General features: G+C 32.1%; 2 protein-coding genes and 1 long non-coding RNA gene across 4 annotated transcripts in view; 1 reads left to right on the top strand and 2 right to left on the bottom strand.

Annotated features, from left to right (window-relative positions):
• Nucleotides 1–2,478: 2,478 nt before the first annotated feature.
• LOC118188504 (uncharacterized) lies at nt 2,479–16,138 on the bottom strand. The gene is made up of 4 exons (XM_035358939.2): nt 15,211–16,138; nt 14,305–14,428; nt 6,988–7,043; nt 2,479–3,559 (listed from the first exon to the last, which is right to left on the bottom strand). Exons 1-4 carry the CDS (start codon nt 15,964–15,966, stop codon nt 3,422–3,424), a joined length of 1,074 nt encoding a protein of 357 aa, XP_035214830.1. The 5' UTR covers nt 15,967–16,138; the 3' UTR covers nt 2,479–3,421.
• A 360-nt stretch (nt 16,139–16,498) lies between these two features.
• On the top strand, nt 16,499–108,204 carry LOC118184262 (integral membrane protein GPR180). Of its 2 annotated transcripts, XM_085823353.1 has the most exons (6): nt 16,499–17,174; nt 46,725–46,899; nt 70,251–70,484; nt 76,390–76,527; nt 85,771–86,026; nt 95,211–108,204. In XM_085823353.1, exons 1-6 carry the CDS (start codon nt 16,681–16,683, stop codon nt 95,375–95,377), a joined length of 1,464 nt encoding a protein of 487 aa, XP_085679479.1. In that variant the 5' UTR covers nt 16,499–16,680; the 3' UTR covers nt 95,378–108,204. The 2 variants fall into 2 exon arrangements, with proteins under 2 accessions (XP_085679479.1, XP_085679480.1); XM_085823354.1 differs by lacking the exon at nt 70,251–70,484.
• A 9,846-nt stretch (nt 108,205–118,050) lies between these two features.
• LOC146995329 (uncharacterized) overlaps nt 118,051–121,896 on the bottom strand; it is a 4,734-nt gene continuing 888 nt past the window's right edge. Inside the window, exons 2-3 of the long non-coding RNA XR_015043198.1 lie at nt 119,274–119,364; nt 118,051–118,390 (exon numbers count right to left, since the gene is read on the bottom strand). This is a non-coding gene — a long non-coding RNA (uncharacterized LOC146995329). The remainder of the gene's footprint in view (nt 118,391–119,273; nt 119,365–121,896) is intronic.

The raw sequence follows: 121,896 nt of genomic DNA, 5'->3' as shown, positions 1-121,896 counted from the left end.
AATGCAGCAGAAGAATAATGGCATAATTAATTGCCAGTGGTACTTATACCAAGTTTGATGTACAAGTACAAACGCTACTTGAAAAGGGACAACTAAAACTAAACTAACCAATTATACATTAGATATACTTGTACATCAAACTCGGTATATAAATGCCCACTGGCAGTCAATTACGCCATTTTCTTCTGTTGCATTCCTTTCCCTAGCTTCTGTGTTTGCTAACATTTTTTCTATGCTCTGCAAAATTGATGTCGCCCTAATAACCTGTATAAACTGTATATACGAAATTATCATAATTGCTATGATTAAAGAGTATATTGCCAACTAAAAATTAGTCCAATGTGCCTGGAAATCTGCAAATAAGATGACAACTGGCTAAATCTAGGTTTGGTATCAACTCCTTCTCGCTGTGCCATTCGGCCATCGTGACTCTGCTTCAAAATTATTACATAAGTAAAATGGTGGATATACAAAATTTTAAATTGTCTATCTTTATTAATACAAAAGTTCCTTTCCATGTGACTAGAACCATTTTTTACAACTTTTCACTGTTAAGAAAGGCATGAGAATAAAAAAAGAGAAAGGAAAGCTAAATATGTTGAGGGAGAGCGAAAATCATCATAAATTTTCTGCAAAACATGTCTATTCTGTATGACACACACTTTTCATTGTTTGACAAAATTTTTAGCCATTAATCACAGGTTTATAAATCTTGCTCTCAAAACACTTTTAGAATCTTTCAATGTACAAGATCAGAAAAATTACAGAGAAAAATTTTCTCAACAGGCAGCTTGTTGTCAGACTTGCCAACTTTTCAAGAGTAAAAACATCAGAAAGTTTTTTTTTGGGGGGGGAATCAGAAATAAAGCATTAAGTGAATTTTACAGAGAAAACTAAATATTTTAAAACAACTGCATGAGAAAAAAATACTTACAAAAAGCAAAAGTAGCAAAATAATGAAATTAATTTAAAAATAATTATAGTAGTTTTTGCTAAAACACATTCTTCAACTATGCTTTTTAACATTCTTTATCTTGTTTATTTTTCAGAATCAAAATATAACTCGCCAATATGAAAAGTAAATACACTTTTTAATATGAGAAGGGAAAATAAAGTTTTATTTTAATATAATAATGTTGATAAGTCACCCACACATAACAAACGTATTCACATTCCATAAACGGTAAAAATGTTTTTAATGTAATAAAAGGAACGAATTGAAAAAACAACCCAAATATCTCCCAAGAGTACATAAATCAATACATATTTATTTGGCAATGAACTAGTAAACTGACAATTTTTGATAAATTTACATAAATTTAAAATTCAAAAAATTAATTTTAAAGACTCGATAGTTTTCATAAAAATACGAAAATTTCAGAAAAGTTGGTAGATATGAATCATCCCTAGTTGCTTTAGAGATGGGAGAGTCAAAACTCTCCACGTAAATATGTAGCCTACCTCAGATGTAAATTATTCTAATAACAGTAAATGTTTTATCCATATCTTTCGCCCACACTCTTGAAAAGTTTCCAGATTTACTGATAACAGTGAGTGGAAGTCTGATCTTTATGAAGTTTGGTAGCTGGAATATGGCAAAACATATGAAGGCTTTTTGCCAAAGCAAAACTGGCTCATATTCATGTTACATATGGGGAAAATCATGAAAACAAACCTTGCAGCCAGCCTGCTTGCCTGGGACTGAAGTCACAGTATTCAGTGGTCTTAACCACATGGCCAATGATGAGTTGTTACAAACCAATCTATAGGATCTTTATGAAGTTTGTGCTTTTTTAGCATAATGTAACTTTAAAAGGCAATGAATTAGCAAATTGAGTTTTTGATAATTTGACATATGTTTTAAATTAATAAAAATTAATTTTATATGCAAGGTAAGGTTTTATCATAAATCATGCTTAGAAGCGTGGCCATAAGGTCAAGGTCGAAGTTTAAAAACATTTTTTTTTCAGTGCAAACAGATGTAACCTGTAACACCTGTTTTAAAAGCTGGATGATCACCAATTAGGTAGTCTGAAACTTCATTCTGGGATGTCTGACTGTTTCTTATTGTTCACAATACTAATTTCTGATGGTTCAGTGAAAAGCAGCCTGGTCTTACTTTCATAAGTCAGAAGAACAAAGTTCAGGACCTTTTGAAATACTCTCCACAATTCAAAACGTTTAAGAACCAAAAATCATTTCTAATAAATCTAAGTACTTTAAAAGACCACATGAACTTTGATATATTATCAACATAAATTTAGAAGACTCTAAATAACACTATAAAGTTTAATATTGTCATATGCAGATAATTTCCAGCCTGATAATTTAACTATGTTTAACATAAATGATGATAAAACATAAAATAAAGACTTCTTTTATCCTTTTCATACATTTTTTATGAGTGAATTTGTCAATGTATGAAATGTTTTATAGATTTTCAAGTGATGCTTGTAAAAATAATAATATACTAATTAATAGCCATAATCATAAGATATTTTTATTTAACAGCTCATTTTCAATTCAAAAAATTCTACATTATAAAACATATACATTAAACATCATAAACTCATCTAGTCATAAAATAAGTATTATGAATACCAATTCAGAAATGGGGTTTCACTCAAAATTCAAGCAGTCGCTCATACAAGACAATGTCATACACTATTAAAATTTTCATACATAGGGATACACGTAATATCACGTAATCTTTTCACATAAAGATTTACTCCAGCAATTTACAAAAAAATTGATAAAACTAGAGATAATGCAAGATTTCAATAATTCAACAAATATTCCATGATTTCTTGGAAAAAAAAAAAAAAAAATTAATACATTTATATGTAAAAGAGAGTTAAGCAAATTTAATTTATATGACCCTGGAAGTGTAAAAAATTTACCAATTTTGTCATAAACTGATAAGTAAAATTTTATTAAGATACTTGACTAGCAATTCTTATATTCAGACTAAAATTTTTGGAAAAGTGACACAGAACTATTCCTTGCAAAATAAGTAACAAATTTTCTGGATTATATCAATTTGGCCTTTAAATAATTAAATTTATATTTAAAACAAATGTTATATAGTATCTTGAGAGAAATCAACATTTACATTAGGCTACAAGGAAATATTTTTGATTTGAAGATAATGTACAAGAAAGTCACCACAGATAGTTCAAACTAAATGTAACACACTTAGCTTTGCTTACCTTCTTGCAGTATATAACTTTGAATAATCTTATTTTACATTCTTATTAGATGTTCTCCATGAAAAACAAAGTGATAAGAAAATGAATTGTGTTTGCAGCTGGCAGAACACTGATTTCTAAAATATAAACATTCCTTTTTAAACAGTATAGAGAAAGATTTGACAATTTAAAGAAACATGAACTGCACGCATAAAGCACGTGAGCATCCTTTTTCATCTCAGCCACAGCTTTAATCGCAAGGCATCTACACCATTCAGATAATATCTAAAAAGTCTCTTGTCACGAACAAACCCCAGATTTTCATAAAGTCTTAGAGCAGGTTTATTGGTTATTTCAGTTTCTAAAACAACCTAGAAATTTAAGAAATATACATTAACTTTAAAAAATAGTAATATTCTATAAAAATGATAAGAGAAATTGATAAGGGGGGATTAGAAAAGAATACATCTAGCACGACTAATTTTAAAGCTTGCAAATGCAATCCATTAAAAAGATAAAATAATAGCAAGCAATAACTATCAGTAAGATAAGCCCTGCTTAATAAAGAAAGTAGTTAAGTATAGTTAACCAAGAGCTTGAAAATTACAAGCTAAAACAACATGCAAATACTATCAGTATTATTTAATGTTATAGATATTGTATCAAACTGCCGAAATATGAATATTACACTCATGAAAGCAGTGATGAGCAATTAAAATTTTAACAAAACTTGCAACTTATTGAAAAAAGGTTAATTTGAAGTATAAACAGCATGCCAAATTAAGCAATTCCCTTGTCAGATAACGATTTTAATATGGTAACCTTACTTTTTTCATTATTTCAGAATTTTTTTTAAATATTTTTTTTTGGGGGTGGGGGTAACTGGAGTCTATGATATTGATAGATATTTCTCTCTTGATCACACACTGTCTGTTTTTATTGCTATTTGTTAATTTTAAATAATTTGAAATGCGTTAATTTAGCATTTTTCAATGATTTTCAATGGAAAAGGAAAAGCCTGTGTTTCAGTGGCACGGAAAAGGGTTTCATTATGAAGAGGGCTTAATATTATGTGCTCAATGATAATATGGTTTGGTGGAAAGAAGAGAATAATGGTTTTATTTGAGTGTTGTAAAGGTGGAAGAAGCTTTTAACTTCTTGCGCATAACTAAATTTCTTGAAAATGGCCTTTATTTTTTTTATGCATATAATTTTTACCAAATACTTCTTTGTTATAGCAGCCCCCGAGATTGAATTGCCTATCAACTTAGAAATCTTGCAAAAATCTGGCTGCATGTACTCATACTTTGCCACATAATCATAGCACTGTGTCATATTTTTACTCTCACTGAGTAATCTTACATTTTTCATTTTTGATGAGGTTTTCAAACTAGCATTGTTTATTAAAAATATATTAACTTTTTTTATGAATATAATGCTAACAGTCTTTTATTTACCAAGTAACAAGGTGAATGTCATATAATTTTTTTCAAGAAAGGCCTTTTACCTGACAAACAAGTATGAGAAAAATGACCACAACATGAAACTTTATGTTAACGATAAAACCATTTGGAAGACCAATGTTAAAAATTACAAAAAGGGCCTCCATTTTGGAAACTGGTTCAGCTTTTCCAGATTATCGTTTTTCACTGCTATTACATTTTTGTATTCTTGGGCAGAAGAGTTGACATGCATGAAATGGTGTAATAAACAACTTAATACATATGAAAGTGCTGCAGCTGGGCAGAACAATTACATGTGATAAAATAATAAAACTGAAGATAAGGATTCTTAAAAATATTCTTAGGAAATGACATATGAGCATTATTGTTATTGTTACATATTGTAATACTAATTCAGAAGTCAAACAACAAAAATCAGCATTATATTTAGACAGGACTAGTTTCGATGGTTTTACCGAACCACTATCCTCAGCTGCAAAACCGCAAATGAACAAGATAGGAAATAATGATTAGATAAGATAAGTAAGTCTGGACAAGAATAAGCAGTGGCGCCATCTGTTGGTGAAACCAGAACTAAAACATAATTTCTTTAAGAGCCGAAGGCAAATTTGGATTAGAATTAGGATCGTTAACTAGAACAGAAAAATTTTTATGAATGTGAAATGCCTCTAGAAAATCCAGTCCTCCAATGGAAGATGTTTTTTGAATAATTCTGGCAGCAGAAAAATTGAAAGTGTGATTTTCGGACCAACAATGTTGAGCAACAGAAGACTTCTGTGCTTCCTTTTTTCTAACATATGCCTCATGTTCCTTGACGTGAAATTTTAAGGCTCTCTTCGTTTGGCCAATGTAAATTAAACCACACTGGCAAGGAATCCTGTAAATACGCCAGGAATTCATATCCGGAATGGGGTCCTTGAGTATGGAACTCGGAATTTTATTGATGGGAGAATAAACAACCTGAAAGTTAAATTTCTGCAAAATACGTGCAACTTTATAGTTAACTTTATTTCCTTGCCAGTGCGGTTTAATTTACATTGGCCAAACTAAGAGAGCCTTAAAATTTCGCATCAAGGAACATGAGGCATATGTTACAAAAAAGGAAACACACACTTTCAATTTTTCTGCTGCCAAAATTATTCAAAAAACATCTTCCATTGGAGAACTGGATTTTCTAGAGGCATTTCACATTCATAAAAATTTTTCTGTTCTAGTTAACGATCCTAATTCCAATCCAAATTTGACTTCGGCTCTTAAAAAGAAATTATATTTTAGTTCTGGTTTCACCAACAGATGGCACTACTTGTTTATTCTTGTCCAGACCTACTTATCTAATCATTATTTCCTATCTTGTTCATTTGCGGTTTTCCAGTTGAGGATGGTGGTTCGTTAAAACCATGGAAACTAGTCCTGTCAAAATTTTGAAATATAACGCTGATTTTTGTTGTTTGACTTCTGAATTAGTATTTATTCGGCGTGTTATTGTGTTGTTTATTTTTACATTTGTGCTTCATCAGCCTGGCAAAATTATAGCTGAAATCTTGGCACAACTCTAAAATTCCCAAATATGTTTGGGGGACCATTATAATAAAGAAGTACTGTGTAATGTACACAATACTGAATTAGTGAAATTTTTAAAAATTTTTTTAACCAAATGAAAACAGACTACTATATAACAATCACGTACTGTTATGTTATTTATAATTTTTAATATAATTTTTTTTTCATTTTAAATAGGTTTCTTCTGAGAATGTTTGACTAAGTTACAATAAATATCGATAATTTTGCGATCTTTTTGAAAAAATCTCTACCTCATCCTTTACAAGTAACTTTGACTAAAACAAAATTTCACTAAACAAATTTTAATTAAATGCTTTACTTTTTACCAAAATCCTAACACAGAAATAATTTTACTTAATAAACATTTCAAAATAATTATAACAAAAACTTTAAAGAAGAAAAAATGACAAAACTATATAAAATAAAGAGTAAACTTAATTATGTGGTAGAACGTACGCTAGTAGATGATGCGTATTCTTCTTTCCCCTTAATTTCAGAAAGTTAAAAAAAAAAAAAAAAAAAAAAAAGATTTTTCAAAAAGGTCCTTATATAAGTTTAATATTAAAACCAAAATATGTTTGTCAATATACGATTTTGGCACACAATATGTGTGCTTTCTAGGAGTCAATATCAAGATAAGAAAACTAAATTGTGACTCTAAAATTAGAGACAGATTTAACTAAGAATGACTCTGGTGAGCCCCCTATAGCCTACAACTGCGTGAAGGAAATATATTATCTTTTCAAAAAGTATTACAAATGAAAAAATATACAAACCTCATCCGCATTATCTTGCACCATAGCATGTATGGCTTTCAAAACTAAATTTGAACCTAGAAAGATTAAACAGAACAAAGTTAAATACAACAGACATACAAGTATTTTACTTATCTTTGTAAAACCATAAAAACTTTCAATATATCTAATTCCACCCTTCTACAGATTATACAGTCAAAAGTCGTTAATTCGGACACCCATAATCCAGACGTCAAAGCTACAAACTTTCGGCGCATGTGTCGCGTTGACACATGTGCATAGGCGTTAACGTGCGCGCGTAAGACCTTTACGGCTGCGAATATGCTTGTGCGCATGCTTATAAAACGTTTACACATGCACGTTTAATGTATAACGGACGGTGTAAGCTAAGCTAAAATTATCTAATTGAGTTAATGTTGCAGATTGTGTTGTTCCTAAATCTTCGAATTGGATCCGGCTTGTTATTTTTTGCAGACTGTTAGAGTAAATTTATAAAAGTAAGCTTGAACTTTCGATTATATCAAATAGAATTTCCGATATATATTATACTAATATGTAAAGGATAAAGCGAAAGTATGTTTTGAAATACGAAATCTGTTTATCAATTTCACGCTCCTGTGCGGCAGGTGGTGGTAGGGGAGAAACGGCGCGGCGCACAATGAATTGGAAGTTGATCTGTCAGCACTATCCTTATCTTCAGGGCAGATGTTTTTATTTTATTTGGCTTATAATTCCTTACTAAATGTAGTATTTCATCTTGATGTACTCCGTCTTTGATATGATTTAAAACAAGTTCCTCGTCATTATAATTCACTTCTGACAAATTAGTCGGTATTCTCGACACAGCAATTATAGGACTTGAAGAGCGGAACTTTGTAACTAAACAAGAAATTATGTCTGTTTAATAGAATTAAAGAGAAAGTATTATCGCCTGAAACGAAGCAACTTAAACAACTTACATTGAAAGAAATGTCAATAAAGTAAACAAATAAATATTAAGCTTTTTCTTTTTGTAACTTTTGATACCCTTTAGATCATAATTGTTCTTTATGTCATAAATTATGGTTTCATATTTTTAATTTTGTAATTTCTGCATGCCATCTTACCAGATTTAAACTGATGATCTATAATCTGGAATCGCCGAAGTCCCGACGAGTCCGGATTAACGACTTTTGACTGTAACAGAAAGGAATAAAGATTTCAAAAGGATAACAACAGTTAACAACAGAGTGCTGTTTAGCCAAACTAATTCGTGTACAGCCATTTTTGAAAATTCATGCAAAAAAATTTCAGTAATTAAAATTAAATGCTATTAAGCAAAGGCAGTACTCATCATAATACACTCATGTATCTACATTATAAAATACATATGACAAATAAAAGCAGAAGAGGTTTTTTTTTTTTTTTTTTTTTTTTTTTTAATGTGGTACTATTTGCTTGTCCTTATTCCCACCAAAAAGTCAGAAATTGATTGCTTAATTTGGACAGAAATGTTTGTTTTGGCACCTTCACATATACTATTTTAAAAACGCATACTATGCTCCCTACCTTTTTATATTAATTTAAAAAATTTAACAATTACCTTTTCCAAGAAATCTTTTGTGCTGTTGTTTTCTTCATGCATACGAAGGTAACTCAGAAATTTGTGAGATATGTGCAGACAATAAGTGGCAGGAAAAAGTTAATGATAAGACTTGAAAATACGAACTATTTTAGCCTAGCAGACGATTTTTTATTGACCAACTGCAAGTAGTTTAGCATAGAATAAATTTTAGGCAGAAGGACAAATGGAGTTAATGCAAGAATATTATCATGCTTTTATTTTCCATTATTTTAAAGTTAGATTAAATCAAAAAGAATGCGTTCCAACGTCTACAACTAGCATTTGGAAATGAAGGTCCATCTCGTGCTACTGCATTCAGATGGTTTACAGAATTTCAGAGAGGTCACACAACTCTCTTCAGGATAAAGAACGCACAGGAAGGCATTTTACCCTTTGACGCATGCGATATTATTTTTATAATTTTTTTAACTAAAAACTCTAGAAATTGAATATTATGATCCTAGAGACAAATAACATATGAATTTAAAAAAAATCTACTCTTGCTCATTGTTCTGTGAGTGGTGGTCGCACTGTGAAACCACCGTGCGTCTAGGACTTGAAACTTACTGAGGTAAGTGTTTGGTGTCTGAAAGAGTATTGCTTGGCAGCATTGTTTTACACCAAGCAGAGTTTGGCTTTAGTGTAACCCTAAAGTTATTTCGTTTTTGCCTTATTAGTATGTAGAATTTCTGACTTGATGTAAGAGCATATGGTTGCTCGCTTTTAGATAAGTTACGTAGGTAACTATAAGCACATGCGTGTGCTAGTATTCAATAATGTTGTTTTTGTTAAAATAAATTTGTTATTGTTAATATTACAGTCCACTTACTGAAGTTAAGTTACATTAAATAAGTTTGAGCTATCTTCGGCAAGAACAGTTTGATCTCACGTTAGCCGAAGAAGAAAATGGCTACTAATATTGTTTCATTGAATCGCCAACACGGCGTAGTGAAAACGAAACTCGGAGCTTTGATAAAATTCCTTGATGAGTATAAAATGGAGGAGAAGAAACTCAACTATGATGTTATTATGAAGACTAAATTGGATTCTTTGTTTGAATTAAAATCTCGGGTTAAACAACTCATACTGGAATACACCAATTTGCCAGAGGAAATTGACTTGAAGGATAATCTAAGCATTACACAAGAATTGGAAGAAAGCATCGAAGAGTTCGACGTAAGATTTAGAATTTTTCTTTCTAATTGTGAAACAAATAATAAAGATAAATTTGAAACCAAAACTGTTTCTAAATCAAATTTTAAACTGCCTCATTTACCTCTTCCTCAATTTTATGGTAAATATGAAGATTTTAAAATTTTTAAAGTGCAATTTCTGTCTATGATTAGTAATAATAATAATTTAAATAATACTGAGAAACTGTTTTATTTGAAAGCATCACTTAAAGGGGAAGCAAAAATGTTAGAATCACGTCAATATACATTTGAGTCGGTACTTTCTGCATTTGAAAGCAGATATGAAAACAAAAGAGCAGTAGTTGATGCCTTTATTAATAATTTATTGAACTTTGAAAAAATAAATGACTCACCTTCTCAGTTGAGATCACTAGTAGATAACGTTAAAAGATGTTTGAGATCTTTAAGTGTATTAGAATTTGGTAGAAATAATTTAGCTGATGTTTTGATATTAAATATTTTATTGCATAAATCAGATAGAGAATCTAGAAAAGCATTTGAACTAAACGTAAAATTAAATGAAATTCCCAAACTTTATGAATTTTTAGAATTTCTCGAAGAAAGAATTCGCATTCTTGAAGAAATAAACAAAGTTAGTTTTCCTAAGCAGAGCTATGCTACTAAAGTATCAAATCAATTAAGTCGCTCTAGAAATTCAAAATCCTTGGTAACTAAAACAAACCCTTTTCGAAAGTGTCTTATGTGTAAAGAACGGCTGATCTGTAAAATATGGTAACTAGTAGTTTGGCGACATTTTGGAGGCGATAAAGGTTACTACCTGGGACTTTGGTAATAATGTGAGCAGTACTCAGTTCCGATTACGCATTATTTTGTGCGAGGGAAATGAGAGATCATGGGATATGTCATGTGATATTAATGGACGAATTACGGTTCTTTAATCGGAAAAGGGGGGAATTTGGAAAAATATCTGTGTCTGTATATTATTTTGTATTAAGCTTCATTGTGTGTTGTGTGAAGTAGGGTTGAATAATTTTAGGATTGTATGGTGCTGTCTAAAGTGAAAAATCATACGAATGTTTGGAAGATGAAGGTTTTAAACATCTTGCTGTGAACCACAAATATTATTTTAAAGATCCGGAAACAGGTGCACATACCAATACAATAGAGGGCACGTGGAGTGCTATAAAAAGCGCCATTCCGAGGCATTGTGCTTAAGAGAATTTTGCTTTTTATTTAGCGGAGGAAGTGTGGAGGAAAAATTCGCAGAAAAAATCGTTCAATAATTTTATTGAATCCATAATAAAAGTGTATCCACCATGTAAGCAAGATTCTGAAGAAGATTAGGTAAGTTAGTATTTTTAATTATTTGAGGATATTATTTTTATGCATTGTTCTAAATGTAAGGTGGAAGTAAAGTAATTTGGTATTATTGGGAAAATTGTTATTAGCAATGATTTAGTTTAAAGTAATTAGGATTGTAAGCTAATTTTTATTAATTTAATGTATGTGCTTATTTATATTTTAAGTAGTGTTTTTGAATTTAATTATATTTTAATTAAATGATAGTGATTTTGTGAATTTTATGTTTGTAGGAATTTGGTATACATTAAAGTGGAAGTAAATGTGCATGGAAATAATTTAAATATTTGACACTAAGTATTTGTAATGCTTGCGGTATGAATTCGTTGGTAACGTTTATAATATAATAGATGATTTAGAGGTAAAAGTTTTTGGATATTTTATTTATTTTATATGTGGAAATGTTCACATTTCGAAAGGGTATGTACTTTCTCGCGATCAGGTAATTTCATATATGTTCTTTTTACTGGGTTTAAAGATTCCAGTGTACATGGATATAGTGAAGAGTGTGCGCAATGCCATTTTTGTGTAATTCTGGGATGTTTTTTTAAGTAAAAATAAGTCGACATGTACATGGTTTATGTGTATGTGTTATTTTGAAAAATGCGTAAGGAGTATGGTATTGTGCACTTTTTCCCAATTTTGCAGTGAATATTTGTCATGATTAAGCAGTTTTGTTAGATAAAATTTCTAGCATAAGTGTAATTCGGCTAGTAGATTGTTGGAAGAAGTGTTCAGTAGATAAAAAGAAAAGAAACATGTTTCTACTTCGTGAAGACAAAATGGCGGTGGGGAAAAAAAAAAATAGAGGGTTGCTGTAGGAGAGTTGGTTGCCAAATTTTCGCCAAAAAATCGCCAAGTTACCATAATCTAAAGATCAACCGCACATACATTAAATTAATAAAAATTACCTTACAATTACTTTAAATTATTGCTAATAACAATTTTCCCAATAATACCAAATTCCTTTACTTCCACCTTACATTTAGAACAATGCATAAAAATACTAACTTACCTAATCTTCTTCAGAATCTTGATTACGTGTCCGATAAACTTTTCTTCTTTCTGTTTCAGGATCTTATATTTCATACTTATATTTCAAAATCATACTTATATTTCACAGCAAGGTACCAGGTAAAATAAATAACTTAATAAAACATCTTTAGGTACTATTCCGTTTTGAGGACCGTAAAAAATCGCCAAATTATTGTTGATGCCAGTGCTGCCACAAATAATTGCGGCAAGCCTAACGTAAGAAAGGAAATATAATAGTAAATAACAAAGATTATTGTTTTAATTTAGATGAAAGGTTAATTTCATATAATATTTTTTTATTATTATAATTTATATAAAAAAGGCTAAACATAATTGAATGGAAGCATAAGAGTAGATAACTATTTCAGATTATTATAATTTATATAAAAAAAGACTAAACACAACTGAATGGATTCCTGCATTGCTATTTCGCTACCGAGTTATCGCTAAAGCATAATTTCATCTCGTTGGTTGTTTTAAACATAATTTTCTAGAATGAATGATGCCTTTTCTTTGAAAAAATTCTATTTCAGACTTTTCGTCTTGGGCAATTGCCAAATTGTTAAATCCGTAGGATATATAAAAAAAGGATTTAATAATTAAACTAGTATTTCAATGACGTCTTAAGATATATAGAACTATGTAAACATACGCAATTTGAAATCAGCGCGTACGCTAGATTTGGCTTGCTGTTAAATGTGCACGTTTGCTAGATTTGGCACTTTAGCGCATGCATTTTTGCTGCAATTTTTTTACGGTCCTCAAAACGGAATAGTACCCATCTTTATTTCTATCTCGCACAACCTTAAAGAAACATTTATTACTACCCTTTTCAATACCACTAAATACCCATTTCGAATTCACTTTAGTTACGGCCATGGGATCCAAAAATTCACGAACACTGTTTCACACAACACAGAATAAAGCCAAATACAAAATTTCCAGATTTTTACCTGATTTCCCCCCTTTTCCGATTAAAGAACCGTAATTCGTCCATTAATATCACATGACATATCCCATGATCTCTCATTTCCCTCACACAAAATAATGCGTAATCGGAACTGAGTACTGCTCACATTATTACCAAAGTCCCAGGTAGTAACCTTTATCGCCTCCAAAATGTCGCCAAACTACCAGTTACCATATTGTAAAGATCAACCGTATGTGCTCATTTATATTTTAAGTAGTGTTTTTGAATTTAATTATATTTTAATTAAATGATAGTTATTTTGGGAATTTTATGTTTGTAGGAATTTGGTATACGTTTTAGTTGAAGTAAACGTGCATGGAAATAATTTAAATATCTGACACGTTGGTGACGTTTATAATATAATAGATGATTTAGAGGTAAAAGTTTTTGGATATTTTATTTATTTTATATGTGGAAATGTTCATATTTGGAAAGGGTAAATACTTTTTTGCGATCAGCTAATTTAATATATGTTTTTTTTACCGGGTTTAAAGATTGAGAAAATTGTCATGTATTTTCGTGAAATTTTTCTAATTTATGAGAAAAAAGCAGTGTACATGGATATAGTGAAGAGTATGCGCAATGCCATTTTTGTGCAATTCTGTGCTGTTTTTTTTAAGTAAAAATAAGTCGTCGTGTACATGGTTTATGTGTATGTGTTATTTTGGAAAACGCGTAAGGAGTATGGTATTGTGCACTTTTTCCCAATTTTGCAGTGAATATTTGTCATGATTAAGCAGTTTTGTTAGATAAAATTTCTAGCATAAGTGTAATTCGGCTAGTAGATTGTTGGAAGAAGTGTTCAGTAGATAAAAAGAAAAGAAACATGTCTTTACTTCGTGAAGACAAAAATAGAGGGTTGCTGTAGGAGAGTTGGTCGCCAAATTTTCGCCAAAAAAACGCCAAGTTACCATAATGTAAAGATCAACTCGACTATTGAACAAAAGTTTGATAAATGAAGTTGGAAAACAAAAATATTTAAGAAAAATAAAAGGCAATTAATAACAATATGAAATTAAAGATGTTTCCTTATACTCAATTAATAATTAAAAGCTTTAACTTTCAGAAATTATCTTCTAGAATAATATAAATAGTTGGTCTTAAAAGAATTTTTGACAAGATTTTACTTTGGATACATCACAAAATGATTTTTATGCACTACTACAACTATTTCAATTATCAGAGTTTCACTGTATTAAAAGTGTGTAAGAACTTACCAATTTTTCTTTTCCTATAATTTTCATCAACTGCTAGCATTGCTATATAACCTCGGCGACTATGCTTCTTATGCACATCCAGCTTACACACAATGGCACCAACACAACGTTCTCCATGTTGAGCCTAAATGAAAGGCTTTTACTTCACCATAAAATTTAGAAAACAGAATGGTATATTACTAAATATTTTAATGGTGTAATAGGCACAATAAGTGCATTTGAGTGTAATCTGAAGTGCTTTCACAAAAACAATGACTTATTTAATTTTTTAAAAAATCATTTATCTCTGTGCATTGGGTAATATATATATATATAAAGCAAATTTTCATACATACATTTTTAACATTTGTGAGTGTTACATTGAAAAGGTTATAATAATTAAGTATCAAATGTAATTTCAGCTTTCCAGGTAAATATCACACAACAAAGGAAGTTGAATGAAGACCCCAAATTTTAATTTTGATAGGTACATATTGTCATAACAGAAAATAACTAAGATTTAATTACATGGAGATATCTTTCAAACGAGTTTTAGGGAAAATAAATAGCTTGTAGTTTTAGGACACTTCTAGAAATGATCAATGAGGAATTAATTACACTTTGCTAACATCTAATTTAAAAAAATTCCAAAAGCAAATTGATAATTTATAATTTGGCAAATTTAGCACACGAAACATTAAAAATTTATTAAAATGTGTTCCCTCATATACAATACAGATTTATATATTGCTTGGCATTATAAAATAACACTGCAATTAAAATGAAATACTCATGTCATTTTATAAATTTCGCCAAAAAATATTAAACTTTATTTTACCTCAGCCTTTATAATTCTTGGAATAGTCTTACTTCTTTTTTTATAGTTTAATTTCTACACATGATAAATATTTTACGGAAAATACTTACCAAGAAACATAGTTTGGGCCAGTTGTGAATAAAATATCTATATGTGTAAATTGAATATGGTTCAGATAAATCTTTTTGTATTAACCTCATTATATCTGGCATTTGACTTTCAGATTCATAACCTAAATATGTTATGCTCACATCATTTTCTACATCTGATCCTGATGATACACTTGATATTTCCTGTACATTTTTATCACTTAAAACTTCACTATTATCATTGAGTGTATCATTACAGTATTTTTTTTCTGTAGATGACACGTTACTAGATAAGGTATTTTGGGAGGAATCACCGGATTTCTTTAAATTGTCTTGGATTGATTCGCTTTCGGTCCTTTGAATGTCTGTTCTATTATCTGTAGTGCTTTCTATACACGTCCTATTATTCATTTGATCTATATGGGCATTTATTCTTTCGAAATTGCTGCACATCCTCATACCATTCACAGAAAAATCAACACATTTCATCTCATCATGTAATAATTTGCTACACCCATTTAGTAATCCACAACTGCCACTGCGATCTCGAGAAACGCGAAGTTTTTCACGTACTTCATCTGAAATATCGGAGGATGTAATAGCACAGTTTTCTTCACAATTTTCATTAAAATGGGTAACAGAAGTTTCATTTTCTCCAGATGTGGGGATGTAAATATTCACACATTCACCATTCATTTCTGAACCTCCAACGTTTGAATCATTAAGCCTAACAGCTACGTTCCTTATGCTGATATCCACAGACGAATGTTCTTCCATATTTTAAAAAGCTAAGTATTAAAAATTAAACAAACACCACCTAAGAGACATTACATTTAAATATTCGATTAAAACTTTATTAGCACAGAAACTTGTACAAGACACAATACTTCGCATTTAGTTTACTTTCTCTTTTCGTACAACAAGGACGACTAGCGATTATTAAACGATATAGTACTTCAATCCATTTAATTTATATAAACTTTTGCTTTTGCAACAATCAGATGAATCAAATAATATTATATATTATCCAAATGATATGTGTTTATAAATAAGACTAAAAAATGATACAAATTTAAAAGTTTCTAGCAAAATTTATAAACGATTTTACTTCATTTTATTATATCCCCATCAAAAATTATATTCTTTTTATCTTATTTGAAATAAAATTTAAACTTCACTTATAATTCAGTTAATTTCTATTCATAATTAACAGTAGTCAACCTTTTTTTAGATTTGTTATTAACTGCAAACTGTACATTTTGACGTAATAAAATCTTGAGTGGTAGGCAGAAAGACTTTGCGGGTGCAAAGACATCTGTCTGCATTGTCTGTCTGTCGGTAACTTAACTCAAGGTTTTTCCTAGTTCTAGTTTCTGGTGTAAATAAGTTGTCAGCACCGAAATATGTTTCTTTCTTTTTTAAACTTCAAAATAATATAATATGCTAATTAATAGAATCATTCATGAATAAAATGTATCATTTGATTTCTACATGATGACCATGTTGAAATATTTTTTAAGTTGTCTTTTTCTTAGTTTCTTCTGTAATTGTGATTGTCTTCACCTTTCTGGCAATTGGAATACCGGCCAGTTTTTTAAATTTCTAGCAAAATTTGGATTTCAGAAGACTGATAATCATGATCACATAAATACATTAGGATTTATATATGGAAACATAACATCCCAAGGTTATGACGCTAGTGTTAAACATAAAGCTACATTTGTTGTAGTTGATCGACAAAATTTTTTGAATTTTTATCGTCAGAGGGTTAAGTACGATTTTAATAGAAATGAAGTCTGTAAAGCAATGTTTGAGAAAATTGATACTGTTTCGTATGATCGAAATTGCAAACAAAATGGAACTGAAGATTTTTTAAGAAGAGTACCATGTCCCATCAATGAACTGTGTGAAGATGAAGATTCACCTGAACGGGTTGTGAATGGTTACCAGTTTACGTATGCTGTGCAAGATAATAATCAAGCCCGGTAATTTTTTTTTTGAATTTCTTTGTTATTTAATTAATTTATGCAAATGTTTGGTATTTCATTCATTGTTATACTATGAAAAAATGAAGTTTTGATGAGTTATTAAGAAACTGAAAAAGTAGAAGAAAGAAATTATATTTATTGTAACAGCATATAAATTTATGAAAAGCAGCATGCTTAAAAAGGAATATTCACCAAAATTTTAGAATTTTAATAAAAAGTGGGGCTTAATCCTAGTATACGGTGCACATGAGAGTTGGCGACAATTTTTTAAAAAATTTTTGGTGATGAAACCTCACTTCTGGTTACCATGATGATGTTTTAACTGTGTTTTAGCTTGCTGATCTTATTTAAATGAAAATAGATTGATGTGTACATGGACAAATTTAAGGCAGTGCGCTATGCTTAAATTGTGAAGTTCTAGGATGTTTTTTTAAGTGAAAACAGATTGATGTGTACATCATGGACACAGAGTTTGTGCAATTCTTTAACTTCTTATTTTGGTTTTGTGTAGCGGCCATCTTGAAATTGTGACTTCCTGGCGCCGATCTTGGCGTCAAAAAAGAATCGCCAAAAAACAAGGGGCATTCAACTGTAAGCACACAGTCTAATGCATTTCATTCTTAATTTAAAATTTAGCAACTAAAAAAAATAGTTACACCTAAAATTTTATTATGATGATTATTCTTTTTCTCCTCATTCCTCCCTTCCTTCCAGTTTTATTCATTTCAAAACAGTTTGTTAGTGGTAACAAAACTACTAGTGAAATAAACATCTTCATATTATATATGAAATTAATATGCAAACTCTTAAATGTGTGCAGGACCATAATATGTTAAACTATTACAAATATATTTGATACTTGTTAAAGCAAGCAATCACTGCTGAAGTCTTGAATTTGAAATTTGTTGGATATAAATTGGGCTCTTAAGTTTGCCATTCGTGACAACTAATTGTATATAAATTGCGCTTTTAGTTTGTCATTTTTGACAACTAATTGTGGTTGCTGTTTTACAAGGAAGTATCATATATTTTAATAATGCATTCAATTATTTAAATTTAGTTTTTAATAATTGAGTGGTACCATATGCAAAGTTTACAAGAATAATAGCCTCATTCCTCCCTTCCTTCCAGTTTTATTCATTTCAAAACAGTTTGTTAGTGGTAACAAAACTACTAGTGAAATAAACATCTTCATATTATATATGAAATTAATATGCAAACTCTTAAATGTGTGCAGGACCATAATATGTTAAACTATTACAAATATATTTGATACTTGTTAAAGCAAGCAATCACTGCTGAAGTCTTGAATTTGAAATTTGTTGGATATAAATTGGGCTCTTAAGTTTGCCATTCGTGACAACTAATTGTATATAAATTGCGCTTTTAGTTTGTCATTTTTGACAACTAATTGTGGTTGCTGTTTTACAAGGAAGTATCATATATTTTAATAATGCATTCAATTATTTAAATTTAGTTTTTAATAATTGAGTGGTACCATATGCAAAGTTTACAAGAATAATAGTTAACTAATTATTATCAATTGTACATACAATCTTACAATAGTTTTTAACACATGAGGATTATCAAATTCTGAATTGAAGTTTAAATTGAATTTATTTATTTCTTCCAGTTATAAAAAGTTTATGTTTGTGCACTTCTGCAGCTTTTGCACCTAACAAAATTGTTAGTAGCACTACGTGTACATGGATAAAGTTAAAAGAGTGCGCAATGCCATTTTTGTGCAATTTGGGGATTTTTTTAAGTGAAAATAGGTCGACGTGTACATAGATAAAGTCAAAGGAGTGCGCAATGCCATTTTTGTGCAGTTCGGGGAATTTTTTTTAAGTGAAAATAAGTTGATATGTACATGGATACCGAGTTTGTGCAATTGTTTGTCTTGTTATTTTGGCTTTGTGTAGTGGCAATGTTTGGCGCAAAAATCGCCGCTTCACAAGCCAAAATAACGAGTCAAAGAATTGTACAAAATCTGTATCCATGTACTGCCAAAAATCGTCAAGGGGTACCCTAAATTATACTTTTACCGCAAACCCTATCTGTGATGCTCTCTCACTCATTCAATCATACTTTGTCATGATCATCACTTCTTGCATAATGAATGATTTTTATGCTACATAATGTAAGTGAAGTGTCATAAATTCACAAAAAATTAAAACTTTTTTTTTTTTCTTTTTTTTTTTAAAGTTGTATACTATTGATTTTCCAATACCATACTCTTCACATAATTTTGAGACAAATGTGCCTTTAACCACTTTTTGTTTGATTGACAGTGAAACATGTTTTTGCTTTGCAAATCGTACTGCAGCTGCAGAATTAGAAGCTGTTTTTGACATAATCAACAATTTAAACTTTAATTTTGATAAAATAGGTGTAAAAAAATAATAGCGAGGAAAATACAATAAGGTAGGTCAAATTAAAAGGTTAAGAGTACAGTTTGCTTTGTTAACTGAACTAAAGTTTTTCAGAATCTTTTGTCTTGTCTCATTGCTATACTAACAAAAGGAGAGGAGAGGGGGCAACTATCTCCTTATCAATCTTATTGGGCTTGTTCTTTTTTTTATTGGAAAATTGTTATCTAAGCATCAGCAAGCATTTGAGAAAATGTATCCATGCATGTAATACTGATATTTCAAATTGTAAGCTTTAGATATTTATATCTCTGTTGTGACGATACAGCTACTAGCACCCCCCACGGGCACAGGTGCTGAATTATAACTTCCTGTTTGTTCGTGGACGAAATGGACGATACCTGCAAAAAGCAGGACTGCAGATAAAACCCCATGGGAGTTTCTGGACACAAGGAACTAATTATGTTTCTCTTCGCAGATAACAAAACGAGTGAAATCTTTGTGTAAGAGTTCTTCATGTGATTTTGAAGTGACAGGACGCATCTTTACGTTCTAAACCACGCCAGTGGTTTCTGTAGAACAATAGTTTTTTTTTTTTTTTATGCTCTAACTATAGTAAAAAGGACGCTTTTTTGCGTCCAATCTGCGTTAGTGGATATTGTGTGATTTAGAGCTGTAATGATCAGTTTATTTTTATGTTTTAATCAAGAAATCTATTTTAGTTTATCAAATAAATAATTTAAAAGACAACCTGTCTTTCTTTTCACCCAACACGGGTGTACTGACGTTACAGCTATAATAAATGGTGGCAGCGGTGGGATGAGAAAATCCATGCAGAAATTACAGACCGTCAGGCTCTAAAATTTCATCTCAAGATTGTGGGACAGTCATTGTCCGGATATCAATAGTGTTTTGCAGATATTACAGACCGTCAGGTTCTGAAGTGCAGCACGAAAAGTTATGAACATCAGTTCGAAAAACTGATTACAGCTCTTCGAAGCGACAAGATCAGAAAATCCATGCAGAAATTACAGACCGTCAGGCTCTAAAAATCCATCTCAAGATTTTGGGACAGTCATTGTCCGGATATCAACAGTGTTTTGCAGATATTACAGATACAGCTCTCCGAAGTGACGAGATAAGAAAATCCATGCAGAGATTGCAGACCGTCCGAGTCTGAAATTCATCTCGAGTTTGTAGGACAACCATTGTTCGAACATCATCAGTGTTTGCAGATAGTACAGACCGCCAGGCTCTGAAGTGCAGCTCAAATTTACGAACATCTGTTCGAAAAGTGATTTACAGCTCTTCGAAGTGGGGAATAGAATCCACGAAGAAGTTACGGACATCAGTCCAGAAAAAGAGGAACGACAGTCTCCTGAAATAAGCTCATCTTTAAGCACGATGATAAAGGTGCTTACTTGTGCGATCATCTTTTGTGTTCGAGAAAATTTATCGCAGTGAGTGTGTGGGACAATCATTGTCTGAAGATCATCAGATCATTTTGATGTGTAGAGTATTGAAAAAGTGATATGTGGGTGATCACCCTTGTGATCGAGAAAATTTAGATCAACAGATCTTGTGTGTATGCGTTATAGGTGCCTGGATCATCAGTGTCCATAAAATCTTAAATTGTGAGAAGCGAAGTTGCATCACAACCATTTCAACTCTCCCATCCAGACGGGTAAGCACCTTGGATTTTTATATTGAGGCAGTAAAGTAATTTAATTTATTTCTGTAAATCAGTATGTAAGTTCACATAACTGTTTTAAGTCAACTTATTCCTGTAAAGCTTAAAGAAATGTGCTTTTTGGGTTTTATGTTACAATAAGAAAGTATAAAATTTAGAATTTAAACCTGTGTTAATAGATTTTTTTTTTTTAATATCTGAAATGTTAATGTGTTGTGCCTAAATTAAAACTATGTATTGGATTGTGTAAAGGAGTAGAATTACTGCAACTTGAAGGTTTTAATGTTAGGTGGCATTCTGACATATCATTTCTAAGACGTTTTGAATGTTATAAATATTAGAATTTCAGTTATTATTTGTGTAAGAACTGAGAAATTTTTTTTTTTCTATTGAAGGGGTAAAAGGGGAATGATAAAACCCCAGTATCTTTCCTTTTACCTGTTGTCATATTAATGTTAATTACTAGCATATGGATAGGTATTGTGTAATTTATTGTATTTCTGAATGCATATTTTAACATATCCCAAATTTTGAGGAAAGTATATTGAATTATCATAAGCAAGTGTGTTTTATGCAACTGAATTTAAAGCTTTTCAGAGGATAATATTATTTGTAGTTTCATACGTCAAGTAGACAATTTTTGTTTTTATTTTTGAATGCAATGTGCATATTATAGTGTAAACTTTTTTTTTTTTTTTTTTTTTTTTTTTTTGTCTAACATCTGTAAAATAGGTTGTGAAAAAAATTATAAAAGTTTAATTTTTACTCTCTTTTGTGAAAATGATATCTGTTTAAATCAGTTGTATGTATCTGTAGTGTGAGGGAGCTATAATTGTGTAGGATCATAATTTTGGTTATATCATGGCATTCTTAGCAAAAGTTAGGAAAGAGGATCTTAAATCCTTGGCTGAAGAGTTAGGGGAAAAAGTTAGCCCTGAACTTAGGATATTGGATTTAATACAGCTGATTATGGGAAATGAATCCTATGAGGAGAAACTAGTGAAAGGCCTGTTAGAAAATATCACTTCAACGAGGCTTGAGAGGGAAAAAAAGGAGCAGGAGAGAATTAGGAAGGAAGAAGAAGAGAGGCAAGAAAGAATTAGGAGAGAAGAAGAAGAAAGGCAAGAAAGAATTAGGAGAGAAGAAAAAAAGGAGCAGGAAAGAATTAGGAGAGAAGAACAAGAAAGGCAGGATAGAATTAGAAGAGAAGAAATGGAATTTGAATTATCCAAGTTACGTTTACTAGCTGCTAACGGAAATGACTCTGGAAATGGTGGGAATGAAGAAAATGGACTAATAAAAAGCCGATACGATCTAAAAAAAATGATGCCAAAATTTGATCCTGAAGAGAACGATATCAGTTTGTATCTAGTCATGTTTGAGCACCAAGCAAAGCGTCCGAATCTTCACCAATCAGAATGGGTTTCGGTTTTATTGACAATTTTGCCAACTGACATAGTTCAGCTGATTATGCGAGAACCAGAACAGCAGCTTATGATTACACTTATATAAAAGGGATACTGCTTAAAAGGTTCAAACTTAGTTCAGAAAAATTTCGCATCAAATTCGTGCAATCTCAGAACCCCCCCCCCCCAAACCACTTGGAGAGATTTTGCCTTTGAATTAAGGAATTACTTTGAAGAATGGATTGCAGGTTTGGAAGTTACGGATTTTGAACTTTTAAAGGAGCTCATGATAACGGATCAAATGAAGTGTCATGTAAATGCCGAAGTGCGGCAACATTTAATTGACGAATGGTCGAAGATAACGACTCCAGAGAAATTAGCGGAAATGCTGGAAGAATATGTAAATGTGCGTGAACCCCGGAAGAAGATCTCTCCTGTTCATAGTTCAGAGTCACAAAGGGGAAATACAAATACTTACTACTCAAATTAAAAGGTTAAGAGTACAGTTTGCTTTGTTAACTGAACTAAAGTTTTTCAGAATCTTTTGTCCTGTCTCATTGCTATACTAACAAAAGGAGAGGAGAGGGGGCAACTATCTCTTTATCAATCTTATTGGGCAAATTCGAGGGATCCGAAAAAGTATCACCAGTCTGGAGGGGAAGATAGATATGCCTCTGACAGAAAGAAACATCTCCAGAATCAGGATGAGCGTCAATTTGATATGAGAAGACCAATTAAGTGTTATTCTTGTGGTTCAACCCGACACTTAAGGCTTCAATGTCCGGAAATTAAAAAGGATCTCAAAACTCCGTTTATTGTAAATAGAGTCCAGGAGATTGAAGAAGATTGTGTAGCCCCATATCTAACGATGGCTAAAGTGAACGGTTTTGATCTTCCAGTTTTGAGAGGTACCGGGTCATGCATTGACGTAATTTGCAGGAAATATCTCACTCCTTTGATGCTGACGGGCGAGACTGTTTGGGTCAAACACCCGTTTGATGAGGCCCCAATTTGTGTACCCTTAGCAAACGTTACAATAGAAGGAACTTTTGGCCAAGTAACAACAAAAGCAGCGGTCACTCGAAATGAATTGGAACATTATCTGTTAGGAAACAGAACCGCCGAAAAATTAGCCGTAGATCAACACGATAAACTTTGCTTTCAGGTGAAAACAGGTATTTGAGCTCCGAGTCAATCAAAGAATGAAATGGGGAAAGGTTGTCCACTGGAGTCTGAACGTGGCGAACTCGAACCCTCAAGCGAAGTTTCTCCCCTCATTATAGAAAGGGATAAAGTCTTGTTACAAACACAAAGGATGGAGAAAACCAATTTCTTTCTGCCTGAAATGAAAGTGAAGGAACTATCACTGCCTACAATAAAATATTCTTTTATAGCAGACCTACAAAAGAAAAGTGACGTTGTAAAGCCATCTTGTGACTTAGTCGCGTTAAACGATCACAGTAACTCTTTGGGAAAGGTGTACAAGTTAAGAATTACCTTTTCGGTTCGGCACAAACAAGAAACTAGATAAGCTAAACGACGTTTCGTACCAACCAGACTCGGGAGGTTTGCGAATGCCTAGAAATTCCGTAGGAGAATTGCCCAAGACACCTAGTAGTGTAAATTTACGAAGGAAAGTAGAAGAATCCCCAGTTTATCATTTATCTATACTAGTGCCTGTTATTGAACGGTCAAAGGGGATTAAATATAGCTACTTCATGAATGATGTAAATCCAACTTGTAATGAAGTGGTTTTTTCTGATGTTAAAGCCAAATTAAATGTACATGCTTATTTTGACGTCAAATGTAGTAGTTCTCATCCAGGTGTTGGGTTACCATTGAGAGTTTATCACAAACGGAAAATTAAAAATCTGCAAGGTTTCCCTTTTCAGACTGGCTAGATATATAATTAATATTAAACTTAGGAATGTATGTTCCATTTTTCAGAAAATTATACGTTCTTTATTTGTATGTGTAGAATTAAGTTTATTTCTCAGTATTATGTTGATTATATGTTTGTTTTTTTTACTGGCCTCAATATAGTTCTTGTTATATTATCCTTGGTACTTAGCCCAGTGTTGTTGTAAAATGTATTAATGCTAATAACTACTAATTTACTTTGAAAACTTGCTGTGGTAGCTACCGGGAAGTGGAGTTCTGAAAACCCCCCGCCTCCGGGGAGAAAAGGGGTTGTGACGATACAGCTACTAGCACCCCCGTGGGCACAGGTGCTGAAATATAACTTCCTGTTGTGAATGATTTTTATGCTACATAATGTAAGTGAAATGTCATAAATTCACAAAAAATTAAAACTTTTTTTTTTTTTTTTTTTTTTTTTTTTTTTTTTTTTTTTAAGTTGTATACTATTGATTTTCCAATACCATACTCTTCACATAATTTTGAGACAAATGTGCCTTTAACCACTTTTTGTTTGATTGACAGTGAAACATGTTTTTGCTTTGCAAATCGTACTGCAGCTGCAGAATTAGAAACTGTTTTTGACATAATCAACAATTTAAACTTTAATTTTGATAAAATAGGTGTAAAAAAAATAATAGCGAGGAAAATATAATAAGGTAGGTCAAATTAAAAGGTTAAGAGTACAGTTTGCTTTGTTAACTGAACTAAAGTTTTTCAGAATCTTTTGTCCTGTCTCATTGCTATACTAACAAAAGGAGAGGAGAGGGGGCAACTATCTCTTTATCAATCTTATTGGGCTTGTTCCTTTTTTTATTGGAAAATTGTTATCTAAGCATCAGCAAGCATTTGAGAAAATGTATCCATGCATGTAATACTGATATTACAAATTGTAAGCTTTAGATATTTATATCTCTGTTGTGACGATACAGCTACTAGCACCCCCCACGGGCACAGGTGCTGAATTATAACTTCCTGTTTGTTCGTGGACGAAATGGACGATACCTGCAAAAAGCAGGACTGCAGATAAAACCCCCTGGGAGTTTCCGGACACAAGGAACTAATTATGTTTCTCTTCGCAGATAACAAAACGAGCGAAATCTTTGTGTAAGAGTTCTTCATGTGATTTTGAAGTGACAGGACGCATCTTTACGTTCTAAACCATGCCAGTGGTTTCTGTAGAACAATAGTTTTTTTTTTTATGCTGTAACTACAGTAAAAAGGACGCTTTTTTGCATCCAATCTGTGTTAGCGGATATTTTATGATTTAGAGCTGTAATGATCAGTTTATTTTTATGTTTTAATCAAGAAATCTATTTTAGTTTATCAAATAAATAATTTAAAAGACAACCTGTCTTTCTTTCACCCGACACGGGTGTACTGACGTTACACTGTTTATTATTCTTTCAATAGAATTAATTTTTGAAATTTTGAAATAGTCTTTTTATATATACGATATAAGTGGTGCAGTGTCATATGTTATCATCAACCACTGAAAAAGTTAAATTATGTCTGAAAAACCAATCTGCCATTGTAAAGCACCATTATGTAGATATTTGATTTCCTTACCTACTTTATTTTTTCCTTTCATAAAAAAAGTTTCACAGAATTCCTTTATTGAAGCTCTGTAGTCCCTTGTACCACTTTATTTCACAATTTCTGTTGTCAAGGTTGCAAGCTAAATAAAGAAGCACAATAAATGTTATAAAGACACTGAATCACTCGCTTCAGATCCATAAAATACTTATTTGTAAGAACTATATTGTAATGTCTGGACACCCGTGTTGGATGAAAGGAAAAGAGCAGTTGGCTTTTAAATATTTATTTTAAAATTTCTTGAATACTAATAAGTAAAATAATCAAGACATTACAGCCATAATACAAAAACAGTGGCCACTGGATGCGGCGACGACGTGGGTTGCGTCTTCTTTCAAGTCTTTCACTGCATAAAAAGTTCACAAAAAGCCCTCTCTTTCATTTTGTTTAACGTCTTGTCAGAAATACCTTGAAATGGGGTAATTTATGTCCCTTGTGTCCGGAAACCGCACCAGGGGATTTCCGCAGCACCTTTCCTCAAAGTTCTAACTGACAATTAGTCTCTGGACAAAACAGGAAGTTCATTAAGCTCATGTGTGTCAGATGTGTGCATATTGTCACAACCCTTCTCCTCCCTGAGGGTGGGAACTCTAATTCCTCGTACCCTTTACCACAGCAAGTTCTCAAGGAGTAAACACTAATTAATAAATATTAACTCTAATATATTTTTCCACAGTGCTGGGTTAAGTGCAAAGGATAACACAATAAGAACTTATATTAAGGGCAGTAAATAAACATAAAAACAACATAATATTAAGAACTAATCTTAACCATACACATACAATATAGAACTTACAGTTTTCTAAAATATGTAATTCAGTCAAAAGTCTTTAATCCAGACGTCCATAATCCGGAATGATCTATAATCCGGACCTCAAGGCTACAAACTTTCTGTGCATGCTACGCATGTGCATAATATGTTTACGCATGCACATATGCATTGACGCATGCGCATAATACGTTTGCACATGCGCGTTTAATGTATAACGGATGGTATAAGCTAAGCTAAAATTATCTAATTATCTATTTCAGTTAATGTTGCAGATTGCTTTGTTCTTTAATCTTCTAATTGGATCCGGCTTATTATTTTTTGCAGACTGTTAGAGCAATTTAATAAAAGTAAGCTTGAACTTTCGATTATGTCAAAAAGAATTTACGATTCTGGAGTTGCCAAAGGATCTACAAACCGAAAGCATGTTTCGATGTCCATCAAACAAAAAAGTAAAATTGCTGCAAAAAATGGATAAAAGGATATCCTTTGTTTCTCTAACCATTCCGAAATCTGTTTATCAATTTCACACTGCTCTGCCGGGGGGGGGACGTCGCGTCCTGCAATGAACCGGAAGTTCATCTGTCAGCACTATCCTTCTCTTCAGGGCAGATGTTCTTATTTTATTCGGCTTATAATTCCTTACTAAATGTAGTATTTCATCTCGATGTACTCTGTCTTTGATATGATTTAAATCAAATTCCGGCTGATCTTTAGAATATGGTAACTGGTAGTTTGTCGACATTTTGGAGGCGATAAAGGTTACTACCTGGGACTTTGGTAATAATGTGAGCAGTACTCAGTTCCAATTACGCATTATTTTGTGTGAGGGAAATGAGAGATCATGGGATATGTCATGTGATATTAATGGACGAATTACGGTTCTTTAATCGGAAAAGGGGGGAAATCGGGAAAAAATCTGGAAATTTTGTATTTGGCTGTGTGAAACAGTCTTCGTTAATTTTTGGATCCCATGGCCCTAACTAAAGTGAATTCGAAATGGGTATTTAGTGGGATTGAAAGGGGTAGTAATAAGTGTTTCTTTAAGGTTGTGCGAGATAGAAGTAAAAATGTTTTATTAAGTTATTTATTTTACCTGATACCTTGCTGTGAACTATAAGTATGATTTTAAAGATCCTGAAACAGAAATAAGAAAAGTTTATCGGACACGTAATCAAGATTCTGAAGAAGATTAGGTAAGTTAGTATTTTTAATTATTTGAGGAAGTAATGTAATTTGCATAAACGTGCATGGAAATAATTTAAATATTTGACATTAAGTATTTGTAACCATTTGTAATGTTTGCGGTATGAATTAGTTAGTGACGTTTGTAATATAATAGATAATGTAGAGGTAAAAGTTTTTGGATATTTTATTTATTTTATACGGGAAAATGTTAATATTGGGAAAGGGTATATACTTTTTCGCGATCAGGTAATTTCATATATGTTCTTTTTACCGGGTTTAAAGATTCAGAAAATTGTTATGCATTTTCATGAAATTTTTCTAATTTATGAGAAAAAAGCAGTGTACATGCATATAGTGAAGAGTGTGCGCAATGCCATTTTTGTGCAATTCTGGGATGTTTTTTTAAGTAAAAATAAGTCGTCGTGTACATGGTTTAGTGATATTTTAATTAAATGATAATTATTTTGTGAATTTTATGTTTGTAAGAATTTGGTATACGTTTAAGTTGAAGTAAACGTGCATGGAAATAATTTAAATATTTGACACTAAGTATTTGTAATGTTTGCGGTATGAATTCGTTTGTGACGTTTATAATATAATAGATAATTGAGAGGTAAAAGTTTTTGGATATTTTATTTATTTTATACGTGGAAATGTTCATATTTAGAAAGGGTATATACTTTTTCGCGATCAGGTAATTTCATATGTGTTCTTTTTACCGGGTTTAAAGATTTAGAAAATTGTCATGCATTTTTGTGAAATTTTTCTAATTTATGAGAAAAAAGCAGCGTACATGGATATAGTGAAGATTGTGCGCAGTGCTATTTTTGTGCAATTCTGGGATGTTTTTTTAAGTAAAAATAAGTCGACGTGTACATGGTTTAGTGATATTTTAATTAAATGATAGTTTTTTTGTGAATTTTATGTTTGTAGGAATTTGGTATACGTTTAAGTTGAAGTAAACGTGCGTGGAAATAATTTAAATCAGAGTTGCCAACTCTCCTGATTTAGGCGGGAGACTCCCGATTTTCGACTGCCCGATTTACAATATATTTCTCCCGACATTTTCTTATTCTTAATATTTCTCACGATTTTTATGAAACTTGTCTTAATACTTCGTTATATGAACAAAAAAAAAAGTGATTTTGGACGTCTGAAAGCAACTGAATTTTCTCTAGATTATATCTAAAATGAAACCTTGCGAATCAGATGAGAATTTCTGCTTTGCGATTGACAGCATACGTATCCAGAAACTTCGTTCTCCAGTTGTCCAATGGGCATTGAGCTCCACTGCGTGTCATCTGGCATATATTAGCCAATGAGTACAAAGCAAGATCAAGGCCGTTGGCCGTTCTTTGGATGTTCTTTCGCTATTTCGTTCATCTTGTCCTGAGTTGTGTGAGTACACGTGCCTTTAGGAAATAGTTTTAGAAATTATCATCTTTTGATATGTCTGCGAGAAAGGTGAAATACTCGTGCACGTTTCAAAAATCGTACACAGTTGACTTTCCTTCCATTATTTCTTCAAGGAAATGTAATAAATTTGTGAGGTGTACCATCTGTCGTTGCGATTTTTCGATTTCGCTTGGTGGAAGGGCAGATGTTCTCAAACATGTGCGTACACAAAAACACAAGGACGACATGAGTTGTTTTGAAAAAACGGAAAATTAAATTTTTCTTCGGAAACAAAGGACCAAAAAGTTATTAATGCAGAATGTCTGTTCTATGCCTTTTTACTGGAGCACATCCTGCCACTGAATGCATCGGATCACGCTGCAGCTTTATTTAGAAAAATGTTTCCCGATAGTGAAATCGCTAAAAAATACTCAAGGTCCAAGAATCAAAACAGGATCAATTGTTAAAGAAATGGGTTTGAAAAATAAATCTTCAGTTATTGATAGCATTAAAACAGCTCCTTTCTGCCTCTCTACGGATGGAAGTAATAATACCGATTCAAAACTGTATCCAATTGTTATTTTTTTGATCCAGAGTCTTCAGAAATTGAGTGCAGTTTACTTTATGTTCCTACTTTAGAAGGACATTTGACAGGCTTTAATATAGCACAGCTAATTATTAAAACTTTAAAAGAAAATGCAGGCTCTCTGGATAATTGCTTAGCACTTGGTGCCGATAATGCACCAGTAATGGTAGGCTTGAAGACTGGTGTTGCAGGCATCTTAAGAAAGGCAAATTCAGATTTGCAGATTATGAGGTGCACCTGTCAGCTCTTAAATTTAGCAGCTGAAAAAGGGGCAGCTTCTTTACCATTAAATGTGGATGAACACATTGTTGATATTTATTATTATCTTGAAAGGAGTTCTAAAAGAAAGGAAAAATTGAAACAGTTCCAACAGCTGCATAATACTGAAATGAGAAAAATTTTGATTTTTTGTAATTTCTGCATCATTCAGCAATTCAACTGGCAGTTCTCAAAATAATACTGCAAAATATAAGCGTAAAGCTGATACAAATTTCTCTCAAAATAATAAAAAAAAAAATTTGCTCAACACACGAAACATTTTCCGATTACTGTAAGTTTATCTTGTGAAGAACGAATACAGTCAAAAGTCGTTAATTCGGACACCCATAATTCGGAATGATCTATAATCCGGACCTCAAAGCTAAAAACTTTCTGCGCATGCGCCGCGTTGACACATGCGCATAGGCGTTTATGCGTGCGCGTAAGACCTCTTACGACTGCGCATTTGCGTGTGCGCAAGCGGAGAATACGTTTTCGCGTGCGCGTTTTATGTATAACTGACAGTGTAAGCTAAAATTATCTAATTATCTATCTCAGTTAATGTTGATGATTGCGTTGTTCCTTAATTTTCGAATTGGATCCGGCTTATTATTTTTTGCAGACTGTAAGAGGAATACTATAAAAGTAAACTTGAACTTTCGATTATGTCAAATAGAATTTTTGATTCTGGAGCTCCCAAAGGATCGTACAAAACGAAAGTATGTTTCGATGTCCATCAAACAAAAAGTTGAATTGCTGCAAAAAATGGATAAAGACATGAAGAATGTGACAGAGAGGTTAGTGAAAACGAAAAAATTTCGATTGACAAGTTAGTCGGTATTCTCGGCACAGCAATTAACGGGACTTGAACAGCGGAACTTTGTAAGTGAACAAAAAATTATGTCTGTTTATAGAATTAAAAAGAAAGTATTATCACATAAAACGAAGCAACTTAAACAACTTACATTGAGAGAAATGTTTAATAAAGTAAGCAAATAAATATTAAGCTTTTTTTTTTTTTTTTTTTTTGTAAATTTTGATACCCTTTAGATCATAATTGTTCTTTATTTCATAAATTACGGTTTCATATTTTTAATTTTAGAATTTCTGCATGCCATCTTATGCGATTTAAACTGATGATCTATAATCCGGAAAAATCGATAATCCGGAATCGCCGAAGTCCCGACGAGTCCAGATTAACGACTTTTGACTGTATTTATGTTTTTTTCTTCTTACCTTAACAAAGCTTTTTGCTTTTTTTTTTACAATTCATTTTGCCATCATTCGATGTTCTGAACACAATTCTACAAAGCAGAATTCCATTAATTCATGTTTTGCAATCAATGATTTATGATCTGTTTAAAGACAAATTTCTCAAAGTTTGTAAAACCAGTCTGTGTTTTGTCTTGTAATTCTATATATGATGTGATTTATGGTGAAACAGAAAATCAGAAGGAAGATGAAGATTTGGTAATAGGAGCTGCAACTACAAAAGTAGTGGAAGAACTTAAGACAAAAATAAGTTTTATCTTCATGTTAGAAATTACTTCTGTCAAGTATGTGATTACACACTACATAAATTTCCAGTCAACGATGAAGTGATTTTGCATGCTAAAGTTGCTGATGTTTCTGCTCTAGCAAATGCATCTTTTTTTATATAAGGTACTTTTTGAACAGATTTCCTGTGTTACTTCGTTTAGTCATGAAAGATGATGATATTGATGTTGCTACTGGTATACTGCAGTCACAATTTTGCAGTTTACAATTAGAAAACTTGGATGAAGTTATAAAATCAGCTAGGATTGACACCCAGTGGAGGTTAATTGGAAAATTGAAAGGTGCTGATGGAATTTTAAAATATAGTGAACTCTCTAGAATTATGTTGGCCATCTTGACAGTTCCCCATAGTAATGCAGAGTGTGAGAGGATTTTCAGTGTTGTTGCGAAAACGAGGACTAAATTTAGATCTAATATTAGTGATGACACATTAGAAAAACTTTTATTAGCGAAAGCAGGCCTACGTGGCAATTGCTATGAACAAAATTATGAAGTTTCTTTCTTAACGAGAGCAAAATCTGCCACTGTCCATAACATTTGTATGAAAACTGATTAAAGTGCCTTTTTTTTTTTTTTTTTTTTTTTTTAAACGATGAAAGTAATAAAAATGTTTTTTTATGTCTAAGGTATTTTTGTTTTGCTTGCTAAGACTTAGTAACTATTTAAAGTTAATTCATTATTAAAAACTATATTTTTATCATTTAAAAAGTCTTTTTAACATTGTGAAAAATCTCCTGATTTTTGAGTGTCATAGGTTGGCAAGTATGCTAAGTATTTGTAATTTTTGCGGTATGAATTCGTTGGTGACGTTTATAATATAATAGATAATTGAGAGGTAAAAGTTTTTGGATATTTTATTTATTTTATACGTGGAAATGTTCATATTTGGAAAGGGTATATACTTTTTCGCGATCAGGTAATTTCATATGTGTTCTTTTTACCGGGCTTAAAGATTTAGAAAATTGTCATGCATTTTTGTGAAATTTTTCTAATTTATGAGAAAAAAGCAGTGTACATGGATATAGTGAACAGTGTGCGCAATGCCATTTTTGTGCAATTCTGGGATGTTTTTTTAAGTAAAAATAAGTCGACGTTTACATGGTTTATGTGTATGTGTTATTTTGAAAAACGCGTAAGGAGTATGGTATTGTGCACTTTTACCCAATTTTGCAGTGAATATTTGTCATGATTAAGCAATTTCATTAGATAAAATTTCTAGCATAAGTGTAATTCGGCTAGTAGATTGTTGGAAGAAGTGTTCAGTAGATAAAAAGAAAAGAAACATGTCTTTACTTCGTGAAGACAAAATGGCGGCGGGAAAAAAAAAATAGAGGGTTGCTGTAGGAGAGTTGGTCGCCAAATTTTCGCCAAAAAATCGCCAAGTTACCATAATGTTAAGATCAACCCAAATTCCTCGTCATTATAAATATCACGAATGCACATCAAATAGCTTTCTGGTTGCAATTTTCTAATTTCGACTATGTGTAATGTATGCTTTACGCATACGCGCGTTGAAAGAAATGTTTAATAAAGTAAACAAATAAATATTAAGCTTTTTTTTTTTTGTAAATTTTGATTATGATTGCTCTTTATACAGTCAAAAGTCGTTAATTCGGACACTCATAATTCGGAATGATCTATAATTCGGACATCAAAACTAAAAACTTTCTGCGCCTGCGCCGCGTGTACACATGCGCAGAGGAGTTCACGCATGCGCGTAAGACCTTTTACGACTGCGCATATGAGTATGCGCAAGTGCAGAATACGTTTTCGCGTGCGCATTTTATGTATAATGGAGGTATAAGCTAAAATTATCTAATTATCTATTTCAGTTAATGTTGATGATTGCGTTGTTCCTTAATTTTCGAATTGCATCCGGTTTATTATTTTTTGCAGACTGTAAGAGCAATTTTATAAAAGTAAGCTTAAACTTTCGATTATATCAAATAGAATTTCCGATATATATTTGTTAATATGTAAAGGATCTAAAGCGAAAGTATGTTTTGAAATCCGAAATCTGTTTATCAATTTCACGCTGCTCGGCGGCGGGCGCGTAATGAATTGGAAGTTGATTTGTCAGCACTATCCTTATCTTCAGCGCAGATGTTTTTATTTTATTTGGCTCATAATTCCTTACCAAATGTAGTATTTCATCTCGATATGCTCCGTCTTTGATATGATTTAAAACAAGTTCCTCGTCATTATAATTCGCTTCCGATAGCGAAGAAAAGTGACAGAGGTTATTGAAAACAAAAAAATTTCGATTGACAAATTAGTCGGTGTTCTTGACACAGCAATTATAGGACTTGAACAGCGGAACTTTGTAACTGAACAAGAAATTATGTCTGTTTAATAGAATTAAAGAGAAAGTATTATCACATGAAACGAAGCAAAACTTAAACAACTTACATTGAAAGAAATGTTTAATAAAGTAAACAAATAAATATTAAGCTTTTTCTTTTTGCAAATTTTGATACCCTTTAGATCATAATTGTACTTTATTTCATAAATTACGGTTTCATATTTTTAATTTTAGAATTTCTGCATGCCATCTTACGAGATTTAAACTGATGATCTATAATCCTTAAAAATCGATAATCCGGAATCGCCGAAGTCCCGACGAGTTCGGATTAACGACTTTTGACTGTATCATAAATTACGGTTTCATATTTTTAATTTTTTAATTTCTGCATGCCATCTTACCAGATTTAAACTGATGATCTATAACCGGAAAAATCGATAATCCGGAATCTCTGAAGTCCCAACGAGTCCGGATTAAAGACTTTTGACTGTATACAATATACATTCCTAAGTCTAATATTAATTGTATATCTAGCCAGGCTGGAAAGGGAAACCTTGCAGATATTTAATTTTCAGTTTGTGATAATTTCTCAAAGGTAACCCCACACCTGGTCCAGACACTTGACCTCAAAATAAATATGCCTGTTTAATTTGGCATCAACATCAGAAAAAACTACTTCATTACAAGTTGGATTTACATCATTCATGAAGTAACTATATTTACTCCCTAATATTAACACTAATTAGATAAATGATAAAGGCACCAAGACCCTAACATAGATACATTTTGAACTGGGGATTCTTCTACTTTCCCTGGTAAATTTACACTACTCGGTGTCTTGGGCAATTCTCTTTAGGCATTTGCAAACCTACCGAGTCTGGTTGGTACGAAACATCATTTGGCATATCTACAATTTTTTGTTCGTACCAAACTGAAAGGGAAATCCCTAATTTGTAAACATTTCCCAGAGAGTTACTTTGGTCTTCTAATGCGACTAGGTCAAAAGATGGTTTTACAACGTCACTTTTCTTCTGTAGATCAGCTAACCGCGTCTTGTCTATTGTAAGTGACAGTTCATACACCTCTGCTTCTGGCAGAGCAAAATTGGCCTTACGCATCCCTTTCGTTTGAGACAAAATGCTACACTTCTCTTGATAATGCAGGGAGAATTTTCACCTGAGGGTTCTGACTCGGTCTTGTTCAGACCCTTGCTGATAACTTGTCCCGATTTCGTTCTTAGATTAACGGAGTTCCGGAGCTCAAGTTCCACCATGTTTACCTGAAAAGACAGTCTATCGAGTTGATCTGCTTCTAATTTTGCTGCGGTCCGATTTCCTAGGACACATCGCCCCTCATCCAACTCGTTATAAATGACCGCTGCCTTTGTTATTATTCGACCAAACTCCCCTTCTATTTTGACGTGTGCTAAAGGTAAGCAAATTGAAGCGGCATCAAACGGTTGTTTTGCGCAGATAGTTTCGCCTGTCAACATCAAAGGAGGGATGTATTTATTGCATATTATATCAATGCATGATACGGTATCTCTCAAAACTGGGAGATCGAACCCGTTCACTTTAGCCATCATTAGGTACGGGGGTAAACAATCTTCTTGAATCTTCCATATTTACAATAACTGGTGATTTGAAATCCTTTTTAATTTCCAAGCATTGAGGCCTTAAGTGTTCGGTTGATCCACAAGAATAACACTTAAGTGGTCTTATATTAAATTGATGCTCATTCTGATTTCGGAGATTTTCCTTTTTTTCAGAGGCATATCTATCTTCCTCTCCAGATAGGTGATACTTTTGCGACTCTCTTGAATTCGAATGATTTTTATTGCCCCTTTGTGACTCCGAACTATGAACAGGAGAGATCTTCTGGGGTTCACGTACATTTTCATACTCTTGTAGCATTTCTGCTAATTTAATCTGGAGTTGTTATATTCGACCATTCGTCAATAAAATGCTGCCACACTTCGGCATTTATACGACGCTTCATTTGGTCTGTTATCATGAGATCTTTTAAACATTCAAAATCTGTAACTTGCAAACCTGCAATCCATTCTTCAAAATAATTCCTTAATTCAAAAGCAAAATCTCTTTAAGTGGTTTGAGTGTTTTTCTGAGATTCCGTAAATTTGATGCGAAATTTTTCTGGACTAAGCTTAAACCTTTTAAGCGGTATCCCCTTTATGTAAGCATTGTCATAAGCCTGCTGCTCTGGTTCTCGCATAATCAGCTGAACTACGTCAGTTGGCAGAATTGTCAATAAAACAGAAACCCATTCTGAATTGGTGAAGATTCACACGCTTTGCTTGGCGCTGAAACATAACTAGATACAAACTAATATCGTTCTCTTCAGGATAAAATTTTGGAATAATTTTTTTCAGATTGTAACTTTTTAAGTCCATTTTCTTCACTCCCACCATTTACAGAGTCATTTTCGTTAGCGGCTAGTAATCTTACTTTCGATAATTCAAACTCCATTTCTTCTCTCCTAATTCTATCCTGCCTCTCTGTTTCTTCTCTCCTAATTCTTTCCTGCCTCTCTTCTTCTTCCTTCCTAATTCTATCCTGCCTGTCTGCTTCTTTTCTCCTAAATCTTTCTTGCCTTTCATCTTCTTCTTTCCTAATTCTTTCCTGCCTTTCTTCTTCCCTCCTAATTCTTTCCTGCTCCTTTTTTTTCTCTCTCAAGCCTCGTTGAAGTGATATTTTCTAACAGGCCTTTCATTAGTTCCTCCTCATAGGATTCATTCCCTATAATCAGCTATCTTAAATCCAATATCCTAAGTTCAGGGCTGACTTTTTCCCTCTATCTCTTCAACCAAGGTTTTAAGATCCTCTTTCCTAACTTTTGCTAAGAATGCCATGATATAAGCCAAAATTATGATAACAACCTAACAATTTTAGCTCCCTCACTCTACCTATATATAAGATTGCTTTAAACAAATATAATTTTCACAAAGAGAGAGTAAAATTGAACCCATAATTTTTCTCACAACATATTCTATACATCTAAACACAAATGCAAGACAATTTACACCATAATATGCACATTATAATTTGTTACTTGAGAGCTTCAGATTACAAATACTGTTAAGGTTTTACAAACTTAAAATTCAATTGCGTAAACTCTAACACATTCACTTGTGATAATACCGTATACTTTTATCAAAATTTGAGATATGTTAAAATATGCATTCAAAAGTACAATAAATTAAACAACACATATCCACATGCTCATAATTAAACATTGATTTCGCACACACAGTTAAAATAAGATACCGGAGGTTTCTAGCTTCACCTTTTACCAGTTCAACAGAGAACCAAAAGAAATGTTCAGTTCTTAAAATAAAATTTTACACCTTACTGAAAATATTAACATTTAAAACATTCAATTTTATAAGCTCAATAACAGCACAAGGTTTAATGGTTTAAAAAAACACTGTTACATCATGCACCCTGTTAAAGGAGATCTGAAACTGAACTTCGCAAATTTTTCTTCAGAAGACAACTACAATATCTACATCTATTTGACCAGAAGTTCTTTCAAGTGATCACTTATAACTCGTTATGAATGCTTTCTCTGCTGGCCACTTATACGGGGTGGCATGTTAGGTTAAGTGATTAAAATAAAAGAACTTATGAAAAAGATCCAATTAAGAAAGGCTTTGGGGCTTAGTAATCCCCCCCCCTTTTTTTTTTCAAGGGAGGAGGAGACTTTTTTTTTTAATTAGACGAAAGCAAGGTTTCATAAGTAACATCCTATCACCAGAGCTGTAGGCCGCCTAGGCCTTTGGGTCTAAGCAGCAAGCAGGCCCTGCTCACAAATAGTATAAGTACATCACAAGTAAGTATATCACAAAGTACATAATTGATTATTACCAATCAGGAGACAGACACTTTCATAAATTAATATCCAACTATGTAAAAGCAACTATCACTAGAGAAGTTAAATTAAGTTTATTTCATAATTTTAACCATATAAGTGGTAAGGAATTTAAATCTATCTATTTGTGCAGCTCTTTCCACTGGCTACTCATATTTATCCATGAATTTTCTCTCCATCGACAACTTAATATCTACTAGTAGGCATGTTAAGCAAGCGACCAATGCAGGAAGAACTTGTGAGTATATACATTAAGAGAATAATGGATTCTCAAATATAAAATGCTACGTGTTACACAGACAACGATTTTTGTTTATTTTGATTCTAATTTTTGTGCTTATTCTTTAATTTCTTCATTTTTTGTTTACCTTATTTTTGTCAAATGGCCACAGAGCACAAAATGAAATAAATCTTTATTTATTTCATTCTCCTCGAACTCCTGGGGCTCTGTTTTGAGTTGTTTGGGAACTGCTGATATATAACCTAGTTTTAGAAATATGTTTGTAAAAGATGAGTTATATTTTCCTTTTTGTTATGGCTAGAAAGCAGGCTGTAACTGCAAGCAAAAGGGACTCTGCTCTGGGGCTCTGAGTTAAAGGGCCCTCAATAAATTCTTTTATACTGAAAATTGTGTTTTCAGAAATGAAAAAATTAAACTTCACTTACAGTATTTGTATTTTCTATTTTCAAGGGGAGAAATTATTTATCTAATTAGGAAAAAAAGATTATTTCTATTTAAGAATGATACCTGCGAGTATATTAATGACTAAGTGGTTATGCTAACCCTGCTGGCATATAATACTGTAAAATACTTAAATCAAAAATTAAAAATAAGCTTATTTACTTCTTAGTATCTCAAGTTAAAGATAGCATCATCAGGATCATACCTAATTTTTTAAATAATTTTGTATACATCCCCAATATGCTTCTAAAGTTGACCAATTGAGTGAAATTTTTAAATGTGTAAAATTAGTGAATGATGAAACAGGAAAATCAGCTGAATTATAACATGTGAAGCTTTTTATCTCTTCTAGAAAAATTAAAGATCAGTCATCAAATGACACTAAAGAATAAATCATGAAATTGCTAAACAAGAAAGGTTTCCATTTAACTATATATTGTGGGCAAACATGTGATGTCCACCGGTAATGAGTGTTGCATATAATGGTGTACAACAGTATGTAGTAGCAAAAGCCCTACATGATTTTTGTACATTGTGTGGAATATAATCTTAATTTAATTTTAAAAGATACTGTTGATGGAAAGAGAAATTTGCCAGTTTTTTAAAACAGTCCAAAAATGTATATTGCTATTTTGGTCATAGCACTATTCACTGGGAAGATCTGAAAAAATTAATATACCTGAATGTATCATGAAACTGACACTAAAATTTCTAAACCCAACTCGCTGAGCTGGTGGATATGATGCAGTATAAGCATAGATTTGATGATGCGATAAAATTTTTCAGTCGTATCGTTTTCACTAGCCAAAAAACCAAAAGCAAGGAAAGGTGACAAGTGATATAGCTTAAAAAAAAGGGGGAAGAGACATTTGACCTACTCCTAGTTATACAATGCAGAGTTTTAGGATTTATAAACATTGTTTCAATGTTTAAAATCTAAACTATATTATCAGCATATATACATATGTACTGTACAATGCCTTGCTTAAAACTGTTAAAATGCAAAGAAATTTTTGAAATCTGGTGTTAATTGCTTCAAAGATCTTTGAGCTTTAGAGAATAAGTAAACAGTTATGCCGAAGTAGAGTTGAGAAAGTGAAAAAATGATTATCATTAATGATATGAACATGAGTGGGTTAGACTATATTTAAAGGTGCCTCCTGGATTATTGCTACGTTGTTGTTTTATTTATGGTAACCTGAGTAATTAAATGATATGGAAACCCTATTATGATGTAATTGGTTGCATGATTGCGGTGAATTTGAATGATGGGAAGAGATTTGTAAGTGTGTTTGTGTGTTGGATATTGGTTAGGAAGTACGTTGGTTATTTTGTGGTTTACACGGTAAGATGGCTGAATGTGGAAAGATTAATTTGAATTTCTACAAAAGGGAGCATTAACTGACTTTTGTGTAAATGAAAGTTTACTTAGAAGCCATTATAAGTGTCCTGTTTGTATGAAAGAAATGCGTATGGTCGAACGTCGGAGTATACCGGTACTGAGGATATTTTTTACTCTTATTTTTGTGAATTTATGTGGCGATGCCAGTATACAGATTCTAGTTCAGATAATTTAAGAAGTTTTTGGATGCTGTTAAGGAATTTTGTTTGACTGAAGATACGGCAATTTATAAATAAGGTAAGTGCATATTTCCTTTGTGTAGTGCTAAGATGAATTTCCTTTTTTATGTTATTTCATTGTTTGATTTAAAATGTAGTTTATTGAGATTATATATTTTTTGTTTGGCTCTAGTGTGGAATCGGCTATTCCTTTAACTTTTTAAGTCAAAATAGATCAATGTGTACATGGACAAAGTCAAGGGAGTGCACAGTGCCAAGTTTGTGCAGTTCTCTGATTTTTTTTTTCTAGTGAAAATAGGTCGATGTGTACATGGATACCGAGTTTGTGCAGTTCTTGACTTGTTATTTTGGCTTTGTGTAGCGGCAATTTTTTGCACAGAAATTGGCACTACACAAAGCCAAAATAACAAGTCAAAGAACTGCACAAACTCGGTATCCATGTACTGCCAATTTTTGCCAAGGAATGGTAAATCTTAATCACCCGTAAATCTATTTTTACTGATGAGTGATTAAAAGATCCAGAATCTTATTTTATAGTAAATGGGTTTTACCCATTTATAGATACTTTATGCTCTCATTTCGTCATTGTTTTCAAGGCATGCATAATGTTCTTAATACTTAACCCATTAACTGCCAAAACTACAGGGAATGTTTCTTTTCTCCTGAAAATAATAACAAATATTAAAATAAGCATTTATAACATAAATTTACATTGAAAATTAAAAAAAAAATGCTCTTACCTGTGGAAAAAGCGAGTGTTACGTTTGCGCAACGTCAGTGGAATAAGACTACGGATGTTTAGTGAGTAGAATTGTACTCGTGTGATGTTTCTTTTGAGTAGCGCGCAGATTACTTTTTAGCTGTATAACATTTTATAAATCTACAAATCACTTTACTTGTAATTAATTTAATATTAAAATATACATTGTATTTCTTTTACAAATACAGATTATTTCATTTAAAAGATTCAAGCATGAAAAGCTTGATTACAATCATGATGTAAATCTACATTACATACTTTGCATCTATAAACAGTCTGGCTATGGTATCTTTAGAACAAAGTCTTTTGTTATCAATGGACTTTACGATAAAATGTTTACCATCCCCATACAATGATTTTTGAATGTTTACTAGGTCTTCCTGTTGCTGATCTATTTCTGGCTAATTCTACAATCTCAATAAGAGTTTGCAAAAGGAATGATGCATTCTCTCGTCTGGAATCTAAAAGAGACTTTATATTTTCAGTAGTAAAAAGTGGTGATATTTAGTAAGTTTAGATACGGTCTCATCTCATATAATTTATCAGTATTGTCAATTTGACTATTGTCAAATGCAAATTCTGCTTCATATTCCTGTACTGCAAACGTGATATCAATTCTCGTACAATGGGAACAGAAATGTCTTTATCAAAAGACCAATACATTTTTTCTTGAGGTAAAGAATGATATCCTGTAAGCAATAATATCCCAATAAATCTTCTCATATAGGCTTTAGATGCAATAAATTCTGTTTTTTTTTTTTTTTTTTTTTTTTTTGTCTAAACCAAAAAGAAAATCGAAAATCTGTGCACTAGTTTTACCTTGTGTTTTGTCTTTTATTACTTCTCTTCTATCTCTTTCTTCATGTTCTTCCTGAGACATAACTAACAGTTCCTTTTTTATCCACTTCAAGATCTCAGTCTTCTGCCCTTTGAACTTTTTAGTATGACTATAACTGCTTTTAGAAGGCTGAAACTTACTTCTTACGTGAATTTCAACTTCCCATGGTATCATTTGGTAAAATATCATTATCATTATTTAAAACATTGTCATTCCTTTCTTTTTCGACACTAGCCTCTGCAATTTCTGGGGGAACAACAACAATATCAGTTTCATTCTGGTCATTATTAACATTATCATCATCTGTTTCTTCATCAAAAAATCTTTGAAGGGATTCTTCTAATGTAAGATACCTCGTTCTAGGCATTTTTAAACAACCAGATGAACCAGAACATCGAAAGGAATGAGTGAAAAAGGAGATTGACTACCCGTTTCCTGTTTCCTGCTGACCTTGCGTCAACGCAACACCTGTTTCCCATCCCTTCCCAACACAAATATAAACATCTGACTGATGTAATGTTCTGATAAACAGTGACCTTGACTAAAAATAGATCACTCATAAAGACGGCGATTCTTTTGTTAAATATTTTCAGCAAAAATACCCAGTCGAAAATTTTGCTTAAATTTTGCTTAAAGTATGAGATTAAGGTACAACTCTGATATACACCCTAATCTCACCAAATGGGGCGATATGTGTTCTGCACTGGTTTTTGGCGCGATTGCGTGTTGTATGGCAACCCTGATGACGTTGAAAAGTCTTTCGCTGGAGTTCGTTGGTTCCCGTCATGCTTTGTGTCTGAGAAGCTAGGGGGAAAAGATTTAATGGTGAAAGTTGTTGAATTGAAGTTCGGCATAAGGAAATATCGTCGTGGTCATCCTGTTGAGGGGCAATGGGTATTTGGAGGTGTGGAAAGAAGGTATAGGAGATTATTTTTAGTGGTTGTGCGTGATAGAAGTAGGGATTTGTGATTATTTGTTATTTTATTTATTTGTGAACCATAGTATGAATTTTCTGGATAGTGTGTCTGGCTGTCATACAAATACGATACTAGTGATTACGTGGTGGCATGTTAAAGGCGGTATGAAATTGGTATATCTGCAGTTGAAACAGAACGCTGTGTACATGGTATTCTTTGAAATTTATTGTTGTTATGTTAATTTATTAAAGTGAGGTGCGCGTAGTTCGTAAATTCATTTGTTGCCTAAATTGTGCAATTCGTAGATGTTTTTTTAAGTTGAAACAGGATGCTGTGTACGTGGTATTCTTTGAAATTTATTGTTATGTTAATTTATTAAAGCGAGGTGTGCTTAGTTCGTAAATTCATTCGTTGCCTAGATTGTGCCATTCGTAGATGTTTTTTTAAATTAAAACATATCGCTGTGTACATGGACTCTTGTAAAATAATTTTGGTTAGAAACTTCACGGTTTTGCTATCTAAATTTTTTGTTTTTGTTTTGGATTTTTAGCTTAAATTGTGTGTTGAAAACGTGGTTTTTGCATTCGCGAAAACCGTGTTTTTGGAGACATTTTAGGCTTAAAGTTCGAAATGTAGACAAAAAATTTACATAGCAATTTGGCAGCGTGGAGTTTCTCGCCAAAAATATTTGGCGAGAAATTTGGCGCCTTGAGGGCGCATATCAGAGTAGTTCCGAGATTAATTATTATAAACAAAATGATTTGAAGGCAAATATTTTTTTACTTCATAATATTCCCTACACAAAATCATATGCTAGTATAAAATATCTTAGGTAGTTATATTTATATACATATTTATTTTGACTGTTGCGTCAACGCAACACCAGCGGTTAATGGGTTAATTAAGTAATTTAATCTGAATTCTTGTAAAAACAAATTAAATTGAGAACCAAGAAAAAGTAGTATATTTAATGTGAAAGTTTACAGGGGATGTGTCATTAACATTTTCCTTCCAGTTATCTTCATTTAAGGCATCATTAAAGTGAATCTAAAAACAATTAATAGCTTTAAATATATTAGTAGAATTTTTTATAACAAACTCGCATTCGTCGAGTTTTGCTAATGTATGCACAGCATTCATCATGCACATTGCTTTCTGTAACTGTAACTAAAGCTGAACAATCATTCTCAAAATTGGAAATGGTAAAATACTCGGGACAACAAAAGCTCATTAGTTTAGCTTTGTTCTAAATTGAGAATAATTGAGCTCCCAAAATTGATAAAATAATTAATGAGTTTGCTTTATCCCTTAAAAATAAGAAAACACAGATTTTTTTAATCCAAGTGTAAAAATAAAGTATAACCTGAATAATTTGCTAGTAAACATTTTACTTTAAATATATTGTATGTGTGTTGTATTATGCTCTGTTTAACGTTTAATAACTTCGGATATCGTGTTGTTGCAAATTTTGTATATATGTAAATAATTTAAATGAAATTATATATGAAATTCTAGTAATGTTACAAATTTTGTACATAGATAGATGATTTTAGTTAAGTTATACATGAAATTATTTATTTTTTCTATAATTTAACGTGAAAATCTGAGAGAAACGATGCTCTGCCAGAAAAATAAGAATGCCGGGTCAAGTCTACTTAACATTGAGTACATGGCTATCTTATTAAATTGGTGAGATATCGCCAAGCTGGCAGTGGTTTTTGTGATTAAGTTTGTCGCTAAATTTGGTGAGAAGTAGGCAAACTGGCAACATTTTTTTCTGGTCCCTGTATCATCCTAATAGGTATTGTAAATGAATAATTGTAATTGATTTCATATGCAACTGTGACCGTATCTGACCCTCATATGCCTTCCAGTAATTTTGAGATGCAAAAAGTACTAGAAATATCTTGGCAGCTGGGTGAAAATTTATATAAGACTGGAGAGAGCATCAGTTTCTCAGTTGTGAGTTGTTAGTTTAAAACAAGTTCAGAGTATTGAGATATCTGTGAAAGCTTCACCTTTTAGATGCACTTAACATTCCATTGTGTCATGTTTGTAATAATTTGAAGTGTAACTACTGATTATATTCTATGTTACTGTGAACACCTGTATGATATATCTGTGGAAATTTTTGCAACTCTGAAGTGTTTCTTTTGATAAAGTAAATTTTATAAACCTATCATCAGGACTGTGTGCATTCAGTCTATTATGAACCCGTATGCATGCAACGATGTTTTTTGTTTAACGTAACATGGAATGCTTGAACGAGTTGAAACTCTGCCGGGAAAATAAGATTACAAGTGCAAGTTAGTGAGGTAAATGGCTATCTCACTAAATTGGAGAGCTATCGCCAAGTTGGCGATGATTTTGGTGACTAATTTTTGTGGCCGAATTTGGTATAAGTCGCCAGACTTAGTGATCATTTGGCAATATTATGGCCCTATTTCTATACAACTGTAATTGGTATGTTAATTAAATAACTGTAAAGGATTCCTGCATGTAACTGTATCCAACCCTTCTATATAACTTTATCATAAATGCATTCCAGTAATTTCAAGAAGTGGAAGATAATAGAGATTTCTTGGTGGCCAGTAGAAAACTGTGGAAGCCTGAAGAGAGCATCCATTCTCAGTTGTTTAGTTAAGTTGAGTATTGAGAGATCTCTGTAGGAGCTTCACCTTTTTAAATGTGCTTTGCATTGCAGTGTGTTTAACATTTTTAGTTATTTGAAGTGGAACTACTGATTGCACTGTGATACTGAGAAGAGCCGTATGAGTATTTTTGTGGTACGTTCCAGAATTGTAAAGTGTTTCTTTTGGTAAAAATAAATTAGCTAAGAGGTTTCCAGGGGCTTTGCACCTACTATGGGATTTGAGTAGGTTTTCTCTTCCGTCACAAGACATCTTCACAACCTGACAGAGAGAAAACAAACATTTTTGTGGACCAGTATGAAGACGCATTGAACAAACTAAGGAGGCTTTAATATCTGTGACAATTCTGATATATTCTCAGCCCAGCAAACTGTTTATTTCTGACACAGATGCGAGCAATGAGAATTTTAGTGCAGTTTTGTCCCAAAAAATAAATGGTCAAGAACATGTTATGACATATGGAGCAAATGTCTTTCTAATCCAGAGAAGAATTACTGTATCACCAGGAAAGAGTTGCTTACCATAGTTAAATTCATAAAACATTTCCACCATTTACTCTACGGCAGAAAATTCTTGCTTTGCACATGCATCATTAACCTGGCACTTAAGTTTAGAAAATCTTGAATGCTATAATGAATGTTTTAAATTTTATATACATGTAAATTAGTTTAGTGAAATCATATATGAAATTGTAATATTTTTGTATGTAATGTAACATGAAGTGCTTGAAAGAGATGAAGCTCTGCTGGAAAAATAAGATTACAGAGATAAGTCTATATAACATTGAGGTAAATGGCTCTCTTGCTAAATTGGTAAGATATCACCAAGATGGAGATAGTTTTGGCAACAAATTTACATGGCCAAAAATTGCTACATGCTATGAAACTGTAATTATTATGAATATGATCATTGATAACAAGAAAAAAAAAGTGGATAAGTTTGGGAGAAGCAATAAAGTGAAGACTCCACTATTATCTGTTGCCTGTTGTCTCAAGTTTCTAGTTACAGCCTTATTAAGTACCTAATAATTCTTATTAATTTCTAGTTGAGTTTAGTTAATTATTATTAATGCTATCTAACTTTTTTTAATAAAACAGTAAAACTTTTTCTGATGAGTAGTGTCATTTTAGATGTCATTACTATAATTAATTTATAATTTTTTAATGATATAACAATTAAATATCTATCCTTTTTCAGGTTTTGGTATATAAGTCTTGTCGCTTGTTATCGTGAAGGTGCTGACAATAACTGTACTTGGAAAGAATCATCTGCTGAAAATTTGAATATTGACTATGACATCTGGTTAGCTAATGGCAATCCATATGGCCCACACAGAAATCCTTTTGAATTTCAGTTGTCTTTTGATCAACAAGTGAGTTATTTGTCAATATTCGTAAATAAATAGATTTATTATTAACTAGCATTGATGCTAATAGATAATCATAAAATTTTTATGGATTGATTTTTCTGTTTTGTACTTAATGCTTGTTTTGCTTTGATTGTAATATATCTTAGCAAAACAAGCATACAAGCTTATAAGAAACTTTTTTTTTTTCTTTTTTGCAATATTTATGAAATTAACACAGGAAGATTTACATGCAGAGAGGAAAAACCATTCAATTGCAGTAGAAATAGTTTTAATTATATCTTTCTGGTGACTGATTTTTTTGGGAAAAAAAAGCCATATTTAAAATGATGATGTACTAAGAAACATATTTTGAAAATGACATTGTGCTTTTATAAGAATTCTATAAAAGACCAATCAGTCAACAAAATTTAAAATGCAAGAAAATCTGTATTTTGTAAAATTCTTCTGGAATTTTTTGGGTTGTTGTTCTCTCATTGTGCACAGCGATCTGTAAAAACAGCTTAAAAATCAACAGAGAAGTGCAGAAACTCGACATCTGTACAGCATCGCTAAACAGACCTTGGCTGTTCACACTGGCCAAAACAGGCATGTGCTACTCCAATACCTGGGTTGTTACATAAATACTTTTTGGCAACATCATGGATTGCCACATAACTATTTTTACAATATACTGTAACACTTTATGAATATTTTTTCATAACTTTTCAGTGAGGATGTGGATAGTCAAAAAGTACATCTACTTTTTCTCATTAACATAACTAACAGGTATCTTATTTAGGAGGGCAAGTTATATCTATTTTCCTTCACTTGGCAGCAAATAATTAAATTATTAGTTGGATATTTTAAACTTTCACAATAAGCATTTTCATTTGCTTAATAGTTACTTTTAAGCAATTCTCATTTTGGCTAATAATTTCTGAAATATAGCAATTCTATAAAGAGTCATAAAAATGCAGCCTCTTATTAGAGAAACTTGTGATCACGTTTATATAATACTTAGAAAACTCATTAAATAATTCTTATCATGATGTTTATAGCTTTAATTAATTTGTGCTTTTCATTCAGAATTTTTTTTTAATGTAACAAGCAGTGTAATAACTGTATGGAAAAAATATCATTCCTTTTTGTTTACCAGCACACCTTTCCTGAAAAGTATTCATGAGGCAACCCACTATGTGACCAAAATAATTATGTGACAATCCATGACATTGCCAGAATGTATTTATGTGGCTACCAAGGTATCCGGACATACAGCAGATATGCATTTCAATACGTGCAGATGTCCACCTTCAGATTTGGCAATTATTTTTCTGATTGGTATTCATTTTTTTGCATTTGAGTATATTTTTTTGATTTATTGTAAGGAATGGTGATAGGACTGATAAGCAATAGTGATGTGGACTTTTAAGGAATAGTGATATGCATTGCAGTACATGCAGATGTACACCTTCAGATTTGGCGGTTATTTTTTTGATTAGTATTTGTTTTTGTTTCATTTGAGTATTTTTTTTTCCCCTTGTAAGGAATAGTGATGGGACTGTGAAGTTGTCAGCTGATGAAAAAAGAAACCTTGCATTTCTTCCAAAGTATGGCATTTTTTCCCTACAATGCAGAATGAAAAAATTCATATTCTGTTAAGTTATTTTTTTTCTTAAAATATGCTTGAAAAGTGCTTATAGGTGCTTATTTTTTTAACTAAAATGTGGCTTTGAACCCTGTCATAGCAACTCTCTTTTGTGACAGGAAATGGATTTTGTAATTGAATTTTATGCTGAGAGCACAATAATCAATTCTTATGCATATTGTGTGACCGTAAGAAAACTCCAGCATGCCATAAAAAACAGGCAGTATGACCCACTGTCTTCCAGTGTAATGTTACTGTATGACAATACAAAGCCACATGTTTCTACACAAACAAAATGTCTAATTCAGTCTTTTGGATGGAAACAAGTGGATTATCCACCTTGCAGTCCAGATCTTGCACCCAGTGATTTTCTCTTGTTCTAATTTTTAAAGGAGTTCCTTGGTCAATTTTTCAACAACGATGAAGAAGTGAAAACTGGCAGTCATGGATTGGGCTTTTTCACAGGCCTCAGATTTCTTTAATGTTACATGCTGAACGGTACAACAGATGTTTGAACAAAAATGGAAATTATATAGAAAAATAGATGAAAGTATTTAGATTTTGGAACAAAAATATAGTTAATGTTATTTACAGTATTTTTCTTATTTTTAAAAATATAATTAGTATATTTAAAAAATAACTCTCATAAATATGGGACATTGAGATTGTAAAAGATCGTACCAAAGAAAGATGATAGAACTTTTTTTTAAAAAAAAAATTTAAAATGTGTTAAGTTTATTTCTCTGCAATTTAAGTTATATACAGTACAAAGTCCATAATCCGAATGTCAAATCCGGAATGATCTATAATCTGGATCTCAAAGCCAGAATTTTTTTTTTTTTTTTAATGCTTTATGCATTCGCATTTAATGTATAACGGACGGCATAAGCTAGGCTAAAATTATCTTTACTGATTTTAAGGCATTTCAGTTAATGTTACAGATTGCTCTAATTGGATCCGGCTTATTATTTTTTGCAGACTGTTAGAGCAATTTTATAAAAATTAAGCTTGAACTTTTGATTACATCAAAAAGAGTTTCCAGTTCTGTAGCTGCCAAAGGATCTACAAAGCGAAAGCATGTTTCAATGTCTATCAAACAAAAAATGAAATTGCTGCAAAAAATGGATAAAGTCATATCCGTCTCAAAATTATGCAATGTTGAAAAGTCAACTGTATATGACATAAGCAAAAAGAAAAAAGACTTTTTTGAATTTTTTGTGGATTCCCACACCTCACTCGCAATAAATAACAGAAAAAGGGTTCGTTCTGCTAAAAGTGACAATCAAAGTGGTGATTGAGTGGGTCAGACAGCGTCGCAGCGAGGGCGTGCCATTGATGGGTCCAATGCTAATGGCTCAAGCCAAAATATTTCATGAAGAAATGAACTTAAACACTGAGTGCACATATTCGACAGGTTGGTTAACCAAACTTAAAAATCACCATGGTATAAGACAATTAAAAATTTTAGGTGAGAAAAAACTTCAGCTGGTACTGAAGCTGCTGAAAAATTTGCAGATGAATTTTTCTGGCAATATGTACCTCAAAATACCTTGGTAACCTCTACAGAAAAGGCTCCAACTGGTGTCAAAGATTCCAAAGCGAGACTAACAATTTTAGCGTGTGCAAATGCTGCAGGAACGCACAAGTGCAAACTTTTTGTAATCAGAAAACATGCACGACCTCGAGCATTTAAAGAAGTAACGATTTTCTCCATTATATATCGTGCAGATGAAAGAGTATGGATGACACAAGCGTTGATGAAAGATTGGTTCGAAAATCATTTTATACCCAAGGCTCGGTGACATTTGATTTCAGGTGGTTTACCTGATGACTCAAAGAATAGTCCTGTTTGTTGACAACTGTTCGGAGCATACTTCACTTAAAGTTTTAGTGAAAGATAATTTTAAGATGCTCTTTGTTTAAGACGTTCTCTCCCCTTTGTTTAAGACGCTCGTGCAGGACAGAAGGGAATTGAAGGCAGTCACCGTACAGGACGGAGGTTTTGCATCACTGAGAGTAATTTTATAAAAAAAAAATCAGGAAAAAAAAAAAAAAAAGTTTCACTTCTAGCATCATAATTTTTAGTATCATTTTAGATTATTACTTGAGCTCTTATATATGTTAAAATTAGTACTTAATAACTTTTTTTTTTTTATTTTACATGAAAATATATTTCAAAAATTCCTTATATTGTAAAATAATTTTCGGAAGTGCTGTTCAAATTATTCCAAAGTTTTAATTGATAAAATCCATCAGTAAAGTTTAAAATTAATAAAACAATGTAATAAAGACTATTTACAGTAAGAAGTAACAAAATTTAAAATGAGAACTGAGTGTGGTAAATCTGGAGGCACGGAGAAGTATCACTTTCTAACTCTTAGAAAAAGTATCACTTTCTAACTCTTTAGAAAAAGAATCATCACTTTCATTTGCATTAGTGAATGGTTCACTAACCATACAAGGGTATTCTTCCTCTGATAAATAGTGCCTTCCCGCAATAATAGACTGAAGGTGAGGCTTTCCTTAATAAAAAGTGAAGAAACGGTAATATATCTGAAGACAATGCAAAACGTAACAGAACTCCACACAGTAGCCCTAAAAGACCATACATTGTAGAGGGAAAAAGTAGAATAAAAAAAGGAATTCGATATAAATCAGACACAAGAATGTTTTCATTAGCACGCAGTGATTTAAAGAGCCCACCTCTGTTGACGCTTTCCCTCCCCCCACCCTTGCAACAGCTGATGAGTAAAATACTTTCAAGTCAGGCAATATATATCAAACTCAAGGTCAGGAACCTAAAACTGTGTTCATTTCAAAAGTATTGGACATAGGATGCCATCTAGTGGCCTTCAGAAAAACATTCCAGCTTAAAAATGCGTATACGCATCACCCGTCCTGTGAATGCAATCTCTAGTGATGCGTGGAAGTGACATCCGGCTGTAAGAGATGTTCTTATGGAATGCGTGTATAGGACGCCCGTCTTGAATAGGTTAAAATCTATGTCAAATCTCTTGAGCAATGGCAAGGCTATTCAAGAATTTTTGAAATATTTTAGGATAAAATCTGCTGGGTGGAGCATCGCAAGATCGTGAGAGGATGTGTCTCCAGATACGTTAAAAAATGCTTGGCATAATTTATGGTCAGCTACCATATTTCATGGTAAGGATGATGAACATGGTAGCCGCGAATTTGAAGGGTTTCGGACATCTCAAACTAAAGGTGAAATTTTCCAGTTGTTGGATTTTGTAAAGAAATGTGGAGAAGTAAATTATGTGGTAATAAATGAAGATGATATAACAGAAGTTTTTCATTACGATGACAATGCCCCAATCCCCAATGAATTAACGGATGGGGAAATCTGTACTATGGTTCTAGATCCAGAAAATACTGCTTCCGATAGTGAAGAAAGTGACAGGTTATTGAAAACGAAAAAATTTTGATTGACAAGTTATTCGGCATTTTCAACACAGCAATTACAGGACTTGAACAGTGGAACTTTGTAACTGAACAAGAAATTATGTCTGCTTATAGAATTAAAGAGAAAGTATTAGCACAAAAAATGAAGCAACTTAAACAACTTACATTGAAAGAAATGTTTAATAAAGTGAACAAATAAATATTAAGCTTTTTTTTTTTTTTTTTTTTTTTTTGTAAATTTCGATACCCTTTAGATCATAATTGCTCTTTATTTCATAAATGATGGTTTCATATTTTTTATTGTACAATTTCTGCGTGCCATCTTATCAGATTTAAATTGATGATCCGGAAAAACCCTTAATCTGGAATCGCCGAAGTCCTGATGAGTCCGCATTACGAGTTTAATGTTATTTTTGTACTGTATTAGTTTAAATAGTGTTTAAAAATAGACTATATTTTGCATGCATCGCACCATTGCATTGAATACCTTCCTGATGAAATTATACACCAAAATTTTGTCTTTTAACACTTGTCATATTCCAGGACACAGTTTTATCTCACAACTAACTTAGCTTTTGTGGTCTCAACACTTAATGTAGATTTCTTCATTGACAAGACCTGTTCATATTAGAAAATATTCTGTTAGTAAGTGTAGTACAGCACAGATAATAAAGAATCAACTTTTCAGTATTAAAAGCATATTGAAAATCTAGCTGTCTTTTGCTCATTTTAGAAAATAATTGCACTTCTCTCTATCCAAAATGGAAATGCTTTATTTATTCCATACGGCCATCTTTCTCACAGTTAAAAATTTTATGAGGATTTGTTGATCAGACGAATTTCTGAAGTTTCAGGGATGTAATTTAATGAATTTTGAGAAAATCAATTGACCACATTGTAAAGTCATTTATAATGAGTGTGTGTGCAAAATTTGAGCTCAGTAGCATATCAGGAAATAGTTTAAAAGTCAATGTTGAGGTTTTGACCATAGAGACAAATACCATGAGAAAATTAAATAAAAGCTTATTATAGCACGGCTGGTTTCAAAGTGAATTCCTGAAAGTAACTTCACTAATTTATTCTTATTATTGTTTTAAAAAAGTCTGAAGACTGTTTTATAACCTTTAAAAATTTTAAATCTTTAATATGGATTAACTGATACGTTTTACGGATACGTTTTTAGATGATAGAATTTTAAAGTCCAATAACAAACTGTAATATTAAGTACCATAATAAAATCAAGAAAATCAATGTTTAAAATGAAGTGGTGAGAAAATTTTGTATGAAATTATGAGATGGGAAACAATTAAAAAGGATGCAGTAGATTCCATTGCAAATGATTTTAAAAATTAATCATTTATGTTTTTTTTTCCTTTAAATTATCTGTAAAAAAAGGGGCGAAATAGCATTTATAAAAGACTTAATAAACATAATTTCTTAGAAGTAGCTCCTTCCAGCAAGGGTAATTAGAAAAAAAAAAAAAAAAATTAGAGAGATTTACATGGAAGCAAGAAAAATAAGGGAGACTTGGATGTAATGATATGATGACTTTAAAATTATATTTCCGAGCAATGCCCAAAAATTTGCCAAAAAATGCCCAATAGTTTTCCTTTTTCTTAATAGTATTGTGGGGATCCCAAGGTGGTATGCATGTGTGTGTTTCTCAGTTTGTTGTTTGTTTGTATCACCATCCGTTAGCACAGATAGGAAGTGCAGCATCACGAGGTCTCGGTGTCTTTGGAGATGATAAACGACCTTTGAATACCTTCATGCATTGGCTTCATGTCAGTTTAATACCTTAGTGTTATTGTAAAGGTGTATCCATGTATTAGATTCAGGTATTTGAACTGTTTTAGGGTGTGAGCATATATGAATGGTTCTGTAAATCACTACACTCTTGCCTCAAGCATTTTTAATGCAATATAAGGTGAGATAGCAATATCGATGAGATTGTGGTTGAGTCCATGTTGTTACAAGCCCCATGCATTTATGTGATTAATTTTTGCTTTGTTTGGCTGCAACCCTAGCGTGTGAACTTGCCTGATTACACCTGTTGTAGCACTTTGGGTTGTGATGACATGGCAGTAGTTCATCATTTGCCCTTAGGAGGGAGTAGATCCATGTTCTTATCATATTTTGGTCATCATTGGAGCAATCCTGAGGTGTATTCTCGCTCATGTCGCCACCTAGGCTTAGAGGAAATTGCAACATTATGAGTTCTTATGTCCTGAAGATGGAAAGTGACCTTATAGTCTAATCTAGTTTCTTACCTTACTGTTATAACAAGAGTGCATTCACATTATAGCTTCAGATATTTGAACTGTTTTGTGGTACAAGTAGCTGATTTCTCTCGTGATCGCTTTAACGTATTTAGAACAAAACTGAAATGATACCAAAAAGTTTTTTTTTTAATAAATTCCAGAAAAAAACAGAAATTAGGTTAAAAATTCCTGTACTTTTCTGATTATCAGTATCCCTTGAAAAGTATTCATGAAGCAATGCCAGAATAGCCATGTGTTCCCAAAAATGCACAACCCCAACATCACTAAAATGTATTTATATGGCAATCCATATATGTGCTAGTGAAGCAGACAAGAGAGATTTTTACCTTCCAAATCGGTGGTTATTTTTCTATTCAGTGTTTGTTTTTGTTGTATTTGAATATATGTATATAAGGAAGGAAAATCAGGGTGGAACTGTGGAATTTGTTGGCTGATGAAAAAGAAAGCATCGCATTTCTTTAGAAATACAGCATTTTGCTCTAAAGTAGAGAATTTAAAAATTCTCATTCCATAAAACTGTATTCCATAAATGATGAATTTTGTACACCGATGGCACAATTTGTTCAATTTTCTGATATCTTTTTAAATGAATATATATATATAGACAGGAAAACAGCATGTGCAATGCATGTTTATGCTATTCTCTAATGTTTTTTTGTGTGGGGTTCCAACCGTTTCTCTTACAGCTAAGTGTTTGGAACCTCGAGAACTGGTAAGCAAATAATCGCTTTAGCTCAGGAAACAGAAATGAAAACTCAAGAAGGGCTAATTACCCTTTATTTCTCAAAATAAGAATTTACAGTCGGCTCCTGTCTTAGAGCATACAGAAAAGCCTCCACTTGGCCTTGAACTCAAGAGTACTAAGAAATCAAACTTAACTAATGCTTAACTATAAAGATATAGCCGAAGCTATTTCTAAGGAGCTTCTTCTTTTTATAAGGAAGCTTTAAAATTCTGAGGGGTTGGCCCCTAAATGTTAACTAACTGGCGAAGCTATCAAGGGCCTGAAATACGGCCGAGCGTAGTTATAACTTAGAGAGAGTGTAGCCAAATGGAGAACACATGCTAGTCAGAATGTCTGGCTCTCTAATGAAGTTAGTGAAACTTCAACTTAAGTACTGCTCTTCCTCATTTGCATTAACCTCGATTCTAAAAACACACTCTTGAAGGAAATTGTAAGCTGAAATTAGGAGAGACAGGAAAGTAGCTTTAACTAAAGATAACTTAAAAACTTAGGATAAACCTTACAGCTTTCTCTGCCAGACATTTAAATACTCATTTAAATACTTGAAGAATAAGGTCTCAAAACGACCTTGTTTAAGAGTTTACAGTTTTAAACTCTAACGGCCAACTTTACACAAAGATGTAAAGCTAGACTAAAACTAAGATAAAAATTTACAAATTTTTACAATTCAGACTCGAAAACCGTCTGCTTCTTCTTGCATTTGATCATGGTTTTTAGATCTTAGTCCTTCCAAATTGTCTGGAAGGAAATCGTATCTTTTACAAAAATTTCCAATTCCTTATAATTACTCTTTATTGATATTTCTTTGGCTCTTAAACACTCTTCATTCATGCATATTCAAACTCCTCATTCGCCCACACTCTCCAGGGATTTGTTCTGACTGAACTGAGCATGTCATTGTGTTACCGTGAATACACGCTACCACTAAACATCATCTATCATTTGTTAAAACTTGACTTTCTAGACCTTAGAAAACACTCTAAACACAAAACTATCCTAATGTGCTAAACGAGAGCTTGATTTAAACTTTTAAGTGTTGGCTGGAGAGCCTAATGTTAAACACACTCATTCTAATCATTCATTTTTACAACATTTTTTACTTGCACTTTGACCAAAATTTGCCTTTTGTACAAGTTTAATTTTAAAGTACTTCAAAACTGACATTTAAAATTTCTACTTTCACTACAACATGTTTAATATATTTACATATAACATTTTTAAATTCATTTTACATCATCATTACATTATCAATTATAAACAATGTGATTAAAAAAATTGCTGCATTATCATCTATAAACAGTTTGACCAAAATCTAAATTCAACGGTTTATCAGGGATTACTCTGAATCTTAGCTGAACGTGGTGGTTATATCATCAATACATGTACACATTGCAGAATCGTGTTCTGTAATAGTATTAACTTTTTATAGAAAAAATGTGTTGGGTATAATTCAAAGAATGTTTGTATAATTAAAAAAAAAAGTAAATATTGTTATAATTAAAAGAAGGAAATGAAATGAATGTTAATTTAAAGATTTTTATTACTTCTTAAATAAGTAGGTACATAATATAATTAGTTGTTTTAAAGCTGTTGATTTTTGTTTGGGACAATGATTGATGCTACTCTTTAGAAGTTTTGCAGTAAGTTTTTCAATGCCTTTCATAAAGCATTCTCTTCTTCATTTTGGTCAGTCTCTATAGCAAAATCAGACAATTCTTGTGCCTTTTTTTAACAGTTTATTTAATTTGTACATTAAAGGCATTTTATGTTCTTTACTATCTCCATTTTTACTGTCGATTTGTACAGTAAGATCATCCAGTTCTTAATTCTTTATTTCTCAGTCATCATTCTTGATAATACCTTTGACTTCTCCTTCTTCCATATTTGAAAATCCTTCAGCTTCAATTGCTTTTGCAATTTGTACAATTTCTGTTGCTATATTTTCTTTCCAAAAAAATCCTTAAAAATTGTTGACATGTTCTGACCCAAGCTGATGCCAAATTATTCAGTTTTGATGAATTCACGTGTTCCCACATGCGTATAATTATTTCTTTGAAGTGCCTTATATTGAATTAGTTCCAAAATGCCAGACGCACAAGCAGATGCGTATAATTATTTCTTTGAAGTGCCTTATATTGAATTAGTTCCAAAATGCCAGATGCACAAGCAGATGGTGTCTTTTATAGAGTGCATTGCTATGGGAGTGTGATCATTGCGTATGAATGAAATTCTAGCGTTGGACAAATTAAATAGATACAGTTAACATAATGCATACATGAAAAATCACGTTACACAAATCTGGGATCATAAAGGGTTTCCTGCAGTTTAAAAATAAGGAAACAATTTTTTTATTATAGTGACAACTGTTACTTATTTACTAATGAATTCCAATTTCTTAAAACACTTCCAGATTTCACTTTGAAGGAAATTGTTGTTACCCACAGACACACAGATGTTATATTTTCAATTGAAAATTTTGAATTAGTTAAGTTGTAAATAAATAGAACAGTCAAATTTAAGTTAAACTTTGAACAGTAGTTAAGGACTACACAGTTAAATACTGTACTAGAAGTTGGCTGAATAATACTACTTGTGCATCGTATTTAAAGTGTTGGTTGTGCGAAACTGCAAAACTGAATAATTACAACTGTTAGAGCTGGCAGGAACTTACCACTTGGTGCTCATGCGATGCCAGAAACACTCTCTGTCTCAAAACCAAAAACTTCAGCTTAAATACTCACAACTAATTTGCGTTCTGGTGAGGAATGCAGAAAGGAAAAATTATATTAAAGACTGAAATTATTATAACTGGTTAATTAACATAAGATACCCTACAACTTAATTCCACTCGGAACACAAATGAGTATCTAGATTTAAACATTTTTAATTGTAATGTACCATAATTTTGGGTAGATAAACCACAGCATGTACATGTTTAAAAGTTCAAAATTTAGATCTGCGGCATATCTGAAGGAATTTTATCTTTCCTCCATCTTTAAAACTTCTAGTTTATATCATAAGTTAGGCATAAGTGAGTTAATGTAAAATTTGCTGTAATATTCTGGCCTGATATGAGCACTTAGGTTTTTCTAAGGCAGTGCAACAAATTCGAACTTGCGTGAAACTGGCCTAACTATGGTAGGTAGCACTTGGTGTAAAGACACCATGATACATGAACTCCATGGTTTTGTTTGCATTTTCTGATATTCTGATTTTTTTTTTTTTTTTTTTTTTTTTTTTTTTTTTAAATGTGCTACGGGATCTTTTACTTCACCAAGTTCTTACATGTGTGTCACTGCTTTGTGACTTGCTTATTGCTTGCTTGCTTGCTTGTTGCAGTGTTTACTTTACCTTCCATGCTTGTTAAATTTTAAAAATTATTTTTACTGTGCCTTCTGCTCAAAGAAATAAGCTATACAGCTGTGTTTTAAGTTTTCAGCAGTGAAGAAAGTGATAGAAATTAGAAATCGCACTGTGACTAGAGAATTTCAAGTTGACAAGAGATGTATTTGGCGGTGGAAGTCTGAACAAGAAGAATTACAAAAAGTGCTTAAGAATAAAAGATCTTGTCAGACTGGCATAATAGCCTGGCCTGTTTTGGAAAACAAGTTAGAGAAATGGACATCAGAGCAGAGAGAGAAACAATTATCAATATCAACAGTTAGAATTGGTCTTCAAGCAAAAGCAGATCCTCAACAAATGGGCATTAAAAACTGTGGATCTAATTGGTGTTTTAGATTTATGAAATGAAAGAAATTATCTGTCAGGACCAAAAATAACAGACAGAAGCTTCCCGTAGACTAGCTTGAAAAAAAGGTAGCTTTTTTGGAGTACGCATCTAAGAAAATTAAAATACAAAATTTGGATAGAGAGTAAAGAATTAAGAGGGATGAACTAACTGCCCATTATTTTTGATTGTCCTCCAAGTTCACTTGTTCATTCACCTGTTGAAAAAACTATTTCTGTGGTAACAACTAGGAATGGAAAGCCCCCCCCCTTTTGCTTGTGTTCTAGGTTGTGTCGCCAGTGGAGCAAAATTAACCCCTTTGATAATTTTGTAAAGCAAAATAGAAAAGTAGAATTTTCCGAAAGGAAATTTCTCTGAAGATGTCATTATTTTTGCCAACAAAAAAGGATGGATGTGCAAAAAAGTAATGTTACATTGTCTGAAAGAAATTTATTGAAAAAGAAAATGTGCTTTTTTTTTTTTCGAAGCTCAGGGACTCATCATTCTGGATTCAGTGTGATTCCATTTAATGCGTACTGTAAAATCCAAAGCATAAAAAAATTACACTGACTGTTTCAGTAATAACAGATGAGCTTACAAAAAATTTACAGCCACTGGATCTCATCATCAATAGAATTTTCAAGCATGAACGACGAAAGCAAATGGAGCAACGGATGCAAAGCGGATTTCATTCCTTCACAAATTCCAGACGAATGAGAAAAGCTTCATATGAGGAGCTTGTCTTTTGGGTTGATAAAGAGTGGCAATAGTCTGAGTCATTAAATCAGAAATCATTGAAAAAGAAAATGAAAATAATGATAGCGATGCTGGAAGAAGTGACTTAGAACAGAGTGATGAAAGTGATTTTGATGGTAATTTTTTATTAAATTTATTTAATTCTGACACTGCTGAGTCGTTTGGAAGTTTTATATAAATTATAAGTTCTGTTTGACTAGTTAATTTACATATTGGAACATTTTTGACAAGTTCAATAATTACATATTGGAACATATTTGACAAGATGTTTGCTAATTTTTTATTTATTTATATATTACTTTTTATAGTTATGTTGTAATTGTTGAAAATATCGTAAATGACCATTACATCAATATGGAATGGAATTACCGAATAAATAAATATTGTTACGAATTTGGTATTTAAAAAGCTAATGTTAGTTCAATTATAAATTAAATGATTTTATTTCTCGCACAGTGCAGCGCGTGACGAATATTAAAAGAAAGCTAAGCCGGAAAATTGAAAATACAACAGCGTGTGCATTAAATAAATAAATATCTCTTTTTGATTTTGAGAAAGTACTGGAAAATTCTAGCGCGTGATTTTAAAATCTTATAAAAGGAGGAAAACATCTCAGTTTGTAGTAGTTGCTTAGTTTGTTGTTATTTAGAAAACTGCTCTTGTTGATTGTAGCGAATTCGCAGATTAGCGTTCTTTAGCTGTTTTGAATTACGTTCTATTGGACATTTGAGTAGTTAAAAGATAACTACTGTGAGATATTGTAATACTGCATGATAATTTGAGAAAATTTAAGCATTTTTGTTGTGGTAATAATAAATTTTTGTTCATTTTTCATCGGACTTGTGCATTCATTTCATGACGAACCCGTACGCACGCAACAATTTTTGGTGTCAGGATTGGGGTTTGAATGCTAATCACAAGAGCGATGGAAGAGCAGTTAATACAGCTGATATCAGCCTTTGCTGCATTTAAAGAGGAAATGCAAACAGGTCAAGAAGAAATGAAAGAGGAGATGAAATCTAATCAGGAAAAGATTGAAGCGGGACAGGAAGAAATGAAAGCAGGACAGGAATTCGTTAAAGACGAGATGAAAGCAGGTCAAGAGGAAATGAAAAGAGAAATTACCTGTGTAATAGAAAACAAATTCGAGGCTATAGAAGGTAGAATAGGCTCTGTCGAAAGTAAGGTTGGAGAAATTAAAGAAAGAGTCTCTTCTGTTAAAGAACAAGTAGAAGAGAAAGTTTCTGCTGTGGAGGAACGAATTGAAGGAAGAGTTTGTGCCGTCCAACATCAAATCGAACAACAAATTGATGATAGGATTTCTGCAGTAGCCAAAGAAGTGGATATTTTAAAGAAATTCGTAGCAACGGCAGGGAACAATAGTGATGGCTTTAAATTTCTACCCATGCCTGCTCGTCCCTCTCTGAAGTTATCTACATATGATGGGAAGACCTCCTGGCAGGTGTATAAAACACAATTTTCTATCGTTGCGGATGCGAATGGATGGGATTCCCAAGCTGAGGCCTGTCATCTCGCCGCTTCTTTAAGAGCCGACGCAGCAGATATCCTTCAAACTCTTCCCGAAAACAAAAGGTTAGATTTCGAAGCTGTGTCCGGCACCTTGGAGCTGCGCTTCGGGGAGAAATGTTTAAAAGACTACAGCAGGCTCCAATTAAAATCCCGTCAACAGAAGCTCACCGAAACACTTCAAGAGCTCGCCATGGATGTTGAAAGGCTGTCACATCACGCCTTTTCGGAGTGCCCGACAGAAACAAGGGAAATCCTGTCCCTGCAATATTTCATCGATGGCATCCGGGACCCTGAAATACAGAAAGCACAGCGAATGGCGGATGTTAAAGATCTGAAAAGCGCTTTAGTGTATGCCATGAAATTTGAGGCAGCCCAGCAAGCCACACGTAGAGACCGCCACCCAATCAGATCTGCTCATGTCCAGGAACTAAGGGATCAAGTTACTGTTCGTCTAGACGATATAACCAGACAACTCAATGACTTAAGAAGAAATATCAGTGAAAAAAAACTGACCTTAAAATGTTGGAACTGCGGTGCCGAAGGACACATACGACGAAACTGCAGAATACTCCAGGGTACGGATGTTAAGACCGCTTCTAACAAACAGCAGGGTAACTAATTGGTGGCCACCTCGCGGGGCGGAGGTTGCCAGATAATGAAAAGCCCCAGTTTAAAGCGTTTCAGATTTCTGCAGTGAGAGGCGGCAGTAATTGACTTTTCATAATAGGACATATTAATGGAGTTCCCTGAAATATGACGATAGATACAGGAGCCAACGTTACCATCATCCGAAAAGATTTGGCTCAACAACTGGGAAACAAACTTATCTGGACGCCGCCCTGCGTTACCCTCCAGACTGTGTCTGGTGAGAAGATCGACATCGATGGAAAAGTAAATGTTAACATCACGTTTGGAAGTGCCCCTTACTATCGCATGGCATATGTAGCAGAGATCACTGATTTTTGCATACTCGGATTGGACTTTCTAAGGAAATACAATTTTTCCTTGGACTTTAAAAATAACGAATTGCATTTTAGATCTGAGGACATAGCGTTATTTGAAGTTAATGATGAAGAAGTTAAATCTGTCCATAAAATCATAGCACAAGACAATATCACAATTCCGGCAAGAACAGAAATTTTACTTCCTGGATCCATAGCCGAAAACAGAAATTTCCGCTACGGCGTCATAGAATATCCCAATAACTGTAATAGCCCAAAAGGAGTACTAGTAGCCTCAACACTCGTCGACCTATCCAGAACGGTTATCCCGGTGAGAGTCGCCAATGTAACTGAGAAGGTGAGAATTATTAAGAAAGGTGAAGTGGTTGCAGCATGTACTCCAGTAACCACCGTTGAAAGAAAGAGTAACATCCAAGAATCCGTGTCTTCAGAAAACATTACATCAGAGTTACTTCAGAATGCGCAATTAAACGATGAAGAGAAGAATGCTGCCGATCGCGTCATTAAAGATCTTCAAGTTGTTTTCTCCCGCTCGTCTTCTGACGTGGGTCGAACCAGTTTGACACAACATAAAATCGATACCGGCGATCATCCCCCGATCAAGCAACATCCAAGACGTCTACCGTTTGCTAAACAGGAAGAGGTGCGAACACTGTTAAAAGATATGGAAGAAGGCCATGTCATCGAGCCTTCAGTAAGTCCATGGGCATCTCCCATCGTCCTAGTCAGAAAGAAAGATGGCTCAACAAGATTTTGCGTCGACTATCGCCGGTTGAATGAGGTTACGAAGAAAGACAGTTACCCTCTTCCTAGAATTGACGACATTCTAGACACTCTTTCTGGAAGCAAGTGGTTCTCAACACTTGATTTAAAGAGTGGGTATTGGCAGGTAGAAATACAGCCTGAAGACCGAGAAAAGACGGCATTTACTACGGGACAAGGGCTTTGGCAATTCAAGGTGATGCCGTTTGGACTGTGTAATGCGCCGGCAACATTCGAACGTCTTATGGAGACTGTTTTGAAAGGCCTTTCCTATGAAGCCTGCCTGATATACCTGGACGACATCATCATTGTCGGAAAGAGTTTTGAAGAACATTTAGAAAATCTTAGGAAGGTGCTTCAGAAACTGAAAGAAGCCAATCTGAAGCTGAGTACCGCTAAATGCAAATTATTCCGAAAGCAAGTGACTTACCTGGGACATGTCATCTCTGCAGAAGTTGTGCGCACAGATCTTGAAAAGGTATCAGCGGTTAAATCCTGGAAACGTCCCGAAAATGTCCATCAGCTGAGAAGCTTCCTAGGGATTTGCACCTACTATAGGAGATTCGTGAAGGACTTTTCTTCCATCGCAAGACCCCTTCACAAGCTGACAGAGAGCAACAAAAGTTCTTGTGGACAAAAGAATGCGAGCATGCATTTAACAACTTAAAGGAGGCTTTAACATCTGCTCCAATCCTGACGTATCCTCAGCTCGACCGACCATTTATTCTCGACACCAACGCGAGCAATGAAAATGTCGGTGCTGTTTTGTCCCAAGAAATAGACGGCCAAGAACCTGTAGTGGCGTACTGGAGCAAGTGCCTGTCTAAACCGGAGAGGAATTGTTGTATCACCAGGAAAGAGTTGCTCGCCATAGTTAAAGCTCCAGAACAGTTCCATCACTGTCTATACGGCAGAAAATTCCTGCTCCGCACCGATCATGCATCATTGACCTGGCTTTTAAATTTCAAGAATCCTGAGGGTCATATAGCCAGGTGGATACAGAGACTCAAGAATATGACATCATTATCCGTCATCGTAAGGGATCATCACACGGAAATGCCGACGCCCTGTCTAGAAGAACTTGCCAAGAAAGCTGCCGATATTGTTCCAGGTTGGAAGCGAAATACGAGCTGCTGACTCCGGTCGCAAGACAAATTACAACATCAACATCGGCTGATAGAGAACCGTGGAATGATGATGAAGTCAGGAAAGACCAGCTGGAAGATCGTGACATTAAACCCATAATTGATTTAATGGAGTCATCAACCAGAAAACCTACCTGGCAGGACATTTTTATCTGTAGTCCTACAACCAAACAGTATTGGGCACTCTGGGATTCACTTCACATTCGAAACGGCATCTTATACCGGAAATTCGAATCGGATGATGGGAAGACATTCTGATGGTAGCTGATACTTCCAAGATCCCGTATTCCTGATGTAGTTAAAGAACTACATAACAGCCCTACGGGAGGTCACTTTGGAATAATGAAGACTTTACAGAGAGTTCGTGAGCACTTTTACTGGAGTAATGCAAAGGATGACGTGCAAAAGTGGTGCCGATCCTGCGATGCCTGTGCAGGTCGGAAAGGACCGAAGAGACGCAGCCGAGGCAAGCTGCAACGTTACAACATAGGGGCGCCTTTTGAACGTATCGCCTTTGATATCTTGGGACCTCTGGCACGAACTGCTGACGGCAACAAATACATACTCGTTGTCGTCGTTGATTACTTCACCAAGTGGCCTGAAGCGTATCCTATTCCTGATCAAGAGGCTGTTACAGTAGCTGAGGTGATGATACAGCACTGGATTTCCAGGTTCGGAGTGCCTCTTCAGTTACATTCCGATCAGGGAAGGAATTTTACCTCGGTAGTAATCAAAGAACTATGCAAACTACTCGGCATTGACAAGACCCAAACGACGTCATTACATCCCCGACATTCGGACGGCATGGTAGAGAGGTTCAATTGAACCATCCTTAATCACCTCTCATTAGTAGTTTCCAGAAACCAGCAGGACTGGGACAAGAAATTATCGCTGTTTTTACTGGCTTACCGCAGTGCTGTCCACGAGACTACCGGCTATTCTCCATCACAGATGTTCTTCAGTCGTGACCTTCATCTGCCTTGTGATCTATTGTTTCGCCGCCCTCCGGATGCTCCTTCTTTGTCTGAGGAATATATTCAAGATCTCCAGGCCCGGTTTGAAGTGATGTACAACTTTGCACGAGAGCGAGTCAACTTAGCGACGGAGAAGATGAAGACCCGATATGACACAAGAGCTACTGAACATCAATTCCACAAAGGAGACAATGTGTGGTTGTGGAATCCGACTCGACAGAAAGGACTTTGTCCGAAATTACAGTCACCTTGGGATGGCCCGTACACAGCTCTAAACAGGCTGAATGACGTCGTGGTTCGGATTCGTAAGTCTTCGAGCTCTAAACCTAAAGTCGTTCATTACGACAGGTTAGCTCATTACTATGGCCATAGTACATAATGTAAATAATTGTAAATAGTATAAGACCATGGTCCATTTTGTTTTTAAATGTGTATTTGATTTGATTTATATTTAGTATTTGATTTGCATTTAGTATTTGTTTTGTATTTGATAGCATTTGATTTGTTTTATTTATTGTATTTATTGTTCATGTTGTTTATTATTGTAATGTGATGCTTATTAATGCATTTATGCCACAGTTGTAAGTTTAGCTTCCTGTCCAGGGATTGTACTACCCGGGATGTGCAGTCCTTGGGAAGGGGGCAGTGTTACGAATTTGGTATTTAAAAAGCTAATGTTAGTCCAATTATAAATTAAATTATTTTATTTCTCGCGCAGTGCAGCGCGTGACAAATATTAAAAGAAAGCTAAGCCGGAAAATTGAAAATACAAGAGCGCGTGCATTAAATGAATAAATATCTCTTTTTGATTTCGAGAAAGTACTGGAAAATTCTAGCGCGTGATTTTAAAATCTTATTAAAGGAGGAAAACATCTCAGTTTGTAGTAGTTGCTTAGTTTGTTGTTATTTAGAAAACTGCTCTTGTTGATTGTAGCAAATTCGCGGATTAGCGTTCTTTAGATGTTTTGAATTACATTCTATTGGACATTTGAGTAGTTAAAAGATAACTACTAGGAGATATTGTAATACTGCATGATAATTTGAGAAAATTTAAGCATTTTTGTTGTGGTAATAATAAATTTTTGTTCATTTTTCATCGTACTTGTGCATTCATTTCATAACGAACCGTACGCACGCAACAATATTAAGTGCCATATTTCAGAATACTTTGCTGCAGCGTATACAGCAATACGACTTATCCAATGAACTTTCCTTATTTTTTAGTCGATTATCTTATGTGCCAGGGTGATTTATGTACCCAAAATTACAGTATATAAATAATATAAATTAATTATCATACATTATATGTAATGATATAACTTTTATATTGGCAGAATTCTGTTAATTGCAGAAACAATAAAACATTTGTTTTCAGCAGAAAAGTCAGAAAGTAGCTCAGCTGGTTTTGAACTCACTACCTGTAGCTCCATGCAAAATCTTAACATTTGGTATCTGAATGGTGGGCCTGAGCCAGCTAATCCTATATGAAAGGTCAAAAGTTCTTTTAAATGTAGAGATTAAAAACTATGATGAAATACCATCAAAGAATTAATTGTTTTTTAAATTATTTTTTTTTATTTTATTATTTATTTATTTATTTTTTAGACTTAATTAAATTCAGAAATTAAAATATAGTAATTCCACTAAACACACAAAAAATAGTTTAAAAGATTTAGTAAATGATAGCAAATGAAGTAATTACAGAAAAAAATTACTGTCTGTTCCATAATAATAGTAGCAGTTAATGAATTTAATTTGTCACATAATAATAGTAGGGAAAGAAAATATGCAACACAACATTTAGTATCAAAAAATTAGATTAAATTAAGAATATTGTCCAAATAGTTTCTGGATTTTTCAGTAATTTTCGTTACTGCATTTTAAACTTGTAGGTGGGATCCCTTGGCTGCGAAGCTTTGCTTGCCGTATATGCACAAGTTTAAAATTATTGGAGCCATAGTTCTTCATTGCTTCGAGCATAATTTGCTGAAGTGACAGAAATATATTATCTATTTCAGGGGAAATATTATCATAATATGTGTACTGTTTCTGTGGTGTCTCTTTTGCTAAGAAGAATATGTCTAAAGTTTTTCTCCATAATCACTGCATTTATGTCTATAACTCCCATTCTATTGCATTTAAATTCTTTTACAGCTAATGTAATTACACCTTTCTGCAACTTTTCATTTTTCTTTTGATTTGTCAAGAAGTTGACAATCATAACTCAATCTTTGCTTGAAAACTCTCTTTCTTCCATCTTACTTTTACAGTATATTGATATTCACCTGAAATAAAGCAACTGGTTTTGATCAGTAGATAAAATTAGAAAAATAGTTATAATTCATTATAATTAGGTTAACCTAAAAATTGAAAAATGTGTCAAAACAAATGACAGATGTCTTGAAACATTGATTTTGATTGAAGGCTTCACCATTTTGTGGTACAGTATAACTTACAGCTGCATTCACCAGTAATTCCTATTTAAATAGTGACTTGATACTATTATTATGGGGCAGAGGGAGTAACATTTATAAAGAAATCAAGTGTAAACTGTGATTTGAAATAAATAACACATCCTAAATCAAGTTTATTAAAATAATAACAAAAACTCAAGAAAATTCAGGGCATATGTTACCTAGCAAAAAAGCACTAATTTAGAAGCCATTATTGCTCTTTGGGTATGTGATTTCTATGTCTAATTGCATTGGCTGTTGTCATTTAAATCATTAGAAACTTTGTTTCCCATTGTGTTCATAATTACTTCTCCTGACACATGCAGCTAGCAGTATGTTTCTGTCATGCCAACGATATATTTCCTTGTGTATTCGAACTGGTGCAGATTCTGATAACTTTGGATAGGATAAACTTTTTCAGAAATACAGTGGCTCACATTTGTATTCAGACACTTTTACTTTTGAAATTTATTTGCATACATTGTGTACTAAATATTGAAACATATTCTCCAAATCTTTTTCCTAATATATTATTTTTCTTGGTTTTTAACACTTGTGTGTTACAAAATAAATATTGGCAAATAAATATTAGCAAATCATTCTTTGCAATAAAATAATTTCAATGAAAAGTTCTGTTCTAACTATTCATAATTTTAAAGATGATAAATGTATTTAAAATATTCAAAAAATTGTTGATGCAAAGTATTCAATTATATTTGATGAGTTGCTAGCCAGATATGCTAACTACTCATTTGAAGAGTATTTAAAAAAAAATATCTTTTAATTCCTTAAATATCAAGAAAATAATGGTATTGTTTTTATGCATTTTATTGATTTATTTTACCAGAAATAAATATTATCTCAGTATTGCAGTCATAGGTAATACTGATTGCTCACAGTAAATTTATGAGTGGAAACACTGACACCATAGTGGATATTCTGGCCATAAATAACTAAAAATAAAAATAAAACTTTTCTTACCCTTTTTTGGGGGTGGGGAGGGACCTTTTTTTATTTTTTAAAAAATTTGCATGCTTCTTAAACAGTTTCAAGTTAATGAAAACTTTGTTCATTGAAAAAAATTGATGAACTTAAAAATAATAATAATAATAATAATAATAATAATAATCTGTAATGTACATGAAGCTTCCTTCACTTCTGTATATAATCACTACTGTCATTTAAACATTTGTCATATCTGTTCATGAGCTTCAAAATTCCCATTTTACACTATTCTGCCGCCAGTTCTTTAAGACAGGTGTTCACTGAACTTAAAGCTCAGCACTGTCATTCTTGACAGGATATCACACAGATGGAGGGGTCTTTCTTGATTGGAGATGAGATTTTAGTGTGTCGCATTGTCCCAGAGAGCAAGCGCCATTCATTGAGTGGCATTATCCCTCATCTCAAAAAAAGAAAAGAGAACATTCAAACAGACTCTTTCAATACAAAAGGTCGGGGCAACCATATTTGGGATCGTAAAAATGTTCTTTTGATGGATTTCATGCCAAGAGGGACTATGATCAATGCAAATTTTTATTGTGAGACTTGAAGGAACCTATGCTGAGCCATTCAAAACAGGAGGTGAGGAATGCTCTCTGGAGGAGTTGTGCTTCTCCATGACAATGCCCACCCTCACACTGCTGCTGTAATTCAAGAATTACTTTAATCATCCACCCCATATTCCAGATCATGCTTCTAGCGATTTCCACCTTTTTTTAAGCTGAATTTCTGGGTGGTAAATGTTTTGGAACTGATGAAGAGTTGGAGAATGCAGTGAAAACATACCTTAATGAAGTGGTGGCAGAAGAGTATAACATGGGAATTCTGAAGCTCGTGACTAGATATGACAAATGTTTAAATGTAGGAAGAGACTAGAAGTAAAGAAAGCTTCAGGCATGTAACAGAATTGTTTTTTCCAGTAAGTATTACCGTAATTTCCGGAAGAAAGGCCGCATCAGCGTAAACGCCGCACTCGAGAAAAATGGCGGGAAAAAAATTAAAATTACACAGAAACGCCGCATCAGCGTAAATGCCGCAATAAATTAAATTGCGCGTGACATCGTCGTGGGCCGTATAGATGCAAAAACTCAACCTAAGTCCTGATATATGACATACCAGTTAAGAAAAATGCATGAAATGAAACCATAACTCAAAAATAAATTAAAGGTAAGAAATGTATAGCTTCTGTGCCGTTTAGAGACATTTTCAAAAATTTTCTGCTCCCTTCTTACTTAAAAACTATCCAACAAGTATTTGTACCCAAACTGATGGGATCTGTATTTGGCAGAATGCCAAGAAAAATACATTCATGCTGAAGGAAAAATACGTCAGAGTTCGTTATTGCGAGGCAGGTGGAGTCGTGTCCGCTTTTGAAAAAAATTGCAGAAAAGGCAGGGGTGGGGAGAGGATGGGTCCTGGAAGATTCATCGAATGGCAGAGGAGAGAGACTATTCAAACTGATGAGAATGTTGATTTGAAAGGGGGAAGAATGTTATTGTTCTGAGATCTCATTTAGGGTGAATAAGGCATGTAGGTCCGTTCAAGGGAAAGAATGTAAACAAAATAACGTTCGCAAAAAGCAACTGAGTGGTCTTTTGTGTGGGAACAGCACCAGTCTATGCACAATGACAAGGCCATTCAAACTATGTACAATGACCATCATAAGAAATATTTTATTTTTAGTGCACCTAAACGCCGCATGGGTAGAAACGCCGCACCCGCTGAAAATTTAAGTTTTAAACACGTAAACGCCGCGGCGTTTCTTCCGGAAATTACGGTATGTTTCTCCTTTTATGTAACTAAATAGACTTAGTTTCTAGATGACCCTTACATTTATTTTCATACATCAATTACACTTCAGTGAATATGTACATAATCTGCATTATTACATTGTAAAGTAGAGATATTTTTTATATTTTATCTGTTATTGGAAATTTGTGACAAATACTACTTGCATTTTTTTCCCCCTCAGGGAACAGTTGAAATGTATTTAGGATTGCTTGCTCTCTACTTGGTTTTGGTACCTCTCCAATTATATGCTGCCATTCATCAGCATCATCACGTAACTCGGTTGTTTACAACTTCACTAGCTCTTCAGATAACTTATGTTTTTTGCAGTGTTGTTCATATGGTGAAATTTGCAGTTGATGGAGAAGGTTTTGAAATCTTGGATATTGTAGGAGATGTGATGCATCTTCTAGCTCAGGTATTTTTCCAGTATTATGAGATATTACTTGTTATGTGTTTTTTTTTAACAAGAATGGATTTTATTTTAAAATATTTATTAATAGTTTTTTAGCAGTTTAGCATTAATTGCCAAAATCCTATTTCTGTAATTGCAGATATGTATGTTTTCAGAATATGAATTTTAATGATGCGATAGACCTCGGTGCTTTTTTATTTAAAGATCAAAAGTTATATCTTTTATAGCCCTTGCCAAAAGTATTTTGAATGCATAAATACAGTGGATAAAAAAAGTATTGGCAATTGCTTATAAATGATCATATTTGCTAACAAAGTATGTTTACAAATTTTATTTTAACATAGCGATTACAGAAGGAGAAAAGACAAACAAATATAACAAAATTTTCATTTAAATATTTTTTTAATCAAAATCTACGAGAAGATCCAAAATTTACATGATAAAAAAAGTATTGGCAAAATTATGAAATTGACAAAATTATGAGCAAAAACAAAATCAGTGTATGTTTAGTACTTTGTATGCATACCTTTTACATCTATAACAGCTTGTAATCTATGTCTCATAGAGAAAACTAAGGTCTTTGTTGTGCTGTTGGAAATTTTGTGCCACTCTTGCAAGAGTAAACGTTTCAGGTCGTCTTTTCTTGAAATTTTATGTTTCCTTATTTCTAGATCCAGCAGGTGCCATAAATTTTCAATTGGATTGATGGCAGGCGATTGAGGTGGGGTTTTTAACTGGCTAGTAGCATTGTAGAGTAGCCATTCACGGGTGAGATTTGCTGTATGCTTGGAGTCATTGTCTTCTTGAAAAACGAATGATGTTCCCAAGCCAAGATTTTGGGCACTGATTTTTAAGTTATGGCACAAAATGTCAATATATGTACATGCTGTCGTAATACCATCAATAAAATACAGGTTGCCAACTCCATTAGCTGCCATACAGCCCCAAACTAAGACGCTGCCTCCACCATGTTTTACAGTAGCAGTTAAATGTTGCTTTTCCAATTCAGTATTTGGCCTTCTCCACATATATCGTCATCCATCGCTGCCGAAAATGTTGAACTTTGATTCGTCGAAAAAAATAACTGTGTTCCAAAACTCTTCAGATAAATCAATGTGGGATTTTGCGAAATCTAACCTCTTTCTCCTATTTATTTCCGAGATGAATGGTTTCTTTCTAGCTGCCCTTCCATAATAACTTCTCTTGTGTAAAACATTCCGTACAGTCTGTACGCTGAAAGTCTTTTGCGAAGTGAAAGCAACATCTCTAGCTATCTGGGGTGCACTTTTTCCGGGTTTTTCTTAACCTTGTTAATAATGACACGTTCTTCTCTTGTAGAAAATATTCGAGGTCATCCACTTCTAGTCTTATTTTCAGTTGATCCTGTTTCCTTGAACTTTTTTACAACACTTCTGACAGTAAATAAACTTATATTCAACTGCACTCCTATAGCACGGTAAGTTAAACCTTCATTTCTGAGCCTAATAATCGTTTTTATAACACTAACGTCCAACTCCTTCGATTTCGAAGTCATTTTACTGCAGTAATTGCAAAATAATGCATAGACACTTTTGGAGTAGTTTTGCAGACTTTATACCAGTAGAGTTTCTTATCAATCAAAACACATGACTTCAAATTAACAAAATTTGAATAGCAGTTAAAACTTTGCCAATACTTTTTGACATGCAAATTTTTGTTTTCAAAAGAAAAAATCGTAGAAAATGCAAATTAAAATAAAATTTTTACTATTTTTATAGATCTAAGATGTTTTGTATTTAATTACGACAGCTAAAATTGCATAACATTTTATTTATTTGTCAATATGAATAAATTAAGGCAATTGCCAATACTTTTTTTACCCACCGTAACTTATCCAAATAGGCATTTTTAAGAGATCTTGAAGCCCATAACATAGAGAATTTCTCATCATATGGCTTCTTGATTCAACTGGTGCAGGACTACAGTAACACTTTTAGAGACCCTAAGTGCTTAAAAGATTATGATGTCCCCATATATTTGTTTTTCTACCTATGTCTTCTCTCTTGGTCTTGGTTTAGCTGCACCTTTCTATGGTAAAACCAGCAATGGAAATCTTTTTGGTATTCTCTGATGATCTGCGCAACCCTAAGAAAATTCACTGGGCCATTGTGTCACCAAAGTAGGAAACCCAGAATTTTATGAAAATGTATTTTATACATTATTATTTAATATATTATCTGTATATGCAGAGATACCAACTCTACATAGTATATGAACTAAAAACAAATTTTTATTAACTTTGGCACAAATATGATAGTTTAAATTACTTAATAATTTTAATTGTAAAGATCAGTGAGACTGTACTTAAATAGATTATTGTTGTGGGCATGTCATTTAGAATGATTGGTCTGTTCCCCTCAGGCAAGCTGCTTGCATATATAAATACCTATAGCAGGATGTACAGCATTTAATCTACGAAACACCAAATAAATATTAGTCAAAATAGAGCCGATTCAATGTCTTAGGTCAGAATAGAGCTGATTGAGTGAATTGTTTAAAAGTATGTAAATTAACCCTTGCTGAATGCAAACTTGTGGAGTGTGATTTTGAATATATGTCTTATCTTAGTTGTCTACATTTAGTTTTTTAACATGAGAATTTCAATTATACACAATACGCTACATAATACCAGCATCACTGTACAGTCCTCTTTAACGGCTGGTTTGAAAATTCATTGATTAAAAAAGTCAAACATTACTTAGAACTGTAAAACCTGAGCTTTAAAGTTTTCCTAATTCTGAAAAAATGCTTCAAGGCATGATACTAGAGCCCACGCAACTCTGCATCAAAATGTAGAGGTTTGTTTTCCTTCCACCAAATACGACTTCTTTAATCAAACAATTGATCAAGGAATCATTAAAGCATCAAAGCTTTTTCTGTCAGGCATGTTTATATCTGTGCAAATAAAGCACTAGACAAAGGAAGGCACACTATACTAATGGTATTTTGAAAGCAATTCAGCATAAGAAACTGCATATAAATAATTAAACTCGCATGGAAACAAGTGAATTTATCTACAATGAATGCTTGCTAAAGTCGGTACTGGCCAGAAGTTTTAATGAATTTTCATCAGTTGTAAGTAAAACAAAGAAAATTGTGCAAATTTCAAAAAGTAATACAAATTGAAGAATTTTTAGATAAGAATGAGAAATCAAAGAATGAGTCGAGAATAACGATAATAAAATGTCAAATAAAGAACTGGATTATATATTAACACCAGCCGGCAGTCAAAGCAGCAATAGCAAAGAACATAAAGAGCCTTTTAACATACAAGAAATTAAACAAATTGTTAAAAAAGGCACATGAACTGTATGACTTTTTGATGAAGATTGAACTAGTTGAAGAAAGAAGAGGACACATTACCAGTACTTCTTTTAGGCCTTTTATATGGAAAATACTTTCTTTACTTCATTTCAAAACTAAAATCATGAGCAGATTAATAAATGCATTTGAGAGCACAATTTTTCCTTTTTTCCCCCTTCTGACAAAAATTATGAGTTAAGGAAGTTGTCTCATGATGTAAATCCACTTGCAAATGATTAATGAAGTTGAAGCATTGTATTGCTTTATACATTGCATTAGTATTCATTGTGTTTTATGATCTTATGTTGTATGCTTTATTAACATGCTTACTTGGCATGTATATAATCCTACTATCAGGAATCACAGTTAAGGAAAATTAACTTGTTTATCACACTTGTTATCACTATTTACTCAAAATTATAATAAATGATAATTTTGTTCCATTGAAAGATTTCAAAACTATATCTTAAATGTATGTCAGTATGTCTTGAATGTAAAAGATGCATATTAGTATTGTATAAATACATACTTTTTTAATCATTCAGTCAAACCTCTATTTAATGAAGATGGTGGAATTTTCGTGAAAAACTTCTAAACTAATAGGGAAATTTGCAACTAAATATGGGAATTAAATAGGGAAATTATGAAAATATTTTCTGATACACTTTTTTCAAACTGAACACTGCATCATAAAGTATCAAATCCAATGCTCCAGACACCCACTGCTCGCATGAAATTCACTTTGTCCTAAAGCTTTGGCAAAGTGCATAGTTTTTTCCGGTATCAATAGCCTCTCATACCAGTAATTTTTTTTTGGTCTTACTATATACAGCCATTTTAATGATGTTTATGCAATGAAGATTTAATATTTTCATAACTTTTTCTTAACTTGTCACTTGGATCAGTGGAATGAAAGCTTGACAAAATTTTGTCCTGGTTTTTAGGCTTGTCGATAAATTATTTTGCTAAGTATTGAATTTTATGGCAATTTCTTCTTTACACCTCTGCCCACTTCACTGAGAATCAGCATTTTTTCTTTGACATTTTTATCATGAACATTTATGTAGACATTTTGGTAGACATTTTTATTATGAAATACATAACTAACTTTAAAAAGAATTTGCAGTATAAAACCATGAAAAGCAGAAATAAAAACAGCATAACTGCTGTTGCTTAACTTAAACTGGTTTGTAAAACAGGATTAGTTAGAGAATTTTCAATGACATGATGGATAAATACTTTCTCATTTTAGAATCTTTCTCCTCCCACTTCATCTATCATGTAGAATTGAGTGTGACAGCAGATAACTTGCTTTTCTTTAGTAACATGCACACATATGTTGCAGCAAATGAATAAATAATAAATTTTAAAGTAGAAAGAAAGTCTTGAAAAATCATTCATTCAAAAACTTAATTAAATGGATAGTATACTTCACTATTTGGAGTTGTTTATACAGAGAAACTCGCACCTCAGACAAAATCCCATGAAAAACTTTGCTAAAGAGAGTGTTAGTTAAATAGAGATTTGACTGGATAAATAATGAGTGACAAAGCTCTGTACAATAGGGTATTTGTTCATTTGTATACATCAGTGTGCTAATACAATGACTAAAATACACTTAAGCATGTTAACAACTATTGTATTGCAGATGAAGAATGAAAATTGTAAGAAGAAAGTTAAATTGGTTAAGTAATTGTTATAATAACATACGTACAATAAATGACATCATTGATTCTTTATGTTTTAAACAAACATTCTCTATTTGTAGAAAGCAAATTTAAAGTTAATAAATTTAAATGAAATTTAATGCAAACAAATAAATGATTAATTATTGTTGTGAATCATTTAAATTCTGAGAACATATGTAAATCAAGTGCAAGTATCAAAATCCATGAATAAATATAAAATTAAAATTCCAAAAATTATTTAATCCTAAAAAATTTTATTTATAAAAATGCATAAGTGAATGATTGTTGAGCAGGCAGGAGACAGACTTATCAAGTGGAAGTTGCCTTCACACCTAACTCTTCAATCATTCAATTTGTGTTTCATCATCCATGTAGGCAAGGGTAAAAATAATTATTTAAAATTATTTAGAGGTAATTATTTAAAATTAAATTTAACTTTACTTTTATTCTTTTGATTCTTTATGGACGTACATGTTTGGTTTACCTTATGCATGTTTTAAAGTGATACTGTTATCAGGTAATTATTTATTAATTTATTTATGTTAATAATACATACATATATGCATTTGTGTAAATGTGTAAAATTCACCACAACTTTTTCAGTTGTTCACTTTTAAGTGTAAAAATCTGGAATTGTTTTGATATTTGAAGTAGGCAGATGTGCTATTTCAGCTGTTTATATAATATCTAGAAGTTTGCAGAGTATGATTATTCCTATGCTCTTTTCTTCTGAAAGATAAAAATGTTTAGAGTTTTCCTATAAAAGTAGTTTTCACACTGTAGAATTTCAGAATATATAATGCTCTAATTTTAAATTCCATTGTCTGTATAATAAATATAAAGTGTAATATCACAAATTCTTTATTTTCATTTTCTAGAGCCTTTTTATGCTACTCTTGCTTCTTCTTGCAAAAGGGTGGGCAATAACTCGTACAGAATTAACATGGAAACCTGTGATTTTTTGTGTATGGCTTCTTTATACATGTGTTGGTGTTTTATTATATGTTTGGAATATGGTAAGTAAAAGATATGTTCTTTTTCTCTTCGTCAGTGATCTTGAAGTAACTATATTTTTAATTTAATGTTATATCTTGAAATTGACTGCTGATATAATCTTTAAAAATATTATCTTAAAAAGCATTCTTAGCATCATGTAGAATAAACTTCTGATGCTGCTTTATAACAAATTTTTTCTTATAAAGTTATAGCATCATGAATTTTATGCTGAATTATTAATTCAAGCGTATTGCAATTGACCTGTTGATTATATATAGCTTTGAAATAAAAAAAATAAAATAAAATATATATATATATATTTTAAGTAAAATGTTGGAAGGTAAACATGGAATTTATTTATTTTATATTAAGATAGAGAACAATTTCCTGAGAGATCCTCCCCTCCCAGTGTTGTTTTTCAGTTTGTAAATGTCCTATATGGTGATTTAATTTTCAGCAAAGTTATGATTTTATTCAAGCAAAATAATACAATATGGATCAACATCAAAAAAATTTCTGATAGTTCAATTATTTTAAAAAGTAATACAACTAATTTTGCATAAGCATAATAAAATTATGCAGTTTGCCAAAAAATGTGACCTAAACAAAGAATACTAAAAAATTTTAAATCCCAAAATGCTTACAAATCCTCACTAATTTACCACAGGATATAAATATTTAGTTACTGTTAACAACTCAGTAGCAGATGTAATCAACCAACAGCTGTTTACATACTTTTACAAGATGAAAAATCCAGAAATCAGACAATCTAGAAAATATATGCTCTGGGTTTTAAATCGAGTTATTTAAAGAGCAGCATGGTTTGATAGAAATACAGTGAACTCTTGTTAACTTGAATGTGTAAGAACTAACACCACCATTCAAATTATGAATAGTGTTCCAAAAATTAACTGTAGAAGAATTTACCATAGGGAAAAAATCATGTATTTTACTTTCTTATTATGTGGAATGTCTGTTAAATACATGTGCTACTAAAAAAAGAACTAATCATTAGTTGTTTGTGTGACCAGACTGCTAAATTAAAAGCTAGGCTATCTATATAAATGGTTACCCAAGGCTCTAAGTGTGTCAAAAAGTTAATTTAAATAACCTATCTTCTTGGAAATACTGTTGTGTTAGAGAGTATTTCTGTCCAGGGCATGAAAATGTTTTGGTCTAGTGCTATTTAGCCATACTGTATTAATACTTAAAAGAATTAATTAATTAATTAATTAGGAGATAATTTTAAATGACGTTTTATTAACACCTAACAACAACATACAGGAAAACGCTAAAACTCCAAAATGCAATTACATTAAAATAGTTTTTAAAAGTTCAGAGCATGAGTTCAAACAATCACATTTCACTTCTGCAGTTCACGTACATTGAACTAAGTATTTTCTCTATATCATCGGTAGAGCGCATTGCCTACGATATTCATTTGTTACAGTCTTCTCCCCCCCCCCTGGCTGCAAAGACGTCTCAGTGAGTAGCCAGAGGAAGAATTGTCTTGTTGGTTGTTTTGCATAGCATTCTTAGAAATGTTCTCTTATGATCTCCATTTCCAAGTGGAGTGCTTCTTCATGAGGTTACTCAATGACCTTTAGAAACTAGGAATTAATCTGCAAAATTAGGAATGTAGCGTTGATACCAGCTGCAAGTCTGAGGGACACTCTGTACTTGCTTCACATTCTTTGGTGAAGGAATTTGTTGAATAACTTTTACTTTGGCAGGGTACTTAGTCAATTACTTAATCAATTGCAGATTTTGTAATATAATGTCTGAGATATTTCACTTTAGAACAAGTAAATTGACATTTGTTTCGATTGGTATGAAGCTTGAATTTGAAGAGTTGATCAAAAACTAAGCGCAAGTCTTCGTGATGCTTCGCAAAAGTGAAGACATCACAACAATACCGTTGCGATAAGTAAGAGTGTTGACCTTTAACCCATTCTGGAAAATATCCATTAATCTTTGGAAAGTGGCTGGTGCCGTCTTCAATCCAAAAGGCATCCTTGTCGAATTTATAGGTTACAAACTGACATACAAAGGCAGTTTTGTCTTTGTCTTGTCTGGAGGGTACATCTTAACTTGGTGATACCCTGATTTTAAGTCTATGGTAGACATGTATCTGGTTTGCTTTGTATTATGAAGTTCATCTATATGAGGTAGCCGGTATGGATCAGACTTAGTCGCAAAATTCAGTTTCCTGTAGTCAATATATAATCGAAAGTCACCATTCGGCTTGGGAACTAAAACAACGGGTGCTACATATGGTGAATCGCACTGTTTGATTATGCCTGATGCAAGAAGTGCATCTATTTCTTTCTTCGGAATCTCCTTTCTTGCTGGAGATGGTCTGTAAGGGGTTGTAGCCATGAAGGTGAGTCACCTGTATTAATTCGGTGCTCGATGTAAGGACTTGATTCCCCCCCCAGAGAGAACATAGCTTTGTATTTTTCTAATAAGGCATTCAATCGTTTTCGCTGCTCTTCAGTTAGATTTTAACCTTCGTCTGGGCATAGTAGACAAAGATTTGTTAACATGTCACAGGATTGGACTTTAACTCTTTCAGCAAATGGAAACTATTTATTTGGATGGTCAGTGAAAAAAAGTGAACTTTTGCTCATAAATATTTAGAACTACTCCAGCTTCCTCTAGGAAGTTTTCTTCAAGCAGTGATCAATTACCTGTAGCATCAGAAAGAGCTATCAGTGTCAAAGGGAAGTTCGTCCTTCAACGCCAAGTTTCACACAAGTTGCGTAAACGTCTTTTGTTGTTTGGCTGCCATCAGCAAGACAAACAGTGCAAGAGGTTTTCTCGAACTTAATCTATCTTCTTTCAAGATTTGGTACAGTTTTTCGCCAGCGATTGAATGACTTGCTCCACTATTCCCATAAGCCTGTGCCATATATTCCATTGATGAGATATTCAACACTGCAGTTGTCTTAGTGTTGCCTAACTGTTGTATACAAATATTGTCAATAGCTTTAAGTCAAGATTCCATATCTTAATTATACACATCGGGGTAGATGTTAGCAATGCACCTCTGAAGTAAGAAGATCCATTTCTTTCGCATAAGACAACAAAATGTCTATCACAACATCTATATGAAATATCTTAAAACAAAAGTAAATTCAACGCGTTCTGTAACTCTATATAACTGCCTCACATTGGGTGCCAATTTTCTTGTAGTATTAATGCTTAAAAAATCAAAATTAATTAATTAAGAATTAATTTTAAATGACGTTTTATTAACACTTAACAACAACATACAGGAAAATGATAAAACTCCAAAATGGAATTACATTAAAATAGTTTTTAAAAGTTCAGAGCGTGAGTTCAAACAATCACATCTCACTTCTGCAGTTCGTGTGCATGAACTAAGTATTTTCTCTATATTGTCAGTAGAGCGCATTGCCAACGATATTCATTTGTTACAATACTAATTTTAAATCTTTTTGCCAATTTTCTAAATTACAATAGGTATTACAGTTCCCTCTTATAAAGGTTGCTTCAAAATAAATGTATACAAGCACTCAGTCATTTGCAGAGCTGACTTTTTTGTTATCAGTTCATATCTCAGAAATATTACCTGATTTAGTCTTTTTTAATAATCTGTTCCATTGCTTGAATGCTTTTGAATGTATTAAAATCTTAATGAACACTGTGATAATTTTTCCTGAGAAAATAACTGTACAAATCAAAAGCATATAGTATGTTTGGATTGTTCTCTAACAAAATTAAATGGATAATCAAACAATATTTAAAAACCTGTTTAGTTACCTGATGTTATTAGGAAAATGAAAAATAAAATGTTTTAAACATATTTTTTATTATTTTGCTTCTTATTGTAATTATAATTTCTAATGCTATATAAGTCAAAGGGTATTTGCATATGTTTCAGTTCTTTTTTATAAACTGTATTATCTTTAATCATTTTACTGCATATCAAATAAAAGTCATTTTATTTTTCCTACATTGCAGAAATGTGAACTGTGTTTGTTATGAAATTTGTGGCATATCTTTTTCCCATTTCTTGTTTCATTTTATTCTTCATTTAAAGTGTTAACGTTTTCTTCAAATGAAGATAATTTTTGTTTTAAATTTCAAAATTTATCTATAAAATATTTTTCTTTTTGATTTTTAAATAGAATTATGAGAATAAAATTCATTTATGACAATATCACTGACTAACACTGGATTGTAGAATGAATAATTACTGACATAAAAAAGCATTGAAACTGATTTAATTATTAATGTATTGATGAATAATTAAGAAACATTCCCTGTGTCAGATAGGAATGCAATTAGCGTATGTAGCTAAACACATGAAAAAGAAAATGCATTTGATGAAATAGAGACATAAATTTTCAAACACCAAAATTTCAAATATGTGTAGTAAAAAATATTTTTTATCCATTAAAAATAAAAAAAGTCTTTTAACAAAGCACGAATGTTTCAAGTATCTCAAGAATATTTCAAGTCATATCTGGTTAGTACTTTTTGCATTGAATAGCAAAATTTTAGAGTATTTAAAATGTGTCCAGCTATATAATCATTCACTGTACAATTCTGTTGTGTTTTAATGCCATTCCCTAGAACTGTACAGACATACAACTTAATCTCCTCCTTTACCTTTTAAGTACAGTAAATACAGACTCAAATGAAAATCTAAAATAAATGTATTTATTTGAAATGTTTAGACATCAGCTGAACAGTAGTTACACATCAGCTGGAGAGTTACACAAACTAGAGCAATACAAGAAACTTAGTATCTGCTACTCATAAGACAGACATTCAGGGTCATATTGTGCTGAACACGTAAAAGTGAAAAAAATGCAGTTACCCTTTTGAAGGTATTCTGGCATAAGATGTCAATTCAGGGTGTAATCACCATTGAAGGCAATGTAAGATTCCACATGTTGTGTCATTTTTTGCACAACAATATTAAACACAAAGTAACATGCACTTAAATAAACTTTGACTCAAAGCTTAAATTTACATGAAGCAATTGTAACTACTGAAGTTAAAGCCAGTGAATCAGTTCAGTAACACTGGGGCAATAATAATGTAACAGATCAGCAAGGTTACCTAAAGCTATAGCTGAAGCAACTTGAGAAATCTGTGCTTATATATATTGACTAATTTGCATCCTGGTGGAATTTGTTGAAAAAAGAAGTGATAGGAAAGACAAAATAGTAAAATAACTAATTAATCAACCTGAAACTTATGTCATTCTGTACTTTAGAAAAAAAAAGATATCTGTCTTTGCCAAAACATTAGTTTTCTTACGTAAATACTTTAAAAATAGTTTTCTAGGATCATTAACAACTATGTATATGCTTTCTGTTTAAATTTGTTTTTCAACAATGTGTAATTTTTAAATGCTTAATAGTTTTGAGTATACTGTAGTATACAACATATGTAAATTAAAATATATCTGTTATACAGATACTATTAATTCTTCTTAATTTTTTTTTTAAGTATCCTACACATTAGGAGATCCTTAGTCAAAGGAAACATAAATGCTTTCATTTCTTTATAGTAAAAATGGTGTTTGGTTTTGAGCTAAATAACTTCATTAATAAAATTAATTTGCTTTTTCAACCAAAATATTTTATTAATGTATTAATATAATGTAATTTTTTTGCTTTTATGTATAACAGAAGTTGCTGATTGATTAGCTACTATATCGAATTTTGGGTTTGTTTGCATCCAAAAAGTTGTAGCATTTGTGGATTATTTAAATTCTACTTTATTATTATTCTTGAGAAAAGCTTCATTATTGGAGATTGTATCATATTCAATTTAAAGTAATGCAAGAATGTAAACGTAGACTCTGGTGTTCATGTCAAGTATATTTAAAACAAGCATTTAATATCTTAATGATTAGTTTTGTGGCATATAAAGAATTACAATTGCTTTTATTATTAATTCATCATTAATTGATTGATTGTTAGCACTAGATTAACCAGTGTGACAAAACGTTGATGTTAAACTGTGTGTATTGGCATACGGTAAATGAAAAGTTTTAGCATTAAATTTTCACAGGGTTCATACAGTCCTTAGGCTTTTTAGAAATGATTTTTGGTCATTACAAGTCTTTAATTTCAGCCAAATTTCCAAAAGACCCTTAATTTTACTCATCAAACTTTTCTGTCTGTTTTTTAGATTGCAATTTTGAGTGTGAATTAACATTTTGGAGGAATATTTTTTGGCAGTTTTTTGGCACAAATATACATTTGGTGGATTTTTACTCGAGTTCATTCCTATTTCTAATATGAAGGGTGCAATGCATTGGTGGACAATTGCTAAGGACGAATCACAAACAGCTATACAGTGTGTTAAAAGTAAGTTTGGATGCTAAGTGAAATAAAATAATGCCAGAATACAGCAATAAAGGTAATTTATTGTGCTCAAATGTAAAAGGCTTTGAAAAATGTTCAAGGGACAAAAGGGTCATATTGTGCTGAACACGTAAAAGTGAAAAAAATGCAGTTACCCTTTTGAAGGTATTCTGGCATAAGATGTCAATTCAGGGTGTAATCACCATTGAAGGCAGTGTAAGATTTCACATGTTGTGTCATTTTTTGCACAACAGCTGTTGGAGTAATTTATCTTCTGTCAGTGCCCGAATGATGTGTCCTTGTTTATTGGAAGACATTGTCGACCAACAAGACTCCATCTCAAAGTATCCCAAACATTTTCAATGGGATTGAGATCTAGAGAACGTGCTGGCCATGCAAGACGTTGAATATCCTCACTCTCAACACTCCTGGACAGCAGCTGTTTGATCACATGGTGTGTTGTTGTCCATGAAAACAAATTTATAACTGATAACATCACAGAACATGTGGCAGCAGAACATCATTAATGAATTGTTGGCCAGTCATAGTCCTAGTTGTAACCATTGATCACAGTGCTGGCCCATAGCATGATACTGCATCGCAGATACTGGTCCTTTTCTGTGCATTTTCTGCACAAAAAGCAGCACCACCCTTCATGCCAGATCAGGTACTCTTTTGTTATTTTGATCGGATTCAGAAAAATTGTGTGTATACACATACACAGAATTACACGTTCGTACATACATACCTACATTTCTAAATCTGGTCCCAATAACAGAACTTTACCCCAGATCAGTTAGCACCTATAATCCAGTAACAGAGTGAAGTGACACTGACAGAATACTCTTATCTAAAAACTATACACAAACCCAGTTCTGATTATGATGTTCGTGATACCATTACAAACAGGCAGTACATTGCTGTCTGGATAATGGAATGCACACAACAGGATAGTGGGCGTTTAATCCTCCTTAATGCAAATGTGTGGCTACAGTTTTTCAGGAGATTCACTTGGCAGTAGCAACAAGTAATTGATTTGCTACCTCAAAAACTGTGCTGCATTTTTTTTTTTTTTTTTTTTTTTTTTTTTTATTATTGCACTATGTACTTATCTTCTGCAGGTGTCATGCTGCAAACACGACTTCTCCTGTGATGTTTGCTACACATTCCATTTGTTTCGAATGATTTCCAATGCTTTGGATCAGTACTGTGTCTGATGAACTCTCTAGCAACATCTGTTATTTTTCACCCTTCTTCAATGATGCCAGTAATATGGCCATGCGTATAATCATATAAGTGATGTCGGGAAGACATACTGAAAATTGCAAATTCGCCAGTTAATTCTTTTCCATTAAATTTTGCTTTTGAACAGCAAAGGTCAATATGTGTCAAATCCTTTATTTCTTTTATCAGCTCATCGTGTGATGAACAACATCAAAAATACAAAATTTGCGTGCACACAATATGTCTTACTATCCCACGTTTATGTTAATTTGCATATTTTCCTGCTTTCCATTTTGTGGTTGATATCGCTGCTGCTGTCATCCATCCTTAGCAATTGTCCACCAATATACTTGAATTTCTGGGCTCGAGACTGTACCTCAGTTGAAACATAGATATTTCAAAATTATTTCTTTTTCATGAATGAAGATTTCATAAAATGTGACATAAAAACAAAGCAAAATGTCTCTTTTGGGGGTATGAATTTCTTAGAGGATTACTAATGAAACTTTATGCCTTAGAGCTAGAGAAACTTAAAATAATACGAAAGAACTTATTACCTCTGGTTCTGGTACTTCAGCAGCTTGTTGGAACTTTACATAGTATATTAACTCGGGTACAACTCCAGCAACTCTATGCAAAGCTATGACACAAATTGAATCAAAAAGATAAAGGATAACTTTCAGCATTTACTAACTTCCCAATTTCGTATGTTACTTCTGTTCTGATCAGCAGATCTTCTCAACCAGCAGCATCGACAACAGCCAAGCTTCTGTTGTAAATCGTGTTGATTATGAATTTACTTCTCATTTAACTTATGCCACTTAACATAAAATCTAGAATGAGTACAGAAGAAAAAGAGGCATAAAAGAAAGAACCAACATAAAGCTGTTTGTGAAACTTGAATAAAATGTCACTAATCTTCTTTAAAACAGTATATGGTATTACACAAAGCTCCAACACAAACGAGTGTAAAATATAAATGTTTTAAGAAATTTTTAATTTAATGCTTGTTGCTTGATAAATTTTACAGAGATGATTTTATTCTAAAAATTGTTTTATAATTATATTAGACTATGTTTAATAATAATGCATCCTGTTTACAGTTGTGTTTTATTTTTAGAATGGTATTACAAAAGTGAAATTCAAGCATTTGTAATTTCTTTGAGTAGTTCAATTCCCATTTGCTGATAAATCTTTAATTCTTTTCTGATGGACCTTAAAAATACTTAATTGCCATGTGCAGAAATGTCAGCAAACACTGTTTTTGTGTCATGTATCAGCAGTACAACTGGTCAATAGTAGTAATACTGATGGAAGCTTTTGAATAAATAAAATAAAAAGTACAACATGCCATAAAATGCATTGAAGTATTGTACAATAAATGAACATAGTGAATAAGTAAATAAGTAGTTAATCATACATAGTAAGTAGTTTCATTTAATATTTTTAAAAAATTTAAAGAATTTAAAAGAAGAACTAAAAAAATAATTGAGTGTTATTGAAGCATTTACTTAAATAGTTGAGCCTTGTATGTTTTTCTGGCTAGATTTAAAGCTTAATAGCTCACTAATGTCACCAAATATGCAGTACCTTAATTTTAGAGATTATAAAACAGGCTTTTACAGGGGGGGGACTGAACAGAATATGTAAAACGTTTTTTCCCTTAATTTTTTTTTTTTTTTTTTAAAGACTGAAGTTGATGTCATTGACGATATTGATGAATATCAAACGTTTCCTGGATGGATTATTCTAATTTTTCGGCTGGCCATAATGATATGGTTCTTGTATGAACTGAGATCAACAATGCTTGATGAGAATGATCGAGCCAAATTACGTTTTTATGTTCATTTTGGTGCTGGAATTCTAGTTTGGTTTGTCTACCTTCCTGTTGTTGCACTGATCGCACTACAGATTTCTGCATTATGGAGGGCAAAACTTCTTCTAGGTAAGCTTATGCTAAAACTATATAGTGAATACTGTTAATTAAAATATTAACAATCTGATATGTAAAATAAAAAAAAATTGTATGATATAAAAGCTAATGTATAATGTAAAATCTTGGTAGTTACTTTTTTCTCTTCTTGTATGTATGTTTATTTTTATTTTTATTTATTTATTTATTTATTTATTTTTCCTTCTCTCAAATATTCTCATGAGCTTAAAGTTGGAATAATTTCTAATAATTTAACATTTAAAATCTTATGATAAAAACTGTGCTTTTTGAACACATGGATTTTTAAAGATGAACTGTTAAATTTCTTTCTGGTTCTGTTTTATGGTTGGCTTTAACTGGTATCATTTTGTTTCAGAATTTAATGCAATTAATTATTAGATAAATTTGTCATTCACAATCCATTAAATTTAAAAGGCACTATTTGTAGACAGGAAGAAATTGTTATCCACAGTCATTACCTACTCAGAATATATGTAGCAGGACAGAGAAAGTGTTGTGTTATGAAGGAATAATCAGAAATATGCTAAATTGTATGCAGAGATATTTAAACAGTTGCAGAACAAATTATTTAATTTTCTGTAACAGAGTAAGGCACCAGTGGCATAAAATACATAATGACTGACCAGAAGTGGAATTTCCAGTTTCAATGATGCATTGGTAATCTCTGGCATGGCATCAGTTTGATGAAGATGTGCAAAAAATTGCATTTATTACCAAGTCATGGGTTTATGCCTTCTTGAGAAGGCCATTTGGCATATGTGGAGCACCCACCAGATTTCAATAGGGCCATGGATGTTATACTAAGACCTAGCTTCAGTAAAAGTACTTTTATTTTAGGTGATAATATTGTCACTAGTGAAACAATAAATGAAAATATTTGAGATGTATGTGAAGTGTTTTTGCTTCCTAAAAGAAGCAGGTTTTAAAATAAATGCAGCCAAATGTAAATTTGCTGCCAAAAAACTTCATTGCTTGGCTATAAGATATCCCATAAAGGGATCAATACCAAAGATTCCAAAATAATTGCAGTAAAGATTATCCTCATGAAATACAGCAATGAAAGTAGCCTCATTTTTAGGCTTGTATTCCTGTTATCAGTTTGGGGCTAGTACTCTGTATTACAATTTTTGGGCTTGTGTTCCTATTAACCTTTTCGCGACGGCGCACCTTTGTTTAAGACGCTCGTGCGGAGCGGAAGAGAATCGAAGGCAGTCACCATACAGGATGGAGGTTTTGCACCGCTAAGCCTAATTTTATAACAAAAATCAGAAAAACAAAAGTTTCGCTTCTAGCATCGTAATTTTTGGTATCATTTTAGATTATTACTTGAGCTCTTATATATGTTAGAATTAGCCCTTAAAACATTTTTTTCTTTATTTTACATGAAAATATACTTAATTGCTTATCTTCTAAAATAATTTTCGGAAGCGCTATTCAAATTATTCCAAAGTTTTAATTGATAAAATCCATCAATAAAGTTTAAAATTAATAAAAAGAACACAATAAAGACTATTTACAGTAAGAAGTAACAAAATTTAAAATGAAAACGAGTGTGATAAATCTCGAAGCACAGAGAAGTATCACTTTGTAACTCTTAGAAAAAGTATCACTTTTTAACTCTTTAGAAAATGAATCAGTACTCTCATTTGCGTTAATTAAATGGTTCACTAACCATACTAGGGTATTCGTCCTCTGATAAATAGCGCCTTCCCGCCATAATAGACTGGAGGTGAGGCTTTCCTAAATAAGAAAAGAAGGAACGGAAATATATCTGAAGGCAATGCAAAACATAAAAAAACTCCGCACAGTAACCCTAAAAGACCATACATAGTAGAGGAGAAAAACAGAATAAAAAAGGAATTGGATATAAATCAGATGCGAGAATGTTTTTATTAGCACGCAGCGATTTAAAGAGCCCACCTCTGTTTACGCGTTCCCTCCCCCCCACCCTCGAACAGCTGGTGAGTAAAATACCAAAGTCATGCAGAATATATCAAACTCAAGGTCAGGAACCTAAAACTGTGTTCATTTCAAAAGTAATGGACGCAGGATGCCATCTACTGGCCTTCAGAAAAACGTTCCACCTTAAAATGCGTATACGCATCACCCGTCCTCTGAATGCGATCTTTGCTGATGCGTGGATGGGACACCCGGCTGTAAGAGACGTTCTTAGGGAATGCATATATGGGATGCCCGTCCTTAAAGGGTTAAGTGGACTTTTATCAAGATTTTGCAGAGATAGCAGAATCGTTATTAAAGTTAAAAAGAAAGAAAACCAGGTTTACTTGGTTGGACAAAGCAAACACAGTGTTCAAAAACTTGAAAAAAGCTTAAATCCAAGTACCAAGTTCCCTGATGCAAACAGAAGATTGGAAATATTTGCATGTGCATTGAATTTCGTGGTAGGAAACATGCTTATGTAAGATGGACAGCTGATTGCATATTTTAGGAAGACACTTAGCCCAACACAAAGAAATTATACAGCTGCAGAAAGGGAAATCTTAGAAGTTCTTTTTGTGCTTCAGAAATTTAAAGTTTATTTTGGGAAATAACCTATAAAAATTTATACAGATCATGCTGCCATGGTTCATTTTTATTCCAGGAAGAATTTGTCACCAAGACTCATGCGATGGGCCCTTGAACTTCAAGAATAAAATTTAGTATATAAACACTTAACGCTCCCCGAAAAGAAAATGTGGTAGTGGGTGCTGTGTTGAAAAGGAAATTAGAAGACTAGAAGAATCAACTCAAGTGTGCAATGAGGATAACTTAAAAATTTTAGGTTCTCATGAAATAATTATTTGAGTTGCAAACAGACCCGGAATTTTAAAATGTTAATGCTTACTTGAAAGATCCTGATCATTTTGAATACTAAGATATAACAGCCATCAAAAATAGCTGCTATTTATGAAATTATTGATATCTTTTATTTTATTCCAAATCAACAAAGAAAAATAATGAATTAAGACTGGTTATCCCAGCAAGTTTGAGATTAAGTATTTTGCAGTAATTGCATGATCTGCCTATTTCAGGATAATAAAAGTGGTGTGCAATTTTGAGAAGCTGTCTACTTTCCACAGCTACAAGAATTTATTAGTCAGTATGTCAAGTCCTATAATATTTGTTGCCGATGTTAATTATAGAACAGCCAGGTATCTAAATAGCACAGAAGCTACTTACTCTAATGAATTAATGGGAACTGACATATTAGGCTGATACATGCATAGTGAAAGTAATAGATTAACAAAAGGGAATATTTGCTCATCACAGATCATTTGTCAAAGTGGGTAGAAATAGTTCCTTTCAAAAGAGTTTCCACTAAAACTGTTGCTAATTCTTTCTTAAATAATTTTATATAAAATATGGGGCCCAACTGAAGGTAATATTAGATAATGGCAAACAGTTTGTTAGGATTTACATTCGTGACTTGACATACGACATTTCGAGTTGGTTCCTTATTGGCTGCAATCAAATATTGCAGAATGAGTGAAAAGAAATATTATTAAAATCATTTGCAGCTATATAAAAAAATATTGTAAATACTGAGTTAGCTGCATCAATGAACTTGTATTTGCCCTGATGGCAGCTAAGCAGGATACTAGCAGGAAGAAGCCAGCTGAATTATTTCTTGCCAGAAAATTAATTATGCCTTTTGATATATATTTTTTGTTAAAAAGATGTCTGAGTAATTTCAGTTTGTAGAATCCAGAAACTAGTTAATGTAGGTATCAGAAATTCAGATGTGGCTAGGGAAAAGCAAAAAAAAAAAAAAAAAAAAAAAAAAAAAATTATATATATATATATATATATATATTGACAAGAAAAGAAGGAAATCTAACTTTAGGATGGGAGATAAAGTCTTGAAAATTAAACATTCTTTTTCATGCACTGTCAAGATAAAGTGGGGTAAATTTTGGAATAAATTTTGAGGCCTTATTAGGGTTGAACAAATAAAGGAGACTGTAATATTGTTAAAAGCCCCAAATAAAGAAATGTGAAAGGCAAACCTGGATCAAATAAAGTGCTATTACGAGCATGCTAATGTACCTCTTATAGATATTGTGTAGGAATCATGTAGTCTGAACAATGAAGGGTCATTGGGAAATATGGAGAAGTTTCCATCAACTCTGGGAATGAAGGGGGGGAAAAAACCAAAATGCAGCCACTCAAAAGAAAGCCAACTGATGGACAGAGGAAGCCCAAATAGCTAAAAAGAAGGTTCCAGAAAGAGAGGAAAGTTAAGAAGATCCAGCAGATGCAGGGAGCAACCAAGTAACCAACATCAATCAGTAGAAGGCCAATGCATGAGGAATTAGGGGCCGAGAAATGCTCGCAGCTATAGGGAAAAGTACAGTTACCTACGGCAGAATTCATGCGGAAAGCGCCTGATAGATGATGAGCTTTCGCATTGGAGAAAGTTTCAAAGGAACTAAATGAGGATTCTGACTGCAATAGCAACAGCAAGCATAACCGATGAAGTCACAGGAAACTAGTGGAGATAGACAACTGTAAATCCAGTAGCAAGGCAGTGGCTGGCATCTCCAAAATTTCTCCAGCCAGAAAGGAAGTCCACCAGGATCTGGGAAAAACCCTGAAGCAGAAAATGCCATTGCATTCAGAAGCAGAGCAAAAGTTGCACTGAAGAGTAAGGCTTTAACATATAAATACTTACCTCCCATAGAATTAGTGGACAAGCAAATGAAGGATTATTACAAGAGAAAAAGATAGATTTATGTTCTTCAAGTATTCAGTTTTTGGATTATTTTGGTTTATATCTTTAAGTGTAACAGCTGCTGCTTATTTTGAGTTTTTCCTCAAGTGAGGACATTTTAGTTTTGTATAGAGCAAGAAGCTTGTAATTTAATTGTGCATTATCCAAATGATTTTAAGTTCAGTATAAAAATGAGTTATTTACTTTAGTCCAAGAGACTGCTTTGGAAGAAGTTAATATTATCTAAATGATTTTATGTTTAGTACAAAAATGAGATTTTGACTCAACTCAAGGGACTGTTTTAAACACAGTTTGGTATACTGTTACACTATAAGTTAAGTGACTTCTGTGTCTTCTGATGTAAAGTGCAAACTGAGTAATCATTTAAATATAAATGTTGTAAATGTCACAGGAAATATGTTTATGAAATATGTTTGCTAAATTAGTTTTGTAAATGTAAAATTATTCTCTTAACTTATACTTGTTAATATTAATTAAGGAGAAATCACAAAACGATCACTCAAAAAGTTTCATGTAGAATTTAATGAAATTGACCCACAGTATACAAGTCATAGTAAGGTATAAAAAAACGTGAAAAGAAATTACCAGACAACTATGGTATAGAAATTAGCATATATATGAAATGAACAAATTGGATGTGTCATTTTAGTGTAGGAAAATTACCTTCCTTAATCGCTGAATTCCTTCTAATGCAACAAATATAGTGATGTGTGATGCTGTTAATTATGCTGCCTATCTCCATTGGAAGTGAGAGCCATTGCTGTTGCAAAGCAGTTCGAAGCATGGCAAGGGTGTGAAGAGGAGAATTGAGAGCAGCTGTATGTCTTTCTAGAGCATCCCAAACATGTTTGATAGGATTCAGGTCCAGTGATCGAGCTCCATGTGCTGAATTGTATACTGCTGAGGATAAGCATTCACGATGCAAACCCTGTCTAGTCTAGTGTTGTCATCCTGTAGCAGGAAATCATTACCTATTGCCCTGGCATAAGAGCACACATAAGCATCATGGATGTTATTTCTATAGGCCTGAGCATTCAGGGTTCCATGTGGAAAGATAGGGAGGTCTGTGTGTCCTCCCAAAACACAGACGCTGTCTCCTCCGTGTGCATCTCTTTCATGGATGATAATAGGTTCCAAGTGCTCTCCAAATCAAATAATGCCTACTATCATTTTGGAGGCTAAACCTGGACTCATCCGTAAAGAGAACAGCCCTCCACTGATTATTTGTCCAGTAGACATGTTGACATGCCCACCTCAGACTTTCTCTTCTATGACATTACGTGAGCGGCAAACAAATGGTGGTTACCCTCTCGTGTACAAACCTCTTTCTTGAAACCTTCTATGCATGATTGATGTTGACACCAACCTTCCAGTGGCTGCAGCAAAGGAGGCTATGAGTTGAGGTTCTATTCCTTTGTGGGCATAACAACAAAGATTGGTCATCAGTGCTCATTGTACCGGTTGGCATCCTTGTCTGAACTTCCTGTATGCCAAATGGTTAAAAATTGTTGTCACAGAAGGACTCACATTTAGCTACCTGGCCACTCTCTGACTTTATCCTGCCTCTAATCTCTCAGTAGCTCCCCATTGCAGTTCTTTGGGCAAATGATGCCTGGAGGTCATTGTTAAAAACTGTTTATCCCAGATTTCTTATCTCTATCACAGCAAAATTTGCAAGCTTACTCTGAAACATGCAATTTTATGCTCCTCGCAAATGACATATATCAGACAGTACCATTAATTGACAGTACCACTAATTTGCATACTGCAGTTTTGCTCAGCAATTCTTATTTGAAAGCATATTAAAATTTTATAATGACAGTACCACTAATTTGCATACTGCAGTTTTGCTCAGCAATTCTTATTTGAAAGCATATTTAAATTTTATATGGATTGGCTTATTTTTGAAAACGTTATTGCTGTTTTTTGTTATTTTTCTTTAATTTTTGGAAAGCAGTGAGTTTGTAAAAGTTAAACTTATTAATGCATGTCTGAGAGAACTGAGTGCAAGCTACCATATTAGGATAAAATAAGTTAAAGCAAAAGCTTTCCTTCATCATTCATTCATTTCATTGTAGTTAAAGTTAGGCTTTTCAGCTGGTGCTAAAGTTTTATGAAAATTTTAAATCTAGCACATTAGGAATAGTTTTGAATTTAAGGTGTTCTTAGAAGTCTAGTGTGTCTAAATTATTAGCACATAGAATTTATGTCAGGAGGTAGAAGTTGAACATTTTGGACAATGGCACAAGTTCAGAGGCACATTTCAGTACATTATGCAATGCATTTAAGAAAATGCCCGTTTATTAAATAAAAACACTATTCGCTAGAAAATAATGACAAAAATATTACAAATGATAGCAACATGAAGTGTTGGTACAAAATTCCTGTGGTTGAAACCCTTATCTCCCCCCTTAGTTATAATAGTATAGCATAAAATGATATGATATATAATGATAATATAGCCTGAAATCCACTTCACTTACTTATGACGGAAAGTGCAGGTCTTATGCAAATTAAATAGCAATAAGTTGCTGTTTTGCTGAAATGCAATTTTTTTGCATCATAGTGAATGCAAAATTTTCATATCATGAAAATAATATCATGTGCTAATATATTGTGAAAATACTGAAAAAATTCATGAGTTTTTTTCCTTTGCATGTTTTATTCAAAGAGGGGAAAAAACTATTTTTTCTCTTAGTTTCCTGGAACAATATATATATTCAATGATCAATGTTGGATTCAATGTTATAAATGTTACCGGCAATTCAATGTTACAATGAAACGGCAGCATTGTATACAGTGTCGAACAGTTTAGGCAAAGTATGAAATATGAGAATTATTACATATTTTCTTTAGGCATTGTATATAATACCTAGGCATTCTATAGAATGACAAATGCTATTTATGTAAACGTATGGAAAAAAGGTTCTGATAAGGCTATTACATAAATAATGTGAATTCCTCAAAAATAATAATGTTATTCAGGAAAAATAAATGAGAGTGTCATTAAAAAGTTTATTCAAAATACGTAAAGAAAAATGAAAGTTGCACAAAACAAAATTTAGGCCTTTCTTATTAACAGAAATAAAATTTTCATATAAAAAATAAGAAATTAAAATTAACCTAATAGTTGTAACATAGTAGAAAGACATTTTGAATTACATTTCTCACACAAAGACATTTTATATTTTGTTTGACACTTTGTTTTACACATACATTTGATGAATCCTTGGCCCCCTCCACTGGATTGAGCAATTGCAACTGATCAGAAAGGAATTTTATGGTCAGGAATATCTTCAATTCTAAGTAAGTCCCTAGGTGAATTGTGATCTTGCATATACTTGTTTTAAAATCCTTCAGAAGTTCCAAGTCGCCCCTTATCGACATTGGGAAAAGGAACTCGCACAGTAGTTCCCAAAGAAGCTGTGGAAATTTTTTTTTTTCCAAATTCATTTTCATTTTTTTGCTTGTATTTCCAGATTGATTTTAGAATTTATTTTACCTTCAGTAGCATTTTCAGTTTTGAAACAAAGGGTGCACAGCATATCCATTTCATCATTTTTAATACCATGGCCACAGAAGGTATGTTTTTTTACGAAAAGTGTCGTAAAAAAACATACCTTCTGTGGTATGCAAGTGCATCACTCCTTTCGTTTAAACACCCACAACAGTTATCAGAAACGGAAATCTCTTCGGTAAGCATGCCTTCATCAAGTTGGTTTAATCCACTATCGACTGTAATCTCATCCATGTTTTTTTTTAAATAGGCTCTTTTTCTTGCATAATCTGATTAGTTTCACCATTTTTCATTGTTTGGATGCTTTCGATTAATTTTCCTAGCTGTTCCTCTGTATTTATATACGAATCAGAGATGTATTTCATACTTTGCCAGTTTATCATTGGACATTCTATAGAACGCCTAGGAAATGTATGAAATATGAATCTTTTCATACATTGCCATTAAGCATTCTACAGAATGCTGGATTTCAAACTTTGCCGGTAACATATATATTCACTTATACATATAGGGCACAGAAAGGAAAAAAAATTGGTTGTTGCTTCAGTTGCCATTTGTCTTTCAATGCCATTATTCCCTCTGTTCCAATATTATGTTCTCTTTATTTACACTTAATGTCACACTTGAATTCACTTATTCACTTTATTTCACTCTTAAATTCACTTTGTTTTTTCTATCTTTGCTATCTTCTGCATATTCTAATTTCATTCTGCTTTTCTGCCCTTACTGCTTTCATTACTGAAGTTCAAGATTTTTTCCATTCTAGCCTCATATCTATCCATATTTCATTCCACAAATAATTTCATTCACTATGCTTTCAAATATCTAATTTTGTACGTAGACTTTGATATTTATCATATAAAATTTTTAAAGCTTACAATATTATCTGTGTTTAATATTAAATTATGAATAACTTTCATGTCCAGGTATTACCTCTAGTGCAGATTTTCTGGCTTATGCAATCATGGCTCATCTCCTATGGCCCACAAGAAGTGAGCAATACTTTCAACTTGCATCTGAATCTGATCCTGGAGAAGAATTGGAGGAATTTAATGAAGCTCCACACAATGTCCCTAGGCCACAAAAAGTGTGACTTTTTCCCCTGCATGTTTAGAACTTTCTATTTATACTGTTCTAAGTAAATTGTTGTAGAATATTTTGTTGTGTAAATAATATTGCTCATTTTTTTTAATTGATAGCAGATCATGCATGCTGTTTAAATAGAAATATGAATAAATGTTGTTAGCCTCTAATATTCATGTATTATATAGGGAGTTTTATATCATTTTATAATAAATTTCAGCTTCTAGTGTTAGAAGTAGTTTTGAGTGTATTTCTATTTATAGTCTGTTTTGCATGCCATGTTAATAACTAGTTCTTGGAAACTAATGCTTACTGAGTAAGAAATTTTGGTTGATTTTAAATCAGCAGTTTTAATTAATCTGTTTCTGTGTAACAAATACTTTTAAATATTTTAATATGCCAAGTCTTCAGTTTAAAAAAAAAAAATGCTCTGTGAGCCATTTTTATTACATACTGCTCAAAATTAACAATGTCCATTTGTTCCTCAAATTGAACATATAGTGTATAACGTGATTTTCTATTTACTTAATTTTTTTTCCCATTAATTTTCTAGAACAAACCTGGATTTAATTATGTGTAGCTTTGTCAAAATAATTTTTTTAAAAATTAAGTAATAATTTGAAGGAAGGTTAGTGTAATACTTTAAAATTAATTAAATATTAATAACTATACATTTTCATTTGCACTAACTTCTGTACTAAATTTAGGAAGCAGGGTGATTTTTCAATATTTCGACATTTTCCAGAATTTTTACTAATTATTTTAAGGAATTTATATAATAATAATAATAATTAGTACTTCATTGTTAAAGCAGCCCCTTTAAGCACTTTGTTAAATATGTGACATTTAAAATTAAAAATTTGGTGAAAACTAGAGAAATGCTATTGCAGCCTTTAAAAAATTAAAAAACACAATGTATGAAAGAAAATAACATTATTTCGAGACTGTTATTCGGCACTTGCTGCTATTACAGAAACAAGTGTTGGTAGTTTCTGATTTTTGCCCATAATTCAATAACCAAAATTTTTAATAAGAAATTAGTTCATTTCATATGTAAACATTAGGAGATGAAGTGTCTTATGAAAAAAAAAATAACATTATTTGGAGACTGTTATTCGGCACTTGCTGTTATTACAGAAACAAGTATTGGTAGTTTCTAATTTTTGCCCATAATCCAATAGCCAAAATTTTTAATTAGAAATTAGTTCATTTCATATGTAAACATTAGGAGATGAAGTGTCTTAAAAAAGCACATCTGTTAGTTTTTATAGCATTATATTTTTATTAGCTAATAATTAATTATGTATAATTAATTAATATATTATTAGCTTGTAGCATTTATTAATAAATAGCTATAAACTTTTAATATGATCAGCTCTAGTAAAAGTTTCATCTCAAAAAGCTTTTGTTTTGAACAATTAATTAATCCCAGTTTTCAAATAGAATAAAGAATAAATTTTTGCAAAAATGTATTGGTTTCAAAATTGATTGCAGAATAAATATTCTCAACAAAATGAATATTCATAGCAGTTGCTAGATGTAAAAGATTAAAAAAAAAAGTGCTAGTATATATTCATTTCATTAAACATGAGCAATATATAAATTCTTTGCACAGGAAAAAAGGAAACTTCTTCCAAGAATCGAATAAATTATTTAAAAGGTTTGTATGATGGAAATAATAATAATGAAGAAGAAAACCAGAAGTTTTTATTCTAATATGTCAAAGAAATGAATTTTCTATTAAAATTTTTTAACTAAATAATTAATTAATTTAAATTAAAAAATTAATTTAATTTAAATAAAAAATTAAATGCAAAAAATTTTTTTTTTTAATCTAAAAGCTTTCAGATTTTACATCATGTCCAAAGGGAAGTTTTTTTAACCTTTTGTGTGTTACCTTTATTTATTAAATATCATGTTCTTTGCACTTAACCATAAAATTAAATATCACAAAATAATTTTAAAATGAGCATATCTTTAGAATTTCCGATACACAGTCTCGCGCGCTAGAGATAACAAATTTTTATTTTTCTCATACAGTTTTGCCGTTGCTCGCTTTGAAATCATTGAGTTCGTTAATCAAAAATTGGTTGAAGTGTTACAAAATATGAGATCGATAATAAAACAGATTTCAAATTTTGGCTTCCAGATGTCCATATTCGGTGGAAAATTACGTTATTCAAAATTTGATGGCTCTAGGTACCATTGTTTTATCACAATGCAAGAAATATACATATATATATGCAGATTCTTCATTATTTAATTTCTTTGAATATAACATAGGGCGATAATATTTGCTAGCAACAATTTGAAAAATGAACTGCATTTAAAGTTTTCAATGCAGAATGCCAAAACAAATTAATAGCCCTTCTGGGCTAATGCCCTTTGGACTAAGAAAAAATATTTCATTATGTTTCTTAAACAAAAACAATATCTACTATTGTCAGATCATAAGGTAAGGTTTTTCTGCTGAATAAAATTAAACCCCATTTCAGAAAAAATTTAAATTTTAAAAGCTTTTACATTTCTGTTTTAAAGGTTATACACAAAAGAATATGAAAACATTAAATATGTATATATGTGTGTGTAAAATTTAAAAATATATGAAACTCAAAAATACTAATATTAGAATCTAAATTTTGCCATCTGGAAATTAATCCATTTCATGTTTATGTAACTATGCTGCAAATTGATAAGTTTTCAACCAATCAGCTGAAGAAATTTTTTATTATAAACATGTCTGCTACTATTGTGCATTCCTTTATCCCCCTGCTTTGCTTGCTCCTGCAATATGTGTGTTCTTATTGCTTTGCTTAGTCTCTATTATCGGAGAATGTAAGTTTTCAAATTGTGCAGTTGCATATTGCACCCGCGATGATATGTGAACCTGTTTACTTATGAAATAAAATTATGTGTTCAAAGGCAATTTTTGTCTGCAAAGTTTCATCCATTTATCTATTCGAATCCTCAAGTCATCATCTACAATCACATGTATATTACTATTTCAGCAAAACTTAAAAACGTGATGAGTATAAAGGATTGAAATCTACAAAATTTCCTTAAAATCATTTTTATTTTGGCACACGAAAAGTAGACTTGGAAATTTTGCAATGAATCTTTACAGGGTTTTAGGACCTAATATTTTATTTGTGACTCTCATGATGTAGAATGACAGCCATTGCAGAATGTTATTAAGAAATCTGCATAAAGTGATTTTTTAACTGATTAACTTGTTTCATTTAAGTTCAATACATATTTATAATATCAAAGATAAATGAAGGATGTTATAAATAGTCAGTTGACAACTATAATCGACAAGCTTATATGGAAAATGGAAACATTAACACCTCTTCACTATGCTGAAAAACCACTTTAAGATGTATAAGAATTTCCTTTAAGAATCTGTTTGCTACATCTCATAGCTTTAGGAATTTTTGTGTGTGTTTTATATAATATATGAACAATATTTTCTTCCCTTTCCCCCCCCCTTCAAAATTTTGCTGATCATCTATAATCCTTCAAATAGCTTATCGTTCTTTATAACAACTGTGAAGTAAATTTCAATGTTTCCCAGGTTTATTATAGTTTTTTGTTTGTTTGTTTGTTTGTTTGTGTGTGTGTGTGTGGAAGGATTAGTTACTTTTTACTTTTATGTCTTTTTAAGCAATTTAGTGAGTAAGAATTTGGTGAGTGACATATGTACACTTTTATCTTATTTGCATTTATAATAAAGAGCAGTTATGGACAACTCATTTTACAAATATATATTTATTTTATATGTTACATATTCATTTATTGTATTTTCTTTATGTATTGTGAATTGTTGCTTATAGTAATATAAATCAAATAAATCCACATACATCTAGTAATTAAAAGGAAATACAGTTTACATGATAAGTATTATTAATAGGCATGTACAAGAAAATGTAAAACTCAGATAAGCATTTATAAAACTAAGAGTTTTAAAATACAAAGAAAACTGTATATGTATTTGAAGTAAACTGTATCTAAAAAAGGGCATTTAGATTATTATATAATTGATTCATCTTTTGATCAAGCATACATTTTAGTTAATTATTTTATTGTATTTGTTTTCTCAGCACTTTCATTACGTTTAATAAATATCTACTTAAAATGCTTTAAAAATATGAACAAGATTTTAAATTGAGGATAAAACAAATTTTTCGTTTTGCATATAGCTTGGAATGTTTGTCTTTGTTGGTGTTATTTTACACTGTAACAAAACAGATCTGTTTTATTAGTCATATACAGACATCAGAAAAGTGCATTATTTTTGTGTACAAGTGATAATCATGTACTAATTGCATTTTTGCAATAGAGAAAAATGTATTTATTCAAGTCGACCTGAGAATGTGCTAGGAATTAATTTGTGTTTATTTCAATATATATTAAGTTTGCTCTCAGTTTTGCTTTATTTACTGAAACAATTTTTTAAAAATTATTTAATTAAAATGTTTGTAAAATAAAATTGAAGGAAATTTAATTTTAACTTTTATTTTCTAATCAGTTGTTATTATATACTAGTTTAAACCTTTATTATCAGGATATTTTTCTTATGTTTCCAATCTGGACTTTTACCATAAATTTTTTTTAGTAGTATAATCCAAATTAGTTTTGAAGTGTTTTATTATTTTTTTAATTATTGTCAGCCTTATACTTTTTTGCTGCTATTTTAAAGATTCATGCTTCAAATTTCTAATACAAGGTAAAAATGAAATAACTCTATTGTTTATTCAATAGATATTTCTTTTATGATGATGATATTGATGTATAAGAGTATGATATTGATGTATAAGTATTATCCTTTTAAAGGTCATGCTTTCTTTTATTTCACATATTTGGTACTTTCTTTTCATGCAGATTGCTTTGTAATAATATCACTTCTTCCCCCTCCATTAAATATTTACTCTCATGTGGTAAATTAAAGAAACTCTTCTAAACAAAATAAATAACAAGTAGTAATAAAGTATTTAGAGTTATATCATCCTCATCCCACTCTTTAACTTAGAACTTTACAGTAACAGTAATTAGTAATAATAATAATGTAGCATGTAAATGAGGCAATAAAATTTAGATATATGCATATCTAAATCTTTCAGAATTAAGCTATAAATAATGTATTGTAATAATTGGTTCTCAAACTAAGAAACACTCATAAAAATGAATAGGTTGTTCAGTACCAAATAAATAGTTGTCATTATAATAATCTTGTAATTTGATATAAAAGTTGGAATAAAATCTCGTTATTCAATATAAAGGTGGTGCAGAGTAAAACTTGATTCTTAATTTGATGACAGCAATACATACTTTCAATTTAGATATAGTGCTGAACCATAAGTGGTTAAATGTATTTATTCTAACTGCTAAATTTATATTACAGTGATAAGAATACAATTATTATAATAATAATACTTTAATAAATACGTTGATAAGAGTAAACATATTGGTGTGAAAATCAGTTTAATCCAAAATTTGAGTATTAAAAATTATTATTATATACAGATTGCAACTACTGAGAGTATCCCTTGTCCTCCTCTTAATTTTAAAAATTCAGTAAAAAACATATAATGGAAAGATTTTCTGAGCATCTGAAATTAAATGCACTAGAAGGATTTTCAATTCATTGATTATTCAAAAGGTGTAAATTGTGAATGTATACTTTCAAATAAGTTTCTAAAAACATTTTTCTCTAAATAAAATTATATTTTTATATTATAATGGTGAATTGAAACCATAATCTAGAATAACTTCATCCAATTTATTATTATAAAAATTGTGTAAGCATGTTTTATTTGGAGGGGGGCCTGGGAAGTGTCAGCATGATTGTTAAACCTCAACTTAAAATGCTGGTTACTTATTGCTAAAGTTGCTTTATGTGTTTAAGTGGTTACATGTAAAAAAAAAATATCTCTGTTTTGAAAAGTTTGTATTCCATTTTTGTAATGCTTTAATGTTAGTTTTGTTTTCCATGTCGTTTAATAGCTGTTACTATATATGTCATTGTTTTGTTGCTTTCTGGAATAATTTTATAAAGAATTCAACCTGGAGTACTTTGGTTGCAAACAGGTTATTTCAAAAATTTAATTTTTATTTTTAATATCTTACATTTCATTAGTTTTTAAGGTGGTTGAATCATTTACAAGATAAGTACTTGAAATGTATTTTTAGAAGATAATTGGAGAGCAAAATAAAATTTGATTTTTATAGTACATTGATTATTGTCTATTTAGTATATGAAAATTTCAAATGAAGAACTAAATATAATTGAATTAAACATGCTGGAAATTTTTATTTTAATAATTATTAATTATTGTTATGATTACTTTTTTCCCTGTATGTTTAAATATATAATTTGAATAGTCATCTGAACTACTGTAATGCCACTTCTTTATGTGCAGAAATGTTCTGTATGTGTTAAATATAGCGGTAAAAACAGATGATTTCTCTTAAAAAATGCTAATGTTTGTCATCAAAATGTAAAACCTAGACTGTATTTTGTAATGTTTCAGATTTTATTCTTTTATGTAAGAGTCCATTTTATTCATAACTTACACAAAATAACTTTTTGTAGTGCCTTTTTTATATGTGAATATTGGAATGATAATAAATTATGCATGTACTTAGAATATCAAAAACATTTTACTTGGAAAGAGCGAGTGTGGAGAGTATTTTAATGTTTGTTTGCTCTAATTTTTTAATGTAGTATGTGCTAATAAAATGAAAGTCCTGCCTGAAAAAAAGTTCATTTAAATATTTCATTCTATGTGATGTTTTATCAGAGTAAATATTTTTCATATGAAAGAAAGTTATTTACAGTTAATTCTGTGTTTTTGTTGTTGATATTTAGAATGAAATTTATTCTTAGAACATCCTACATTTGTGGACATTCCATCCCATCTACAAAAACTATTTATGCACTTATTGATACATGCATTTTCCATTGCCAGTCACAGTTTTTCTTTCATTTAAAGTCATCTATTTCTTTAGGATAAGTTATTTATAAATACAAAAGGATTTATTATTGTTTACATTTTTTCTAATATTTCAACAGATTAGAATTTCCTTTTTTTTTTTTTTTTTTTTTAAGTGTTAACTATTAAGATAGTTTTTGTAAATACGAGGGCTATCCAGAAAGTAGATTACGTTTTGGAATAAAAAAATAAACAAAGTATAGGAAACAAATTTTATTATATACAGATGAAAGCCACACTCAAATACTACTTTTCTACATAGTCACCATACAAATTAAGGCATTTATCGTAGCGATGTACGAGCTTGGAAATTCCTTCGTCGAAAAATTTGGCCGCCTGCGCCTTCAACCACTTCGTTACCTCTTCTTGCAGCTGTGCGTCGTCATCAAAACGCTGCATAGCCAGCCACTTCTTCATTGCTGGGAGTAGGTGGAAGTCGCTCGGTGCCAGGTCGGGACTGTACGGCGGATGAGGAAACAACTCCCACTTAAAAGATTCAAGAACTTTACGAGTGACATTTGCCGTGTGGGGCCGGGCGTTGTCGTGAATCAACAAGATCTTAGAGCTCAACATTCCTCTGCGCTTGTTTTGAATTGCTCTTCTGAGTTTTTGGAGAGTTTGGCAATACCTTTGAGAGTTTATTGTAGTGCCTCTTTCCAGGAAGTCCACCAAAATTACACCTTTTCTGTCCCAAAAAACAGTCGCCATCATCTTCCTTGCCGACATTGTTTGCATGCATTTCTTGGGTTTTTGGGGAGAACTTGTGTGCCCCCACTGCATTGATTGCAATTTCGTTTCACAGTTCACATGTTTCACCCATGTTTCGTCACCAGTAACGATGCGATCGAGTAAAGAGTCACCATCCTTATGGTAAGCGTCCAAAAAGTTCAACGCTGCAGCCATTCGCTGATTTTTGTGGTCCTCTGTCAAGATTTTTGGAATCCATCTTGCACAAAACTTGTGGTAACCAAGCTTTTCGCTGATGATTTCGTGCAACAAACTTCGCGAAATTTGTGGAAAACTCAAAGAAAGTTCCGTTATTGTGAAATTTCGATTTTCACGGACTTTAGCATCGACTTTTTCGAGAAGTTCGGCGGTCACTATGCTGGGTCTCCCACTTCGATCTTCGTCGTGAACATTGGCTCGGCCATTTTGAAATCTTATGACCCACTGACGCACTCCACCTTCAGTGATAATGTTGTCCCCATACACTTCACGAAGCTGCCGATAGATTTCTATCGGTTTACAGTTTTTTGCAGTCAGAAACCTTATTACTGAGCGCAGCTCGCGGGATTTTCAATTAACGCAGACATTTCAAACCGTCACAGTATCTGAACGGAGCACAGCACGAACCTCTCACTAGCACGGCTAGATGCAGACTGAGCTGCGCAACGCTCTGACCCCAAGATGGCCGCGCTAGCCCCGCCCCTAGCGGACACAGATGGAAACGTAATCTACTTCCTGGATGGCCCTCGTAGAACATTTCACAAACTTCTCTAATAACTTATGATTGATTCTCACTAGCTTAAAAATAGCAAATAGGAATTGAAATCAATAGAGGTTTACACATTTAATTTTTTTTTAATGATAGAAGAAATAACAGGACGTACTATTTGTGCTAATTTTCTTTGTTATAAGATTGTAATTTCAAAATATAAATAAGGATTGATTCCCATCAAGCTGAATTAGCAATATATTTCCTTAATATGCTTCAATTATTGATTGAATATGAATACCATAGTTTTGAGAATATTTGAATTGAAATCTTCATCTTTTATATTTGTGATATTTTTACATCATTATATATTATGCATTATTTATTTTTTTTTTTCATGTATTGTACATATAAATTTTCCATCCTAATTTTTTAAAGTTCCAAGACTTTTTTTAAATAAACACATATATTGCAATAAGAATTTTTAGTAAAATTATTTGAAAATTATGTAACTTTTTAATACAATGATTGATCATTTTACTCTTCATTAATGTCATAATCATCTTTATACATACTATATAATGTATCTTTATACATTCTAAATACATAAAAACAATATTTTAATGCCAAATGTCTGATGAAATTAGATATTTAAACAACCATTATAAAAAGTCAAAAAATGTTTGTATTAATTTCCTGTATATTTATGGCTACAATAGAGTAAGCCAAATTACATTGATGTATAAATAGACAGTAAATAATCTAATTTTCTTAATTTTTTAAATAATATATATTTACTTTCATGATTGTCAAAACAATAAAAATCAGCTGTATTTGAAGTTCAAAATTCATTTGTGTAAAATTTTTTCATGCTTGGTGGGAGGGGGAGAGAAAGCTATTTGCATTGAATCAAAATATAATTCTGTAAAATATATACATTATTATTCAGTGCAAATAGAGAACTTAATATTTATTTAAAGTTTAAACTGACTTTTATTACATTGAGTAACTGCAAGAAAGTGTCTATCAAAATTAGACCATTTCATCAGTTTTGAATATCAGTTCAAATTTTTTTACATATTTTTTTATATATTACATTTTTAGTTTCTTAATAAGTCCAGAAATCCTTGACACATTACAAATAAATATTTATTGTTTGGGGGGTGGAATTTGAAGTTTTACTGATATTAATGAGTGAGCAAATAATACATGCGCTCTTGCATATACACATTCTCACATACTTAATGAATATACTTAACCATCACTCACTACTGTAATCAAATAATTTTTATTTAAAAAGAACTCTTCCTAAAAAATAGGCAACACAAAGAAGCATAATTCTGTACTCTCCTAACTGAAAATCTAATTTTTGTAAAATATAAACTGGTCTCTGAAAAAGTTCATTTAGATACTCTACTTATTTGTCTAGTAGTCATTAGGAAATCATATGGCGTTTTAATACATTTTCCTCTTATTTTTTCGTGCTAAAACTATACCAATTCTTTTTCGAAAACTTTCTTTTTATCTGTTTCCTTATCAGAGAATTAATTCCTCATGGGATTTTCTTTTTATCTGTTTGCTTATCAGAGAATTAATTCCTCATGGGATACAACAGTTTTTGTTTTTCCTCCATTGGTAATGTAGCAGTAAATGTTGATACAATGGGTCTCAAAAATATTCAGAATTGGTGTTATTGCATAATATTTCTCATAATTTAGTAGCAGCTTTTTTTATCCTTATATATGCATTCAGTTAATTCCATGATTTTATTTATAATTTAAGTGCTACTGGAGTAATTAAAAATGTTCTAATCTTCACCATTCCAATTTTTCAGCTTATGAGCATGTATTTAGGTGTAACATCAACAATATATTTTAAAAAATGTGTTTTCACAATCAGGTGGTTTCATTGTCACGTTTTATCTGTTATAAAACTAATATTACAGCAGTAAAATGTATAAGTTCATTGCCTGTAAAAATTAGATCAAATTTTTAATTGAATATATATTATAATTGATGAATTTTAAAAACATTTAATATTCATATTGACACTGGTTATTTACAAAATTACCAGTAAAATAATATCAATTAAGCTGCAAAAATTTGAGCTTATTTTTTTTAATTTACTGAAAAATGGATCTTTAAGTATTGTAATCCCTAGTTATAAAAGTATTAAGACACTTTAACTTTCCATGCATGACATATGTTATTCTAAGAGAAACAGAAACTGATTTTTAGTTTGACAATTTTAATCAAGGGGAGATAGTTGAAGTGTATAGTTATTGAATATAAAGCTTTCCACTCTCTAGATACAAAATTTGGGAAAAATTTGATTTATTATAATCTAAATGAATAAAGTTTGCTGAGTAACAAAACAGTGTTCTCTTATATATTTGTTTACAGATACTGTTTTGAACAATGTGCCAAACTGATTGAATAATATTTTGATACCAGTATAACATTAAACACCTTTTTTAAGCTAACATGTGACTTCCAAAATCTGTACATTTTGGCTTTTTAAGCACTTTGATAGAATGTTAAGCTCAATTTGGAATAGAAAAATTATCTTGTATTTTTTATATTGTGAGATGCAATATGCTACTTTATGATTTCAAAATATAACAAGTGCTCAATAAAATTTTAATTCACTGTAGTAACTTTGAAATAAATGGCTAAAGTTACAGAACTGAAATATCAGTAAAGTGACCATTCACTATCAAGTGAACTTGCATCCATAATGGCATTTTGCCATTATGGATGCTAGTTGTAAGTTATAGCTGCTATCTGGAAAGCTTTGAAATAGAAGAGGGGGTAAGGAAAGTACCTAAATGTAAAATGTTAACTTTTGAAAACCTTATTTACTGCAAAAGTTCTATTTATATTACTTTCAGTTAAATATACAGCATATTCCGTATTCTGGAACTTGCAAGGTGTATTGTCATGCAGTATTGCTTACATTTTTTCGAATTTCACATAGTAGTTCTTTCTCTCTCTCTCTCTGTATATATATATATATATATATATATATATATATATATATACTAGTAATTCATATGTTAAAAGAATCAGCTATCATTTGCCACTTCAGGATCTTAGTTGTCACATTTATCATATTTACATATAAAAGTGAGATCAGGGCCAGCTTCAGAGATCAAAAGGTGCCAGTTAAATTGTTTTTACAAATGGCAGTTAAATACAGGTAAATTGTGCTTTGAGTTATTTAAATGTTGTAGTTATACAAGTGTAAAAAATGCTGGAACTGGGTTTGAGTGGGATTCTGAAAAAATTTTTACAACCTTCTGCTTGCACCATAGATTTTTACTGAATGCTGTTTTTTATTAATTAAACAATGGTTTTCAATTTTCTGATTAGCTTCCCCACATCATTAACTGAAATAAAGCTAATTTCGATATTATGCCTCTAGAAACTTTGGTGTCAGTGTCATCTTGTAATTCATGGGCACTTTTATTACAGAAACACTATAATCCCATTACGTTGGTTGAATTTAGGGTGATTTGGGACATTACTTGGTACCCTGTATATTGAAAGAATTTTTAATTTTGTGAATCCTACTTTTTGTAGGTACATCATTGTATTTTTTAAGTGGTACATTCGGATGATATTACATAGCTCTAATTTTCCTCTTACAAAGAATTTTAATATATATTTATATTTAAATTTAATATTTAAATACCTTAAAATCAAATTAAAATAAAAAATATAACAATAATCAAATAAAATATATTAATATTTAAAATCAAATAAGTAAAATATTTTTTATTATAATTTATCACTGCAATAATATTTTACTTTGATAATTTATCCATCTTCCTGTATCTATAATGGAAATGTGATTTACTAGGAAAATAAAAAATTTTTCTCAATCTGTATTTTTGTCTGTAATATTTCGAAGTGTTACATTTTAATTTAGATTTGTTAAAAGAAGCTTTGAAATAAATTCCCTCTCCTTTGTATTACTAATTTGGTTTGACTTTGTAATTGGCATTAATTACCTTTATAAACATTCACATTTTTAATTTTATGCATATTCTTATGTTTATGATTCTTTTATTTTTCAGTGGAATGTTTGTTAATTATTGTTATTTTAATTTTGTATATTGTATTTAGTCATTTTAGAAACATTAAATATAATACCTTTTTCTAGTATTTGTTTTTATTTCATGTTTCTCTTTTTTTGAAGATTTTAAGGATGAAATCAGGAGGATGGGGGAATTGCCAACAAAAATTTAGCATTAAAAATGCATGGTAGCTGAAAATGTTATAGTTTTTAACAGAAGAATATCGAAAATTTTTATTGCATTTGATTAACTCATATTAAAAATTTTTGTTATAAAATTTTATTGCATTTTTGTTTTTCTGGTTAGCATATTAAAGAAGTAATGAATGATTATAGCTGTTTTATTTAAATTTATTTCACTGTTTATGCACATTTTATAATTTGCTTTCTATATTAGACTTCATATTTCATTTTTTGCTGTTTAGTTCTTTTCCAACTGAAGATCAGACATAAGAAATTTTATTAATTTAATTTATATACTTCTAAAAACCCTTAACTTTATTTTAAATAGTATTAGGCATTAGTAAACATCCTTCCTGGGATACGCGATTTTAACACAATTGTCAAAACATATGAATAAATTTGATAGCTTCAAAAATTATTTAAACAAAACTTTTATATAAACCCCTGATACTTGCACCTAACTGTACATAATTTGTAACTTTAAGATATAATATTTTAAAAAAGAATTACTTTATCTTGACAAAATTTATTTTTAATATTTTAACCAATTCTTTTTAAAATATTTGTTCTTTTTCTAGAATTCTTTACTTCACACTGGGTTAAGCTGAACCTGTATAAGTTGAATATCATATAAAAAATTATGATGATTCAGTTTGTGTTTTTAACTAAATAATAGTTTCATGTTTTTAATTTCAAATAATATCACATTTCTATGAGTAAATATTTAAAAAAATCGTATAACTCATTTAATGCAAAATTTAATATATAGATGTAGTAGAACTCAATATTGAGACTAACTGAAACTACAGCTCATAAAAGTAATAAGACTTTTTCCCCCCTGCAGGCCAGGTGCATATTTACTGCATATAAGATTTTTTTTTTCATTCATCTTATTTTAGCAAAAATTGTGAAGTTAAAAAAAGGGGGGGTTTCAATAAAATAAAAACAGGATGTACTACTATGTAGTCTAATTTATATAAGCACTTAAATTAAACATATTACCTCGCTTTTAATATTTTTTTCATATTAAAATTTCGATAACAAAACAAATTTTGAGCATTAGAAAATGCATAATATAGTTTTATAAAACAAAATCTTCTATTTGAAGGATCACCCTATCCTTGTTTTTCGAAAACAATATTTCCTACAGATAATAGGATTATTATAGAACACATTGTGACAATTTAAATAAGGAGACTGGTCTGAAAAATAAGTCTTATTGAAAACTTATTAAAAATAGCTGTTAATCCCTTTAACATATTTCTCTTCCTGTATTTCCTATTTTTCAAAGCAGTGCTGCAGGTCTTCAAGTATCAGCCTCTTGAGCAAGTCTGCCATTTTTGCCTCCACCTCTTCTACAGATTGAAAAATATGTTCACTTCTGGGAATAGGAAGAAGTAAAATGGAGGGAGGTCTGCTAAATGTGGTAGATGTCCGAGCATGGTAACTCTCCTGTCCATTAAGAACTTGTTTCACTTATTTTGGTGCAGCATCAATGATTTCTTGTCCCACATATCTGACCATTTCTGCCTCACCCTTTCACGGAATATGGTCAGAACCTCAATATAGTAAATGTGGTTTAGCATTTGGCCCTGAGGTACCCACTCAATAATAATTATACCCCAGGTATGGGGGGAGAAGATGAGTATGACTTCCATTTCCAATTTGCTCATTCGAGCTTTTTTGCTTCTTGCTTTCAGTGTATGGATTGACACTTTGTTTCAGGATCGTATTGGAAAATCCACATTTAGTCACATGATGATTAGGCTCTGTTATGGACCATGCCATAGTGTCACAGCAGATGTTTTTCCTTTTGCTCACAGCAGGTTTCTTTGGTACCATTTTCACGCAAACTTTCGTCATTTGCAAATCCTTATGCTTTTTTTTTTTTTTTTTTTTTCTTATTGTCTCTGTGTCAATGTTTGTCATGTCTGCCCTCATCCAAATACTCAAATATCAGTCTTTCTACATAATTTCATTAATTTTCTTAATGTTTTCATTAATTCTTAATGTCACAGACTGACCAGAATATTTATCTTCTTCAACCTCCTCCTGACTTTCTAAAAATCATTTGTACTATTCAAAATCTCAAGTGCCTGACATGCAATTATTGTCGATCACTTCCTTGAACAACTGAAAACATTCAGTCGGATGTCTTTTTTAACTTTATGAAAAATCTGAGATTACACTGACAAAACAGCATCCAGTTCAAGCAAGGACTAACAAGCAACTAAATAAGATAGAGAGATACAATATGGCTCCACTTGTGCCGGAAGTATCATTCCCTTTTACCAAGTGTAATGGCTAGGACATATGCACTCCCAATATTTAGTTGTTGCAATTCATACATAATTGATTTTCCATTAGTGTCTGTTTAAGCCAATTTGCATAATGGATACATTCATCTAATTCAGTAGCTTCTTTAAAGAAATGCATACTATATTTATTATATTGTTATAATTAAATCAACAAAAACATCCAAACAAATTTACACACATAATTGTACTTAGCACAAACTGACACTTTTAGACCAAATGGTTCAGCAATTGGATTTCTACTGTACTGCATTACATTAATTTGAAACTTTATTTCTTATTTTTTGACAAGAATAAAGAAAAATATAAAAATCTCAATAATTCGATTTTAACAAATTATTGTGCATGCAGATAGATATTATTTTAAAAGCACTCTCACTCAGTTGCTTAAAATGTATTTAAAGTACTGTTAAGTATAATCATTTTAGTTTATACATTACTTCACTGATTATCATAAATTAAGGAAAAATCACAAAAACAGCGATAACTCCCTCAAAAATAAGCCAAACCGTGTAAAATTTGAATATGTTGCCAAGTAACAATAGCTGAGTAAAACTGCGATATGCAAATTAGTGGCGCTGCTTTCGGAATGCGTCACCTGCGAGGAGCATAAAAGTCCATGTTTGAGAGCAAGCCTACATATTTCACTGTGACAGTGACATCAGAAATCTGAGATAGCCAATTCGTAACAATGACCTCCAGGCATCATTTGCCTGCAGAACTGCGATGGAGAGCCATTGGGAGATTAGAGGCAGGACAAAGTCAAACAGAAGTGGCCAGACGGCTAAATGTGAGTCCTTCTGTGGTTCATAGACTTTGGAGGGAATTTCAAACCACAGATTCGGCATCTAGGAAGTTCAGCCAAGGACAGCCAACTGCTACGACGAGCGCCGATGACCGATATTTGACATTAAGTGCACGCAGTCATAGAACCGCTACTCCGACTCTTCTTAGATCCTCTCTTGCTGCAGCCACCGGAAGGTTCGTGTCAACGTCAACTGTGCGTAGAAGGCTTCACGAAGGTAGTCTGTAGGCGAGGCGACCAGCGATTTGTGTGCCGCTCACGTCACACCATAGAAGGGACCGTTTTCAATGGGCACGACATGTCCACTGGACGCCTGATCAATGGAGGGCAGTTCTCTTTACGGATGAGTCCAGATTTAGTCTAGAAAGCAACAGTAGGCGTTATTTGATATGGAGAGAACCTAGAACCCATTATCATCCGTCAAACATCCGTGAAAGAGATGCATACGGAAGGGGCAGTGTCTGCGTTTGGGTGGACGCACAGAGCTCCATGTCTTTCCTAGGGAAGCCGTGAATGCTCAGATTTATAGAGATGACATCCTTGATGTTTATGTGCGCCCATATGCCGGGGCAATAGGTGATGTTTTCCTGTTACAGGACGACAACGCAAGACCACACAGGGCTCGCATCGTAGATGATTATCTTCAACAGGAAACACTTATGCGCATGGAGTGGCCAGCTCGATCCCCTGACTTAAATCCTATCGAGCACGTTTGGGATGCTTTAGGGAGACGTCTAGCTGGTCTCAATCCACCCCCTTAGACCCTTGTCGCGCTTGCAACTGCTTTGCAAGAGCAATGGCTCTCGCTTCCTATGGAACTGAGATAGACCGCATAATTGAAAACATCACACATCGCTGTATTGCTTCTAGAGGCGATCATATTCCATATTGAAGGTACTTTTCCTATAGCAAACAAACACCTTCGATTTGTTCATTTTATACATGTTTTATACATTTATAAACTTCATTTTAAACATTGATTTTCTCGATTTTATTATGGTACTTAATATTATAGTCTGTTATCGGACTTTAAAATTCTAACATCCAAAAACGTATTCGTTAAATCCGTAAAACGGTTAATCTATATTAAAGATTTAAAATTCTTAAAGGTTATAAAACAAAGTCTTAAGACTTTTTTCAAACTATAATAAGAATAAATTAGTTAAGTTACTTTCAGGAATTCACTTTGAAACCAGCCATGCTATAATAAGCTTTTATTTAATTTTCTCATGGTATTTGTCACTATGGTCAAAACCTCAACATTGACATTTAAACTATTTCCTGATATGCTACTGAGCTCAAATTTTGCACACACACTCATTATAAATGACATTACAATGTGGTCAACTGATTTTCTCAAAATTCATTAAATTACATCCCTGAAACTTCAGAAATTCGTCTGATCAACGAATCCTCATAAAATTTGTAACTGTGAGAAAGATGGCCGTATGGAATACATAAAGCATTTCCATTTTGGATAGAGAAGTGCAATTATTTTCTAAAATGAGCAAAAGACAGCTAGATTTTCAAGATGCGTTTAATACTGAAAAGTTGATTCTTTATTATCTATGCTGTACTACACCCACTGACAGAATATTTTCTAATATGAACAGGTCTTGTCAATGAAGAAATCTATATTAAGCGTTGAGATCATAAAAGCTAAGTTAGTTGTGAGATAAAACCGTGTCATTGAATATGACAAGGTGTTAAAAGACAAAAATTTGGTGTGTAATTTCAACAGGGAGGTATTCAATGCAATGGCGCATTGCATGCAAAATACAGTCTATTTTTAAACACTATTTAAACTAATACAATACAAAAATAACATTAAACTCGTAATCCGGACTCATCGGGACTTCTGCGATTCCAGATTAGGGGTTTATCCGGATCATCAATTTAAATCTGATAAGATGGCACGCAGAAATTGTACAATAAAAAATATGAAACCATAATTTATGAAATAAAGAGCAATTATGATCTAAAGGGTATCAAAATTTACAAAAAAAAAGCTTAATATTTATTTGTTTACTTTATTAAATATTTCTTTCAATGTAAGTTCTTTATGTTGCTTCGTTTTTCGTGCTAATACTTTCTCTTTAATTCTATAAACAGACATAATTTCTTGTTCAGTTACAAAGTTCCACTGTTCAAGTCCTGTAATTGCTGTGTCGAAAATACTGACTAACTTGTCAATCAAAATTTTTCGTTTTCAACAACCTCTTTGTCACTTCCTTCCCTCTGATTAACAGTATTTTCTGGATCTAGAACCATACTACACATTTCACCATCTGTTAATTGATTGATGATTGGGGCATTGTCATTGCAATGAAAAACTTCTGTAACTTCTGTTATATCATCTTCATTTATTACCGCTTCTCTACATTTCCTTACAAAATCCAATAACTGGAAAATTTCACCTTTAGTTTGCGATGCCGAGAAACTTTCAACTTCGCGGCTACCATCTTCATCGTCCTCACCATGAAATATGGTAGCTGGCCATAAATTATGCCAAGCATTTTTTAACATACCTGGAGACACATCCTCTCACGTTCTTGCGATGCTCCACCCAGCAGATTTTATCCTAAAATATTTCAAAAATTCTTGAATAGCCTTGCCATTGCTCAAGAGATTTAACATAGATTTTAACCTATTCATACACGCATTCCATAAGAACGTCTCTTACAGCTGGATGTCACTTCCACGCATCACTAGAGATTGCATTCAGAGGACGGGTGATGCGTATACGCCTTTTAAGCTGGAATGTTTTTCTGAAGGCCACTAGATGGCATCCTATGTCCATTTCTTTTGAAATGAACACAGTTTTAGGTTCCTGACCTTGAGTTTGATATATATTGCCTGACTTGAAAGTATTTTACTCATCAGCTGTTGCAAGGGTGGGGGGAGGGAAAGCGTAAACAGACGTGGGCTCTTTAAATCCAACTTGCTGATTTGAGCTTCTTTGCTCTTTAGCAAAGATGGGGTCTTTCAGTGCATGGATTGTCACTCTGTTTCAGATGATGAACAATATTTAAATATAAGCTTCTACACTGGTCATCAGAATTAAAGGATAATGAGAAAAAAAATATTCTTAGAAAATCAACTCTGCAACCAATGCCCAATGCTGTAGTTATTTATGTTAATTAAATACAACTGAACATAAAACTGCACTTCCGTGCATACGTTAGCGACAGAAATATGCAAATTACATAACTGGCAATGGATGCATTTTGAAATTCCATTCCGTAGTGTTGTTTAAAGTGAATGTGGTTTCTGAGAATAATCAGTATTCAATAGTTATGACTCAAACGCATCATTAGTTTAGAAGCTTTGAGATGGGCCCAGATATCGTCGATAAATTGATTTTTTCCTTGCATTTTGACATTCAAGTTGCTCATATGACAAAGAAGACCTGGGAAAAATGCAAAGTTCGAAAGCCATTACCTATCTTCTAACATTTCGCACTTCGCAGAACACTGTTTCTCATGGAAGAATGACACAATGTCGTCTTTCAGCTGCAAAATTCGCTCGAAACTAGACTATCATTCTGCACTAAGCCATCTTACTTTCGTGTAATTCAGTACATCAGAGCATTCAGATTGCACGGACTGAAGAAAATCTCGAAAGTGCCTGTGAGTAAGCCCACGAGATCGAATAGTATTTACAAGCTTCACGACTGCATCAAGCACGGGTTTCATATTCAATGCAGATCTACACAAAACATCTTGATGTATAACACAATGCAGAAAAAAAAAAAAAAAAAAAACCATTATTTTCGAGATAGTTTTGATTAAAGAGTGCAAAAAATCCAGATTTTTTCCCTGTCATATTTGCTCTCCATCGGTAGTAATATTACATGCATTTGTTACAGGCACATTCAAAGTTAAAAATCCTTCCTGAAATTCACGAAAAATATCACATCCCGTTGTACTTCCCTTTAAAGAACGCATGTACGTCAGTAATTTCAAAGTTCTCATCGACACCTCTTATAAATAATACTAATTGAGCAGTAGCATTTATATCAGTACTTTCATCCTTAGCTAAGTAGCAAAATTTAAACTGGCCAGTCTTTGACTCTAATTGTGGTGTCTAAATTTTATCGATGTCTTTGATTCTAGAAGTCGCGATTTTTCGACATAACCTTACAGTCTCAAAATTATTTTTCTTGTCTGGACATAAAACATCACAAACTTGGAGCATGTATTGTTTAACAAACTCCCCATCACTGAGAACTTTATTATTTTTAGCAGTATTTTATGCTATAATGTAACTTGCATGTGTAGTTGCTTCTTGGATACTCTTTACCTTCTTGAAAATATTTTGTCGGCTTGATAATTTTTTACAAAGACTTTCTGCGTTTTGTTTACTTTCATATTCGGACATTGCTTCATAATTGAAATTCTTATGCTTAGATGTGAAATGACGGGAAATGTTATATTCTTTGAAGACTGCTACAGCTTTATTGCAGAGGAGACACACTGGTTTATCATTTACAAATGTAAAAAAAAAAAATATTTCCAGGTCCATTTATCATTAAAAGCACGCCACTTTCAATCAACTTCATGTGTTTTTTAGTAGCCATTTTGGGGTTGAAATAGTTTACGTATAACCCAAACAAGCACTAATGCACTATGTTTAATTAATTTCACCACTATTCACAATGATGCTATATGTCCGCAATTTTTCCATACACTCTAAATTCGAAAGAGTCCTATCTGACTCTAAAGGAGTGATATCCCACCTCCCTCTAATGCCAAAATGGCACCAACCTCGAAGGAGCGATATTTCACTCTAGTAAAAAGCGGTCCCTTTTCACACAAAAACAGGAGTGACTCTTTTTTCGTTCGCTCTTCTTCGATAGTCAGATATCGCCCGATATTCGGGTGAAACCACACACATTACAAGGAGTTATAATAATAGTCTGCTCACTCCTTGATGGTGCGATTTTTATATAATTATTTTATAGGCAAACTGAAAATTGGTATTTGCTATGTAAACTTTATAGCTGATGTATTGTTTTAGATATCTGGTTAATATTATCTCTTGAAAAGAATATTTTACACTACTTTTTAACATGCTATTGTGATTTTAATTATCTGATATATACATCTGTTTTAGATTTGCTACCTATGTACTTACTTAAACATTTATTGGTGTTGAGATTTCTTTCCAGATCTAACGAAATATAAAAAAATTACATCCATATTAAAATATTGGAAATTCGGTGTAGTTAACATTCTGAAATACTTAACACTATCACTTTCTCACAGAATATATTTTATTTTACAGAAACATGGCTTTTGCCTTTATGTGTAGTAAGCAATAAAAATAAGAACGTCAATGCAACTTATATATAAAAACTGGATTATGAATCAAAGTAGACCATCACTGAAATAAAAAAACACAGTTTAAAGACAATTGTATCTTCATTGTTTAGACATATAGTTTTTCTTTCCAAATCTAACGAAATATACATATAAAATAATTACTCGTACATCCATATTAAAATATTAGAAATTCGGTGTAGTTAACATTCTGAAATACTTAACACTATCACTTCCTCACAGTACTTCTGATGTGAAATTACTTTGAACTCACAGAATATATTTTATTTTACAGAAACATGGCTTTTACCTTTATGTGTAGTAAGCAATAAAAATAAGAACGTCAATGCAACTTATATATAAAAACTGGAATAGCAAGATATTCGCAATGAAAAACTTAGTTTTTGAATAAAAAATAAGGTTTTTCAGGTACTTAAAACTTTGAATATTTCAGATATTTTCAAAATTTGAGAAATCAAAAAATGCTTAGTTTCATAAAAGAAATTTAAAAAAATCATTTTAGATGAATCATATATATATATATATAGTGATATACATTCTAAATTTTGTATACATATTTTAATTTAAAAAAGCAAATTATGCTTATTCACAAGATTTGGGCACGTAATCATGTAAATTATAAGCTAAATTTTCCATTAAATAATCATACTAGTTGGAAAAGTAATTTATTAAAAATAGTTCTTGACAAATTTTATAATGAAAATTTGAATGTGTTAGAACAGCTGATCATATATATATGTGTCAGTAAACCTGTATCATAATCTGATAGATTTAACTTCTTAAAATGCTACTTATAAGTGAATATATTAATACAATTTGTGAATTGATGTTACTAGTAGTTTGTCTACTTGAGTATAATATGCATAAAAAATCGAATAATAAATTTTAATATACATTGAAGTAAGAAACAAATGCGAATTTAATTTCCCTTACATGAAATTATTCAGCTTTATTTTCAATGTATGAGATTCAGAAAATAAGTAACCATAAAATACTCTCATGCTATTGTTTTTAGCTTCATATATTGCACAAAATATTGCAAAAGAAATGTTTCTATTTCTTATTACATAATTATAAAGAGCTTAAAATTAATTATTACCCCAAATTATGAATAAAGTCTAAAATCTTAAGTTAGCTTGTTACGCTTTCTATTTTTGAGAAGTTATATGCATACAAATTCCTATACATTAATCATTACAGGTGAATAAATGCTTACATATACTTTTAGACTATAATTTATTTTTATATATGCCAATTCCAAGTCTCATTTGGGAAAAATAAAGTAAATTTTAAAGTGAAATAATATGGATTATAGCTCACATGTGTAAGCTAAAAATTCATTTTTCATAATTCTGCTGAAAATTATGTATTTCATTTATTGATTAAATCCGAATAGGAATCATTACCATAACTGCAGAATTATAATAATTTCAATGAACGAAGTATTTTAAATATAAGTGAAAACAAGCAATGCATGAAAAACTCTTTATTAGGAAATATATGTACATATATAAAAATGGAAAATATGACACTAAAATATGACAATAAAATGACATTAAAAACATGAAATGTAATGCATGTACAAAATGCAATAAATTCACACTTAAACATGTATTTAAAGAGTCCACACAAGCTCTAGGAGTGCTGACATTATACAAAAGGCTTGCAACAAAATTATAAAAATTTGTTGATGTATGTGCATATTGAACGCTAAATACAAAATTAGTTTTAAATAGAATGTCAAATGCCTTCATGGCATGATTTGGGCATGCTATTAAGTGATTTACTGCTTTAATACAGAATGAACTTGTAATACACACTATAATGAGCTGTTTATTCTGAGCTGGTCCAAGAGATTCCATGTCTTCTATTCCCTGAAAATAAATTTCTTTATTAAGAATACATCCATTACCTATCTATTAGGACAAGTCAAATACCAATGAGCCATACTAGAAAGTTTATCTTTCCAATTAAAAAATATCGCCAGAAAATTTTTCTTCTTTCAAAAATAAGTGATTCCTAGTAATTTTATTCACATAGAGGTCTTTTGCTTTTAGTTTCTGTAAAAATGCAGTATAAATACATATAGGAATATGTAAATATTATATTGATGCAAATATAGAATAGGATAGTCTATTTGTGCGTTGCTTCTTAATGAAAAATGTAATAAATAATGTACATAAAAATGTAAAAAGAACAAACTATATGGAGAATTAGTCTGTCTTTTCCTTATGAAAACAAGTATCATCCTTTCATAATAAACTATTGTTGTTCATAATAAACTATTGTTATTGTAAAGATGTTTGTTCTTGATTTCATGATCGCTATAGTCTGGCTGGAAGTGTATATTTTGAATTTCACCTTGAAGCAATTTTTCCATCACTTTACAAGTTTAAAAAAAAAAAAAAAAAAAAAAAAATCTATGTTCACTGTATATACATGCATATATATGATTAGTGTCATGCTTTAGATTTAGATCATATAAAGGCATCACACATATTACAAACCATCTTATTCTCTCGAAATATTTGCTAGTATGTAGGTGACATTCAAATCAATGCAATTCCAATTCTACAGAAATTAGCTAAATGACCATGCATCATCTGTGGGTACAATAGTCGAAAGCAGCCTGAGAAGATGAATTTTAGCCACATGAGGCCAAATACATTCACTGTTGTAAAATGGCTCATTTTAATATAATCTGCCCTCTTAAAATGAAAGTTAGTGCAAAGCATATCAAAATTCCTCAATACTTACATTTAGCAAATATTAGAAGTGCAGAATTTGGATTTTTTTTTTTTTTTTTCAAATAACAGCTTGATGCTAAAATACTTGCTTTGCCTTTACCCTACAAAAATAAAAATAAAAGTATATATAAAAGACATATACTGGATAAAAATTGCATGTGAAATGTAATAATTAATTGAAACTATATAAATATCACACACGAACCTTTCAAGATAGAATATGTAGCAAATTTCAAAGGATATGCAGCTCAGCTCACTTACATATAGTATCAATAGCTTATTTACATATACATACACTGCAAACTAAAAATATTATCCTATGAAAAGAATTTTATAGCTAAGCATATGAAATTATTTTTTATGCATAGACTTATGCCAAATATTTACTCATTAATAATGAATAAAACCTTTGTCTCTCTTTCTTTCCAATAATTTTAGCTGAGCAAAAGTTCTGTGAGCAAAACTAATGCTTTTAGGTCATCTATATATATATATGTATATCTATATAAATACACATGTTTATTACATAATGATTACAAAAATATCATTAAAAAGGCCTTTGGCACTAGAGGCACATGCATTTACAGCTTACCTTTACGAGCCAGAAGAAAAAAACTATAAGCCATTTAAGAATAAAGACCAATGGGAGTAATAGATGCAAAATTACTTTACTCTAGGTAATTAAAAAGTAAACAAAGAAAAGTTTTAAAGTATTCTATCATTTATAATCCTAATTAAATTCTATCATTTATACTCCTAGTTAAATTTTTAAAGATTTTTACCACTGAAATCAGCAATACTTGGTACCAGAAGATCAGGGCGTTTTGTTTCCACATATTTCAAAATTCTTGGGACATAAAAAGATGAAAACTGTTTTTTAAATGTCTATCATTAGAAATTGTTTCACTTTCGATATAATTTCTTACATGGCTATTAGACAAAACCATTTCAATTGTTTTTATGACTGAAACATACTGAAATGTTTCTTTTACAATTTTGGTTTCAAATTGACCTGTTTTTGTATTCAGAGCTTGAACCAATCTACTGCCAAGCATAATTTCGACAGGTTCGATAAAATTCTGACAGCTTTTCAAAGCCTTTATTTGTCCTTTAGTTGCTGACATGCCATCAAAAATCTGCCTAATGGGAAGGATGCCTCCGTAGAGGTCTTTGTAAGGCAAACTGGTTCGTATACACGTTACACATGGAGAAAACCACAAAAAAGTCTATGCAGCCAGCTCCTTCATGCGATTCAAACTCTGGACCGAACTACCAGTGCTCAGCGACTTTGCCGCTGGTGGGTAATATTTAGGGAATGTGCATTAATGTTCGGAGAAAAAGCATGATATTAAGCATTTGTAAGTAAACAGCCTGTTAAACATGGTATTTAGGGCATATAAATTAAAATGAGCGCAGGGGCGTAGCTAGAGGGGGGGGCAAGGGGCATCTGTCCCCGGGCGCAGGATCCAAGGGGCGCGAAACTGATGTTACGGCATTTTAGAATTAAATGTTTTCCATCCTTGGCAAGCAGTAGGGGGCGCGAAATCTTCAGTTTTCCCTGGGCGCTGAAAACCCTAGCTACGACTCGGAATGAGCAGCAAGAAATATAATATTAAGCATACGTAAGTAAAATTTACATAAAGTAAATATTAGTTACTGAAATCAATTTGGCCTTCCCCCATTTTCTCAAAATTGTCCCAAAAACTGTTCCGTTAAGAAAATTTTCGGCAACATATTATCTTAGAAGGAAACATTCTTTAAACGCAATTTAATATTTCCTTGACTGTATCTCAACCATTATGCTTAATTTCATGCCGAGACAAGTACTCGAGTATGCAGTTTTGTAAATTTTCTTTGCAAACACTTTAAAATCACTTTTAGAAAACATAGCACGGAAATCAGACAAAATAATAATAAATTGAAAAAAAATGACACATGCAAATAAATTTTGAACAGCAGCGAAAGAAAGCGAGGAGGCCGCAAGAGAATTCTATCAGCTTTGTGCTTTTGCAGCGTTTACATTTACTGGATTCTTTGCGGTAGTGTTTTCGAAGGCAGGTGAAAGGATGGTAACTTTGAACTTCTGCAGTTCAGAATGCAGTTCCAAATACTGATATACATCTGTAAATTTTTTTCATGACTGTTGCGAGAAGAATTTTGCAAAGTACAAATGGATTAAAAAACACCTAAAGACTGAGAAATTGTACCATACTGTCTACAAATCAGCTGATAGAGTAGTAAATCAAACTTTTAGAATACTATTAATGATTTTGTGTATAAGGAAAACAAACAAAATAGTACTTTACGATATTAGAATTAATGTTTTATTTCAAAAATAAACCCAGATATTTTGTTTTTATATATATCATTTTGACATTTTATAGACTTTTTATTGTGTACTGAGCGAGGCAGCAAGAACTCTGGCTACGCCTCTAACAGTGTTCACATAACTTAGTTATTGAAAATGTAAACAAGCTGTGTTACCTGGGTCTTTAAATCCTATCTAAACCAGAAAATGAATTCATATGAGTTTATTAAAATCAGATTACTTACATTTCTTTCCTACTTTAAAGGACTGTGCATAAGAAAAGGTTTATAAGACTTGTTTGATACAACAATAGCTTTTGCTAATG

This window comes from Stegodyphus dumicola, chromosome 9, assembly GCF_044657685.1.
Source record: "Stegodyphus dumicola isolate Sdum_Otavi_A_Nest chromosome 9, ASM4465768v1".
Classification (NCBI taxonomy): domain Eukaryota; kingdom Metazoa; phylum Arthropoda; class Arachnida; order Araneae; family Eresidae; genus Stegodyphus; species Stegodyphus dumicola.
Note: the sequence above shows the minus strand (reverse complement) of the source record. Positions and strands in the feature narration are given on the sequence as shown.

Coding starts and splice junctions, on each gene's coding strand:
- LOC118188504 (XM_035358939.2), bottom strand. CDS start 15,966: ATGGAAGAACATTCGTCTGTGGATATCAGCATAAGGAACGTAGCTGTT. Junction 7,044..14,304: donor TTATAGGAAAAGAAAAATTG/GTAAGTTCTTAC, acceptor TAATCTTTCTAG/GTTCAAATTTAGTTTTGAAA. Junction 3,560..6,987: donor TGCAAGATAATGCGGATGAG/GTTTGTATATTT, acceptor TTAAATTTCTAG/GTTGTTTTAGAAACTGAAAT.
- LOC118184262 (XM_085823353.1), top strand. CDS start 16,681: ATGATGACCATGTTGAAATATTTTTTAAGTTGTCTTTTTCTTAGTTTC. Junction 17,175..46,724: donor CAAGATAATAATCAAGCCCG/GTAATTTTTTTT, acceptor ATCCTTTTTCAG/GTTTTGGTATATAAGTCTTG. Junction 86,027..95,210: donor GAGGGCAAAACTTCTTCTAG/GTAAGCTTATGC, acceptor TTTCATGTCCAG/GTATTACCTCTAGTGCAGAT.